The sequence below is a fragment of the Crotalus tigris genome, unplaced genomic scaffold (genome assembly GCF_016545835.1).
Source record: "Crotalus tigris isolate CLP2741 ecotype Arizona unplaced genomic scaffold, ASM1654583v1 scf7180000024167.7108832, whole genome shotgun sequence".
Taxonomy (NCBI): domain Eukaryota; kingdom Metazoa; phylum Chordata; class Lepidosauria; order Squamata; family Viperidae; genus Crotalus; species Crotalus tigris.
In genome coordinates this window covers 504056-648234 of record NW_024100417.1, presented here as the reverse complement: position 1 = coordinate 648234, position 144179 = coordinate 504056, and the positions used below count along the sequence as shown (strand labels likewise).

At 38.2% G+C, this 144179-nt stretch overlaps 4 protein-coding genes across 22 annotated transcripts; all 4 read right to left on the bottom strand.

The window, feature by feature from the left end:
• Positions 1-6209: 6209 nt before the first annotated feature.
• PI16 (peptidase inhibitor 16) lies at positions 6210-27436 on the bottom strand. 2 transcript variants are annotated; one of them, XM_039323412.1, is made up of 5 exons: positions 26944-27436; positions 14883-15101; positions 13475-13584; positions 10996-11084; positions 6210-7818 (listed from the first exon to the last, which is right to left on the bottom strand). In XM_039323412.1, exons 1-5 carry the CDS (start codon positions 27109-27111, stop codon positions 6470-6472), a joined length of 1935 nt encoding a protein of 644 aa, XP_039179346.1. In that variant the 5' UTR covers positions 27112-27436; the 3' UTR covers positions 6210-6469. The 2 variants fall into 2 exon arrangements, with proteins under 2 accessions (XP_039179346.1, XP_039179347.1); XM_039323413.1 differs by having other exon boundaries at positions 6210-7815.
• Positions 27437-41701: 14265 nt separating this feature from the next.
• CUNH6orf89 (chromosome unknown C6orf89 homolog) lies at positions 41702-70594 on the bottom strand. 6 transcript variants are annotated; one of them, XM_039323170.1, is made up of 8 exons: positions 70476-70594; positions 65948-66154; positions 64770-64935; positions 52307-52458; positions 52070-52209; positions 49061-49187; positions 48040-48163; positions 41702-46269 (listed from the first exon to the last, which is right to left on the bottom strand). In XM_039323170.1, exons 2-8 carry the CDS (start codon positions 66134-66136, stop codon positions 46184-46186), a joined length of 984 nt encoding a protein of 327 aa, XP_039179104.1. In that variant the 5' UTR covers positions 66137-66154; positions 70476-70594; the 3' UTR covers positions 41702-46183. The 6 variants fall into 6 exon arrangements, with proteins under 6 accessions (XP_039179104.1, XP_039179108.1, XP_039179103.1 ...); XM_039323174.1 differs by having other exon boundaries at positions 66077-66154; XM_039323169.1 differs by having other exon boundaries at positions 70426-70557.
• Positions 70595-74529: 3935 nt separating this feature from the next.
• On the bottom strand, positions 74530-105711 carry RAB44 (RAB44, member RAS oncogene family). 9 transcript variants are annotated; one of them, XM_039323206.1, is made up of 13 exons: positions 101347-105711; positions 100277-100423; positions 99089-99179; positions 95470-95565; positions 92338-92522; positions 89709-89841; positions 88304-88398; positions 85420-85463; positions 84211-84292; positions 82657-82771; positions 77042-77143; positions 76361-76437; positions 74530-75793 (listed from the first exon to the last, which is right to left on the bottom strand). In XM_039323206.1, exons 1-13 carry the CDS (start codon positions 101448-101450, stop codon positions 75706-75708), a joined length of 1359 nt encoding a protein of 452 aa, XP_039179140.1. In that variant the 5' UTR covers positions 101451-105711; the 3' UTR covers positions 74530-75705. The 9 variants fall into 9 exon arrangements, 2 of the variants coding, with proteins under 2 accessions (XP_039179140.1, XP_039179139.1); XR_005554280.1 differs by lacking the exons at positions 74530-75793; positions 76361-76437 and adding an exon at positions 85634-86576 and having other exon boundaries at positions 77111-77143; positions 82657-85463; XR_005554284.1 differs by lacking the exons at positions 74530-75793; positions 76361-76437 and adding an exon at positions 85634-86576 and having other exon boundaries at positions 77111-77143; positions 82657-85463; positions 89709-89757.
• Positions 105712-105848: 137 nt separating this feature from the next.
• Positions 105849-114824, bottom strand: CDKN1A (cyclin dependent kinase inhibitor 1A). Of its 5 annotated transcripts, none has more exons than XM_039323210.1 (3): positions 114708-114824; positions 108318-108722; positions 105849-107634 (listed from the first exon to the last, which is right to left on the bottom strand). In XM_039323210.1, exons 2-3 carry the CDS (start codon positions 108715-108717, stop codon positions 107585-107587), a joined length of 450 nt encoding a protein of 149 aa, XP_039179144.1. In that variant the 5' UTR covers positions 108718-108722; positions 114708-114824; the 3' UTR covers positions 105849-107584. The 5 variants fall into 5 exon arrangements, with proteins under 5 accessions (XP_039179144.1, XP_039179142.1, XP_039179146.1 ...); XM_039323208.1 differs by having other exon boundaries at positions 108318-108725; positions 114708-114798; XM_039323212.1 differs by lacking the exon at positions 114708-114824 and adding an exon at positions 114515-114536 and having other exon boundaries at positions 108318-108725.
• Positions 114825-144179: the final 29355 nt, after the last annotated feature.

Sequence of the window (144179 nt, the reverse complement as noted above, 5' to 3'; positions counted from 1 at the left end):
ATATTCTTCAGAGAAATATTGCATGTATGTGTGTGTGTATGTGTATAATTTTGTAATCATTGCCAATTAATTATGATGTCTATCACACATCATCATAGTTACTAAATTTTAGTAATCATCCTATGTCTATAGGTTACAAATAATCCCATTGGTTTGATCTTTAAATTTTATGCATTTCTTCCTGTTTCAATGAAATGTATTGTTTTTGTGTTGTCTTTAATCATTATTATAGTAATTTCATTGGCCCTAGGCCTTGTGCCTACTCAGTCCAACCAATTCCCTCTGCTCCTCATCTTCAGCATGCCATTTTCCAAATGGATCAAATCATAATACGTGATCATTCTTCCTGCCAGAAAGTTTCATGTTTTGCTTATAAGTTGATCTTCTTTAACTCTTCCCAGCATCTCTGGGCAAAATAGCTTTTTCCAGATTTAACATTGTACCACAATAGCTGCAAATTTCAACACAGATCTGCAGGTTACTGACATGCATTAATTTACATTTTTTTACGACTGATTTTTCCTCAGCATAATCTTTCAGCCTCTCAGGATTAGAAGGTTTTTGTTTTGTTTTGTTTTTGTTATCTAGAGAGCCACCAAACAGTGCATGCAAGGAAGGGGCAGAGATGGGAGCAAGAAGCAGAGAATTACAGGGGTGCAGTGTATGTGTGGAATATAAGCAGAACTTATGGGTAGGCATAAAGGATAATCAGCCATTGGCCAACATGGGGATAGCTCAAGTGAATTCTGATTAGTAGGCTGTGCAGCATGCTCTCTTCGGACATGAAAATGCAGTAGTATTGAAGACATTGCTTGATCACATCAGTACTAGTCATCAAAAACATTTTTTCAGGCTTTTTTCATGAACCTTTGGTGGCTACTGAAGAGCCACTGCCTTAATGATTGCATCAGCTTTAATGCACAGACCCCTGAAATGAATTGCAGAAAGGTGCTGTGTTTGCCCTTAGCCTCAAGTACTTCTTCTAAATTATTTCCAAAGTATACCCTACATATTGTACATGTTCCCCATAAGTCAGACGTTCTTAACCCAGGAAATGCCTGTATTCTAATTTAAACATGCTTTGTAAACAATTGGGGAATAGAAATAGGGCTAGCTTAAAAGGCTGAGTCTCTGTCCCAGAGCATACTTGCTTTCTATTCAGCATTGTCTTCCTCTATATTATTCAGTGCCTAGAAGGAGGAACAGCTACTGAGAATATTTAACTTTAAACACCTTTTATCTTGCAATTATACAAGTGCTCCATTATCCATTCAGATATTAGCAAATGAAGCACTCTTTTAATGCAAAGACATCATATCTGTAAGATATTCTTGCTGAAATCTCAGCTCTCCAAAAGGCTTTAAAAGTTATTTTACCTTTTAAAACAATAAGAACAAGTTGGTGGTGTTATAAGCAAGAGTGTACTATATTAATTAATGTAAACATGACTTAAACACTATGGTTGCTCAGACTTATATATAGTACCAAATTCAAATTGATTTATCTCTAAGTGATAGAGCAGTGCAGAACTTCGAAGAGTCTGTGACAGAATGGAAAATCTAAAAGACGTTATGTGACTGACCAAATATACAAACTAATTTTGGCTAATTAGAAGGTGGGAAATACTGAGAGAGGAAAAGATTTGGAATATCACACCAAATGTCTTTTTCGTTGTAAAAATTGAAATGGCTAAGAACTATCAAGAAGGAGTTGAATGAAAATTGGAGAGAGAAGAATGGCAGGAAAGCAAGGGCTTTCTTGGCTGCTGAAGAAAAGCAAATTCCAGCAGGATTCAAGACGACCAAATGGATTTAGTGCAACAATCCCTTGTAAGAAAAATGACACAATAAGGAATAATTTCTGTACTAAATACAGATATCCAGAGAGAGAAAAGGAACTGGAGACCCCAGAAAAAAGAACTCATCAGAAGCTGCCAACTAAGGTTAACTGAGCCCTTGATTGACTCTTTGCAAAATTCATTAGCAGTAACTTATTAGAAGCTGTGCTATTGCCAGCAGAGTGATAGTTAATTTTTGAATTGTAGAATAGTTAAGTCATAGGGAATTTGTTACATTCCAACTTCCAACAGAGGAGGGAGGGGAGAACTGTTTGAACATATTAGCTGAATTCTGTTTGTTCAGCTGACCTCCTTTATATCTGTTATGCTGAGAATACACACACACAAAAAAATCAGAATGGTTCTGAAAAATCTTGTATATGCAAGTCATGGCAGACTCACTTTGGTCAATGCAAGTCATGGCAGACTCACTTTGCTTAAAGGTGCCTCTTAAAAACTGCCTTGCTTGGCAACGCAGCCTGCCCTGGCTTTTAAATAACGAAATAAAGATGCCACGTGCTCTGTGCTGAAGCCGCTTCCAGCTATTGGCATGAGAAAGAAGCTTCCAGAAGCAACATGTGAAAGGACATTGTGTTCCTTGCAGCACAAAGCATTTGACTGAGGCAAAGCACAGCTGTCTCAAATAAGCCCATTAAGTAACTGGACAGAGCGCCATCAGAGTTGCTATTGGTTTCTCCTAGTGTTCAGGATAGGATCAAGTCCTCACCTATTAATAAGAATGTATATATATTTTTTAACTAAGGCATCATCAAGTTCATACATTGACATGTATAATTCCCTTTCCCTGGATATGATCTGCATAATTCTCTTCCTCCTCAAGATGACCTCACAAGGTCATAACCCTAACTGTATATGGTGTGTTGAATCTAATCCCATCAAGAAAAGGATGACAGTCAACCCAGGGGTACATGATTAGCTTAACTCTAAACCTAATTCTATGGACATTCAAACCAAAATAAAGTGAATAATTAACAGAACCCTAGGCAGCATTGTGTTTGGGAGACAAACCCTATTTTGTGCATTGTAAAATAATCTAATATGCTTTTAATTTTTGTGGAGTTTTCAAAAAAATAATGCTTTGAATACAGGAAAATGAGTCCCCAAAATGCAGCCATAGCCTGCATTTGTCCCCTTTTTCTAAAAGGTTTCATTCTCAAGAGATTTTAAAATCATTCCCTCATATGCACAAAGTACTTTTTAAGCCACAACAATCCGGAGTGATTAGCTTAACCTTGATCCCAACTCCAAATCTATATGGGTCCAAATAAGCCTCAAATGAAATGAAATCTACAGACAGCTTTACCTGTTGTGAAAGTTAACAAAAATTGCTTGAAAATTTTAATCTGAAAATACACGTGTATGCACACCCCAAAATATGGGTACATATATTTGCAAACAGGTACATATACATGAGAATGCAGGTATCATATAGACTACAGGTAAAGGGGGCATTTCAGAAAAAATATTTAAAACTCCACAAAAATTAAAAGCCTTATTTGGTCATTATTTATTTCACAAACACAGTGGGATAGGTCACTTGTTGATTGGCCAATGGCCTTAATAAAATTTGTTGTTGTTGTATGGGCTGTTTGATATGAACCAAGAAAAGCTTCTCAGACATTCCACTTCAACTCTTCCTTTAATAAATTGTCCTAAAGATCAGCTAGCCAATAAATAATGCATTTTATAGGCAAAAGATTTTTGAAATAACATTTATTTCAGAAGTATTAAAAATCATGCCTTGCAATGCTACTTTATTGTATCATTTAAAATGTTGTATTCATTTAAGAAGCTGCTGTACCTTTCCCAAGGTTCTGTTAACAAAAATACAGTATTTGCAGAATTTTGCTTCAAGTAGCACCTTCAACTGGATCTTAGCTAGCCCAGCTGAGGTTTGTCAAGAAGTGAACTCATTACTCTGCAAACTGTAAAAGATATGGATCAAATCGGCATTTGTCTGGCTGTTATGTGTAAGAGATCCAGCTGCAACACTTTGGCCTCCATTCTTCATAATTTAAAGCTACATTTATCTGGGTATGCCTTTGAAAACATTTCTCATCTTTTCATTAATCACACATTCCTGCTGTTTAATTGGAGTTAATAAGGAGCAGACATTACTCCTGATTTATTTTAGATACAATTGAATGAATTTACACTGTAATACATCAAACATCTCTACATTGGGAGTGAGTTTCATTCCGATAGAACAGGCTAGCTATAGCTAAACATAAACAATGCAGACATGATTTTTTTTTTCAAGATGGATCACTGTCTGTGGAATCATGGGACACCTGTTAACTCTGATATGCTGCAACAGAGAACATCTGTCTGTCACAACAGCTAAGATCCATATACTGTTAGTTTTGAAAACAACTTTTCTATATGCTATTCAGCTGGGCTAGAGTAAAGTTTCATATATCATACTGGATAATAATTCCTTGGGGTACTTCAAATTGAAAGATGCTACACCACAAAACTGACTTGCTATTCATATCTTTAGACGAGATATAATGTCGCAATTGTAAACCCAGTCACTTGAAAGTATAGTAAGTACCATTGAAACTAACCAAACAAAGGTCTATGTAAATGACTGAAACATTTCAACATAGTCAAGTAGGTTCAGGTTGAACTTAAATGCAGCCTGTTCACAGAGATACTTATGTGATTACCAATAATCAAGTATCATGTCTGTACAGGTAGTCCTCGACTTATGATCACAACTGAACTTAAAATTTCTGTTACTAAGCAGGACAGTTGTTAATGTGTTTTGCTCCATTTTATGACCTTTCTTGCCATAGATATTAAGTAAATTACTGCAGTTGTTAAGTTATAACATGGCTGTTAAGTGAATCTGGCTTCCCATTGACTTTCCTTGTCAGAATGTCACAAAAGGTGATCACATGACCTCAGGACACTGCAACTGTCATAAATACATGCCTGTTGCCAAACAACTGAATTTTAATCACATGAGCATGGGAATGCTGCAATGGTCGTATAAGCATAAAAATGTTCATAACTACTTTTTTCAGTGCTGTTGTAATTTTGAACTGTCACTAAACGAATGGTTGTAAATCAAGGATTACCTGCATCCAATGACTACAATGTTTTTTTTAAATAAACAACACTGTATGATAGCTAAGAAAGAACCATTTCAATCAAGTATCATTTAATAATAGCAACTGCTAAAAATGGCTGTATGAATCAGGCTCATAAAATGATTCCATTTACACATGCAGACACAAAAGCAGCTTTTCCAACTTTATTACATTAATAATATTGCCTGATCAAAATATTTTAGCAGTGAAGAGTCCTGGGAGTAAAAAAAATATATACATGTAACATTTGGATGAGGACACTCCATTCACTTCATACTCGATATTTTAGCCCCATGGGCATTGCTTATTTAGTCTAAGATTAAATTGTTATGTACTACGTTTCTCTGGAAACTCCTTAGCCAAGTTTTCCTAGTCAATCATTTACTATATCCAATTCTACAAATAGGACATGCAGTACAGTATCAGCGTGCCTTACATTTCCAGAGGATGTGATAAACCCACACGTTTGTTTGGATTTTGTTTGGGTTTTGTTTTTCTAGGTCACAAAGCTTCAGCATCTATACCAAGAAAGCACAAATGAATTCTGAAGTCAGTAAAGGTATATGCCTTTGCTTTGCTTATGTAATTTATTCTATTTTCAAGTTCCAGATTTCTTTTAATAGTCTGGCATTTTTTGGGAGAGAACAGATCAATAAAGAAGAACTTACTGGGGACATTCTAACCCTAACTCAAAAGCAATACAGGAGGTATGAGAATGGCATGCAGGCACAATCCTATAAATAAACATGCCACAAGTAAGGTGATGCAGAAAACTGAGTCAGGGCTTCAGATCAGACACACAAGCCGGGGGTCTGTTATTACTGGACTTTGACTCAGGCCAAAATCACGAGAAAAGGAAAGAAGAAATGAGATGTTTTTCCACACCTGGACTGAGGAAAATGTAGAAGTTGTAGAAACAAAGAACAATTCCCAACAAACCCCTCGCATTGCTGAAAATTCTGTTCTTTGGACCAATTCGAGCCCCATTTGATGGAATGTTTGCTCAACTATGAGAAAAGAGAAAAGGGTGCAGGTGTGCACATGGACACCCAAATACAGGCATGCACAAAGGAAAAAAAAGGGAGGAGTTTACATATTAAAGTAGTCTTCGACTTACAACCTCAGTTGAACCCAAAATTTCTGTTGCTAAGTGAAACATTTGTTAAGTGAATTTTTTGCCCATTTTACGACCTTTCTTGCCATAGTTGTTAAGTGAATCATGCAAGTTGTTAAGTTAGTAACACAGTTGTTTAGTGAATCTGGTTTTCCCATCGACTTTGCTTGTCAGAAATTTGCAAAAGGTGATCACATGACTCTGGGACCCTGCAACCATGATAATTATGAGTCAGTTGGCAAGCATCCAAATTTTGATATGTGACCCTGGTGATGCTCTAACAGTCGTAAGTGTGAAAAACGGTCATAAGTCACTTTTTTCAATGCTGTTGTAACTTTGAATGGTTACTGTTCAACTGTTGTAAGTCGAAGACTACCTGTAAATATGTCAGATTACGTATTACTATGAAGTGTGGAGCCAGTAAGGCCTGATGTTTCTAAGAGCATTGCTTCGAGTGTGCCCACACCAACTGCACTTGCTATGTCTTTGCCATCGGGGAAGTGAGCCAAAGCAAGGTGCATAGGGATATCTGAAGGTCAGCTCCTTAAGGGCAGTCTTTATCTCCTCAGGTTGGCTGATCTGTTTACACCCAAGGCAGGGCAGGCAGACAGACATTGAGGCTGCTTTATCTGCAGAAGACTGGAAAGAATTGCTGCTGCTCTGTATGGCTTTGGAATAGGCCATCAAACGATGGCGTGCTGGTTTTTTAGAGATGGGACGTTGTATAGTGATGGGGGGTGGCTTAGGAAAAAACCTAGGCTTATCAATATGAGGGGGCTTAGAGACAATTGGGGACTTAGGGACAGAGGGGGTCTTGGGCACAGAGGGGGTCTTGGGCACAGATGGCTGTGTGGGAATGGAGGGGGTCTTTGTGGTAGTTGTGAGAATCGTTACAGGTTGCTCAGTTTTGACCAAAGATGTTTGGCTTGTGATTAAGACATCAGCAGAAGATGGATGCTCTGTGCCAGTAGTTGTTTTAGTTCCTGTTTCAGGAGAAATAGAAGAAAGAGATGGGATTAAGTTTGCAAAAGATGTAGCACTGGTTGTGGTCATCAAGGATTCATCAATCCCCTCTGTGCCAGTAGTTGTTTTAGTTCCTGTTTCAGGAGAAATAGAAGAAAGAGATGGGATTAAGTTTACAAAAGATGTAGTACTGGTTGTGGTCATCGAGGATTCATCAATCCCGTCTGTGCCAGTAGTTGTTTTCGTTTCTGTTTCAGGAGAAATAGAAGAAGGAGATGGGATTAAGTTTACAAAAGATGTAGCACTGGTTGTGGTCATCAAGGATTCATCAATCCTGTCTGTGCCAGTAGTTGTTTTAGTTCCTGTTTCAGGAGAAATAGAAGAAAGAGATGGGATTAAGTTTACAAAAGATGTAGCACTGGTTGTGGTCATCAAGGATTCATCAATCCCGTCTGTGCCTGAGTATAAGTCAGCTACGTTAAGATCCACATCTGGTTCTTCTGTCACAATGCGTTCAGATTGTGCTTCTGTGCCAATTTGGGAGCCTTCAGGTGTGTATGCTACTGAAACTATTGTGGTGGACTGCAGATCTGGGCTTGCAGTTGAAATGGTGTCTTGATCTTCTGTAACGGGAGGTTCTGTTCCTGTTTCGGTGCCAGTTTGGGGACTTTCTGGTATATGGGTTGCTGAAACTGTTATGATGGATTGCAAATCTAGGCTTGTAGTTGATTTCAACTCAGGGGTTGTGGGTGCTGCAGTGGTTTCTTCTAAATCAGCAGTGGAATCTGCTTGAAAATATATAGATTGACAGCAAGTCAGCAATAATTTACGGAGCAGGAAAATTGCACTTTGACACACATGTTTATGCTGCTGGAAAGGTTTACTGTGTTATGAGTCTGTGGTGGCTATCCCAGCTTGAAGTTCTTGGATGCCTTTAAAAAGCTGCACACAGACATTTGCTTTTAAATTAAATATAGATGTCATCTGGATTTTAGCAGATGCCAATGTTGCTTAGTTGGGCCCTGGAAAGCTCCATTGCAATCCATTATAAGGAATTCCGACTTCAAACATTTATTTCATAAAAGATGAAATAAGCATTTGTGCCTCCCAGAGGCATGCAACCATTTAGAGCATCATTTAAATGGGATTCCATTAGGATGGAACAAAAGTTAATTATTTAGTTTGGCCTTCACCAACCTAAGTACCAGGAAAAGATTATTTAATTCTTATATTTTTAAACAATATCAAGAAGAGGATACCACTGGGATTTTCTATCTCAGACAACAGATTTATTCTCATATTTAGCATAGATTGACATAAATTACTGTGAAGGGATTAAGCATGTGTATACATATCCTTTAGCATTGGTTACCTCATAGCTCATGCATAATTTACTTGACTGCTTATCTCATACAATGATCCTAGGCATCTAGCAACAACCCATAAAAACAACATAACAATAGATCATATCCTTTCCTGCCCTCTCCATACCCACTAGACTACTAGAGCCTTGTTGGCATAGTGGTTAGAATGCTTACTGCAGGCTAATTCTGCCCACAGACTGAAGTTTGATCCTGATGGGGCTCAAGGTTGACTCAGCCTTCCATCTTTCTAAAGTTAGTAAAATGGGGACCCAGATGTTGGGGGCAATATGCTGATATTTGTAAACCACACAGAGAGTGCTGTAAATCACTATAGAGCAGTATATAAGTCTAAGTGCTATTGCTATTCCCAGAACATTTATCTTCTGCTCCAACCTCAACCTAGCCCAATTTTGGGGGGAAAGAGACAATATTTCACAACCTTCTGGAAGGCTAAAGGGAGGGAGGACAAATCTTAGCAGGAAAGCTATACTAAAGGACAGGGTGCTATACAGAAGAGGTCCTTGTGAGGTCCCATAAGATGACAATGTTTAAGGAAAAGGGCTGGACCACACTTATGATATCTGACTGGGGATGTCATATTTGCCAATCACCATGAACTAGACATGTAGCATAGCAATCAGATATCATCAAGAAGCCAATTCATGATTTTAATTAATTAATTAAATACATATGGCTGTCTACTCAATTCCAGGTGACTAACAGGGTTTTAAAAACATTGCAACAAAAAGCAACCACAAAGACATAAAATACATAGCAAATCTAGAAGTAAGCACAACAGATGTTTTTACATTTCCAGCAAAAATATTTGATTTGTGGTTACATGAGACAGCTTAGTCTGAAATGTTTGATCTCTTCTCTTATGTGCCCACCCAGCCTAGTGGCTAAGGGAAAATCCAGATTTTCCAAACTTTCTTAACGGCAGGGTTGGTGTTAGCCATCTCTTTTGAGAGAGGCTGTTCCATGAGGCAGGCACTGTGACCAAAAAGGAGTGCCTGTTTACTTGAGAGAATCCAGAGCATGCCAATCCTATTGGATCTTGTAGAACTGGCAGTGATAATTAGGGACAGACTTTCCTTCAGATCTTCTGCCATATCCAGATCCTATATAGATAAACACCAATACCTTGTATTGTACTAGTAATCCCACAGTGCAATCAGTGCATCTTATGCAGTAGAAGTTTACATAGGAATATTAAGGTGTACCCATAACTATTCTTGCTACTACCCACTGTAGCTCCTGAGTTGTCTTCAAGGACCACATCATGGAGAGTGCATTGCAATAGTCCAAGTGAAAAAACTCTAAGGCATAAATGATTGAGTCTAAAAATGAATGCAAATAGCACACAAAATGAACTGTGCAAAGTTTCACCTAGCCACAGCTGCCAACTGCTTTATGAGCAGGAGCCAAGAGTCTAGAAGTTGGTTTGTAGGCAAGGATTCTGATAATCGGAGCATTCTGGAACAGAGTGGCTCCGATATTTACAAGCACCACTCTGTGTTGCCAGGGTTGAGTGTAAGTCATCTCCATCAGCCTCAGGCACGGCGACAAAACCTTAATAGCATCACTTGACCAGATAGGGATTGAGAAAAATAACTAGGCATCATCAGATACTGGGCCTAACCCAATGCCTTTGGATGGCCTCCCTTAACATCGTCATGTTGAAGACCTGGAGAGAATTTTGAGCTATAAAGAACTTCATCATGAGAGAAAAATAGTCATTTAAATTGTTCTTTCCCAGTATAAACCTCAGTTGGAACTCTTAAGTAATTTGTCAGCAATAAATGTCCATATTTTAATCTCCTCATTATTCAGAATAGCATAGCTATGAGAGAAGATGAAGTAATCCCCTCATTACTTTGTTCGTGATGGATTTCAATTCAATATGTCACTGTCTCCATAGAAATATGTTTGATTTGTGGTCACATGAGACAGAAAGCTTAGTCTGAAATGTCTGATCTATTTTATACATGCACTTTATCATAGTAATCGCAGTTACTGAATTATAAAAAAGTAAATCATCTTTCCTCTTGGGACAGTAGAAGTCAAACACATCTACTGGTCATCAGTTTTTTAAATGGTGTATTTGCAGAGTAGCTACCAGCAGCAGAATTAATTACATTTAAATTCAATAGATAATCTTGGAAGAAAGAATTAATCTAGGACAGTAGTTCTCAACCTTTTAAATGCCCGACCCCCAACCGGTTGTAAGTTGAGGACTACTCAACCGGTCGTAAGTCAAGGACTACTCAACTGGTGCAGGACCGTTTGCAGAATGGGACTTTTGGCGGCTCAGCAGGGCAGAGACAGCCTGGACAATTCCTATTGGCTTTTGAAAGCCAATAGAATTAGACTCTATTCAAGAGAGTCTATTCTATTGGCTTTCAAAAGCCAATAGAATAAAAGGGAGTAGCACAGCTAAGGAAAAGGGGGGAAAATGGTGGACTGCATTGTTTGGTGACCCCTGTGAAATGGTCGTTTGACCCCAAATGGGGTCCCGACCCGCAGGTTGAGAACCACTGATCTAGGACATAAACAAGGTGCCTTTTTTCAGACCTGCAGTCACATGGAAATATGACTTACCACAGAGATTGTCCTTGCAGGAGTAGCCCTCTGGGCACATGGAACATGAAGCTCCCATGATATATGGCTTATGTCCCCTTATATTTCCCCTAGGAATTAAAAAGTGAACATGTCATGTAAAAGAGCAAAGCAGAGCAGCTTATTCCTCTCCTACAGAAGTTAGCAATCACTAAATTATAGAAGATGGTCATCTTTGGTACCCATAAGTGATTATTTAATATCATAATATCATATCATAGCATCCTTTTCTTATCATAAGCTAAGAAAAAGATGCTATGTCATTCTGGAAAGATTTACATAAAAAGCTCATTTGCCCACGTTTATGTATTCTGGGCATTTACATGTTTGTAATAAAATTTCTAAGTATTTGTGTTTTTATTTGGAACTTTGGATGTTTTGATTCAGAGATATCTGTGAGGGAGAGAAGTTAAAATAAAGTTAAGATGACAACCACATCTGTTTAATAAAAATCCCACCCTATTTTTACAATGTACCATATCGACAACACACTTCAAAGCAGTCATGATTTCTTTTGTGTGGTCACAGCCAACATCTTTACTTTCTAACACTATCCCCTAGTATATTCCTGCTTTGAATGGTGAAAAAGAGAGTATAATTGTATTAATGTTAATTATATATTTGTGTAAGTATTTACATTCCAAAAATTAATTAAATATCATCCAGTGAATCCTTTATTCCAGAATTTAGGCTGACACTGATTTAAGAACAATTATTCTTTAATTTTAAGATTGATACCAAGAATAATTGCAATTTAGGTAAGATGGACTCCTGAAGTAGGTTTATATGAAATCTCTAGGGCTCTTAACACATTCTGGAACTAGAAACATATACACAATTAAATCTAGACAAATATTAATAGTAGATGTTGTACTGTGATAAAATGTCAGTTACACTTTAATTAGAAATGGACTAGCGCTTCTTTTGTACAAAGTAACATTATCTGATTAACAGTTGCAGTAATTATGTATATTTAATTCTATAAAACGTATTTATATTTTCTGCGGCTGATTTGCCTTGAAAGAGGGAAATATTACTAGGGCTACTCTATTTAATGGAATATGTACAGTTATTTTAACAATTCACTTTCAAAATAGGTTAACACTTAGTAAGATAATTCATTTGTATATTCATTATATATATTAATTCATATTCAGTGGTGTTATTGGGATGGGTAATCATGATGATATGATTGAAGTTCTGCCCACTTTTTTTATGTATGTCAGGATTTGCTATATCCTGCCTACACCCCTCTTCATATTTCACAGGTTTCTCACACAAGGGAGAGAAATGCCAGGAAACAACCAAACCATCCAATCTTGCAAACTGCTGACACAACAGTTATACAACTATGTCATGTACTCTCACATAGTAAATGAAGTGGTTTTGTGGTACACTCACAATGTTTGTGTCTACATTTCATGGGGAGCAATGCTGACTTTTTCTGTGTCTCCTTTTTTCTTGTTAACAAATCCCTTTGATTATGGAATGGCTTACCCTACTACAAAACTGTTTGAAGCAACTGCCAGTGCAACAGCTGAGGAATTTCAGTCAGCACAACAAAACAATATATTCTCATGGATTGGTGGAGTCTTTTAACTCTTGCGTTGCTTTCAGTAGAATCATGTTTGTGTGCTATTGATTTAGAAGAATATGGTTCATGCACCTGGTTGTTGCAGTTACTATCAACCTAATGTTTTTCATAAGTCACTGAATCTGGTTCATTAGTTTTTCATTATTTATTGGACAGTGGTCAGTTCAGAAATGGTCTTCACTTGTGGGGGAGAGTGGAGGGGAAGGGGGAGAATTCCTGAATCCCATAAGAAGGACCAACATGTGTTTTCTATGCAAAAGACCCAAAATTGAAGCCTGGGCTTAAGGATGCAGTACTGAATTAAATTCACCACTAGGGTAAACCCATACTTTCTGTGGCCCCTCCATCTACACAGGTTACCCAGCACTTCTTGCGTCTCTTTTCCAGTTTAAGTCATTTTAAGCAGATGATTTGCTTTACTTCCTTCCAATCTACTGACAGCAACATATCTAATCAGTTACAATAAGGTATAGCCCATTCTCTCCACCTTTCCAGAGGACTGGTTACTGCTCTATGCTGCCATCTTATCCTTAGCTTCCAGGTTCCCATGAGTCAGTATCTGCTTTTTTTTTTTTTTTACAATCTTTGAATGATTCAATGATTGTTCTTTCTAGAAATTCATCACTCCATTCAAACCTCAATTTCCTAGTGGGCACTTTTTATTTTTCTGCCTACCCCTTATCTACAAAACTTCCCTGTTCTTTTTATTTGTTTCTTTAAGCAGAAGTATTGATTCTTCCCTGTTATAAAGTTTACATGGACCTGTAATGGAACACAAGAATGAAAGAATAAGCTGTTCTTTTTTCTTTAATCTCTAAACCATCAGAACAATGATGACACAATAAGCTGGGGAAGAAAGAAACTTACGGGGGTTGATAGTTGCAGACAAACAAATGCATGTCAGTATCATTTATCAGTTCCAGGGTTTCGCAGAATGTTGCCCCACAGCCAACACGCTCACTGGTGGCCCAGACTACCTATAGAAGAAAGCAATAGCCCATTTATTCATTATATCAGACCAAAAAGATGTCTGTGGATGATGTCTGCCTAACCTTTATTTAGCAGCTGAAACCATCCATCCACATGTTTATTTCAGAATCTTTCAGATAAGTTTACAAATTGTGCATTCATTTCATACACATTGGCCAATATTTTTACTTAGATTTTCTAAAGGCTCATTCTTGACCTTCTATTACAATTACAGTGTGTTTTTTTCTAGTGTGAAGTAATACATTAATATCAGTTTCATCTTCTTTAGAAGCATAGATCTGACCTTGTTAGAGATGGTATTTAATCAAATATCTCTCCATGAGTGGATTGGCATGCAAGAATTCCTCTCTCTCCATCCTCAGTTCATTATTTTCATCACAAGATGTGCATGTGCCTTGAACTTAAATCCAATTTGTTTTATTACAAGGATAGGGATACTCATTGCTCATTCACATTAGGCCAGGTTACAGATACTAAGGGTAGAGAATTAGAGGATCAGAAATTTTCAAGTCCTAGTTTATTATTATTTTCCTTTAAAAAATATAAATTGACATTATGCAGTGTCCTGTGTACATAAATTGTTTTTGAAAGAAGATGTGGAAGCAACTGCATGCCTTCCATTGAGCAACAATCTCACACTTAGATTATGAAAGTTCTGGGTTCAACTACTCAGTCAGCCTTGAAGTATGATGGGTTTGAGTCACCCTTCTCAGCTGCCTACTTATACAACATTGTGAAGATAGACTATAGAGGAGAATGGCACGAGTCTTGTGCAAGCCTTACATCCTTATGAAATATTAGCATTTTAATGAATTGTTCCCAACAAATGTAAGAGCAATATAAAATGAAAATAATCCATCATAACTGGGGATTCTAAATCTGCAGGCAGGCAGGCTGATAATTTCATGGCTATCCCACAAAGGGACATGAAAATGAGCTTTCCTCAACAGCAACAACTGGCTGGAGTTATTCAGCTGAATTCAGACCATGTCATCAATTTCAACACCACTGAAAATCAACAGGACTCTTATTCATGAATGTGTGTCCCATTGGTTTCAATCTTAGCTGGGAATTAACATGGAAGTCAGAATCTAAGATGATTGAAGTTAAGAAATCCCCTCAATTGCAATCACTGTCTATTCTGCACTCCACAGGATAACTTTTATCTTACTATCACTTATGAGCTCTCTATCACTGTGGGGCCTTTTCATTTCAGTAGGTAGCACAATGATACACCATTTACTAGGCATTGACTCTAAGCCTCCACCAAGATACAACTAGATACCTGGGTGTAATGACCGCACATTTCCCCCTCTTTACATGCCAATGTGCTGTAATTATAATACTGGTACTCGATATACCAGTCTTCCACCGCTCTCTCCAGATCCAGGTATCCAGTCATGGCAAAAAGGTTCTCGCCTCGGGCGCCACGTTCCTTATTATGTTCCCAAGTGCATTGTGTTGAGTAATTTTGGGCAAAGGTTTCCAGTTCTGAATCCCAGCGCTGAAATCACAATAATCCAAAACATCATCAACATCATCGTCTCCCAGAAGGGCAAAGTACAGCAATGAATACCCAGAAAAATGGCCAGAGACCCAATAACGATAGACAAGCTTAATGCCAGCGTGGGGGACTAGAAAAATGGGGTCAAGAATTTAAATAGTTGTTCCCAATTTCAGCTGGAAATCATTTGCACTTTGTATGCAGAATATCAACCATCCAGATTAGTTCATACACTCCACATTCCAGGTTGCTCAGAGACTTTTGGAAAGCTGAAGCTTCTTGAGGTTACAATCTTAATAATTTCTGCTATTGAACCCAATGAATGCTGTTCCTGAATTCCTCTAGCAACATTTACAAATTCCAACCAAAGGTAAGTATGTCATCAGAATGCAAGATTATTAAATTATCACATAATTGCTCCTTTCTCCATTTTATTGCTGAAATAAGGAAGCTGAGAGGATGTAGAGAAAAGATGAGTTTTCAGACATAAATGCCATATAGAAATATGTGCAATGAGAGCCATAGTACAGAAATTCCATAGGTTTTTATCTTCCTTACTTGATAAGCATATTTGTTTCTACGTCATGTCATGTAACACAGTGTCGACCTCTAAATAGGTCTATGTTTAATACATGACTATAACAGTTGTACAACATTTTAAAAATATTTTAGTATCTTTCCTTACGTCCTATGGTGCATAATGCAAACTTACATACATCATATGGTACATAATGCCAAATCTATCAAGCAGATTTACTGAAAACTTGCTGAATAAGGTAATAATATTTTGGACTATAGCTAGAAAATATTTTTAAAGTCTCCATGGCACCTTCTTCATATGAAGTAAAGTAGCACATATCCTCCCTCCTGCCCCCCCCACTCAAAAAAAAAAAAGGAAAGGAAAAGGAAAATTTGAAGGAAGAGGTGAAGGAAAAGGAGAAGGAGTGAGGCTAACTCTTGTGCTGAACTAGGCCACTAAACCAAGTTAGGGTTTTATGCAATAGGGTTGAGGTGCATCTAAAAGTGTTCTCTCAGTGCAATAATCTTGCCCACCCATCAGTAAGGGCTTCAGTCCAAAACCTCACAGGCGGCCACCTCATTTGACATAATATGGAGAAAGATTCTCCGGCCAGTAGCTGATATGAATCCTCTTTTCCCATGAAGAGGAAAGGATAGTAAACATGCAAACACTCCCTGCCGCAACATGCCTTCTTGAACAGCTGTGCTAGACTAGAGCCAATGTAAACATCTGGCATACTTGTTACTTAAAACAGCTGTTTGTCAACTGATCCCTCCAGTGTAGTGATAGACAGGCCCTTCTTATCCAGCTGTGCTCCTTAGGCTACTTTAGAAGCAGTTGTCAAGCAGGAAGAACTTTTATGTATGGAGAATGACTGGGGAATACTATGGTACACAACTCAATTTAGTACTCAGTTTTGGACCATATTCTGTTACACAGTTCCAAGTGTCTCTAAGTTCTGATGCAAATTAGTTGAGCAAAGGCATAGATGCAGTTGCAGAAGGGCTCAGAAGACTTCCTGAAAGGACTCATTTGCAATGCAGAATACGCAGGACTTTAGTTAAGAGAGGAATGAAATTTGTTTTAATTTCCAAGTATGTAACATAGCACTGGGGTAAGATTTGATATTGAACATAAGATTTGCATCCCTGTGATAAGTGTGGCTTCTCGTACAGTTATATATATTAGGCAAGATTCAAACTGTCAAAAAGATAGACATATGTTAAGTGGTGGAATCTTACCAGTTTGTACTAGATTTATATGAACTATGGATTTTTTTCTTGAAGGGATTTTGTCTCCATCTTAATGAATACAGTAAGTTCAGAATATCTGATGCTTAACCAATTTTGTAAAGAAATCCAAAGAGAAATAACGAAAAGCAATGGAACTTATACTTCAGGGAGTCTTCTATCTCTACAGAAGCCTACTGTTGACTTGCCATTTTCACAGTTTCCCTCTGGCCTAAACCCAGGATTAGCATATTTGTGCTATATAAATCTACGTTGCCAGTAAATAACAACAAGCAACTGAAAAATCCAACTCTTAATAAAATTTAATAGAAGAATGGAAGGGAAAAGAAGGTAAGGGTATATACAATAATAATGAAATGGATCTATTTCTATGCAATACAGAACAGTAAGTTACATCTTGATATAAAATACATCTTTATATAAAATTACTTCAACATAGAGCACCTATGAGGTATTGCCTGTTTTCCTTTCCACCAATATAGAGCCAATTCAAAGTATGAATGTGAGCCAATTCTGGAATTAGAGAGATCTGAACACTGCAGTTCTATCCAATTCCATCACGAAAAGATTGTCCCTGCTGCTCTAGAACAGTCTTTTTCAGTATGGACCCCTCCACTGCTCCCATGAATCCTACCAGTGAGCAAGAACAAGAGATACTATAAGAAAACCTGCAGGGACCCAAACTGGGGAAAACAGATGTAGAGTAGAAAACTTTTCTTATTTCAAATTATCCTGTTTTTATATGGCAAATGAACACAGACAATGTGTTTACTCATCAAGTCTTGGGCAGGGCTGAGGGGGGAAAAGACATGATACCAGAGTTTAAAAGGTTGGTTTTGGGGTGGATGTTTCAGAGAGAGAAAAGCGTCCCACACTTACTCTAGTACAGTATAAAACTAGTAGTCCTCAAGCTTATTCTGGCTTTAATAAGAAAGGAAAGTAACTAGTTAAAATAAGCATTTATAAAAGTGCTTTGGATCATTGAACCACATTTCAGATTGGGAATCAACAGCAAGTGAGACCATTTCTTCAAGACTTTGTGTTTAAAGTAAGCCACATTTTTACCCCGTTTTATTCATCTTATTGAAGTTGCAAATTCCTGGAGAAAAAGGAATGTTTACAATTCTGCATTGTTAAAACCTCTATAGAAAGAAACCCAGAGCTATAATATACATCAGAACAAGATGACAGAATCTTGACCACTTCAGATAGCTCTCAAGTAATATCATTTTTAAATATTGAACTATTTCTGCTTGCACAGACTATACATAAATACACACACACATACACATGTATCCATGGACATGCATCTTTTTCTGCCACAAATAAAGAATTGACTCACGGCAAATGAACACTTCAAGCTTAGTCTACTCCTACATATAAGCTAGGGTATGTATGAGGATGAGGATGGTATCAAAAAAGCCCAAAATGGCAACTACGGTCATACAGTTAAAGCCCTGGCCCTTTCTTACATGCACCACACATGCAACACATAGGAAAACATGCCAGTAATTGCTGCTATTTTGAATTTTTTTTACCTCATTCCATACAGAAACCACTATTGTAGGCCTTGAGATGAGATAATGGAATGACAGAACAGCAGATCTGGAAGGGACCTTGGAGATCTTCTAGTGCAACCCCCTGCTTAAGCAGGAGATCTTGTACCAGTTGTCCAATCTCTTCTTAAAAACCTCCAGTGATGGAGAATCCACAACTTCTGAAGGCAAGCTATTCCACTTATTAATTGTTCTAAGAAATTGTTCTAAGATACAAGATTAGCATCTTAGATGTTTAGTTGCTATCTTAGATGCTATCTGAGGAAGCAACAACAGTAGGAAACAGAGGCACATTAACACTTATTGTAAGTAGCCACATATCCATAGCCAGTCCATCTTTTTTTCTTATTTTCATAATATTTACAGTACTTGGGTATATACAGTGTGCAGCAAACTATGTGATTACACAGCATGCTGGCCTATTTAAAATATATAAAAAGGAAAAGATTAATCTTTTTGGTAAGACCTGGCAAACTGGACTCAAGAAGAAAATTAATGAATTGGTCATAAACTAGGAAATGCATTGATGGTGATGTATGCTGGTAAAGCTATAAATCAGGTACAGTTTTTCATCTGAGTCACGAAAGATCAGATTGTGCTTGAGTCAGACCAAGATGCAAAATGTCCAGTCCAAGTGTAATGGTCAAATACCACAATTAGTTCCCAAGAGGGAGTCAATCAGAGTTGTTCAAACTAATTCAAGAGTGAGGGATACACATAACTCATAGCTATAGGTTATCACTATATTTCCTTTCTGGGGAGCCCTTAAATGCCTAAAGCTCATATTCCCCACCCATGCTCAGTTGAAGGTAAACAACCCTAATTTATGAGGTCAGACTTGCAAGGCAGCTGCCTTCTATTGCCTTCCCCTGAAATTGGCCAAAATCCTTTGCCTGATGATCTTCTGATACTCCCCACACTATCATTGCCATTCCCATAGGTTGGAAGCTTAATTTCCAATTCCAGGTCAAAATCCTCTACTGTATACCATGGTTGAGAGCTGGAGGAGCAGCATCTGTGTTTTCCCTGATGGTCCTGGCCTTGGTCTTTTTGTTTCCGAGTTAAAAGGCTGATCAACCTGTTCATTTTGAGAGAAAGATGAGCATCCTGCTGAGACTTGATATTTGGGAGGTTAGAGAAAAGAGCAAACAGTACACCGTTGAATGGACAGCAAACCAGAAGATCGAGGAAGGAGCAGGTTGGCTAGTGTAGACCGAGCAAGACTTTTACTGGACCCAGGATGGGGAGGGGGGGAATTGGAAGATGCCCCTCCAAGGAGTGTGCAAACATATGGGAGAGCAAAGGAAAGAATGGGGATTAATAAGGAGGGAACAATACTGAAGATGAAAAGATAGGCATTGATAAATTATCCACAGAGGTTCCAGCATGTAAGACTTGTTTTCCCTGCATGGATGAGAATGGCAAGCAGCAGGGGAACTACCAGTCAAGGATAGCAAGAGCCGGAATGCAAACTGAGCATCAATCTAGCCCAGTTGCCAACCTACCAACCCACCAACCCTATGCAATCCAGACTGAAGTTTTTAATGCTGATTTCAGATATAGCTGAGACAAGCAGCTTAAGTCTTTGTGTGGAGTTGTCAAAAGTTCCTTCATCTTGCTTAGAGACCTAGGTGAATCCCTTTTCTTTTTTAAGACATTGATGGTCATTGCAAAGTTGTCTGCACCATAAGACTCAGAAAAGGTATCTTCATATTTCCTACCTATCAAACATATTAAACAAGTGTGTGATTGTTCCATGACAATAGAAAGGCATTCCCCCTGAATGTCATCTTCCTAAACAAGCAAAAATAATATGCCCAACAGACCTCTTAAACAAAATTCTGATCTAGGAATTGTCTACTGCTTTAGCGGCAGCAAAAAACAGTTGCACTGGAATCTTAGTGGGGAGGAACGTTCAAGATCCAACTGGTGTATTTAATTATGAGAATGAAGGATCGTAACTGGGACTTCTCAGAAAAATCCATCCTTATATTAACATTTGCAGTCTTGTGTCCCAGCAAAAGACATATAGGTAGTCCTCGTGTTATGACCACAATTTTACGAACTTGTTGCCATAGTTGTTAAGCGAATCAGTGCAGTTAAGTGAATTATGTGGTTGTTAAATGAATGTGGCTTCTCCCTGTTGACTTCGCTTGTCAGAAGCCAGCTGGGAATGTCAACTGCCAACTGCCCAAACTGTGGTCACATGATTGTGTGGATGCTATGACAGTCATAATGCAAGGAGTGGTTGTAATTCTTTTTTTTTTTTTGAGTGACATTATAACTTTGGTCACTAAACAAATGGTTGTAAGTCGAGAACTATCTGTAATCAGCTAAATCATATTTTTATAGAAATGAGAATCCAAGCAAAATGGATTATCATTTAGACAGAATTATCATAGAAGAAACCAGAAAGTAAGTGAACTACCTCAAAGATTTCCAAATTCAATAAAGCCATTCTCACATCTTTAAACATATCTAATTTAATCTTTTAAATATACATTCAAATATAATGAATGAAAACATAGCAGAAGAACTGAAGATGAAGAATAATAGTGTGACGCTGTTCTTAAATGTTCTGTTTTGTTATTTCTTATTTAAAAAATAATATTTTACAGTATCATCCCACTAGAGTTCATCCACAGAGTCACTGCCACTTCCCAAAGATGGTTGATGAAGGTCTTTATCCAAGACCCTTTTGGCTTTCCATCAATGTCTTGTTTTGTTTACCCTGTAGCACATACAGGGCTGGGTGTGGTCAAAAAAGTCCAAAGGAGCAGCTGCAACCGAAGCCACCCATTTTTATGAGTCTTGTGCATGCAAGATGTTAAAAAAAGGTGAGGAGTTTATTTGAGCGATCATGACTACGATCTTGAATTTTTTGGGTTCCTTCCCCTCACTGAAGTCTCTGTTTCCTGACTGGTAACAGAATTATTATGGGTTACATGCATTCTGTTATATTCTACTGTCTATTCCAATCAAGTGGATAAATAATGAGATTTTCATATCAAACAGATTAAACAATTACTGGATAATCTTGCTCCAATTTTAGCACAAAATGTGCAATGCAAGTAGTCATCAACTTACAGCTGATTCATTTAACAACCATTCCAAGTTATGGCACACTCAAAAAAGTTACTTACGACCTGTCTTCAAAGTTACAACTGCCACATCACTCCGGCAGTCATGTGATCACATTTCAAAGCACTTGGCAACTGGCTTGCATGTTGGACCAGTTGCAGCACTCCATGGTCAAATGATCGCATTTCCAGCAAAAAATGGCAAAAAGCGTCCATTAAATAAGCTGGATTCAACTTATGTCTACATGATTCATTGAACAACTGCATGATTTGCTTAATCATGATGGTGACTTGCTTAATAACCATAGTAAAAACAATATCACATGGTGACTCAACTTACACAGTGACTTACGAACAAAATTCCAGCTCAGCTGGGGTTGTAAGTCAAGGACTAGCAGTATTTCAGGCTGGCATATTGATGACTGCAAATGAAACTGTTTTAAACTCATATGAACATAGATGTAATCACTGAGATGCTGATGTAGATCCAGACTGGGTGCATTATCCCCTTTTTGTGATTCACAGCCAAATGGCAGGCTCTAACAGCTGCATTTCTCATTCCATTAAATATGGCTTGGCAAGCATAGCTCAATGTATGTAAATATTTCCATGACAACCAGCCCTTATTGACCTAAGCAAAATAAAAAGCGTGACTTTGGATAGGAATTCATAACAGGAAAAGGCACTAATCATGGGACCCAAAGGCCAGCCCTAAAAAATAAATAACTCTGATCCAGATTGTCAAGATAATCGTCTCACAAGCATATTTAAAATTGAGGGAAGCAGCATTAGCAAAAAGCACGGTCCCAAAAATTTGCACCGAATGCAATACAATACAGCAGTATATCTCCCATCCACAAAACCCTTGAGCAAAAAGTAGCACCCTTATAGGTCTTTCTCATGCTTTAGTGCAGAAAGGGAACAAAAGGGAGCTGGCAGCTCCTGGGGTCAACAAAGTCAAGACGATGGCAGGACCACACCATCAAAGCCCCACCCCTTTTTAAGTGTGGGCAAATGTCCTTGTCAGCCAGACTTATCACATTTAGTTCTAATAAGAGAAAAGGGTTGATCCAGAGTAATAGTTTTTCTCATGTTCACAAAATATGAAGATCAGATTGATACCTGGACTAATCTGGGAAAATACTGTCCTACTAATATGCCGTTTGTGCTTTCACACCCTCTTTTTATGACCCATGCAACTCTGACTACACTGCTGACTTTCAATGGTGAAGTGTAAGACCTAAAATAGGTTTCGGACAATTAAGAACAGTCTCAACACATTTTTCATTTCTCAGAACTTTGTTTTGGTTGGAGGGAAGGTGTCTTACCATGTAATAATTTGGATTTTATGTTGCATTAATTGCCTCTACTATGATGGGCCCTCGTTTTTATTTAGTCTGTTGCACTGTTCTCTGTCCTTGCCTTCATATGGTGTTTACATTATGCTGAAAGGTTTATTTCTCTTATAATAACTCACAGATATATTATTTTAGAAAAAGCAAAGACCCAATTTTCTCCCCAAAACAAGAGGAAAAAATGGGGGGGGGGAAATCCAGCACCACCTACGTTGTGATATGATTTATCCCCCTACTGCATCTTTCCTTTCCATCACAAAGATAGTAAAATGCAGCCTTCTATCACCAAAAATACATGCTTCCATGGATGAACCCTTACAGAAAATTCATATATTTTTCTCCCCCCTCTCCCCAAAAAAATCTGCCACTGCACTTTAATCTTTGGCTACATGTCTACTTGTATTTGTCATCAAAAAGAGTCAGTTCTCAAGATTCCACTGCTGCAAGTTCACTTGGACTCCTGGGAACAACCTGCTGAAAACCACACAGACTGCAAGGCAGAGATGTGGTCTGAGCCACAGCCATTAGCAAACAGCAATCATTGCCCTTTCAATTTACTCCAGCCTAATTTATTACTCAAATCCCCTATACAAATCATTTCTACTTGAATTAATTTTCTGGCAAAGGACCGATTTCTCCTCTAGCAAGCCTCCACCTCCGTATTTTTCTGACCTCACTCATACCTGCTCAAAGCTTTCTGTGGATGCAGCTCTCCACCAGCTGAAAGAAAATGGATTTAGGGCCTGTCTGCACTTAAGTGTTTAACTTAAGTGTTTAAGTCCTGTGCTCATGCCACCTTAATTCTAGAAAGGCTTGAGAAAATTGGGTCCAGACTGAGACATTTTCCAAAATGCAGGGTACCACATTCTCCTATCAGACAGTTTCCCTGCTGTTGTGCAGCCCAGTGCTAGGCTGAATAGCCTAGAATAGAATCAAGATCACATGAAGTATTAATACCACTTTACAATGCCTTGGTAAGGCCATACTTGGAATACTGCATCCAGTTTTGGTCACTACGATGTAAAAAAGATGTTGGGACTCTAGAAAGAGTACAGAGAAGAGCAACAAAGATGATTAGGGGACTGGACACTAAAACATATAAGGAACGGTTGCTGGAATTGGATATGTCTAGTTTAATGAAGAGAAGGACGAGGGGTGACATGATAGCAGTGTTCCAATATCTCAGGGGTTGTCTGAGAGAGAAGGAAGAGAGAGTCAAGCTATTTTCCAAAGCATCTGAAGGCAGGACAAGAAGTAATGAATGGAAACTAAAGAGAGAAGCAACCTAGAATTAAAGAGAAACTTCCTGACAGTTAGAACAATTAATCAGTGGAACAACCTGCCTCCAGAAGCGGTGAATGCTCCCACACTGGAAGTTTTTAAGAAGAGACTGGACAGCCATTTGTCTGAAATGATATAGGATTTCCTGCCTGAGCAGGGGGTTGGACTAAATGACCTCTAACGTCCCTACCAACTTTATTAGTATTCCAGGGAAGCAACGACCAGTCACCTTCTTTTCTGTCTTCCTAGACATACATACTTTTTACAGGTGTTCAATTTAAAAAAAAAATTAAAAACAAATGTACATGCAAACAGGCGTAACCTATTTTAAATATCATGTCCTACTGTCCTATTGCTTTTTTGTGTCTTTCAGAGCCTCCTTTATTATCAATGCTGTAATAGCACAATGACGATAATTCTTGCAAATAAAAGGCTGATTATTTGAAACAACGCAGATTTTTTAAAAAATATTTTCATTTTCCTGAACTTGCTACTTTTCCCTGTGCTTTTTTTTAAGTCTTAGAGAAATGTCTAGTGGTGTATCATTTCATCATATTTTTGGGGGGTTACTCAAAGTAGCTTTCACTTCAGCATCCATGTAATTTAAATAACTATGGGCTTTTGGGGATCTAGAAGTGCATCCTTTTATCTCAGGTGTAGTTTTTTTTTTTTTTTAAATCTGCTGAATTTCAAACCAGCAACCTTTTTAAAATAAGAAAATGGTATACAGGTAGTCCTCGACTTACAACAGTTCTTTTAGTGATCATTCAAAGTTACAAGGGCACTGAAAAAAAGTGACTTATGACTGTTTTTCACAGTTGCGACCTTTGCAGCATCCCCATGATCATGTGATCAAAATTCAGATGCTTGGCCACTGGTTCACATTTATGACCATTGCTGTGCCCAAGGTCACGTGATCACTTTTTGTGACCTTCTGACAAGCAAAGTCAATGGGGAAGCCAGATTCACGTAACAACCGAGTTACTAACTTATCAACTTCAATGATTCACTTAACAACTGTGGCAAGAAAGGTCATAAAACGGGGCAAAATTCACTTAACAAATGTCTCAACAACAGAAATTTTGGACTCAGTTGCGGCCACAAGTCGAGGACTACCTGTAGTCATTGTGCCATCCTAGAATTCAAAGTAAAATGAAGCTCTAAAAGTTTTGAAATAGCATGGTAGGCACTGGGTCAGCTGAAACAGTGTTTCTGTTTTATCACAGGAGCCAATTCATGCTGGAGTTAACTTGAATGAACTGAAGCATACTAACCCAAATGGGCAGGAGCTCAAGGTGACATAACATAGAAAAGTGTATTTTGGAAGTGAATCAGGAAAATGTCTCCTGAAGTTGCATTAGGGGTGAGTGAGGGATTAATAGAGGGTGACATCATCCCTTACTGCCCTCCAGAAACAATTGTCATCCCATTCTGGTGACAGGGAAACCTGGCCATAGTCTCAAAAATGCGCTGCTGGTTTTCAATCAATGGCTATTTGAAATCTCAACAGAACAGTTTGTCTTCACTTACAAATATCTTTGGGACATGTCCAGCCTTTGATTTCCACCAAGCAAATCAAATCCTGAGATTCTTTTTTTGCTAACACTATTTTTTAAAAAATCTGAATCTGCATCTAGTACCCTCCTCAACCCCCAAAAACCAGCAGAAGGGGGAGAAATGAGCAAAAGCAGTGGTGGGATTCATATATGTGAACAACTGGTTCTCTGTGTGGATGCCATTTCCGGAAGTCCATTCTGGGCCTGGGCAATAAAAAATTAGCTACCGGTTCTGCCGAAGTGGTGCGAACCGGCTGAATCCCACCACTGAGCAAAAGGGTAACATTTATAAGAATGCAAAAAAAAAATAAATGTGCATGTGTAGTGGGAAATGGGTCAATATATTTACCTTGGCATCGGTAACATTGCTATTATCCTACTTGTTACAAACAGAACCTTAATGAAGTTGGAGCTGGTTGACAGGCAGACATGGAGAAGGGGAAATAATGTAATCAGTGATAACAAATTCCTGTTTGATTATTGTGTTTCCTAGAACAGTAGCAGAGCTGGGATATTAAAAAAAATCTGTTTTGTATCCCATGCAACTAATGAGTTTCATGTGCTGAAACCTTATTTTCTAAAAGGAAAAAACACACATACATAGACGACCATCACCACCACCTGTAGAAGCCCAGAGGATGTATTCTGAATAGAAATGTAATCCAATAGCTATGGGCTCTTCATACAGAAAATGAAAGCCTTTTTAGGCTTTTATAGCCCTGGTGTTATAACTTGGTACAGAACTCCTGTAACAATGGCCCACACTGGCTTCCTTACCTTAGATTCACACAGAATACTTTATGACAGCTCTAATTCATAGCAGGAAATTGATAAGAATCAGAGGATTGTTCCATTCAAAAGTTCCAGAAGAAAAGTTAGTTTTCAGTAGATTACAGGTGAGCAGATTGACTTATGAACAGAAAAACTGCAAACCCTCCTCCCCCCACCACACAAACACATTCACCCTTGCACAAAAATAGGTCACAGTTGTTTTAAAAAGTAGTTAACTTGTAAAATACACCAGGAAACACAAGGCATGTCCAGAAAGGTCATTTAACTGGTCACTGAATTCAAATTTCTCACCTTTCTTTTCTTCATCAACTGAACACACAGGGACACTAAAGGGTTGGGGTTTTTTTAAGTTCATTTTTATAACACTCAAGCAAAGTTGCCATATATTCATGATAAGAGATAGAAATCTCTGAATTCCCCAACTCCACCAAAGCCCATCACCACAAACTTACCATTTTCAGCATATTTGCAGCTGAAGGGGAAACCATGGAACGATACAGGTTGTGCTTGTCCACAATCTGCTGCTTTTCCTCATCTGTAAAGGACCAGCTCAGCTCCATCGCTGAGAGCAGCAGGAGGAGGAGGGAAAGGAGGGGAATCCACAGGCCTGAGCTCAGCATTGTGGCACTGTCTTGTTGTAACAGCCCACGGGTCTGGCAGACAGCTTTAAATCCTTTCCCGGAGTAAGGAACACCCAAAGCCCAAGAATTGCAAGGAGGATATTTATCTTTTTACTAGAAATGCCTTTCAGAGCCATAGAGGGAACACACCCATCTCATATAGGATCACTGATGGAAGATGAATGGTCCTTCAGGGACAGTCAGAGAAACCATGGCTGTTTGATCAAACTGGTAAAGGGCAGGTTGTTTGGCAGACCAGGCTGCTCTAGCCTTGCCTGACACATTATTAGCTCTAAAATTTAGCCCGCTGGAGCGAGCATGCATATTCCACACACTCCGCACATTCTTCTCCAAACAATTTAACACTAAACTGCCCACCAGCATTTCTTGACTCATTGGAAAAATCTCTTTGGACACAAGGATTTCATGTAGTGATGCAATCAGCAACACTGACTTCTTAAAGAAAAAAAAATGGGATCAAAGCCATTGTTAAACTGACTCAGCCCTGTGGTCCTTTCAGACCATTGATGATCCTTCTAATCTCAGGCTCAGGAAATGTGGCACAGCTAACAGATAAGCCAGAGCAATCCTTTTCAAGTATGGGGATCCTATGGAATGCAAATAACATATAGGTAGCAGTTTGCCATACATGTGGAAAAATATTAGTGACAGTTTTGCATTCACAACACCAATCCTGGTTGAACTGAAAAAGGTGGCTAGTGTATATTATTCTGACATTTTCCGGAAACAGAGAACAAAAAGATAGATTCGCTGCAATAATTCAATAAGAAACCATCCTTTTGCCCATCCTACGTTGGGTAAACATGGTTAATAGATATTTGCTTAGATTTCCAGATGATTTTTTTAAAATCTAAAATAGATAAATTGCAACTAGAACTAGATCTTTTGCAACTCACATGAATCCAGACAGAGTTCATAGTTTGTTCACTCATGGCTTGTTTGTTTGTTTGTTTGCTTGTTTGATTCAGTTCTAAAGACTTCCTAGTTTCCATCCTTGGACAAAGAAATTTATACTGATACCATTTCAGGCTTTTCAATGCTGCATAAAGAACAAATCCTGCTACCCAGCATTACTTGGAAGAACCTTAGCATGTGCATATTTAAATAAAGGTTGGTTGATTGATTGTTCTTTCTTGCTTAAGTGAATCACTATAGTTAAGGACAGATAAATAAAATAATTACAGAGGAAGGAGCCTTAATTTTTTTTTTTTTTATTGAAATTTTTCAAAAGTTTTACAAGTAAGAATCCACCCCCCCCTCCCCAACCACTCCACCCCCCCCCGACTTCCCAGAACTGAATATAGGATTATTTAACAAATATTTTAAAAATAACATTTGCAACTTATAAAATAATTAATAATAATAATAAAAATCACAGTAATAATATATATAATAATAATATACATAACATGAACTTTAAAATGAATAATATATACTAAAAAAAAAATAAAAAAAGAAGAGAGAGAGAGAAAGAAGAAAGAAGAAAGTAGACGAAGAATAAAGCATATATATATAAAAAAAAAAAAGGGAAAAAAATATATGAATAATAATACGTAAAAAATGTATATATATAAAAAAGAAAAAGAAGAAAGAAAGAAAGAAAAAACAATCATTACAAATTATAAAAAGGCTAAATAATATTTTTCCATATCCAAATTATGTTGTATAAAATTTATCCATTTTTCCCATACCGCAAAAAATTTTTCTTGAGATTGCTCCTTTAAGAAAGCCGAAATCTTTGCCATTTCTGCCAAATACGAAACTTTATGAAACCATTCTTGTAAAGTAGGCAAAGATTCCTTCTTCCAATATTGTCCTATTAACAACCTAGCGGCTGTAATCAAATTTAACATCAATATAACCTCCTTGGCATCACAGTCAATAACAATACCTAGTAAAAATAATTGCGGAGTAAATTTTACCCTCCTTTTAAAAATTCTTCGAATATTCCACCATATCTTAATCCAAAAAGCTTTTATATGCTTACACGTCCACCAAATATGATAATAGGTAGCATCCAAATATCCACATCTCCAGCATCTCGGCTGTAGATTAGGGTACATAATGGACATTTTCTTTGGGTCAAGGTGCCATCTATAAAACATCTTATAAAAATTCTCTCTTAAATTTTGCGCTTGTGTGAATTTAACATTTCTTATCCAAATAAGTTCCCAAGTATCCATTGAAATCGTTTCACCAATATTCTGTGCCCATTTAATCATACAATCTTTAACTAGTTCAAGTTCTGAATCTAATTCCACTAAAACCCCATAAACTCTCTTAATATGGGTTGGCCTTTGATCTCTTACTTGTTTTAAAAAAATTTCATCTTCTCTAAGCCAGCCCATTTTACAATCCATCTTCCATCTATCCACTATTTGTCTATATTGGAACCATGAATAAGTTAAGTTTTCATGTGTTAATTCTTCCAAAGATTTTAACTGCCAGTCTTGGCCATCCCATCTTAGTAACTGTACGTAAGAGACCTTGTCCATATTTACCCCTTTCCTTATACCTTCTATGGCATGCCGAGGTATAGCCCATAATGGTATTTTGAAGTCACTTTTATAATACTTTCTCCACACTCTTAGCAAAGAGTTTCTTATAATATGAGACTTAAAAACCCAATCCACTTTTTTATTAAATATTAAATAGGCATGCCATCCAAAAAATAGGTCCCAGCCTTCCAAATGAAGTATTTCTGTATTTGTTAAATTCACCCAGTCGCTAATCAATGTCAATACTACAGCATCATAATACAATTTCATATTTGGTACCTTGAGTCCACCTCTCTCACGAAAATCTTGCATTATTTTAAGTTTCACCCTTGGTTTTTTCCCTGCCCAAACAAATTTATTAATACCTTTTTGCCATTCATCTAAATTACGTTCATTCTTTAAAATAGGTAACATTTGAAACAAAAAAATAAACTTTGGCAGGACATTCATTTTAATAACTGCAATTCTGCCCATAAGGGATAACTGTAAATTATTCCAGTTTTTTAAATCCTTCTGTACCTCCATCCACAGGAGGAAGGAGCCTTAATTTTGAAATTAGGTTGCCGTAACCAGTGCTGTCTAATTATCATTTCTAATTGCATTCTGCATATCAACCAAACAATTGGGTATAGCCAGACTCAGCTACGAATTTTTGGATCATTGAAATTAGTGAAGAATTTAGTTGTAAATCCATAAAGTTCAGAGAATTTCAAGTTTGTCCGCTTCTCATAATATTTGTGATTATTTGTGAAATCTGGGAAATACTAATGAGCTGGATCATGATTTGTTTACATGTAAAATAAAACCATTAAAATTAGTGTTATTCATAAACTGCTTGTACAATATCAGTTTGTTTTATAGACCCCTTACACATATAAAAATAAATAAACTAGCAGATGTATTATTTTAAAAAAGCAATTTGTACTAGGAGTGATGAATAAGCTCCAAGTTTTTATTCAAAAATAAGGTCATTAACTAATTGTATTCAATTTCTAATTCCATTAGAAAATCCTTTCAATTTGATCACAACCTAAAAAATAAAGCAGCATTATTTTAATAGGTTTATTTTTTAGAACACATTCGTTTCAGGAGAAAGTCAAATCCTCATAATATATTTGTCTTTGTCTAAAAATAAGCTTCTCTTGGTCTTCTTCGCCATCATCTAGATAAACTCACCTGATCTATCAATATTGCAGGCTACACTTGATATAAGACTGAAGAAATTGGAATCTAGGCTAGAACCAGCTAGCTGGATAAATCAGGAACTGGGAAGTTTGTTGTAGTATCTAAAATTTGGTTCATCAATAAGACTGAAATCGTATATATTGAACATAGTAGTCAATGTAGTGGCCACATTTTGACCATAAGATCAAAAAGGCAGATGCAAAGGTGGATGAATTCACACAGCTAATTTGAGGCCCAACTATGCCATTTCCTACAGTGGAAATAAAATTTAACCGGGAGTTCTTTACCATGCAAAAAAAAAAAAAGTCCATGCAATATTTACCCTTACAGCTCATACTTTGTTGACATATCTTGAATTGCACAAAGATTTATACATTAAGGAGTTCTAATCATTCCTCAAATCAACTAACATGAATGTGAGAACAGCTCAAAGAAAGTCCCAGATTTCTTGAAGATTATACAGCAGTATAGTTGTATGTAGTGGTTAAAGCGCCTGACCAGAATCCAGGAGACTGTGAGTTCTAGTCCCACTTTCTGCATGAAAGCTGGCTGGATGACTTTGGGCCAATCATTCTCTCTCAGCCCAATCAAACTCACAGGGTTGTTGCTATGGGGAAAATAAGAAGGAAGTAGTATTAGGTATTTTTGCAATCTTAAGTTACTTATAAAAATAATAAAGGCAGGATAAAAATATATAAATGTAAGTAAATAAATTTATTTTGGGTTGAGCTCTAACTCCATGAGCATATTGTAGATATGGAGTAATCCCCTTTATAATTCACTCATCTCCCCCAAAACACATTTTAAACAGCCAGATGATTAAGATGTTTTAATGTGTGTACTGTTAGGAATTTCTGTATTTTTCCTGCATTTGCCAATATAGTGTTTTTGCTATAATTTTGAATTGCTTTATGACTTTGATGAAGTCTGAAACATGAAGCTGCATTTTGTAATGAGAGACAGGATTGTTGTTCTTTTTCTCTTTCTGGCCTTGCTTATGTTTGTATTAAGTTCTAGTGAGCATAAAAGTCAGAACGCAGATAAGTGGCTGAGGAGACACAGAGTCTGCAGAACTGCCAATAAGAATACAGCCAGGGTCATAAAACACACAAGACATTGGGAGGGGACTGAGCTGGGGACTGTGATGTGACCTCTATCTCAGTTCTCCAACCTCAACTATGCGATCCAGCAAACCAGACCAGACCCAAGGCAATACTAAGGTATTTGATGGTCACCCTGGATTATCCATCCAAACAGAAGACAAATCTGCTCTTTTGGCTTGTCCCATGCCCAGAATGGGCCACCCACCACTTGTCGACTGCTAGAATGGAGGCCACGCTCCACTGACTCCTACCTGACCGCAAGTGGATTTTCCCCTGCTCCACTTCAAAATTGCTGTTTTCCATCTTAAACCATTTTAAACCTTGTAAGTTGATGGTTTATAGCTGCTACAATGCCCAGCATATCACTTCCTCTTATGGACTGGTCACTGTCCTCTGCAACATTTTATCCTGGACTGATGATCAGTTATGTTTTCCACTAATCAGCAGCTGCTTTTTTTTTTTAAATCTTGAAGTTGATCCAGCAATGGCCTGTTAAGTAAATAGACTTTCTTTGCCACAAGTTTTCCTGTCTGCTCTAGGAGCTCTTTGCTCCATTAAACCCTTACATCTCCCAGTGGGCATCATTTCTGCCCAGATATGGTGAAGCACATTCCTCTTACATTCCCACCCCCCTCCCCATCAACAGTGCTGCAAAGACTCCCCTTACCAGATTTTGTTATCTTAATTTTTTACTTTTTTTCCATATATTTTATTGATTTTTTTAAAACATAAATCACTTAATAGTTGGTAAACAGTGTGTTTGCTGGGTTTACATTTGTAAAGAAAAATCATTAACAATTGGTTTCTATAATCCATAATCCACATAGTACATTTAGTTGATTTCCCCTTTTCCCCAAAATGTCTTCTTTGCAAACCTTGAATTAATACAGTTCTTATTATTTTGATAAATAACAGTTACACATATAATTTTCCCAATATTCCTAGAAATAATGATCACATCAATATAATATTTCTTTTCTATCTAATCATTCTGGTTGCCTCATCTTATATCCTGTTACAGTCCTTATTTAGATTTGTTTCTCCCATAAAGTTCAAAGTATTCTTGCTAGTTAAGATTTTCTCAACAGATAATTACATTTAAAGATTTAAATCCATTTTTCCCATATAAACCATTTCAACACTTTTACATTTCTTGAAGAATAGGTAAAAACAGTAAAGAAAAGGAAAAAAGAGCAAGAGTAAAGAAACATAAAAAGTAAAATACTACTTAAAATATATATTCCTCCTATTCATTCCCAAAATTTCTTATTCTATTTAACCTAAATTAAAAATATATTTAATCTTTAAATATTCCATTTAATGTGTCTAGTCATCTAATCCTTTAACTCTTATTTAAAAAGGTTTTTTTTCTTTTTTATACATTATAATCTCCCTAAATTCAGACACATTTAATTATCTAAAATATTTCCTTCATCTAGGCCATTTCAGCAGTATTATATTACTTATATCAAGAAATAAAATAAAAAAGGGGGGAAGCATACAGTATCATTTAAGGAATTCATCTCTCTTAGAATGACATATGTATTCAGAATCTTTTCTATTTCTTTAACCATAGTCAAACAAATGTTTCTTTTTAAAATAGTCTCTCTGGTAGATCCCATCATCTATTTTCTTAATTTTCACTTTGATCTTTTTCCTTTGACCAGTATCTTTCTTGATCAATGTGTTTTGCTTAATCAAAAAGTTTTTCCATATATGCATAACTGTTGCAGTAGGTATAAAAAGTAAATTGAATAAAGTGTCTTTATGTGAGGCTTTTGCCTTTCCATGTTTCTTGAAAATCTTTTTCTTTCTCCTTCTTTGCTTCTCTTATACTTCCTTTCTCTCTGATGTTTTCAACATTTCTACATTCCATTTTATCCAATCTGTTTTTTTGTCCTCAGATTTATTTTGTAGTCTTAAGGGAGAGTTGTTTTTTTCCATTTCTTGTAAAAAAAATTTCCCACTAGGGTAAAATCATGTTTTCTTGCTTTGTTAAGTTCCATCTTTGAGTCTCTATTTTCAGTTTTATGTCCACTTATTTGTTTTGTCTGCTCGTTCTCTGTTGTTGTTTTCTGGAAGTTTTTTTTGTTGTAAAGTTAACTTAAACATAGATTGATTTGTATTTTCAAAGTTATTTTGGATTTCTATGTGATTTGAACTCAATGTTATTTGAATTAATTGCCATATACTATATATCTCCTCCTGAGAGGTATTTCTGTTTTCTTGGTGTGTTCTGTCTACATGTCTCTGATCCATGATGGCCAAAAGTTGAAGTTTTCCTTCTTATCTGCAAATAGCTTTAGATATTTGTAATCCAAAGAATTCAAAAAAGATTTTTTTTTCTAAAGTTTGTAATTCTCTCTTTGTCTGCATCCCAGATTGTTGTCTTTTTTTTTTGGTCACAGCTTTTCTTTATTATTAAAACTTTGAAGGTCACAAACACAGATTAGCTTTTCCCAAGTTTTGGCAAATTCTCTATGGAAATCATAGCTGTCATAATCTTCATCCACCACTAGGTGTCTGCATCTATTTAGTTTTCAATATGAACAATGATCTTTAAAATGAGAGTCTTAACCATTCAACAATCTTAAACTTGTCCGAAGTTAATTTTTAGCTTTCAAGTTTATAAATTTAATTTCACTACCATATATTTTGATCCTCCATAGAAATTTTAATTTGCCACTTCTGTTAGTATAAGGATGGGGCAGAAGCCCCCCTCCTTCACTTTCAGAGGTATTTTGCTTCTTGGGGATCTTTTCCAGGAAATTAAGTGTAGGATAGAAAAGGAAAAATCAGATTCCTCACCCAGTTTCAAGCACACTGTTTACTGTTGTGATGGTTAGTTCTTTTGGACTCCAGTTGCAAGTAGCTTGGGCTGAAATACAGCCTTTCTCCTATCAGGTTAGAAGACTTTCCCCAAGACGAACGGAACGACTGCAGTCATTCCAGAGTTGCCAGGGCACCCTTCTTTCTTCGCCGCCTCTCTGGGGCGGCTTGGACCCATTAGGGTCTCCAGGCAGGACGAAAGTTAGCCACAGAGGTGTGGCAGTCCGCAAGCCCGCAACCAGTCGCTATCACGCAGGACCGGAAGTCTCCTAAATTTTTTAAGTTACGGTGAAGGAAGGCACTTTGGAATGAAGCTATACAATTCCAATGAATGCTATTTTTGTATTTGTGAAACTCAGTTTGATACAAAATTTCTACAGCGGAAAGAGATACCAAGGAAAAATCTGTTTCTTGTTTGATCCTTGTGGCATCAGAGCAACAATGAGACAATAAAAGGGGGGAGGGGAAAGAAATGGTCTATATTAGCATCAGAGAATGTGGGAAAGCAATGTGAAAGCATCCGTGTGTGCAAACATTTGGGAATGCAAAAAAAGTAAAAATGAAGGGGAGCTAGTGAAGAAGGTACAATCCCAAAAGGAAAAGGCAGTCACACAGAGGTCAGTCAGGGAGGCTTGTCTTACCCATATGAAGAGCAAGAAGTAGGGGAATGGCCAGAAAAATCCTGCTGTGGCAACTCCCAGCCTGGAGGACTGAGCCACGCAACTCTGAAACCCCTGTAATTTGTCAACTTGGCCTGGGCTGGTGATAGTGGTGTGTATATGGGTCCTAGCAGTGGTGAACTCTTCTCTAGATGAGGGGTTTGTTTCTTTACCATAAAAGCCCTTGGTTTGCTCCCAGCTGAAGAAGCTATCAGTGGATCCCATTATACTGGACATTTTTTTATCCATTATCTAACTGCCCCTTTCTGGGGAAGGTAGTGGAGAAGGTGGTTACACAGAAGCTTCAGAGGATCTTGGATGAAGTGGATTTTCCAGATCCCTTTCAGTCAGGATGGGATGGAAGCAGTATTGGTCATGCTTTTAAATAATCTCCGATGACGATGGAATGGAATTTGTGCATCCACCTTTGCCCTACTTGACTTCTCTGTTACTTTCAATACCCATCAACCGTAGTATCCTTTTGGATTGGTTCAAGGCACTGTGTGGTCCTGATTCACCTCCTTTCTCCAGGGTCAATTCCAGTCAATGGTGATTGGGGGGAAGAAATCCCACCCATGGCCTGTATAATGTGGGGTGCCACAGGGTTCAAAATCTAGATGAGGCTGCTGGAATGAGGTATCATCAGTATATTGATAATACTCAATTATACACCTCTGCCACTGTTGAATTAAGCAATGCCAAGAACATCCTGGTGCCTGAAGGCTGTGAGAGACTGGATGGGGAGCAATAGGCATCAGTGAACCCTAGCGAAGTTGAGTGGCTTTGGGTTTGGGGGTTTGTCAGTTCTAGGATTATGCCATCTTGAGTTGTACAGCTCCAGACAGCCCCAGAGTGCAATCTGAGGATCCTTCTGGATCCAAAGAGCAAGTGGCTGTCATGGCTAAGGGAGCATTTGCATACCTTCATGTAGTGTGCCAGTTATGCCATTCCTTAATTGGGAAGCTCTATTCACAATTACTCATGCCTCAGTCATCTCCCAATTGGATTGTTCTAAGGCGTTCTATTCTTGAGTTTGCTACCGGATCTACTTCAATGTGCTGCCTTTGTCCTTTAAAACCCTTTGTGGCATGGGGTCAAGTTATTTGAGAGACCCCTTCTACCCAATTACATTTGTCAGTACTGAAGTGATTTGAAGTGCCTGCACTGGTATAATCCAACCTCACACATTCTTATCAGTTTTGAGACTTCATCAGGATGGGTTTAAACTCTCCACCATCCTTATACCTAGTCCTTTTTTCATCCCTTACCTCAAACCTTGAAAAGCATGTCCCAATGTCAAACTGTGATTTAATGCACCATATGTAACTTGCATGTTAAGCTGCTTTCTCTACATAAGCTTCAAACTACAGATTTACATAGAGTTTGATATTTCTATAGGAAAATCTGGTTTATTAAGCACAATTCAAATTCCTAATCTTTGGCAGACAGGCTTGTTCATTCATCTAGATGAGAGGTCCCCAACCTATGGGCCGTGGCCCAGTACCGGGCCGTGGCCTCTTGGCCGCCAAGTCGCCTGAGTAGCTGGGCAGTAAACATGCGTTGTCGTTGCCGCGAGTGTTGTGCGGGTGGTGGCAGCGCTGCTAGTATTGCGCAGGCAGCGGTGTTGGGGTGGCGGCACGATCCTCGCGCTGGGCGGCATCACTGCGGGCCATGGTGCAAGCCTCGTGCTGGTGGTAGCATCACCGCCAGCCTGGCAGTGGTGCCACAAGCCTCACACAGGCGCCGCCGTCACTGAGAGCCTTGCACACATGTTCACAGCCCCATTTGTGTGGTGCGCATGCTCACAGCCTGTTTGTATGCACGTGCATGTGTGGCCACATTCATGTTTGCGCATGTGCATGTAAGGCACCTGCCCCTCCATCTTCCACCAGGCCGCCAATCCAAAAAGGGCGGAGACCCCTGATTTATATGCTGCTCTAATCTCCAAACAATAAGACAGGAACAATGGCATCTCTTGCCTGGCCCAAGGTGACTCTGAATAATGGGTTTTCATCAGGATATTGAGGATACCTCCACCAATGCCTTCACAGAGGCAGAATAAAAGGAAGGACCAATACAGTATACCATGATGGAGCACCCAACAACTTGATATTTCTTCCCCCTCCAAATGACTGAAACTGGCCACATGTCAAACCTGACTCAACTCCATAGTTGCATCTGTTGTCGCTCACAGTTCACTAAAGAGCAAGGGAAGGGGGGTGGGCAAATTCCTAAGTAGGGAGGGAGGGAAGTTCTGGGAAAGCAAGAGTGCCTTCTGTTGCCAGCAAGATGTTAGCCACCAAGTTGTGAAATGTTTGAGTGGCACAGACAGTCTTTTCCCAAAACAAAAGAACTGAACCCATTTGTTGAACTATGAACTGTAGATGGCCCAGAGGGGCAAAAGGGGTTTTACCTATGTGGGTTTTCACAGGTAAATCCCAGAACTGACTTTGTTTCTGCTGTGCCTAGATGGATTTTTCAATAAAGCTATACTCTTGGTCAATCTGAAGAGCTGAGAGTTTCTTTTGTTGAATGTGCCAAATGGGACAGTTGACACCACACATAAAGAAGACTCATTGCAATACTAAAGCAATAGACCCTAACTAGCCCAGAACTCCAAAGAGAACTCTATAGCCCAGAACAATACCAAGATGGATGGTCTGGAAGACACCCAAATCTCCACTTAACACCAGAGGAATGGCTTCCCTTCTTTCTTGGGCTCACCAGTTATCCACAAAAGTAACCAATGTGGCTTCCATCCCAATTTCAGACCTGAATCTGAGCTGAAATGAGTTTAGATAATCCTTACTGGCTCTATAGTTGTCAAATTCTCTTCATGTGGGGTGCTGTCATGTCTCCTACTTGTTCTGACTTTCCAACAATGTCTTAGGACCTGAAAGTATTTGTGAAATACTTTTGTTGTATTTTCTGATCTTTCATTAAAGTTCTGTTTTCAAAACTTTCAACTATTTAACATTTATCTTTGTGAGCAAAATAAAGGCAAAATATAAATAATAAAAACATACATACATTAGATAACTACTGACACTTCAAAGAAAATAGTCCTAGCAACAATAATCACTTATAGCAGGGAGAGGATCCACCTTACTATCTATTCCCAAAGCCTTTCTGGATCATTCACATCTTAGCAGCTTTTTACGTGCACAGACCACGTCCATCAAGGCATCTAAACCAGGGCTTTTCAACCTTTTCACCCACTGTACCACTTTTAGGATATGGCAATATCCGAGTACCACCAGTCACCTAGCAAGGTGTCAAAAACTTGACCAAAACAATATTGGAAGAAGGAATCTTTGCCTACATTGCAGGAATGGTTTCTTAAAGTAGCTTATCTGGCGGAAATGGCAAAGATTTCGGCTTTCTTAAAGCAACAAACGCAAGAGAAGTTCCTTGCTGTTTGGGACAAATGGATAAAATTTATGCAATTTAGGTTGGGTATACAAAAATATCACATAGCTTTTTTATAAGTTTTATTTATATATATATATATATATAGATATTTTTTTATATATATATAAATATAAATTTTTTAATTTAATTTTTTATTTTTATTTCTTAATTTTTAATTAAGCCTATATTCTGCTCTGGGAAGCTCAGGGGGGGGAAGGGAGGGTTTTTGTGAGGGGTGGGGGATGGGTTTTTTTTTATATATATATATATGTAATGTTGTCTTTTGTTTTGTATTGTTTTTGTTTTTTTGTAAAATTTATAAAACTTTCAATAAAAAAAAAAAACTTGACCAAAAAAAAAAGGAAAAAAGTGATAAAAGTAGAGGTAGTCCTCGACTTACAACAGTTTGCTTAGTGACTGTTCAAAGTTACAATAGCACTGAAAAAAGTGCTCCCCAAGCCACAGCCGAGCAAGACACTTGCCTCCTCACCCGGTGGTGCTCTTCCTCCTGTCCAAGATTTTCATTGTTGTGAGCATTTCTGTTGAGGATTGGCAGTGGGGATGGGGTGGGGGGTGTTTGGTTTTTATTCCTCCCATCTGCTGGGTGGTTGCAGCAGGTTTTGGTCACTTCACATGACCCTGGGACACTGTGACCATCATAAATATGAATCAATTGCCAAGCACCTGAATGTAAATCACAAGACCCTGGAGATGCTGCAACATTCCAGCTGATCGGCGCTTCTTCTGGGCTCAGCGGAAGCATCAGGATCAGCGCCGAGCTCCAGCTAGAGCCTGGTGCTGATCCTGGCGCTTCCACTGAGCCCTGACAGCCCTGCAGCTCCAGTCATCTCTCAGTCAGGCTTGTGTGGTGCTGCCACCGGTTCAGCTCATTCCCCTCCCCCGCTACCAGTTTTCTAGGATGCTCGTGTACCACCTGCCAGGTGCCAATGTACCACAGGTGGTACCCCTACCACTGGTTGAAAACCCCTGCTTTATAGGGCCTAAAAACAAATCTTAAAATGAATGCATAAAGAATTTGTCTCATATTATTAAATGCTTTAACCCTGAACATACTGACAGACTAGAATACACTTATTACATCTGTAGAAAGTATATCTACATAATAGCCACATGTGCTTTAAGTTTTGATCCAAGATGGCAGACTTTCAATGAAGCCCTTATTCCTATACATAAAAAAATATTAGGAACATATGAATATTCTGCTGGCTCAGAGTAGTAATGCAATTGTTTCAGAATATCCTAGAAAATGACAATTCAAGCCAGGTATTTTAAAAGAGTGCCAAGAACCACAACAGGCAGCTGCGGCCTCATCACGTGCATGGCAATTTTATCCAACATATCACTTGACCCTTTTGTATAGTTTTAGATTAACATGGCCAAGTGATAAAATTATTCACTTGACTAAAGATTAATATTCTTTGAACTCTGCTGTAAAATATTATTCCACATATATAAAAACAGATCTTACTAAAGTATCAAAATTGCAATGTTTCTACACATAATGTAGAAGCATGAAATATAATACAGGCATAGTTCTACACACCCTATTCATTAGAAAACCTTCCAATCTCTCTTTCAATCAGGGAATATCCCAAATATCGTCATTAGATTGCTTCCAAATAAATGAGATAGAATTTCATGCACACGTGGCTCATAGTATTCTGGTTACCAAAACAGAGTGTCTCCAGAAAAGTGTGGAAAGGGTGAACAATACTGGCTTTATCTCTCCATGAAATTTTCTCATACCCCAAGTCCTACACATTTTATCTGAAACCTGGAAAGCAGGACATTTCATATTGAACTATACTTCTAATGAAGATCAACATTTTAGTACTGTACATAGTGACAGATGTTTCTTCAGATTTGGAAGCAGGAAGAGGGCAGAATTTAATCTTCATTGATTAGGAAGTGAATGCACACCGATGTTTCCATGTATTTAGCCTTACCCATTTTAGTGATGCTTACAAAATATGTTAGTTCATCTTCATAATATGAATTTAATCGTGTGCACTGAAAATTCAGGCTACAATGAAGTTCACTTGTTCCATGTGGGAAAAGGTTGTACAGTATTCATGTGTGCTCAATTCATATCTAATGATGATAATAATGCACAACTTTTGTGTTTAGATTAGCATAATCACTATCACAAGAGATCACTTTGATGATTAGAAATCTTAATTGGAACTAAATGTAATAATGTACTCTCTTGCCTTGTGGCACATCAACAAAAGGATACACTATTGTTTCAAAGTTTGCATTGAATCCTCATAGTTTCTCAGGTAAAAGCTCAATGTGACTTTAAATTTATAAAGACTTATAAAATTAGGGCCTCATTTTTCAGTAGCATCTGAAAACATTATATTTTATACTTTAAAATTTGCTAGGAGTCCAATACTATTTTACCTTATACTGTATATTTCAAGAGGTGAGCAAAATAAATAGCTTAGTTGATATACATTGATTTCTTCTCATTATCTCTAAATCTTGCATAAAAATGTCAGTGATGCCAAGATGGATGGTATCTGGCTTCTATTTCCAAAATATCTTCCCCAAAGACACCCATGTTTTGGAAACCACATTTTTCCAGGAAATATTCTTCACATCCAGAAGTCCATAATAGGTGCTCTTCCTCCTTTTTCTAACCTCCTCTTTATTCAAAAAATCCCAGAGTCACACATGTTGTAGTCAAAATTAGGCAACCAAACAACCTATATATAAGTTGTGACTGTCTGGGAGTATACTATAAGCATATTTCTTTGGCAATTAAGTTGTTTTTTCCCTTCTTGGCAGATGGCATATTGCTAAAACATACTTCCCCATGTCAGTTTAAATACTTCATGATACAGCGTACATACACAGAGGCTTTTGATAGAACATTATTTATTTAACAAAGGAAAAAAGCCATATGGGGCAAAGTGCATCAACAATTATATTTAATTGCAAAAAGTAAAACTTGACCTCTACTTTCAACATATAAATCTGATTTATTTACACTCTTTACAACTATTTCCCAATATTTACAAAAAGTTGCAATATATTACTATAACTGTTCATAAAACTCTGCATGTATTGCATATTTACATTCATTTATGTGAAAAGTTCCATAATTTGGACTCTATGGGTATTCAATATACACACACAATTAACTAGCCTTTATAATATACTATATAGCAATGAGACACATTATCGCTATTCTGTGCATGGACAAATAATATTAAAACACACTTTAAAACAAAAAAACTTAAGTATTTCCCTTAGTCAGTTAAAGAACAGATAATTTTGTTTCTTTAAAAAGTTATCCCTTCCAGGCTTTGTCAAGCTATACATTTCCCTAATAAATGAAACAAAGAAAAACAGAGAAATATTCTAACATATAAATGCCTTCCATTCAAAGGTAGCTGAATTTTCAGTGAAGATTTTCTTTGTAGGCAAACAGTGGCTTCAGAAAGGCCCACTATGCACCCCTAACTTACCATAAGCTTTGCCAAAGTTATAGATCTAAAAATGGCCATTATTTTCAAACACCCAACTCTCCTATAAATATGAATAATTACAGATAGTCCTCAACTTAAGAGTATAAATAAGCCTGGAATTATGGATATAAGTAATTGAGATCGTAAATCAAAGCATGAACATGACTGGACCAAATTTTTTGACATTTTTATGGCACTCATTAAGCAAACGCAGTAGTCGTTAAGTGAATCAATTTTCCCCAACAGGTGGCTTTTGCCAGAAACTGGAAATAAAAGCCAAAAACCAGCAAAAAAAAAAAACTTATAGCAAATTGTGGTCACATGACCATGGGATGCTACAAGTGGCTGTAAAGGTAACTCAGCTGCCAAGTGCTCAACAGGCAATCATGTGACCGCAGAGTGTCTATGCATGCAGCCATTGTGACTTCAAAAATGGGTCGTACATAGCTTTTGGGGGGGGGGGAAGACTAGTCAAGAGTTAAGGGCCATCTGGAATTTCTACTGTGTGCAACAGAAACCTTCTGAATTTCCCTGAAATTGTTTAAAAATTTTTATGAAGGTTGTTTGCATTCGTTATACTTCAATCCTGGGGTTTAAAAACTGAAATCTAGGAAGAAAACTGCAGTGATCTGAACACCAAGTATCCACAGATGTGAGTGGTTTAGACAACAGGGCAAGCTTCAATGAACGCTGCTCATTATATCATTTCAGTTTATCAATTCAATGCAGTTTGCCCAAAGACAAATATTTCGCTCATTGCTATGTATCTAGCAAACAAAGTCTGCATCTTGGCCTGAGAACTGAGAAACAAACTACCAATGCTAGTTTAGGACTGTGCCTACAGGATGTAATGTAAGCTTTATATGCGCCGCAGCAGAACAGAGCAGCTAGGCTGTTTCTCCAAACAAGCAAAGAACAGATTGACCAACATATACAGTGAATATCGGACAGGAAATCTAAAGCATTTTCTGCCAAAAAAAAAAAAAAACCAACCAAAAAACTATTAATGTCATGCAACAGGGTGGCAAAAGTGCTGAAAACATAGCAACAATGAATATATATATTCATTCATTGCCATATGCTCTGAAACAGTCTTCGCCTGCCTGGTGCCTTCCAATAGTAGTATGCATTCCAAATGAAACAACTGAGGATCTTATCGAAGTAAATGCTCTTAATCAGCTAAAAAGCAAGAACTTGGATCTTGGATTCCTCTTGAGCAATTACTTCTGCTTTTAATTCCTTGCAGCTTGTAGAAAAGGAGGAGAAAATGTACTGGAAGTTTGAAAACAAATGATGTAAACTCCAGAGGGAATAAGACTTGGACATACGCACAGCACCTCCTAAACCCAGACCTCGAAGCCAACTCAAAGACAAAAGTACACATGGAAAACCAGAGTCCAAAAGTAGGATAGATACATTATTCCCTGTCCAACATGCTAACAATATCCCAGTTTGTATTTGAGAAAGAAAAAAAACACAAGCCATCCTATGGAAATATTTGTACTTTTAAAAATTGTTATCCAGAGATCCTTAGACTGACATCAATTTCCTGCCTTCCAGCATATTATTAAACAGTGAGTATCACTGACATAAATCTTTTAAATATACATATTTTACTACCAAAGCAGAAACAACTTTCCATAACTTTGTAGAGTTAAGTGGTCTTTGTCATCTGAAATGCTTTGGATTTTTTTTCTTTTAAATTATTTTTATAAAAATTAAAAATATGACCAACATGCAGTTCAAAGTGAGCAGTATTCTCTGGAGAGATGGATCTGTGTTTAACCTTGGTAAAAGAATGAATGAAAAAGAATTTAAAAACCTTCTAGCTTTTTCATTAAAAAAAAAACCACCCAGATTATAGAGATATCAAATAAGAAATTCCACTTAGGATATTTATATACAGTGAGGTTTTTTATCTATACATGCCTTCTGAGAAACAAGTGCCATTAAACTTAATGGGGTTTCTTCTCATATAAAATGATATAGAAAATATTAATGAAAAACCAAACAACATATTTGCCACTTCTCTAGCTATCATTGTGTACACGCACACGCGCACACACACACACCCACACCCCTTTACTAAAATACTTAGCCCAGATTACAAAAGTTTCTTTTTTCTATACAAACCTAAAGTGACATTATGTGTGAAATTTGTTTTAAAAAAAGGTGAAAACACTTAGCATGCAGTTAAACTTCAGTGATGAAGATTTAGTTCCCACCTTCTAAATTTCATAGTCCTATCATTTATTTATTCACAAATCCTTTAAACATCCATAAGACTAATTTCATTGTCATAATTTAGTTCCTCAATATCCCAATTAGTTATGCATGTTTCCAGTCAGAAACAGAAGGAAATAAACAAATTCGTCTATTTGCACTATGCCATGAGAACGGGATTGTGATTCTGACAGGCTCCTTTAACTGTTACTCTGCTGAACAATTAATAATTAACCAAAATATTTTAAAAACAAAGATATTATTCTAGTCCATTCTTTAAAACTGTTTTCTTTACAAATTAATGCAATTTTATTACATTTTAATAAAAGAATCCCCCAAAGCATATAAACTTGTACAAATATGCGCACTAGCCTCACTGCTGGCCTGGCTTCAGCCTGACACATCTGCAAATTGTCTTAGCACAACAGGAACCTAAAGATTCGCTCAAGGGAAACACCTCTACAATTTCAGTGCTAGAAAATAATCCCTTCTAAAGATATTAGATAGATGAGCTCACAAGAACCATGAGGAAATACAAAAACCTGGGAAGGCAATCAAGAATCAAACACTGACAATGCTAATGAAAGAGGAAACACAATTAAAGCTTGTAGAGAATGGCAAGCATATTCATGGCACACATTAAACACTGCACACTGCAACTCTCCCCACAAATATCCACCTCGATTTTAAAAGATCTGGAGACATTCAAACCAAAATTTTAGAAAATGTTTTCAAGATATGCTTTCCCAAGATCAATTCAACCATGATAACAAATTAAAATGATGACTAATTTGGAATGTCCAACTCAGACCCTCTCCAAAGGCTTAATTTTCAGAAGAGGATGCTCACCATTCTCACCAAGTCATTGCTCTAACAAATTTGGTTCTTATTACTCATTTTGGGGGGGAAATGGATTTGGCATTCTACTGACTTAGTCCAGGGAAAAGTATTTATGAAAAGAGAAAGAAAAATATATTTGCAGGATGCTTTTCTCTGTCAAGTATACAAACCCCAACTTAGCCACACAGTTTTGGTGATGAGATGACTACATAAAGTCACGCTGTGTTCTTAAGTGGAAAGACGATTTTTTTTTACTGGAAAGAATATTCTGAAGATGCGTCATCGTAATACAGTGAAAGAAAGAAAAATGCGGCTGTGGACCAAATTCCTGCATTCAAACTATAACATAGGATAAGAACCTGAGCAAATGCTTTTCTCAAGAGACATTTTTAATTTCTCAGCCTACCCAATATTTCAGTAGTTTGCTCTTTTAAAGCAATGATCCAGAGACACATTCATCAGCAGCTCTGACGTTACCTCTTCCAGCATGTCTGGAAAGAAGTATTTTGAGACGACTCCTTCTACAGTGTCAAAAAGAACAATATTCACAAAGAGTATTCACAGACCTTTCCCCCCCCCACAAAATCCATCAGTCGGTTTTCAAGAATAATTCTACAAAAAGCTAGAGAAGAGATCTTCCAGTTTCTACCAAAACATCTGAAAGGCAAGCCAGTGACCTTGAATAAAATGTTCTTTTAAAAGTGCACAGCTTTCTTCACTGCAGATCAGAAGCGAAAACTTATCTCTGGAAACTGTAGTGGTATCATCCCCGAATCTTTTGTGATATTGAGGTCTTACACATTGAGTTTTCAACTGGCAGATCCATCACAAACAACAACGGGTTCAGATCCTCTGGAGTTAAAATTTGTTGTCCAATAATCTACATTTGTAAAACCTTTGGAAGAAAAACAATAACACTAGTTTATTATGATTTATTATTGTATGCTATTGGAGGTGATGATGCCCTGAAACATCCCTTCACTCTATTTCTATGGTATGCAAGTATTTCAACAAGCTTTCTTGCCAGTATCCATGGGACAACTCATCATGGCCAGTTCAGCGTGGGGACAACTCGCTGCAGGCAGCTGAAGGGAGAGCTGGGCAGGTAAGCAAGTGACTGTGCAGAGAGTGGAGACCGCTGGCAACAGCAGGGAGCTTCCGACCAGAGGGAGAGCCAGGCGGCTGGGCAAGCAAGCAGGTGGGCAGACCACAGAGCAGTGATGGCTGGGAGCTTCCCATTTACACATACATCCTGTTGCCGCTGAGTCAAGATCCAGGCCATTCAGAGTTTGGGGTGTTTGGCAGCGGCAGCGGTGTTCTGGCCATTTGGTGGTGGTGGGTAGCCAGGAGGTGATGGAGGTCAGGCACATCCCATTTTCACACACCCCACTGCCACAGGCTGTTCGGCAGCAGTGCAGTGGGGGATGTGAAAATGGGACATTACCTGGCCTCCAACGCCTCTCCACCACTCACCCCACCCACCACCACTAACGACCTGAACACCGCTGCCACTGCCAAACACCCCAAACTCTAAAAGACCCGTAACTCATGGCAGCAGCAGACGGTGTGAAAATGGGAAGCCTCCGGCCATTGCCACTGCCATTCTGCACTCTGTCCCCTGCTCACTTACCCTCCCAGCTCTCCCTCTGGTGGGAAGCTCCTGGCCACTGCTCCTCTGATCTCCACCCACCCATTCAGCTCTCTCTTCAGCTGCCTGCCAGTTGTCCCCATGGCGAATTAGCTGAGTTGTCCTGCAATGAGTTGGCGGAGGCAACTGGTAGTGGTGAGCTGGCCATGCTTAGTGGTCCTAAACCCACCAATATTTTATATAACAGTAAATTATCCATATATATGTTCTGGTCTTAACAATAGGACACAACTTAGAGATAATCAGTTTGTTAAGGCTTCAACAAGATTTCTTTGGAAGTATAAAAAAATTACTTCAGCATATGTTTTCGTAGGAACAATTTCATTAAGTGGCTTTCATAAAACAGACCTAATAATCTCAAGAGTCCACTTCAAAATTCTACAAACACTAGTACATTCATGAAACCTCTAGAGAGCATGAGTTTACCACAACTCAGCCCCAAATGGCCCAAAACCTGTGAGACCCCAACATTCTTGTATGAGATTTTGAGGATAAAAGTTCATGTAATTTTTTAAAAATGGCCGTTGCCTGAAAAGATTGCCCACCACCCTTTGCTACCTGACTTTTGCTATATTTCAATATGTTTATACATAAGCAGTTATACATTCTCTTCTTTGAACTGCAGTGATCAATCAAGTTTGGTCTGGCCCAGCCTTGTACAGCAATGAAGCAATATTATTTACTATATTGTAGCCTTCCCATAAACAGCACTTTGACTTTTGGCTGGTGCAACAGACTCAACACAAACTTCCTATAATGCCAAATGCAGTTTTCTAGGGTAGAAAGCCAATTTAGAAGACCACATAGTGTATACAGAGTTCATTGTTTTTCCCAACAGATAGGGTGTGGAATATATTTTCTCTGTTACTGCATTATAAAGCTTAAAGCATTTAGCAGGGCAAAATGTCATGAGCTACAAGCCATCGCTTGCTTTTTTTTCCAGCAGTAACAGTTACAACAGTTACAGCTACATTTGCCGTTTGTAGGATAAGCTCCTATTGTTGTATCAATTCTCACCAATATCTCCAGCTTCTAGCTCTACCATCAATGTCTTGCAGTGTTCTCTGCACAAGAGAGACGGAATAACATATAAGTTGAGCTGACCACTTCCTACCACAAAGGTGTTCTGCAGTCTGTATGTCTGAAAAATAAAAAAAGGACTGTTTATTTTATTATCTCCCAGAACCTTTCATAGTTTTACTGGAAAGAAAGAAAACATAAAATTGAATTCAGAGAAATTGAAGACATAGATAATGGTTTCTAGTGTAGAGCTCCTCTGCAACATCAAACCAGAGCCAAAAAAAAGTAGATCCCCATAACCATCTCTCAAGGATCTTGTCAACCAAGCAGATCTACCCAGTGATGTTGGCACAGCAAAATCTGCAAGATGGAAGGTACAATGTTGCAATTAGAACACCATTCCTTTTCTGTATGCATGTGGCAATACACACCAAATTTGTCACACCATTACTTATAGGTTTGAATAGCAGCAACAAATGGTCAGCAACATTCCACCTGTCTCGAAGAGCTGGCTATTTATTGGGTTTCAGTTATGTTTGTTTGTTTTAACCATTTGCCTTATAAGAAAAAAGAGCAGCCCAGCATTGGAATCTCCTTCTTCCTATTGCTATAACCAACTGGACTAAAGACTTTTCCTCTCTCCTCACAGAAAACAAAATAAATAACAGTTCTGTGAGAAAGAAGAATAGAACTATCTGCCCTGAAGGTGACAATGTCTTCTGCCCCTCTCTGGGCAGCCATTTCCTTCCCCATCAACCCTTTTAGAATAATGTTAGCACTGAGAACATGTCTCCCTTTTCTCTCCTTATCTTTCTACCTCATATCTTTTTTTGATTCTTAATCTGAGGGCATGAGACCTTCTAGTTTTGCTACTACGTAAAGCATAATCAGAGCCTTTTAAACATAAATACAGAATACAAATGCTTTTTAAAAACCATTCTTTTTTAGCCTAAGGTTCCTGATGTGAAACTAAGCATAAAAAGAAGTGCAGAAATATTTTAACATTAAACACACCAACCTTATCTTGAAGTCGTGGATGGTGGATTAAGAAACAGCTTTTTAGAGAAATGTCCTTTGGAAACAGCAGCGAAGAAAAGATGGGAAAAATTTCTTGCAGAATCTGAGATTTATTCTGAGGGTTTTGCCTATGGAACATTTTAGAGAATAAGAAAGAAAGCAGGTACCTCACAAAGGCATTGCTACTGAGCCCTAAAGCACTTCAAAACAGTCATTGTTTGCCATCCTAAATGGCTATATCTGACTTAATGTAACATATATGACACGAAAATCACACATAAGTCACACACAAATCAGATATCAATGTGTGGGTATGAGCATTTGGATTAGAAAGTGGACCTTGTTTAGCTAACTTTAGATAATATATATTGTCCAAGAAAATAATATAGGCAGGGAATCAAGAGACTGGTATTATCTAAGATCAGATATAATCTTAAAGTTTCTGTCTGAGGGAGGGAAAAAACCTTAGGCTTATTATAAAATTAAATGCTGAAGAAGTAAAACAAAGAAAGGCGTCACCTAGTCCAGCATTAACTAAAGCCACATGGGAAAGGCTTTGGGAATCCTAACTTAGTCATCATTCTAGGAAAATGGAGGGCAGGGAAACATGAGAAATCCCAGTGTGGAGACTTGTCATGATTCATAGTGAGATACTGTGCACCCAAACTGTCCATCGTTAAGTTCATTAAAAATACAGCACTGGATGATAGGGAACACCGTATTTCATAAATAGGGAATGCCCAAATATGACTCAAAACATCAGCCACTGCGGTCATGCAATATTTATGCAAAACATCACGTTCTTCCAACCTATTGCCAGAGAACACGTCAACTGGAAGACTCCAAAATATGAAGGGAAAAACCTGGTGTGCAAGGTAACAAGGAATTTAACATTGAATTGAACTTCCAAACAAACAACAGGTTTGCAAAAGGCTTTTCAACTGTGTTCAGTGGAACTTAGGATCCTGCAAGAACTTGATGGGACTCCAGGAGAAATTAAGAGGGAAAAAAGGTCATTTGAATGCAATCTATCTTTTATCAGTAGAGCTTTGATTTTTGATTGGGGTTCTACAACTTTTTTTAAAAAAAATTAAGAGTTTCCACAACCAGAAAAAAAAATGAAAATTCCATCTTTGGGTCAATAAACTAGATAAAGGGACACTTGATAGAATGGAAACAATAAAATAAATTCACTCAAGAGCAGATTAAAGATGTAAAAACCTAGGGCAGGAAATAGAAATTCAGAGAAGGAAAAATCCTTTTACTTTTTCAAGATTTTTTTGTTGTTTTCTGAAAAATTGGGGTGAGCAACCACATAGGCTTAGTATAGCCTCTAAAGTATGACATTTTCCAGAATAAGAGGAAACAATCATTTTGTTGAGTTTCATAGCCTACTACCGTGTTTCCCGAAAATAAGACCTACCCCAAAAATAAGACCTAGCTTGATTTTGGGGGTTGGGCCTAATATAAGCCCTATCCCAAAAATAAGCCCTACTTAAGACCCCACCCACTCCGTCCCACCATTGGTTTTTGGCAGGTCGGATTGCATGCCTCCCCCCCCCACCTTGCCTGCTGCCGATGCTGCCGCTGTGAGGTGGCCTGAAAGTTAAGAGAGCCAGGGCTGGAGGAAGCAGAGGCTGCCCCTTTTCTATCCCTGCCCTGGACTGGGGGATCCAGTGGGCAGGTGGGGGTGGGGACTGATGGGGCTCAACCATCAGCTTCTCCTCTTTTATCCTCACCCCGAAGCAGCCTCCAGAGGTGGCCTTGCTCTGCCCCACAGGCTTTTCCGGCTTTCTCTTCCTCTGCAGAAGGATGGGAAAGAAAGCTGGGCATCCCGAGACGTCCCATTCTGGGAGGTGACTCAGGTTTCCCTCGGTGGCAGGAGGAAGGCTTTGGAAACTGCCTTTTCATTTACATTCATCATCAATATTGTAGTCTATCCCTTTATTTTTCAAAAAAATGATTTGTATTTACCACAATTAGCCTCCTTGAACGCCAATGGGAAGGCGCGGTGTGAATTCTGTGCATGAGCCATGGAAATACAGATACTCATCCCCTCAAAGTTCACACTTCCTCACTCGGGGCACACCATTGTTTTGCAACATGCGTTCAACTTTGCAGCTCAGCTAAACTCTTCAGCAGCGGAGGGGGGTGCCAGCTGGGCTGGGCCTTATGATAAAAAAAATAAAACATCCCCCTAAAATAACCCCTAATGGGTCTTTTGGACCAAAAATAAATTTAAGACCCGAGCTTATTTTTGGGGAAGCACGGGTACTGGTACCCATGTTTCCTCGAAAATAAGACTGGGTCTTATTTTTTTTTTTTTTGCCTCCAAAAGAGTCACCAGGTCTTATTTTCAGGGGTTGTCTTTTATACTCAACTTCAGTATTGACAGCTCTGCCCAGTTGGTCCACTTCTTCTGGCCGAAGCAGCTTCATTCTGCAGATGCATTCCAGCCTGCATTTTGCAGTCAGGTCTTTCCAAAAGGCATATGCAGCCGAGTACTGAGCTATGGATTCAATGGATTGAATCCATAGCTCGGTTCTCAGCTGCAGAAGCCTTCCAGAAAGCTCTGTAATTGCAAAATGCAGGCCCGGCTGCAGAAGACGCTGCAGAAGAAGTGGGCTGGCGAGGAGACCTGGCTGCAAGGTAAGTGAGTGTGGGGCACATGGAGCAACTCCACACCTCCACCCCCACCCTAGCTTGATTTTTAAGTATGTTCCTCGCCCCAAAACTAGGGCTTATTTTGGGGGTAGGCCTTACTTTCAGGGAAACAGGGTATGTGATTCAATTCCCTTTTTAAAAAAAATCAACATATTGACAGGACCATTTCTCCACTTCAATAAAAAAAAATTCAAAGAATAAAAAAGAAAATTATGGGGATAGCAACTGTATTTCTTTTCTAGTCCTGCACCTCATCTCTGCTCCTAGTTATGTCACTGATTGTCAGCTGGGGCTACTGTTGAGATAATTCTAGCGAGGCAGGGGACCTCTAACAGCTCAAACTCACCAGAAAACAGAAAATGGAGGTTGCTGCTTGGAAGGGCTGCTCCATAACTCAGCTGCCTCCTCTTGTATCACAAAATTTGTCAATTCGGGGTAGAGAGACTGAAAATGTTTCATTTCAGCATAAGAACGATGCTGTCTTGTCTGATGAGAAAAGGATGACATTGCTTTTATTAAAAGTCTTTTCATATGTCAAGAGGTTTGCCAACATTTGCCAGGTCCCCCCATACTATTAAGTTACCTTGATCAAGAGAGGCTGCCCTTGCAGGATTTTTTCCGATAGTTGCCTGAGGTCAACTGGAGCAACAAGAGTTTTCATGGAGCAGCAGCAAGAGCACTTAGCAGTTAGAGACATATTCTGTCTGCAGTCCAAGCCCCACCACTCTGGACATTCTTTGGAAAGAACGGACAGAAGAGATGTATGAACGTCATTCAAAATTTCAATTTTAAGCAAATAGCAGCCAATTCCAAACCTAAACCTGAAAATTCTATACCTGCTGCAGAATATCAAGTGATCAGTGAAAACTTCCAAGGCTAATTCATGAAGGAAGAACTTTTAAACTCAATATGGGCCACATCAGAAATAGCACAAGTGCCATATTTCATAGTCTACTTTCCAGCAACTCTTGGAATTTGGTAACATCTGATAATGTTGGATCCATGATTAAGACAGATAAATAATTACATTTTTGATAACCAAATGTAAAACTGAAGGTGTAGCTTAAGTACATGCAAAATACATTTAGGCATTATGGTGATTCCTAATCAATTTAATTAGAGCAATAATAATTACACTAGTACAATGAAATTACAACACTTAACAGTTCTTTGGGGAAATCCTTTTGTTTGACTAAAGCAGCTTAGCTCCAGTGGCCTTGTTGTGATACTGCACAACAACCCAAGATAAACAAGGTTTTATCTTTTAATGGTCCAATATTTTGTTAATAACAGAGTACTTAAGTAACTCATTCAGCACAGAGCTCTTTGCATATTAGGAAAATTATTTCCTATATGGATCTGTTATCCTTTTGCAACAATATGCTAATAATATCCAGAATTATATTTAAGAAGTGAGAGGAAAGACACATTTTATTCTTTGGGGGAAAATTTCCTCTCGCATATCATAACATCACAATAGCTAATTCTTTCCAGCTTATTAATCTGAATTCTTGATGTACTACTGCTGGATATATGCTAAAACAATCATAATACGATTTGTTTGGAAAAGATACATTAAAACTATTTCAAAAGAATAGCTGATCATAACCTTGCATTTCTCTGAAAGATAATGTTTTTAAAAGAGCTTCATTATGCCTTTCTGTAAAAGACATGTCTTTCCTATTCATCATACATAGCTTTAATAAAAGAGAGATTAGGAAAACTACTTCGCAAAGCTATGGATAGCAAGTGTCTAAAGACTTATCTTCTATGACAAATTTCAGTCTCTGTTGCAATTTCTATTATAATCTAAGTGCATGCTAGGGCCAAACAATGGAAATTCATGATAAAAGAGACCATTAAATTGTTTCTGATCAGTTAATCTCTGAAAAATATTTCAAAATTGTTATTCAATTTGTTTGGTTATAATTTAAATTACATATTTCAGTTGGATAATTCAGAGTTATTATTACTGGGATAATAGCCAAGTAGAATTTTAAACAGGCATTTATTTATTTTAAAAAATTGTCTGAATTTTATTGTTGAGAAGTGGAAAACTTCACAAAAAGTGTAGTGGAAAGGGAAGGCCTTGTTAGAATTTGGACAGAGGAGGAAGGGGTAACAGAAAAATAATGGTCTGGGCAAAGAAAATGTAACTACAGAAATACACAAGGGAAATAAATTGGACTTTTATAAAACTATTCTTCTATTTTTCCAATTACACTCCTGCATTCCTTTTAGATTATCACTCTGCCCAGGCACACCAAGGGTTATTTCAGTTTTCAGTGTAGCATGCTTTATGTTATGATCAGCTCGTAGCTATTTAGAAAAGTACCAACATTGCTTCATTATATAATTAAAATATAGCATTAAAATGTACAGTTGGAAAAATAATTATTCTTGGCTAGTGTCATGGGATGATAAAGGACCACCAATGAAGAATGTTTCCCTCATTCTATTAATCACGGCTTTGTGTAAAGATCAATCATTCTCAATTGTATTAACTACGGATTTTCATTATTCTGAAATGTTGGTTCTATAACATAAACCTGCACAAATATCAGCACATACATATATTTTCCATCCAGCAATTAGAGTTGAAGATCATGGCAGGGCTTTTAGAACTGCGGCTTTTCTCTCCACCATTCTAGATTAAGTGTATTAGTCTCAAACTTTGCCTGGGTGGGGTATCTTTAGCTTCCAGATGTCTAATTTCCAATACACTCAGTCAACTTGGCCATCAGGAGGGAAGCTAAAAGTTGCAGTTCAGCAACATCTGGAGGGTCACAGGTTCCCCACCCTTGTCTAGACTTTGAGGGACAAAAAGTGAGAGAAGAAGCACATTCTGCATAGATAAAGACAGCCTTCCCTCCCCCTTTTCCAGTCTAGACATTACTGACTTTAATATCACTCTAGTGTTTTGAGTATTTAGCATCCCTCTTTGTGATTAAGATACAATTTTGATTTGTCATCATAGCATTTTTCATCTTGTACAACACCTGTAATTGCCAAAGCATCTTCCTTCCTTATCCTCTGTTGTAACTGATCTTGTTTATGTACCCTACAAAGGATGGATAATAAACCTGCTTGATCCCTCAGAGAACCACCTAGATTAAAAATACAAATCTGATAAAATAACAATAGCAATACTGCTTAGACTTATATACCACTTCATAGTGTTTTACTGGCCTCTCTAAGCGGTATACAGAGTCAGCACATTGCCCCCCAAAATCTGGGTCTTCATCTTACGAACCTCGGAAAGATGGAAGACAGAGTCAACATTGAACCAGTCAGAACTGAACTCCTGGCAGCCAACAGAATTAGCCTGCAATACTGCATTCTAACCACTGTGCCAGCACAGCTGTTTAAGTACCCTCTAGAGCAGGGGTAGGCAACCTTGTCTCTTTTATGACTCGTGGACTTCAACTCCCAGAATTCCTGAGCCAGCTGGCTCAGGAATTCTGGGAGTTGAAGTCCACAAGTTATAAAAAAGACAAGGTTGCCTACCCCTGCTCTAGACCAAACTTCCCCAACCTTTCTGGACCAGTGGGGAGGGAGAGGGAATGGTTCTGCACAAGTGGTGGGCACATGCGCCCACTGCTCACACAAATGGAGATGCATGCGTGTGCCCGCCACTTGTGTGGCCCAGTTCCGAAAGGCTCAAGGCCTGGCAGTGGGCCACAGCCCAGGGGTTAGGGACCTCTGTTCTAGAATATTTAAAAATTAAATACCGTATTAATCCTCTAATTAAATACTCTATTCTATATTACCTTGACTGTATTTCTACAAAGCATACAGTTCATTTTTATATACTCCTGAAGTTTACCAAAATTTATATCTAACTACTTACCTTCATACCTGAACTTCACCCTCAATTTCCAGAACATTATTGGTTTTCTCCATGATATTTCAATGCTAGTAAATTTTGTTTTGTTTCAATTTTCCATTTGACACAAATAATTAAAAATTTTCTACTCCCCTGTATTACTTTCTAGCTAATTGATTGGAGACTAGAGTAGCGGTAGGGACTGTGCTAATAGGGATTTAACTTTTTAATTAATTTTGCTTGAAACATGTTTATGTGTGATCAGGATTCCCATTGAACAAGGCAGAAAGGTAGGATATACATATAGCAGACATGTCAAACACAAGGCCCGGGGGCCGGATGCGGCCCGGGAAGTGGTTTCATGTGGCCCGCGAAGCCATCCTGGAAACAGTGAGGGAACGGCCCCTGCTGCCTTGGCCCTGGCCGGCCGGGAGCCAATGTACAATTTTGTGGTGGCCAACTTGGCACTTGCCCCAGTCTCATCCCCTTCTGTCAGAGACCCTCAGATCTGTCCCACTCCTGCCCAGGCCCCCAAAGGCACCCTTGACGCGAATGACATAGAGCTGGCCACACCCACCCAGTAGGCCACACCCACTCCATCCACGCCCACCCAGTAGGCCGCACCCACCCTGGCCACACCCACCCAGCCCCCCAAGGGCAACCGCAATGCTGATGTGGCCCTCAGTGAAATTGAGTTTGACACCCCTGACATATAGTGATTAATTAAATAACATTTCATATAATTATATCCAAAGTAAGAAAGTGGGAAAAATGAAAAGCTTGTGAGAGCAGTTCACCAAGGATAAAAGAGCAAAAAAATGTGTTCCAAGAGACCGTGTGCTACAGCATCAAGTGTAATAAGCTCATTTTCTGAAAAGATGCCTATGGCTGATTAGGTGACGGCTTCCTGCTGAAGAATCTGAGTGTAAGAGGTATGTAAGACACTTAGATTCCAGGATGTGAAGAAAGTTAATAGGAATCTAAGAATACATATGAATTTTTGAGTAGATTTTTTAAATAACTGCTGAATGGCAATGTTTCAAATTTATTTTTTTTTTCAAGCATCCAGTGTCAACCTGTTACATTAACAACACACAAATATTCTAAATTCTTAACATGAAATTAACAATGTACTTAGAAAAGATTTGAGGTTTTCCAAAGTCACAATTAATTTTTTATGACAACGAAAATATATGAACAAGATAGAAATAGAAAATGGAAAACTTGCAATGTGTATTGCATAATGAACTGGAATACCATTTTAAAAATTGGATGATTAATTTTAAATAACATTAAATTTGTATCCTGTCATCTTATGGCGCAATTACCTAAACATATTTAAGAAAAATTGGCTTTCAATTCTGAATGTTCAAAGTGTAATATTATGAAGGACATATTGACTCCTATCTTGGGACTTTGATTTATCATCCATAAAATTGTCAACATGGTGCCAGGAGAATTCAGAGGTAAAAATATGAATATGTTGTTAAATTATATAAACTAAACATATCAAAGAATGAAGAACTGGATTTTGTATAGTCTGGAACTGAAAAAAATGAAAGGTTTTTTTTTCTGATCCTGCTATACCAGATTTGAACTGGGACTGAAGATATATGTTCACGTGTTTCTATATATGAACTGGTTTTTTTAATCAACAATATGCAAAGTTTGATTAAAACTACTCCGCATGTTAAATAGTTTAATCTGCTGAACTGATGTTTTTGTTTCATATTCATCAATTTCATTTTTTACCTGTTCATTTTACCATTTACTTTTTCTCTTCTACCCTTTTTAATTTCTATTTTGTTTTATTTTATATATGTAGTTAATGCTTCTCTTCTTTTTGTTCACATAATAAATATCCAGTATGCCAGACAGAAAAGAATGGATTTAAGCTACAGGATGCAACTTTCAACTGAATATTAAAATTTCTGAATATTAACAACTTAACAATGTAACTAATTATTGTACCAAAGAAGTGATAAACTCCTAGCATGTGTTCAAATGGGTAGTAATTATTTTAATTTGGATTCCTGTACTAAGCAGGAAGTTGGACGTTGTTTTCAGTAGCCCTGTCTTATTCTACAATTTTATGACTTTATTATATATTAAACATATTAGCCCTCAATGGATTTTGTTCTGACATTTCTCACATTTTATTGTATCACAATAAAAATTACTTTTGAAACTGAAGGAAATTCAAAAATAATGTGAGACACTTGTACTTTAACAGGAACTACTGAAAGATCCCACTACTCAGGCCACTGACTGAGGGTGTCTAAATGTGGCCGTTTTTGCCCTAGACCAGGGGTAGGCAACCTTCGCTCTTTTATGACTCATGGACTTCAACTCCCAGAATTCCTGAGCCAGCCATGCTGATTACCAGAATGGTAATCCTCTACAACTCCTAGGCAAATGCTCTTATTACAGCAATAAAATTCATTCTAAACCAATGTAATTCCATATGGCTTACATCTTGCTACACATTTGCTCAAGTAACCTCAACTTTAGAATTTTTCTGTACATTAGGAATTGAGTAAGCCCAATAATTCCATGATTACACATGTTTTCCAAAGATTGGCTCATAGTTCAATCACCCAAGCAGCAGAAACTGTAATATGTATTCCACCCTGCACAGCTTCGGTAACAGTCCACACTTTTTCTTGGCATGATTAGGTGCAAATGTTATGCTGCAGAGGGCCTTTCCATGCCAAATTGTTTTCTTACTTCCAAAGAAGAAACATTTGCTGCTAGAAAATGGAACCAATATTCCCCATGCTATTGTTGAACAAATGTAGCATAAGGATACACTAAGACAGTATAAAAAGGAGAGACTCTCTCTAGCTAAGCTCAGCTCCTAGGCAGCGAGGTCCTACCTACCAAGCTTAGGTTTTTGAGAGCAGCCAAGGTCTGCTGGATGCTACAAGGATTATAAACACAGAATCTGCAGAGATTAACAAAAAAACATTAATATAGACTGCAACAATCTGAACTGCTCAAAAAGTGCCAAAATTTTTTTGCAAACAAGCTCTATTAGCCACGCTGTGCTTTTAATTGCTGTCTTCAATTCAGTCATTGCTTTGCATTTAATATATATTAATAGATATACTTTGGTCATAAAAATTAAACATTATAACATGTGGAATAATTATTCTGCCAAAAGAAAAGGTGTGAAGAGTGTTAAAAATTATCTTTCAATTAGAAAAATTAAATGATGATTCAGATTCAACACAGTTCTTGCCTTCATTAAACATACCGTAAATGCCGGCGTACAAGGCGACCCGGCGTATAAGACGACCCCCGTCTTTATAGCCGGGCCGCATTCCTAGAACGTCGTCTTATACGCCGGAAACTACCAGTATTTCTGGCGTATAAGACGACTCGGCGTATAAGACGACCCCCGTCTTTGATGCCGATTTCAGCGCTCGCGGAAGTCGCCTTATACGCCGGCATTTACGGTAACTAATGCAAATTTTGCAAAATCAACACATCACCTCAGTCAAGTCATTTCACTAGTCTATGAAGATATAAATTCTTCAGCTTTGACAACTACAAAATGACTGCATCACTGAACTAAGAAGGTCCACTTAAGAGAAGAAATGTGAGCTGTTGACTGTTAACTAAGTTGGTGTCAACTCTTAGTGACCACAATATATTTTCTTAATGACAATCTATCCCTAACCCAGTTATTCAGGTTTTCCAACAACATATTCATTGCCACTGTTAAGGGCAAAATGTAAACAAAGATATGCATTAGCACAAAGAGTTGAATCTGATGCTCCTGACATTGCCATCTCAGATGAACAGGGTGTTAAAGTCATTTAGTAGCTAAAGCAGAGACTAACCTTTGTGTTATTTAATACCGTAATACAATAAAAATACATTATAGGTTTAATAATTTCTACAAACTCTCTCAGGCTCCATTTTTGCTCTAAACTCTTAAAATTTTGGACAAAGGATAGAAATTCAATACATAAAGCCAGACATGAGGAGTTAATTAAAACCACAACATTCTTAAACCTCAGTTTCTAAAGTCACACAAGTTTAGTACTGTTAGCCTCAAATCACCTCAGCTGGTAAGAACAACAGTCATGGTTCACTGCAAACTAGATTCAAAATGGCATATATATTTTTTTTGTCACACAGATGTCTATAATATGCTTATGATGCTTACAATTCTGAAGCAATGAAATGAAAGAAAACTTCCTCTTAGGCTACCAAGTCTGCCAAAATTAGCAACCACACTCCATGAATTCATATCTAAAACATTATTCCTTTTATAGTCAGAATAGTTATTTTAACCCCTAATCTGGAACAGGTAGGTCAGCAAAGGGCAACAAAGAAAAGAATAGAGAGAGAGATTATAATCAATTTAAAAAGAGTAGATTTGCCTGTATTTTTTAGGAAACTATATCTTAGGCTATTTTTCATGGTGATCTAGAAATGTAGCAAATATATTTTCAAATCTCAACTACGAAATAAAACTTGTATAGCTTGTTTTTCAATAAGTATGTAGTGAAGTGGTTCTTCACAGCTTAATAATAAGGTATTACAGAACGTTCAAATGGTGATTGCAAAACTGCAACAAATTTTAGAGTAAGTCTCATCTCAACTAAACATTGCACAGCAATCCTTATTTTAGAATAAGGTGGACAGTATTCCAAAAAATCACTCATGTAGAGCCAACTATAAACCTGATAAAAACAGTAAATGATCCTAAATGCAAAAGAAGAGCTTTCAGCTTTCCAGATTCCCACAATAATGTGTCTGCTGTCAAAAATTACAAGCAAACAATTCTCCTGCTGACCAACTGCCAAAATATGTTAAAAAGAACTTGTACCGCCCATCTTTAAAAGGGCAGGCTGTCCATGAAAAACTATGTCCCAACACATGTGTCTGTTATTAGGTTCCAGATTATAATAATAAGGGCTGTTTGCAATAACATTCAGCATGCTTGGCAGCATTTTAAACCCTGATGATAGCTCTGAGGCATCAGGCTATAGTTCACACTATAGTGGTGGAAGGATGCTGCAGCTGGGTTATGCAAGAGGACAACATCCTCTTGGGGCAATATTATTTCTTGGTGGGTCTTAGAAAGAACGTATTCATTTGCAATGGGAATCTGTGCATCCACATGGATTTAGTAGGAAAAGGCCCTGGAAACTGGCTGAGAGTCAAACACCTAAGGCTAAAGGCAGCTGCCAAAGAAAGAGATTATTGCTGCAAATGTTTCCAGCTAAATGGATACTGACCCCACCCTTGCTCATAAATTAGGATTTGTAAGTATTGTTTAAAGGTTCTGAAATGCAAAACAAAAAAGCAAAAAAAGCAAAAACAAACAAAAACAAAAACCACTCTTAACTCCTCTCAAACCACAATCCTTTAGATTTCAGTTACAGCTCACTGCCCACAAGGAACTCTGCTCATGAGCCAACCTAAATGCTTCATTGGCACTTTCTCACGTCCTCTTAAATCAGATGCCTCTAAAAATATCTGAACCTCTTTTGTTAGGAGCCAAAGTTATTTTTCACCTGACAATTCCTGTTCCACATTTTCCAAACAATTTCATTGAGGTAAGTGCCTACATGTCAAAATACATAATTAATTTTCAGTTGTATTGCTGTATCAGAGCAATTCAAAGATATTGCTAGCATATGTTCTTAAGGGACACGTTAAAACTCCAGTGTCAGTCTTCATATTTTAAAGTTTAAATTAAACAAATCTACTTCTCTTTGGGATTTATAAAGTTATAAAATTTTATAATTATAAAATTAATATATACATTACTTAAATATATCTGAAATATATTTAAATGTGATGGAAGGATGGGCATTTCCCCCATAAACAAAGAGAGAACTTAAGTACAAGTTGTAATCCTGATTCTGACACCTTGGATGAATTAGACCAACCACACTTTTCATAAGCAGTTTTGGATGATGACACACGTTTTTGATTCCAGACCACTAAGCTTTCAACACTTTTGACGGTTATTCAAAAATAATGAAAATGTAACAAATTAAAATTAGGGCAAACCGAGCTCCCATTTCAGGCATTATACAAACTTGCCTTTTTTCTAGCTTGATCACAACCCAAGTACTAATGGCAAGAAAACAACAATCTGTGGTAGATGTGAAATGACTTCACACATGCTGTTTCTTTCAAAGATGGTTCCAATATCTCCACATAATGCTAATTTATAAAGAAGTTTCTTCTGAGCTCACAGAATGAAAATGGAGAACAATAATTTAATTTCCAGTTCACAGCATAGATAACTGAAGGCAGTAAAAGACCTAGTGATCCATCAAGTCTGCCCTTTGAATTTTTTTGCTTTATTAATTTATTTTTAATTATTTCTATTTTTATTTTTTAAAACTTTTGACAGATGATGGACATGTGTTTATCCCAAGCATGTTTTAACTCAGTTACTGATGACTATCTCTGCTGGAAGTTGGTTCCAAGCTTCTACTACTCTTTCTGTGAAGTAATGCTTTCTAACCTACTTTTGAATTTCCCTACTGTCAGTTTGAGGTTATGCACCCATGTTCTTGATTTTTAATTGTTCAGAGTTAAAACACTCTGGTCTTTTATAAAGTATCTTGGTGATGACTTTGCCAGTCGGCTTAGGGCCCCAGTGGAGAGCAGCACAATGGAGGTGATTGGTAGAGTAATAACAGATCCCACCTCCCCCCCCCATTCCGCTCCCCCAATGTCTTTGGCTTTAATGTTTGATTTTAATTTTTTATGTTTTCACTTAGATGTAACTGTAAGCTGCACAGAACTACCCTATGGTAAGATGCGTGGCCAATAAATTTTATAAATAAAATGATTTATGGCACATAACTGAGAAAACATCTATGAAAAGCTGAGAGAACAGATTTTTCTCTATTACCCTCTTCATTTATTTGTATCACTATGTATTCTATCACACTTTAGAAGATTATTCAGATAACATGTAAGAAAAACAGCTGCTTACGCCTATAGTAAGAATGCTGAGACAAACTGAAAAATGTCCTTTAATACACAGAATTATGCAGCATCCCTGATCTCACTTCTCACATAACAATATGAGGGAGGGGAGAAATCATTTCTAATTCTAATTTGAAAGAATAGTCAATTTGGGTTGCAATTCTTCATATGCTACTAACGTTATGTCCCAATGAACAAAAAAGGACTTCCTTCCAAGACATGATAAATATTAGATTTTAAATGGCATATGTTACATATAACATGAGTAACAGAACTTGAGTGTTATAAGCTGCTTGAATGAAAAGTGATAGGCAGGTCCTGTCCCTTGAAGCAGAAAAGTAACTTACAATTTTTCCAACTATCCTTTTTTCCCTTCAAAGTTGCTCTTTTACTTCAGTTCAATTCTTTATTACAATCACTGACCACAATACAACAAATCAACAGCAGACAAAACAGAATAAAACATGATATGGCATAGTAGTCCTTTTAGCTGCTTCCTTTTGTGGAATTTCAGATACATTCTACCTTTCTAAATAGACAGTTGTAACTGTACCGTACAGCCTGAATTCTTCTTTTGTTTTCATGTACCAAATAATCTCCCCTTTAAAGACAGGAGATTTGGACACATTCATACTCAATATCTTTAGAAAGTGGCTCTAGAAATAGAAACTATGAAACCATTTAGGATATGTTTTCTGAAGCAAAAGATATAAACCAGAATCTGGTGTTTATTTTGTATTGCTATGAACATGCAACAGTCCATAGAAATGCCACTATAATACATAGAACATAATCCTATTAAATGAATCATTAAGAGCCAGAATCTTCTATTTATTTTTTTATTAGCTGTTTATTTTTTATCATTATTTTATCATTACTTAAGTAGCCAATATTCCTAGGAATATTTTTTTCCCTGATTATGTGTGAATGCAATATTCTAAAATGATAATGTTTCTATTTATCCTAATTCAGAAGGCACTTCAGTGGTAATGACTTTTCAACTATGTTCAATTCAGACAGCTTTACTCGTGTATATTACACCTTGGTTGCTTATTATATCAGTGTTATGACTTTCTGGTAAGAAAGGAAAACTGTTGACTAATTTATTCCAATTTTTTTTAGAAGTGTTCTTTGTACATTTCAATTAATGAAAAGTAAACAACCTATTCCCCTGTGCAAATAATTGCTTCTTGGACAGATTCTCTTTCTGGATCCTTTGACTTATCACAGTCCAAGTACAAACAAAATTTTGCCAAATGGCAAATATCATATCAGCTCTCTAAGATTAGCTTGTTTATATGTGTTGGTAAACAGTAGTACAATAAAGTTAAAACAGTGATCATATAATTTAGCCATCTGTATAAACAAGAATGGTGAAAAACCAAGTTTTCCAGGACTTGAAAGCTTGATAAAATTGCTGGAAAAATTAATGTATTTTTCTTCTGTTTCTTAAAGCTGTGAGCAGACATGCCAAAGTAATTTTCTTAAGTGTAATGAGTAACACATTTCAGGAAAAGCTGCTATTGCTAGCCTGTCAATCATAGTGACACCCATCAGGAAAAAAATAGGAATTGTACTTTGAAGTAGGCTAGAGAGAAGCAGAAGATTACAGGAAAAGTGGGAAATAAAGTAACTACCAAGTCAAGTCTTTCAAGTCTATGAATAAATAAAGGCTGAGTGCAAAATATTAGAAATTTAACTTTTTAAAAATTATTTCTTTTCTAAAACATATTGTACAAACTGGACTAGAAATGGCATAAATGTAATTCTGCATAAGTTTTGAGAGATACAAATTTATTATACAAGATTTCAGTGATAAAAGGTTAGGTTTCACTCTTCAAAAATGCAGAACTGAAGTAATCTAGTTACTGATCAATGAGTCAATGCACTTAAATGTATAAATCTTCAAAATGAGCCTTTTAAGATCAATCAGGAAATAGTTTTAGCTTAAGGAAAAATACCTTATTAGATTGCCACACTATTTAGTGCATAAAGCATCAGAACAGTCATTATAGCTAATTTGCTAAGTTTTGTTACAACAATAAGAGTATCGTCAAATCAAGAGATGTTTACTGCAAGCAGATTTGACTTTAACGGTTATTCTTTTTCTTTTCACAAAAAGCAGAATGTAGTGTTATTTTAAAAATAAAGAACTGAATAGTGATTTTTATTTATGTCATCTGCATTTATCATATGTAAAGCATCCAGCTGTTTTAGTTTAATGATAAAATAAATGCTTAAATAATTTCCTTACTCTCTAGCATGTATTTCTTGGTAATGGGTAATGGCAGCAACCGGATATGATGAAAGAGGGAACTCCATGGGTGGGCTTTGGTGAGTGTGTTTTCAGATGGTGAAAGCGAATATGGCTGAATCATGAAGTATGCCGTTAGTAAAACTACTCCCAGGGTAACCAATCCCTGCAAGAGAAGATAAGAATAAGATTATTAGTATTACTAATTCCGTCTAACATTTCTCCAATACAATAAACGTGATAGCATAAATGACTGTTGTTGTAAATTTTTATCTGAGAGAGTCTCAAAGTGTGGGTCAGGGGTCACTAAAGGAACATTATGGGGGGAGGGACACTTTGGTTTGTTCCCTTGTTTATTTTCAAATCTGATCAGGGGCTTTGCAAGCAAAGTGGGGCCGCTGCCAAAAGCTCACTTTGGTTTACCACCCAGATTTGTTCTGGCAAGTTGACTACAAGCTTCAATGGTAGGAGCACTATCAAAAGACAACTTTGCCTCATTTTACCTGTGAAATCCCTAGTAGGTTTGCAACTTTTGAGATATTCAGTGATACTATATATTAATAAGTCACTAATAAAAATAAGTAATAAATATTTATTTCCTATCCAATCCTCACAAGAATGAAATCATTAGTTTTTGTCACAGGAAAAAGAGAGGTTGCACAAATTAACATCAATATACCCTAAAATCTAAGAACCATGGATCTAATCATATTCACAGGAATTTCATTCTATGTAGATTTCTAATTCCAGTACAAGTAATCCTCAACTTACAACAGTTCATTTAGTGACCACTCAGTTACCGAAAAAAGTGACTTATGACCATTTTTTACATTTATAACGGTTATAGCATTATATGGTCATGTGATTTACATTTGGATACTTGGCAACTGGCTCATATTTATGATGGTTGCAGTGTCCCGGGTCATGTGATCATCTTTTGCGAACTTCTGACAAGCAAAGTCAATGGGGAAGCGAGATTCACTTAACGACAGTGTTATTAATTTAACAACTGCAGTGATTCACTTAACAAATATGGCAAGAAAAGTCGTAAAATGGAACAAAACCCACTTAGCAAATTTCTCACTTAGCAACATAAATTTTAGGCTCAACTGTGGTCGTAAGTCGAGGACTATCTGTACACTTTCTACAAGAACATGGAGAATCCAAAACTGTGTTACCTTATATAGAACCATTAATAGAGGAAAGCGTGGGGGTCCCCTTTGTGGTTCATTTTTTTCTAAGAGTTGTTTAATGAATTTCTCAATGGCCTTTTCAGACATACCACACTGGTAACCAGTCTGTCTCACCAAGTCAATAGTCTCTGAAAGTTTATCATAAATGCTGAGTTCACTGGCCGAAAGCTCCATGTCCTCTGATGAAAAATCCTATTAGGAAAAATTCATCACAATTAAGAAAGAATCTATTCCAATGCCTCAAGGAAGGTGTCAGAATTAGACGATACGTTCTTTCTAGTAAGCCTGAAAATCTGGCTGTGCAAGTAGCAAGTCTAGTTCATTCAAACATGTAATTAATGGAATCAAGGCATAAGCATTTAGATTCTTGAAATAAAGCCATTTTATTCATCTCAGTAAATGACAAACAGATATTATCAAGCAACAATTGTGTGTTCTCTTTTCTTTATACTAAACACAATTGGCAGATCAAGAATTACTGTAACTCTCTAAAGCAGTGGTTCTCAATCTTTTTAATGCCGTGACCCCCAACCAGTCGTAAGTCGAGGACTACTCAACCGGTCGTAAGTCGAGGACTACTCAACTGGTGCAGCACCGTTTGCAGAATGGGACTTTTGGCAGGCTCAGCAGGGCTTTCAAAAGCCAATAGAATAAAAGGGAGTAGCACAGCTAAGGAAAAGAGGGAAAAAATGGCGGACTGCGTTGTTTGGCGACCCCCATGAAATGGTCGTTCGACCCCAAATGGGGTCCCGACCCACAGGTTGAGAACTACTGTTCTAAAGTTTCTGGAGATATACTGCAGCTATTTCTTGCCTATGAATAATAGTTGACAAAGAACAAAAATGGGATGTTATCCTACTTTATCAAACACAATAAAGAAATAGTGAAATGTAGGAGTCAGAACTTCAGAATGCAAAGTAATTTCACTATTGCAAAAGCAATGGTTTATATGCTTGCAGCTTAACAGACACAGATATGATCCACACTATCTCTAGTCAATGAATACTCAAACCATGCAAATGAAAAATATTTCTTAATATTATACATAAAATGTTTTAAACAAAGTGCTATTTACTGAAACTCAGTCATTTATTTTACCATGAGATACTGCTCTATTTATGGCACTTAGCAATATAATACCAAGAGCAGCCCATACTTGCACAACAGAAAATCTGATAACATGTTTTCCAAGAAGAGAAAATATTTAGAACACTGAATCCTTCTTAAAGGAATCTTCAAGGTCCTGGTGTCTGATAACACCATGCACTCATGTACTGGAGTAAAATAACACTATTTCTATGAATGGAAAAAGACCAAAATAGTCTGGATATCAACAAGATGGAATGATATGCTAATATATGCAGCATTATTTGAAAATAATGTTTTCCTCATTGTTTTAATCTTCTAACTTTCTATTCCCCATATGATGCTGAGAAGAGACAGGCATCTACCCCCACAAAGCACTAAGCATTTATACAAATCAGCACCAGCATAATTCCCAAAGAAAGGGAAATGCACAGAGGAGTAAAATTCCACATTTTTGTTAAGTTCTATTTACTTTTACAAAATGCATTAATATAATATTTTCTTCATTTAAGAAATATGCTATTTATGGGTATCAAATAACATAGTCATGACTCATGTGACTTCTGCAAGTGTGATTGTTCTCTGATGGAAAAACATTACACTAGGGGCAACTGTTTTATGTGGATATATATTCAAGCATCACTTATGCTTATCTTGAACTCCGAAAGGTGTTTCAGATATGGCAGGGGAATGAAAAATAAGTGTATGTATATACCGCTTTGCATGATGTTAGTCCACAAGACTATATACTTCTTCTAACCTTTCCTATGCAAATGTCTAATGAAACAAAATAGTTTTCTAAATACAGTTAGTAACAATCATTTCTGCAAAATGCACAATGAGTGATTGTTGTGGGGAAAATAGGAGAGGCTATTATGTATATCTTAAGCTTTTGAATAAAAGATAGAAGATAAATTTAATAAAATAAATAAGTAGACTTTTGTTGCAATGTTCCTTACTTAAAACATTGAAAAATGATGAAAGAAAAAAAAAGAGCTTCACTTTATTTAGCTTCTGTAACAGCTCTGAGCACCACAGCAAGTGCTGGAATAGAAAAATGAAAAGACTGTGAAGAAGGAGGGGACAATTTATTTTGGACTGGGGATACAACTCAGCATGCTGAGCTATCACAGGTCCCACAGAGGGCATGGGAATGCTTTGCCTCAGAGGCTTGTGTTTCTATTCTCACACTTAAAGCCCAAAGATGAATGAAAGTTGCATGGCTGGAAAATCAGCCACTGTGCAACTGAATTTCAGTGTCATGGTAGTCAGATATCCCAGAGTTGAAAACAGAGTGCTGGGGATGGCAGGCACATCTCAGGTTGCTTGTGGTTATTCAGCCCTGCTATAATGCATGCACTTTTAGATTCTATCCACTATTTGTTGAATTGCCATCTTGTAATTCCAGGCCAATCACCTGTGTCCTAAAACCAGCCAAAACCAAACAAAAACACACACACACGTCTACTGTTCCTAAAATTCATCAGTGAGAACTGAAATGCTTTAGATGACAACTCCCTCTCACAGATATAGATCTTAGAAAACATACTTAGAGTGTTTAATATTACATTATCTGTTTATTTCACAATAAAACTCAGGCACTTGACTGCTTTTTGTGGAAAATAGTACAGAATAGGTACCATGTTATCCTGAAAATAAGACCTGGTCTTATATATATTTTTTGCCTCCAAAAGAAGCACCAGGTCTTATTTTCAGGTGATGTCTTATTTTAGGACTGCCGCAGCCAGGCCTCTCATGCCCCGACACCTGTCGCACCACTGCCCAAGTTCTTTTGAGGCTGCATGCCATGTAGTGCATTGTGCCACTGCTGCTGCCGCTCACAGCATAAGGCTCATCCTGCCGTTTGCGTCACATCGGTACGATGAGCTGTGCAGTCTCCTGCCATGATCAAGCAGCCGCAGAAGAACTCAGACAATGGCACAAAAGGTGTTAGGCCCTGGGAGGCCTGGCTGCAGCAGTCCTAAAGTAAGACATCCCCTGAAAATAAGTCCTGGTGCTTCTTTTGGAGGCAAAAAATATATAAGACCGGGTCTTATTTTTGGTCCAAAAGTAAACATGTGCAGAGCATATGGGGCAGCTCTACCCCCCCCATCCTAGCTTGATTTTTAGGTGTGCGCCTACGGCTTATTTTGGGGGTAGGGGTTATATTAGCCACACCCCAAAAAAAATCAAGCTAGGGCTTATTTTCATGGTAGGTCTTACTTTTGGGGACACACACACACACACACACACACACACACACACACCTTTGGGCTATATTGAACCCTTGCCAAAGTTAGGAATGATGGTAACTAAAAGCCAGTGTCATTTGGAAAGCACAAGGGTTATCACTGCCAGAATTTTTTTTAATGCCAGCTGCTGTTGATGCTCATAAGAGTTTTTGATTATATTAAATATATTCAAAATGTCAACAAGCTATTCAGTGCTATTTCATACATTACAAGACACTGTCAAAAGGACCAACTGGAATACAAAACTTTACAGAACAGAATGACACTGAGATATAATCCATATATTACAATAAATCCATGTTATGTTCATTGCTGGAGTCCTGGAACATACTGTGGTACTGTACTGTCTAAATGCACTAACTGAATATCAGGATCAAGAATTTAAATTATGATAGATAGTAAAGGCAATACTTTATTTAAAAAAACTCTCTGTGCATCTGTCCATCCATCCATCCTAGTGCTAAGTAACATCACCTAAGAGGAAAGCCTTGCAAAATTCAACTGCATGATTTCCACTAGAACTTTAGAACTTTCCTGGATTACATGATTTAGAATTTAGATTTAGAACTTTCCTCAATTGCATCACATTGTTCAGATTTTTTTAAAAAAAAAACAACAACAACACCTCAATACAAAAACATCCTCATCCCTCAACGCACGTTTCAGGTCTCTAGCACAGAATACACCATGTCAGAAGCCTCTGACATGAATTTAGAGCTTTCGTTTCTGAGTCTTACAGTCACCCTACTGGCAGTCAATGGTAAAGGGGCTCGTGTTTTTCTATTCCACCTGGTTCCCTTTTGCTTTCTAACAGAGCAATATTGAAACATGTCTCCTCCGAAGTCCACCCCTATAACCTCAAATGGGGCTCTTTCCCAGTAAGCGCGTATACGGACTTGCAGGCTGCCCTATATAGAATTCATTTGGCCACAAAACAAATAGCCAGGAGTCCTCGAAAAGCCATTCGAGTTGCTCTCTCAAACACACCTACCCTCCTGGCCTCGCGCTGGGCCAGCGACTTGATTCTCGCCCCCGCCCCCTTCGGCGCGGATCTCTCACCCGTCCCCTCCCTGGATCCCCCAAGAAATACAGTCTGCCAATATCCTTCCCCGCCCCAGCCACCACCTCCGTCCAAGCTTGGCGATGACTCTCCCGCTTGTCGAGCGCCGTCTCACCCCATGAACCGCCCAGGCGGGTCGAGTCGCGTGGATCCAACATGGACCCGAAGGGTGCCTCCGTGCCAGTCCAGCAGCGGCACTCCGGGCTTCCTACTTCCGGAGTCAGGCAATGCCTGACCTCAAATTCGCAGCAGCACATTCGCCGCAGCAGCTCCTCTTCGGTATTAAGAATCTGCCGTTCAGCCCTTTTTCTCAAAGCGCGACTGGGACTTTTCATTTGCCAGTTTCGCAGACAGCACTCTGGGGGTAGCCGTCCTTACAATAATGAGCTTCTAAATTGGCAGCCTCTTTCTTCCATCACCCACTGAACCACAAACGACATTTTAGCTTCCTGTCTCCCGAAAATGGGGTTAGGTAAACTATTAAGTCGGTGCGTCCCGTGCACACAATTTGTATTGGTGTCCACCCGCTTAACTGAGCATAAATTGCTACCGTAATACCCAGCGAGGCTGATAGGATGGAAGGCAAGTGGAAGTACTAAAGGCAAAGTAACTTCGAGAGGTAAATGCTTTTTCAGATTGGGTGGCAGAACTCAAAATATCCAGAACTCCAGAACTTAACTGCTTCCCAACGCACAGAGAAAAGCTAAGAAAGCCAAGTTCATTTAAGATCATGAGTGCAAACACCAATGATTTTTTTTTTTAAAAAAAAATGACATAGAGTTGAAGTCTTGGGAGTATCTACAATAGTTCCCACATCTCCTAACTTTTTTTTAATGTAGTCCCAAGGTAATGCATCTTTGTTCATCCAATACCAGAAAAGGCTGAATGAAGTGGCTTTGCTCTCTCAGTATTTTGAAAGCAACCAAAATAATGAGTGTTAGCTGTTAGCTGCTTTTGAGAGAGAGGGGAATATAAGTGGTGACTGTGAAAGATTCTAACACCTTTGCTGGACAAAGTGATTAAGGTTGAAGGGATCCCAAATCCTTCCCTCTTGTACTGTATAGGGTTAAAATATAAAAATGCACCATTTTTCTTTCCATTCTTTGGAAATTTTACAAATAATTTTAACATTCCCTAGCATATTTTTTTAAAAAATAAATTCAAATATACTAATAGACAATATGACAATGCCACCAACTGCTTTATCCTAAATTCTAATTCTGTACACTGCTTTATGAATAATATATTTCCATTTAGCCACTTTCCAGTTTTGTCTCTCCCCTTCTTTTAAAGCCTTAATCTTTCATTTGTTTTCATTCTAGTTTGGGGGTCTTGAATTTCTTCATTGTAAACCTTCCATTGAAAGCCTTAACATAGAATAGCAAGTCAGTGTGGCATGCATGTTAAAATGGTTGGTTGGATAAGAATTAAACGTTCAACAAAATTCGTCACTCAGAGCCTTCTCTGTGGGCATGCATGCCATCGCCCAGTCCTAGGCATTCAGCTGGGTTTTATAAAACCTTTTCGCTTTAGGCCTCCACCTCTGTGTGCAAAAAAAAAAAAAAAGGTTCAGTCAATTTCAACTTCTTGCAGGAAAAAAAAAGATCTTGCAAAGTCGGAATTGATTGATTGAACTTTTTAGTCCCACCCAGACTGCCGTTACCACTGCAGCCATGCCCACCCAATTGGCCACACCCAGCCAATGGGCCACATCCACCCGGCACTTGACGATGCATAAGTGGGTTTTGGGTTGCAGTTTTGGCACTCAGTCTCTAAAAGGTTCGCCGTCACTGGACTAAGTTCATCCTTAGCTACAGAAACCACTAGGTCACTTTGGGTCAGCCACCTACCCTAGTTATAGGAAAAAACCGAGGGAACATTATGTATGCTGCCTGGATCTTCTGAAAGAAATTTGCAACATATAGATACTATAACATGTATATAAATCAGTAATACAATATTTTAGAGACCTGGTACTCAGTATTTTTTCTTAAGGGTTTTTTTTTTTTTTTTTTTTTTTTTGCTGGGTTGCATGAAACTTTAACTTTTGGCCATAGATTCAATTGAAATGAAACTCAAAATGCAACGTATGAGATACAATTTATTGTTTCAATTATCACACTTATCTGAATTTTGTCACTGTCATTTCACTCATTTGTGAGATGATTCATTATCAGTATACATTTTTCTTATTATTAGTCCAACTTGCTTTTAAAATAGCTGTTTTAATTAGGATCTCATTTTATTGTTGATTTTCAAATTACTATAAAGATTTAAATTCTGGAACAAATTCAAATTGGCCCAAACTTAACACAAGTGATGAATTTTAAATTGTGTTGCTGCCATCTGGTGGAGACATTTCAAACAGGGTTGATCATAAAAATGTGTTTTTGTTGTAGCGATTTGATATCTGAAGTAAGAAAGTACACAACTGGCAGTTTTCTTGAAATCCTTCTTCCGTGCATTCAGGATTATTTACAGATGGTAGAGAAAATACACAAAGAAATGAGCAAAGAGTATCTTTGCTTAATAGATGATTCACCAAAAATTAAAACAACATTTTAATGTTCTGCTTGTGTCTCAGTAAACATAATTCTGTTCAATTATGGCTATTCAATATTATCTAAACAAATTAATTTTAAATCCCTTTTTGTCTGGAAATTGGAGACTTGGCAATATCTATCACATCATCTTGCCTTCAGGCTTCCCCATAGCTACCCATTGGATGTTTTGGCCAAAAGCCCTCAAATTGCCTTTTAGCAAGGCCTTGCATAAAGATGTGTAGCCAAACACATCTAGAGGTCAACAGAGCAAGTCTTATCCAAAATAAGTGGACCATTATGAGGGCAAGCTACCTTTTGGGTGGGGAACCATTCATTTATTTGTTCCCTTTGTGTGTGCCAGTCCAATCCCACAGGCCTGTATGAGTAAAAAGATTAATAATACACAAAACAGAATGTTGTAATTAAATGTCAAAATAAATCTGGAACCTAAGGGACACTCAAAAAGTTGATAACCAAAGGAGTCTACAGGTAGCCCTCAACTTACAACAATTCATTTAGTGACTTTGAAGTTACGTCACTGAAAAAATTGACTTATGACTGTTTTCCACACTTACAATCCTTGCAACATCCCTATGGTCACATGATCAAAATTTGGATGCTTGATAACTGGTTCACATTTATGACAGTTATAGTGTCCTGGAATCATGTGATCACCTTTTGTGGCCTTCTGACAAGCAAAGTTAATGGGGAAGCCAGGTTTACTTAACAAACATGTTACTATCTTAACAACTGCAATGATTCGCTTAACAAATGTGGCAAGAAAGATCATAAAATAAGGGGGGAAACACTTAACAATTATCTCACTTAGCAACAGAAATTTTGAGCTCAATTTTGGTCATAATTTGAGAACTATCTGTATTTCTGATATCTCTTCTGCCCCCAAAGTTCTACAGAAAAGATATGTTTTAATGGCCCTCTCCTTGAGACTGGCCAATGTTCACACCAATCTAGTTGTTTTTAATCCCAGGCAAAACTCCACTAATTTCACCAAGGTGTTTTAATTTACTAAATATCTTTCCAATTGTTATGGTTTTTTAATGAAAAATCTTTCAAGAATGTAAATTATTTGGAATTATTTTAGGTAAATGATTTGGCAGATGTTTCAAATCAATCAAAATGAAACAGAAGTTGAATAATTAGGTCCGATATTGATGAATTTATCTAGGATTATTACTAATGGCCAAGAGCTCATTTCTGATAATGGATCACAGATTACATTCTGCTTTGCTTTTTGCCAATAACTGATGGCCACACTGACCAACTTTGCTACTCTCAAGTCCCAGGTCCCTAGGAACTTCTCTGGTAAGCAGGCTGGAAAGCAAATGTTAAAAATCATAAAGAAAACAATGCAATCTGCTTCCATAAAACTGCAAGAAAACTGCTATACAAATGCCCAAGAATCCCTAGGAAATAAGAGCTTTGAATTCACCATTTGTGGCCACCATGTTAACTGTTCTGGCCATATCCTGAGGACACTAATAGCAGGCAACAAATTAAAACACAACGGCAAGAGTAGAATAAATGTGCATGTTTCTCCCCTCCCCCCCTCCCCCTCTGCATGTCAGTAAAATTCTATGGAGAGAAGAAACTGAACTGTATATTAAGGATAAGTACTTTATTTAAAGATATATGAACTACAGCAGTAAATGGATATCTTATACTTAGAAATGAAATTAGTACAGTGTAAAAGAAATAGCATACATTAATGGCAATACAATACTTGCATACTGTATTATTCTTATGCCAATATTTGTCAGCACAAGGATGTCATAAACAGAAAAATATACATTATATGACATGCAGAATAGAATAATAAGCAAGAGAGATGATTGTCCACATTAAAATCTTCTTTACCATCAGTATGAAATCATAGAAGAGCCACCAAATTATATTAATAATCAGAAGAAACTTTGTATTAGAGGGGGGGAGGGAGGGGAGCTTAATTAAAGATAATACATGTTGGTGTTTCTCAAATTTGGCAGTTTTAAATGGGTGGACTTCAATTCTCAGCAAGCTGGCTGAAAATTCTGAGAATTGAAGTCCGCTCATCTTAAAGCTGCCAAGCTTGAAAAAGTTCGGTAAGATGCATATGAGGCTAAGCCTTTCTATTAGGTAGCATACAGTAACTTCAGGAGGCACTTTGGAATTTCCTCAGTGTGAACAGAAACAGATAGATATAAACGGGGATGGAGTGGGAGGCAACACAGCAAAATATGTGAAATATTGTGGCTATGTGAAGAATTACAAGTGGTTCCCTCATCCAATCTCAAAGTGCAAAATATCTTCCATTATTTCTTTCAGTATTTTTTATTTTTCTACAGTCCAAAACATGTGCAAAGCTCATATGAAATAAACATTTTCCCCCAGCACTGGCACTGAACATGTTAGCCACTACAGCAGAGCACAGATAATTGTCTCTTAACAAATATATATTTAAGGAGCAATGTCAATGACCTGTAGCATTATTATAGAAATCACATATCCTAAGCCACATCTATTGAATTAGATGACTAAAAGCAGGGGAAATAAAGTTAATTTCATAACTACTTGGCAAATTTCCAATGGAGAACAATTTGAGATTCTCTACTGGAAGGAACAGGTCAGGGATCCAGAGTAACTCAAAGTCTGAAATCTGTAAAGTGATGACCATCCTCAATTTTCATCCAAGTGGCTAAACTTCCTAAACTATACAAGTTGGATTCAATCCAAATTCAAGAGGGCAAACAATATATACAATCACACAGTGGACACAAGGATCAACAGTCATTAGTCTTTTCCACTTTATAAACAACAACTTCTTTTATTTTTAAGTTGCACTGGCAAGTCTAGAGCCTTCTTTTTTAATTGGTTTTCCTGAGTTTTCATCAACCTATTATAAATACAGAAGCAAATAGTCTGTATATTGTTTTGCATACTCCTAAAGATTTTCCAAAACTTCTGAGACCATTTGAAGTAACAGGTCTCTTTCACACAGTCTCTTAAACAAAACTTACACAGTACCAAATTCACACACATTCTCCCCTTAAATAAAAAATAGTCCAGCTTTAGTCAGTCTTGACATTATGGGTATAATTGACATCCACAATGAATATTCAACAAAGTTTCAGTAGGAGATGACCAGACTGAGCCCGAGGGAGGGGGTCAAGCATGTCATCAGTCTTGAGTCCCTTCACATCCACAAGAGAAGGAAGTCCAGCCCACCTTGAATTCTGTTGACTCTTATCTGCCACTAATTTGCCTTGACCATTAGTAGTTAAGATTCTGTAGTTAGCATGCAATAAACTTTTATTCATTCATCGTTTCCTGATTTTTTGCGCTTGACAGTTTCATTAATTCATTCACTACTTAGAAAGATCTCTGTTGCTGTAGGTTTCGGTATGAGTTGTATGAGTTTTTCCTGTCATAATCTAAGTAAGAGCTGGCACTGATTACTCACCTGACTAACTGTACTATGGATTCTGTAACATTGTAGCCTGAAGCAGCACTGCATTCATAAAATGGAAGTCCATACACCTGGCACAAAATTGTAAGAGACAATGGTGACAAGGATCACGTTTTTTTTAATTGACAAATTTTACACTTTAACCCCAAAACTGAATCCAATTTTCAGTCTTGCTATTTTATCTGGAAGATGGAATATCACACTGGACATTGTCAAATGTTTCTATTTTTGTTTTGGATGGATTGACGTAGAGAACTTGAGTCAAAAAAAAAAAAAGGCAAGTAATTTGATTGAAATGAACCCACCTGCCAATGTCAATGAAATACAGGTACAAATGCCAATGAAGCTTCCCACCCTCCTTTTTAGCTTTTGTAGCCTGTTTTAGTGTGTTATCAACATAAGCTTATACTATTATTTTTTTTCTATTTCTTCCTGCAGAGAGTAAGTCTTGGACAAGTGAATATAAAAGGATTAGGCTAGCATTTGAACTAGTTTCTTATAATTAATTTAACATTTTGTTAAATAACTTATTAAACATTGTATTAATATTTTATTAAATTAATATTTTATTTATATTTTATTAAATTAATGGCAAATGTTTCCGGATTGCATCAGATTATTTTTACTATCAGTGGAAAAATAATTAAAATGATAAGAGAAAAGCGAGGAGTGTACCTTAGCCAAGTATGCTCCATTGTCTACAGATACTCTCCTTTCCACACTACAGTCCATTTTGTTACCAAGCAGAAGGACAACGACTCCAGCTCCAGCTCCTTCCTATGAGGAAACACAGATTTCTTCAAATATTAAATGAAATCAAAATGTGTTGTTAAATCTTTCAACGGTAAAAAAATAAAATCTATTGGGATTAAGTTTCCTAACCATTAAAAGAAATAGTATGCTCATTTATTTGGAGATATAAAATATTGAAGATCTACTTTTAATTGCCTAATTTTTACAACATTTAAAACAATGGCTAATTTACAAATAGTTGTTTTGACAATGGTTAATTGCATAATTGTCAATGATTTGTTTCACAACTACATGTTTTTGCTGATGAGTATTTGTGAGTACAAAAGAATTATTACAGCTAATAGCTTCACTATCTATCTAGTAGTCAGATTTCCAGACTGCCCAGATTCAATATATTTATAGTTATTATTGCCTGTGATGGTATTTCTCTGAATGTAGCTAAGTTTTGCTTTATCATTTGTAAAATACATTGTACTTTAACCACATCGATTTTACAATTATTGCTTATGTTGCTATTTTTATTTACTGTCTCAGAATTGTTTTTCTTTTTGAATTGGTCAAGGATTGAAATAAAGCTGATTGATAGAAAAGGGAAACCCAATGTGGTCCAAAAAGCTTCATGAAGGGGAAGCAGAAGCATAAGAGCTGCTAGTTCTGGTTTTACATATAATGTTATGCTATGATTTCTTTAGTCAAGGTTTATTCAACAAACAACTGAGTTTCTACAACATCACAGAATAAGCTATGGTAGTAGTTCAAATTAAGCCATGGCAGCAGCTAGGACATCAACTGTTACATAGCATATTAGTGGACTAATTCTGGATCCATGTAATATCTTTACCACCTATAGTACTAAAACACTAGTACTCACATAATTTCAAGGGAATTTGGAAATCCCCTTGAAATTATGGGAGAAGTATATGTTCTTCTGTCTACATATCTAGCTTGCCATACAGTATATTATGAAATTCTGAAGCCACCATAAAGACATATAAAATATAATGAAAGGGAGAACTTACAGATAAAATATGTCCATGCTTTAAAAACTAATAAGACATACAGTGAAGTGCATAATAACATCAATAAGGTATACTGAAGATGGCAACTTGAGTTCTTGCAAGCACCCTTGCAGCACCCTCAAATCTTGACTGATAAAAACTGAGGCACAATGCACTCCCATTTTACAGCGCAAAAATATGTAAGCCCTTAAATAGTTATTTCATGGTTTTAAGAACTATCACAAATAAAATGCCTCAACTCCCATAATATCCAAGTTTCACATATCCATGTGTAAAACTATCCCACCAATAAGGTGGCTTTCAGCCTTTTCCCAAAAAAATGAATGTGGCTCTTGGTCAAAAATTATTGCCTACTCCTGATTTTTAGAATTGTAAAAGGTTTTTTTAAAAGGAAATTTAATTCTTATTTTACTCTATTTTTTATTTGTTTCCATGAATGTATATAATATATAAGAGATAAGTGCCTTTAATTCCAAAGTGGAGCACTCGTTACCCATACTCAGCCTGAGTAATTAAAGAGTATTAAATATTTGTTCCCCTTTATGGATTACTGCCTTGTCGTGGCGAAGGGGCTTGTATAACTCAATGAAGCTATAAGCTATGCGATGCAGGGCCACCCAAGATGGACAGGTTATAGCAGAGAGTTCTGACAAAATGTGATCCACTGGAGAAGGAAATGGCAAACCACTCCAGTATCTTTGCCATGAAAACCCCATGGACAGTACTAAAAGGCAAAAAGATATGACGCTGGAAGATGAGCCCCTCAGGTTGGAAGGTGTCCAATATGCTACTGGGGAAGAGCAGAGGGCTAGTACTAGTAGCGCCAGAAAGAATGAAGCGACTGGGCCAAAGCCGAAAGGAAGCTCAGCTGTGGATATATCTGGTGGTGAAAGGAAAGTCCGATGCTGTAAAGATTTTTTCTCCATAGGAACCTGGAATGTAAGATCCATGAATCAAGGCAAGACAGACGTAGTCAAAAAAGAGATGACAAGACTGAACATCGACATCTTAGGAATCAGCGAACTAAAATGGACAGGAATGGGTGAATTTAACTCAGATGACCATCAGGTATACTACTGTGGGCAAGAATCCCTCAGAAGAAATGGAGTAGCCTTCATAGTCAATAAAAGAATAGGAAAAGCAATACTGGGATACAATCCCCAAAATGACAGAATGATCTCAATTCGAATCCAAGGCAAACCATTCAATATCACAGTAGTCCAAATCTATGCCCCAACCACTGGTGCTGAAGAGGATGAAATTGACCGGTTCTATGAAGCCCTACAGCACCTTATAGAATTAACACCAAAAAATGATGTCCTTATCATCATGGGGGATTGGAATGCTAAGGTAGGAAGCCAAAAGATAACCAGAATAACAGGCAAGTTTGGCCTTGGAGTACAAAATGAAGCAGGGCACAGGCTAATAGAATTTTGTCAAGAGAATACGATGGTCATAACAAACACTCTTTTCCAACAACCCAAGAGACGGCTCTACACATGGACATCACCAGACGGTCAACACAGAAATCAGATTGACTATGTGCTCTGCAGCCAAAGATGGAGAAGCTCTATACAGTCAGTAAAAACAAGACCAGGAGCTGACTGTGGCTCAGATCATGAGCTTCTCGTTGCAAAATTTAGGCTTAAATTGAAAAAAGTAGGGAAAAGCACTAGGCCACTCAGGTATGAACTAAATCATATTCCTGATGAATATACAGTAGAGGTGACAAATAGATTTAAGGAATTAGATCTGATAGACAGAGTGCCTGAAGAACTATGGATGGAAGTTCGCAACATTGTACAAGAGGTAGCAACTAAAACCATCCCAAAGAAAAAGAAATGCAAGAAAGCAAAATGGCTGTCTGAGGAAGCTTTGCAAATAGCTGAGGAAAGAAGGGAAGCGAAAGGCAAAGGAGAAAGAGAAAGATACACCCAATTGAATGCAGAATTCCAGAGAGTAGCTAGAAGAGATAAGAATGCCTTCTTAAATGAACAGTGCAAAGAAATAGAAGAAAACAACAGAACAGGGAGGACCAGAGATCTCTTCAAGAAAATTGGAGATATGAAGGGAACGTTTCATGCAAAGATGGGCATGATAAAGGACCAAAATGGCAGAGACCTAACAGAGGCAGAAGAGATTAAGAAGAGATGGCAAAACTACACAGAAGAACTATACAAGAATGAGCTTAACATCCCAGATAACCACAATGAGATGGTCACTGACCTCGAACCAGACATCCTAGAATGTGAAGTGAAATGGGCCTTAGAAAATCTGAGCAACAACAAAGCTAGTGGAGGTGACAGTATTCCAGCTGAGCTATTCAAAATCTTAAAAGACGATGCAGTAAAAGTGCTACATTCAATTTGCCAGCAAATTTGGAAAACTCAACAGTGGCCACAGGATTGGAAAAGGTCAGTTTACATTCCAATTCCAAAGAAAGGCAATGCCAAAGAATGTTCAAACTATCGCACCATTGCACTCATTTCACATGCTAGTAAAGTTATGCTTAAAATCCTACAAGCTAGACTCCAGCAGTATGTGGATCGAGAACTACCAGAAGTACAGGCAGGATTTCGAAGAGGCAGAGGAACTAGAGATCAAATTGCCAACATACGCTGGATCATGGAGAAAGCTAGGGAGTTCCAGAAAAAACATCTACTTCTGCTTCATTGACTATGCAAAAGCCTTTGATTGTGTGGATCACAACAAATTGTGGCAAGTTCTTAAAGAGATGGGAGTACCAGACCATCTCATTTGTCTCTTGAGAAACCTATATGCGGGTCAAGAAGCAACAGTGAGAACTGAACACGGAACCACTGATTGGTTCAAAATTGGAAAAGGAGTCCGGCAAGGCTGTATACTGTGCCCTGCCTATTTAACTTATATGCAGAGCACACCATGAGAAAGGCAGGGCTAGATGAATCAAAAGTTGGAATTAAGATTGCCGGGAGAAATATCAACAACCTAAGATATGCAGATGATACCACTCGAATGGCAGAAAGTGAAGAGGAACTAAAGAGCCTCTTGATGCGGGTGAAGAAGGAGAGTGCAAAAGTTGGCTTGAAACTCAACATTAAGAAAACCAAAATCATGGCATCCGGCCCTCTCAATTCCTGGCAAATAGATGGGGAAGAAATGGAGGTAGTGACAGATTTTATTTTTCTGGGCTCCAAGATCACCTCAGATGGGGACTGCAGCCAAGAAATTAAAAGACGCTTGCTCCTGGGGAGGAAAGCTATGGCAAATCTAGACAGCATTCTAAAAAGCAGAGACATCACCCTGCCAACAAAAGTGCGTATAGTCCAGGCCATGGTTTTCCCAGTTGCAATGTATGGCTGTGAAAGTTGGACCATAAGAAAGGCTGAGCGCCAAAGAATTGAGGCCTTTGAACTATGGTGCTGGAGAAGACTCCTGCGAGTCCCTTGGACTGCAAGGCGTTCAAACCTGTCAGTCCTAGAAGAGATCAACCCCGACTGCTCTTTAGAAGGCCAGATCCTGAAGTTGAAACTCAAATACTTTGGCCACCTAATGAGAAGGAAGGACTCACTGGAGAAGGGCCTAATGCTGGGAAAGATTGAGGGCAATAGAAGAAGGGGACGACAGAGAATGAGATGGCTGGATGGAGTCACTGAAGCAGTAGGTGTGAACTTAAATGGACTCCAGAAGATGGTAGAGGACAGGAAGACCTGGAGGAACGTTGTCCATGGGGTTGCGATGGGTCGGACACGACTTCGCAATTAACAACAACAAATATTTGTTTGTTCATGGCAGTGAATCAGATAAGCTACTCTCAGTTTTGAAGCGATAAGAAAATACAGAAGGATTACTGATTAAGGAGGATGTTTTGATACCCTGCAAAATTCTGTAAGGCAAGGAATAAAAATATAATCCAGAAGCACCTTAACGCACATCTAAAAATAAAATAACATACAGATTTCTGTGGAGATTCTCAGTCATCCAGGTCATGGTTATCTCAAAAGTGCTTTTTGAAAAGGCAACTAGATTTAGTTTTTTCCTTGAGGAAAACATTTTGCTTCTCATCCAAGAAACTTCTTCAGTTCTGACTGAATCATTCAATTTCATCATCAAATGAAGTCAAAATTGAAGAAGCTTCTTGAATGAGAAGCGAAACGTTTCCTCAAGGTAAAAAAAAAAAGTCCAGTTGCCTTTTGAAAAAATACCCTGCTCCCTGCTCCATGGCTATTTTAATAACACAATCTATCTAAAATAATTTCCAATATTTATGCTTTTAAAAGATTTTGATATATCTATGCAGCAGCGGTATACTTTTAGCTAAATCTTTAAACAGCATTAGAGTAACATCACAAAGATTGAACTGCAACCCTCAATGTATTTATAAAAGTAGTAAAGACTATCAGAAACAGACTATGTAACCACATATAGCACCAACTAGCATTTTTCCAACTAAAGTGTTTCAAATTTCTGAGAATCATCATGATCAAAAATAAAAAACTGAGATTAAACAATAGTGGAATATAGCTGTTTATTGCTTACCTGGACACAATTCAACCAGTACCGCACGTCTATAAAACTGTATTCTGAGGTGATGTCATACATCAAAACAACTCCATCAGCCTTTCGGAAAAACTGCTTGGTGACACTGTGATATCTGTCAGGAAACATGTCATTTTTCACAAATATGTGTGTTCATACTGTACATATTGATTCATGTGCATGATTGTGCATGATAAAAAACCTTAAAATTTATCATACATATGTTGTTTAATATATTTAATATGTTATTATTGTTAGAAATAGAGCAGCGTGGTGGCCTGGGGGTAAAGATGCTCACCTCCCATTCGGAAGGTTGAGAGTTCAATCCTAGGTAGAGGCAGATATTTCTCTCCTAGGGCGCGAAGAAAAAAATATCTGCTGAGAACTCTATGTGGCATCAGGAAGGGCATCTGATCAGTAAATGCTCATAAGTATTGTGCGTAACAATTTCCTGGAGACCCCACTTTAACAAAGATTCTTAAAAAGCAAAATAGTGACAAATAAGAGTACAAGGATGATCAAGCCCTTGAAACCTATATAGGTAGTCCTCAATTTATGACAATGGAGACTGAAATTTTGGTTGTTAATCAAATCATCACACGACTAGATCCAATTTTATAACCATTTTTACTGTGGTCATTAAGCGAATCACTGTGGTTGTTAACCAAATCATGTAGTCATTAAGTCAATCACCCAGTCGTTAAGTGAACTGACTTTGCTTATTGGAAACCAGCTGAGAAATTTGCAAATCACAATGCTGTGACCACAAGACAAATGTTATAAATGCATGCCAGTTGCCAAGCACCCGAACTGAGGTTGTGTGGACCGCAAGGGTGGTGTAATGGTTGTTACTTCAAGGACGGATTGTTAGTCAGTTTATCCAAGATCATGTGCACCATTGTTAAACAAGCAGTCCTTAAGCAGAGGACTAGCTGCAAAAAGGGACTGAGGAGTGGGTACATTTATCCTTGAGATAAGGGAGTTATCATTGCACTTTTCAACCTCTATCTCACAATAAAAGATGTAGAATAATGACTTTAAATTACTGAAAGACTGGTGAGATACAATCAATGGTGGGATTCAAATATGTGAACAACCGGTTTCCTGTGTGGATGTTGCTTCTGGAAGTCCATTCTGGGCCTGGGCGACAAAAAATGAGCTACCAGTTCTGCCGAACTGGTGCAAACTGGCTGAATCCCACCACTAGATACAATGTTAGCATAATCTTCAAAAGGTAATGATAGTTCAATATTGGAACTAATTACCCAGGAAAACAAATATGTTTTAATGACATGTTCATGTAAAGGTTAGACAGCCTTTGTCAGAGGTGCTACAATCTGATTAAGCAATTGCACTCAGTGGCTGAAATGACGTGAATGGTTGCATGAATGATATGCCGATGGGACTTTCCCTTCAATAACAGAATATGCAGTTATAAAGCCATGCAGTTCTGGGAACAAACATTGTTCATCAACATTAATCACACCAGTCTTGAGCATAGTCCAAAGTCAGTTCCCCGATATTTTGTCCTTATTTTTGCAGCCTTTATACTACCTTTCTTGCCCAGCTGTGTCCCACAGACGTAAAGCAAAGCATCTGCTATCCAAAAACAGGTTTTTGATCCGATAGTCCATTCCTACAGAATACAATGCAATCATTTACAATAAAATTCAAGTCACGCCTCAAGCTGGCTCAGACAAAAGAAAACAAGGAATGCAAGCAGGAATTTTACAGATAAGAGTAGAATATTGAAGATCAGTCATTTTGCAGGCATTAATAAAAGCAAGGTTTTTTACCTAGCATTGCCATTTGCAGGCAGAGAATGACTTTGGATATTCTTTCATGTTAACTATACCAATAAAAAAGAGGGAAAAAAGGAAGGTTATGCAAAATCCCATCAGGAGAAATGAGGTAATGTGGAGAAGATACATATCCTGTCTATGTTTTCCTTTAAAAGGGTATATAGTTCAGCTAAGAGTATGGTTGTGCAGTCCCATTATCAAACCAGGAAGGAATAACATTAGACATACAGTAGAAAAAGTAATGCTTTCCATTATTGATCAGAAGCCCAACTTAAGTAACACAAGTACCGGGAGAAAAGGAATTTGTCACATTGTCTCTGCATTATTTATACAGCACACTGTAAAAGGCTACACTGGTTAGAACATACCTCCAGTATACGTAAAGCTAGTTATCTCCAAAAGGCACCCTGACAGAGCCAGTAGGAAGAGGTGGAAATAGAGCCAGCATTAGTAGTTGGCAATATTCAGTACATACCAAAGGCTTCCAACTCAAAAAGTTGCCTCTTTGTAAGTACAACCTGAGCCCGTTTTTTTAAAAAAATCCCCCCAAATCTGTTTTCCTTCAAGATATTCAAGGAGTTGTTTAGCTCCGTATAGCTAATTTGTATCTTTTCTTTAAAATTTGTATCTTTTCTTTTTTAAAAATCCTGCTTTGTTATAGAATAGTTCCAACTATTCTATATTCCAATAGTTATTTGTATCCTCTTGGGTTATATTTGAACAACAATAAAAACAACTATTATTATTGCTGATATTAATATAATATTACATTAAAATGACACTTGCTGTCATTTACTGTTCATCTGGATTTCTGCAACTCAAATCTGATAGTCCTATTAACAGAGGCCTAAGTCAAAGCAAAATCAAAGAAACAAATAAACCACTAAAACTAAACTAAAAGACTTTTCAAAAAGAAAAACCTATACATTTATTGCATGATTTTCAAGTACGTGATCCATACCTATAGTTGCAGTCACCTTTGCTTCAAAAGAATCATTTTGAAACCTGTTTAAAAAGGAAGTTTTGCCAACATTAGAGTCTCCTACAAATAGCACATTATAAAAATGATCTGGATGAGAATACAGAATAGCTGTGTCTTTAGAAGTTTCTTTATTCATTTGGCAATCACAAACTTCTGTTCTAACACTGGTTTCTTCATTAAATTCTGCACTGACCTCTTGATTCTTCTTACATTCAGATGGACCAATCCATCCTTCTCTCCTATCTTCTAATGAGTACATCTCTAGCCTTTCAGAAAGTTATGTGTGCATTCCTGGTCCAAACATATTCTGTAATTGACTGCTTGGATTATGCCCTGTATGTAATTTGTGCAGAGCCTCATTGGACAGAAAATACTCTGATGGCACATCTTTCAGTAGAGGAAGTTGAGTCTGTGATACATTTCTATTTAGAATTTTCATTTTTGCATACTGGTTTGCCACATCTTCATCAGTGAATAGCTGTGGGACCTGAATGGTATCATTATATTTTAAAACTTTCTTCTTATGTCCAGGTTGAGTTATCTCTTCTAAAACTAGAGTCCCACTTTCTGTTGGGCTTTTCTTGTAGTCACTGACCTGTATTGCCAAATCTGAATAAACAAAAGGCTGAATCATGGAAGCAAACCTTTCTCTCAGTGTAGGCTCTATAGTTATGACTTCCTTTCTGAATTTAGAAAAGTTAGCTTTCTTCATCTCCAGATCTTTGACTTCTACATGAACTGGTCCTTCTCTAAAACGATCTGCTTCTGATATAGATTGATCACTAGCCATTTCAGAAATTCTATTTTGTATAGCATTGTTTGTTGAGCATCCTTTTATTGGAGACAGAGGCATTACATTTTGTTGCAAATTTTCATGATGTTTAATATGATCCAAGGACTCTTGTTGTTGAAAACCAAAATCATTTATTTCTTGATAATGGGATCCAGACATTTTGCTCAGTGCTGCAATAGCCTCATTCAACTCTTTAAACAAAGAATTTTGATCTGCAGGTTCCTGTGGAAAGAATTGACCTTCATCTATAAAAGGTTCTATCAAAGGGTCTTCTTCAGTGGAAATCACTCTTCTACTGGCTTCTACATCAGGTTCAGTCATTGATGTCACATCATCAGATGTCCTGTCACATCATTAACAATACAAAGAAAAAGAAATGACTGCTCATAGTGACACAGATCCTAAAGCTCACTGAATTTTAGTGATGCAAAACTATCTACCAGGAATATGGGGTTCCTACATGCATTAAATATATTTTAGCTTGCCCATTATTGAATGAGTCCAGGTTCAACTCCACCTTGCCATAATGGTAAAGGAAGTCCTTGAATGACAACGGCAATTGGGACCAGAATTTCAATTGCCAAATAATGCAGTTGTTCTGTTCAGCTGTAAAGCGCAATGTCACATGACCCCATCACTTAGCAATGGCAATGCCTGGCACATCATTAAGTGAAGTTCCTAGGGCATTAAGCAAGCATCTATGGAGATTCTCAGTCATCCAGTTCATGGTTGTCCCAAAGGTGCTTTTTCATGAAGCAACTGGACTTTGTTTTTCTTGAAAGTTGGTGGGGAATGGGAGGATTTATACTCTTGTCCTGCCATTCCCCACCATCCAGTCAGAGCTGAAGAAGCTTCTTGGATAAGAAGCAAAACATCTTCAAGAAAAACAAGGAAGTCCAGTTTCCTCATGAAAAAAGCACCTTTGGGACATCAACTCACAACTTTCTGCCTGTTTTCAACAACCAAAATCAGTGGGGAAACCTGTAGGGAAGCCTACAAGTCCCAGGTAGCTCAAAAGCAGGCCAGTATGCAGGTAAGTGTCTGCTGTCAGGTGGAAGAAGGAGCAAGGGGGTGTATGAGTAGCAGAGGAGGCATGGTACAAGTGCAGGGATGTTTGGGGTGACTGTTGCTAGGTGGGAGAGGACACACAAGGGTGCACAGGTGTTATGTCCTGGGCCAGCAGGCACAGGCTGCAGCGATTGGCCCGGGCATCCACATGGTCTGCCCGGGCCAATCGCTGCAGCCTTTCTTGTCCCGGGCATCCACATGGTCTGCCCGGGCTAATCGCTGCAGCCTGTGCCTGCCGGTCCAGGACATAACAACAAGTGGCAGAGAAGGCATGAGGCAAGCACAATGCTCAGAGATGACGACTGAGGGTGCATGAATGGCTGGGGAAGCACAATGTCAACATGAGGCTCAGGGACTGTGTGGGAGGGTGTGGGAGTGGCTTGCAAGGCTCAAGAGCTGAAAGGCTGGAAGAAGGTATGTAGGAGAAGGAGATTTCCCCAAGCAACTTGCAGTCATCCCTTCTGGTTTCTCCATTGACTTTGTGGGGAACCAGCAGGAAAAGTCGCAAATGGCAAACACATGACTTTGAGGACCAGCCATAATTACCACTTGTTCAGCGCTATAATAACCTCAAAAGATTGTTGAACAAGTGGTTGTTAACCAAGGAATATCTGCATTTACCTTTATTAGTATGGTAGGAAATGGCTTCTACTTTTTACCAGCAGCAGTAGTAGTCAGAAGTTTGGAGCCCAAATCATCAAGTAATAATTTTCTGTACTGAAGGTAGATATCCGCTTTTGCAGAAGATTAAAAGAAGTTTTCTTTGAGGGTTTTTTGGTCTGTTATATAGCACATTCTGAATGGCTTTTTCCTTTGTTCTCTAGCACGAGGTAATGGATAATGGGGGGGACAGAACTCAAATTGGGTTTTAAGTTCTTAAATACACCTGCCACTTCATTCTTGCCTTAGAAGCTCCTGACCCCACCAATACAGGAAACTATTCCTTTCCCTTCTATCCTATCTTCATATAAACGCTGTTAATAGATGTGTTTTGATCCTTACTGTTGTATAGAGCTATCCATTTTGTCCTCATTCAGAATATATTCCATTTTCACCTCCTGCTGAGAGCAGATCATCTCATTGAAATTCACAGGATCCTGAGAAAAGGAAGAAAGGAAAGAAGAAAAATATTTAAGATTAATTCTGTATTTAGTTTTGAAGGAAATGCTAAATACTATTCAACATGATCTACTACTGTGACTTTCCCAATTTCTAAAGAGACAGTTCTGTAGCTTTTTTTATTTTTGATGTGGCAGGAAGCAATGAGGGAACAAAGGCAAAAAAGCACAGCTCAAGGGCTTATTTTAAGAGCAGAGCAGCAATATAGTCTTCCACTGAATCAAAGTGTTTACATTCCTTTCCCCAGCAAGTGGAATCAAACTTTTAAACTCTATTATCATTTATAAGAAAATAGCATAAAAGAAAATTATTTATTTTCCAAGCTCTTCTATTAGAAGCAATTTCTATAAGGAAATACTGTATTTTAACATCTTCAGTGGGACATTTCATTTCTCTGCAACATATTTGGATTTGTTGAAGATTATTTATTAAAACTTTTTTAAAAATCACTCATGAAACTAGAAATAAATAGCATACTATCAGGTTAAATTTACTTGCTGATAACTATGTATAGGATTGAAAATCATTTTGGAAATAATAAATGAAACCATGAAGTACCCATGTGAAGAATTTCTAGAATAGCACAGCAATAGAGGAAATCAAGTAAAACAAATATTTCTTGAACTTTATTGTAACTTTAATCTTTAAACTTTATTGATTACAGCTACCAAAAGTAGATATAACATAAAGTTAGATATGTACTTCAGACAAATTTTTAAACCAGTTTTATTTTTTAAAAAATAAGCAAAATAGCTAAGCAACACTCTGTACACCCAATGAAATAATTGTAGTCCATGAAAGCTTATGCAGAAATAAATGTGTTAATCTTTAAACTTTTAAGAGCTCTTAAAGAAATATTGCTTTGGATGCTCCAATAAGATTGAAGTTGTTTTATATATATATTTTTTAAAAATGTTAAGTATTAAAAGACTTCAGGAGTCAGCAATATAGAAGTTACATTAATAAAATGTACTTGCTGTTTTTTTTTCTATCAAAGCGACAAAGATGACAGATGATAAAAACTGTTATCCATCCATCTACCTGGATCACTGAATAAATCTTATATAGCCATACATAATAATTAACTTACAGGGGAATCTGTTTTGCTTCTAATGAAAGGACACAAAGCAAACAGTGACTCATAGAGAAACATGGGAAATGAGGCTTTGCGAAAGAAGTTGTGTCCTATGAAATTCAATGACCAAATAAATCTTAGATTATTATCAGAAAGCCATCTCCAGTATTAATTCAGAAGAAAATATTGGTGTCAGCAATGAGCAAATAGTACCTGTATGGAGTGAGGAACCTTGTTGGTGTCTCCCTCCCTTTGTCTGTCTCTGCAAAGAGAGGAAGGAACATAGCACAGGGTTTTCCATTTCTTCCACGCACCTTTGCAAATTGTTTCAGTAGAGATATAAAACCTAATAGCAGGAATGTAAGTCAAAACTAATAGAATAATGTGTACGGAGGATGGAAATACCAATGATGGTGCAAAGAGAAATGGGTGTTCTCTCAAGAGGTCAAGGAAAAGAGAATACAGCTAGTCTTTGACCACAATTGAACCTCGTTGTTAAAAGAGAATTTGTTAAGTGAGTTTTGCCTCATTTTACAACCTTTCTTGCCACAGTTGAGTGAGTCACCACAGGTGTTAATTTAGTATCAAGGCTGTTAAGTGAATCTGGCTTCTCCATTAACTTTATTTGTCAGAAGGTTGCAAAAGGTGATCACATGACCCCAGGACATTGCAACTGTCATAAATATGAACCAGTTGCCAAGCATCTGAAGTTTGACCATGTGACCATGGGGATGCTGCAACAGTCATAAACATGAAAAATGGTCATAAGTTACTTTTCAGTGCTGTTGTAACTTCAAACAGTTACTAAAAGAATGGTTGTAAGTCAAGGACTACCTGTAATCACACTGCAGCCCTAATAAAGGTTTTTCAAAAACAGAACAGCCTTTGAACAATTATTTCAAGACATATTAAAAGTACTAGTACAATTAAAATGCTCTTCCTCCTGCCAAAACTCCACATGCTTATCCCATCTTTTTGTGGAAAATTATTGGGGAATGCAACTGAGCTGTTCTGTGCTTACCAAGTTACCAGATCTGGATGTTTGCGGAGCACATTAATGGATATTGAGGGGAGTAGATGTTTTAAGGATGCAAGTACTTATCCAGAGAGGAAAAAACACAAGCATTTCCATCAGGTAAGAACTACTTTATTCAGTCCTGCAAATATTCAGTCTGTTTTCTGTGAACCTTAGCCTTTCTTCCAAAGAGATATGCACTTGTTTTTCACATTATTTGTCTGCAGTACAGAGTATATGGCCATGCAGTTTTTATGGACAAAATAGTGAGAATAGAGATGCTTCTACTTCACTATTACTTCAGTTCATTTCCTCCAAGAAATTTGAAAATGACCTTTCATTGTCTTCCCTCCTACCCACTAAAAAAATCCTGAGAACAAAAAAGCAAAAACCACTGTCCTTTTGTTAAAAATCCTGCCGCAGGAGCAGCAAGAGAAAAAAAAAAAAGCCATCTCACTGCTTCCAAACTTTTGCACACAGTTGATCTCCTGCCAAGTGGTATAGGATGATCGGGTACAGAGCCAATCCAAGATCAGCAGGAAAAAAAAAAACCCACAGAAGCTTCACGTGGAAGTGTCTTAAAACAGCATGACACAAAAATTAACAGTGAATAAAACATTGTGGCGCTATTAAAATGGTCAAAAGAATTTGAAAGACTTTTCCCGCAAGGGTATCACATAGGCAATAAACTAACTTGTAGCAGTGTGTTTTTCATAAGAGAGTAGATCCTAAGAAGAAACTTAGATTATCAGTTTATGGTCTAGACCAGGGGTCTTCAAACTTGGTCCTTTTATGACTTGTGGATTTCAACTCCCAGAATTCTCAGCCAGGCATGCTGGCTGAGGAATTCTGGGAGTTGAAGTCCACAAGTCATAAAAGGGCCAAGTTTGAAGACCCTGGTCTATACTCTAATCCTCAGCAACTTTAAAATGGGTGAATTCCTACTCCTAGAAATCCTTTCCATGTAGTCCACCTATCTTAAGTGGCTGAAGTTCAGAAATTGGTCTACCACAACCTTTTCATCCTGTAGGAACCCTCAAGATAATTTCAAGTCTCAAAGAAGCCTTTCATAAACATTGCAAAGCATACAAAAAGTTCCCAACACAATTCATTTCTAACCTATACAATCCATGGATTTTACAACATTTACAAAAACAGCACCAAAATGGCAGGTGGACAGCTGAGCCAAGTAAACATTCCCACCATTGCAAGCATTAGCATTGTGTGGCAAAGTTCAAAACATTTTTTTTAAAAAAATCACAACCTCTCATGGAAGACCAGTTGACCAAAGGTGCTCTAAAGATGAGAGAAAAAGTCCCTCTGTGTCGTTTGGCCCCAAAGTATGTGGTGATCCATATTAGAATCAGCAGGTTTTTATTTAATTTGGAGCTCTTGAACAAAAGCAGACCCAGGTGCGCTGCTGGGCCTAGGCAACAAGGACCAGCACTCTGAATCCAGCTTTCCTAGCCCAATGAAGTGCAAAGAAGAGGGGAAAAAATCACTTAACAGCCATGAAGTAAAAAAACAATGGTGGAAGATGCAGGAAGATCATGGTCCTCAAAACTGATGATGTTCCTCAACAAAGAGAAATGATATAGGCATCATGTAGCATGAGAGGCCAGTGCACTATGCATAGAACATAGAACATAGAATAATAGAATTAAAAGGGACCTTGGAGGTCTTCTAGTCCAATCTCCTGTTAGAACGGGAGTCCCTACACCATTTCAGACACATGTTTGTCCAGTCTCTTTTTGAAAGCATTTGGGAACAACTGAAATGTGCAGACCTTCTTCCAAGGCAACCACTCATACAATTATTAGGACTCACCTGCCTTCACTGTACAATTGGGATATTCTATCCTTCATGACATCCAGGCATGTTTCAATCTTTTGAAGCTGATGGACGGTTTGCTGGAGCTGATTTTCAAGGCTGCTCTTGATTTGTTGCAGCTGCTGGGCTTGGGTGCTGGCCACCAGTTGTTTCTCTTTGAGCCTGAGCAACTGAGTTTCAAGCTGAGAAATAAGAAAAGTCCAGTAGAGCAGTACAACAAGTTCAGTCTGGTGGTTAAGGCAACAGGCTAGAGACCAGAAGATTGAAAGTCCTAATCCCGCCATAGCCATGGAAGTCAACTGGGTGACTTTGGGCCAGTCATTCTCTCTCAGCCTGACCACTTCACAAGGTTATTGTTGTGGGGCAAATAAAAGAAGGAAAAAGTAATGTCCGCTAAAAAAAACAATAAAGGAAGGATATAATTCTTTAGCTGGCTCCAGAGGCAAAAATAGAAGGAAGGCTAGGGATGCTGCCACCTTGGGGTCTTCTTACAAGAGAAACCTGATAGATTTCAGCTACGTGTCCACATAGGGGGCTTAGTTTGCTTAGGCCTTAAGGCTTGGGGAAGGATGACAAGATTAACGAAACAGCTGGCACCTTTCCATGCTCCCCCCAGGAGCCTCGTGCCCACCATGAGCTACTGCGACGCTGCCTTTTTCTCCCTGCCCTGCCCAACTCAGTTCTTGTTCACAATCGTGTGTGCCAGCCTGAGCTGGGAATAGATAACAAGCAAATGGCAGGGAAATGAGAGGCATGGGGGGGGGGAGAGTTCAGCTGCTATCCCACACTTTTGACTTCTGTGGCTTCTCACTTTCTTCACCGTCTGAGCATCATAAGTGGTTGTGGAGCAGGGGCAGGGAAGAAGCGGGCTTCTAATGCCCTACTGGCCTTTCTCCCATCCATCCACCTTTAATAACCACATTAAGGCTCACTTGTCAGGAAGGCTCTTCTGCAACTGTTTTAACTCTCTCGGACCAGAATCTTGGTTGGAAAAAGACAGATGGCGCTCCACCCATTTGAAATAGCATTGATCCTTCCCCACACACACTTTTTAAAAAGTGAAATCTCCTGTGCATTTAAGAACTGGGAAAAATAAGCAGATTTCATCTTCTCCCATAAACAAAGAAATGGAGGGGGGGAGAGGAAATGCAACTGTTGGATGTTGCTGGCTGCGACACAAGAAAGACAAGAAAAATGATAAAGCAAACTAATTTGAAAAATATTTGTTATGTCTGAAAACCTTTTTTGGTCTGTTCAGAAAGTGGGCCTGGAAGTAATCTTCCATTGGAAACCACCTTTGACCTGTCTAAAACTCCTCCAGGAACCACTAGGGACCAAAGGGCTGGGGTTGGGCAGAGGAAGAGGTAATATTACAAATATCTGAGAATGAGTATACTTGAACTAAGCTATCCATATATTTATTTTTCTTCTATGTTGCCATCAAGCACAACTCTGTCCCATAGATCAGGGTGTTCAACCAGTGGCACGGGTACCACCTGGCAGGTGGTACGCGACCATCCTAGAAAAGTGGTAGCGGGGGGAGGGGAATGAGCTGAACCGGTGGCAGCACCCCCACAAGCCTGAGCGAGAGATGGCTGGAGCTGCAGGGCTGTCAGGGCTCAGCGGAAGCGCCAGGATCAGTGCCACTTTCCAGCTGATCGGTGCTTCTTCGGGGCTGTCAGGGCTCAGTGGAAGCGCCAGGATCAGCACCAGGCTCCAGCTGGAGCTTGGTGTGGATCCTGGCACTTCTGCTGAGCCCAGAAGAAGCGCCAATCAGTTGGAATGTTGCAGCATCTCCAGGGTATTGTGATTTACATTCAGATGTGTGGCAACTGATTCATATTTATGATGGTCACAGTGTCCCAGGGTCATGTGAAGTGACCAAAACCTGTTGCAACCACCCAGCAGACAGGGGGAATAAAAACTAAACATGCCCCTCCACCTCCTCTGCCAATCCTCAATAGAAATGCTCACAACAATGAAAACCTCGGATAGGAGGAAGAGCGCCGCCAGGTGGGCAGGCAGGTGTCTTGCTCGGCTGTGCCTTGGGGAGCACTTTTTTCAGTGCCATTGTAACTTCGAACAGTCACTAAGCGAACTGTTGTAAGTTGAGGACTACCTGTACTTTATCACTTTTTTTTTGTCATCAAGTTTTTGATACCTTGCTAGGCGACTGGTGGTACTTGGATATTGCCATATCCTAAAAGTGGTACAGTGGGTGAAAAGGTTGAAAAGCCCTGCCATAGATAAACAGATCTCTTCAGTCTTGTGACCTCCCAAAGGATTGCAATTTGCATAATTTCCACCCAATGGGGAATTCTGAGTGTGCAATTTCAGAATTATGAGGTTGTGCTCCATCAGTAATTGCAGGCAGCAAATTGGATGCAGGCAACAAAAGCTCAAAAATACCAGAATAGTTTCAAGAGACACCTCCCTATAGTATTTCAACCTGTCCAGGAGGATCTAGAAGGGAGGTCTCCCTCTGGATTTTCACTCCAATGAAGTGTCATCATCAAGGGCCACCAGGGAGAGGTGGCTCAGTTGCTGCCTCCATTGGAACAACATCTCTCCCAAGCTCAGGCTGTCACCAACCCTGCTGCTTCATTAAAGCTATTAAGCCCTGAGTGTTCCAGAAGGCATTCAGGGGTAGATGGGATTGGGCCCCTCCTACTGTAGTGTATGTTATGTTCTTGGGTTTGTTTGTTATTCTTGGTCGTTCAAAGGAAGAGTATTGCTTTAATCTTGTTACTGGAAAGTAGGAATGTAATCTGCTTGCTTGGAATCATTAAAAGTTAAAGCAGGTAAGAAGCCTAAGTAAATAAATATTTCATAGCAGGCTTCCCAAGTGATGTCTCCTTCTGCTTGCGCTAAACAACAACCACTGTTTCTGCATAAAGTTGAAAGTATTAGGATGAAAAACAGCAGCTTCAGAAGGATGGTTTGAAACCAAGGACAAGCTTCCAGGAGATGGCGCTGCTTCTATTGCAAGAAATAAACTCTCATTAATCAGGATGCCAACATAAAGTATATTTCATCTGAAAGTGAAACAATGCCACAGTGCTTTGAAAGATTGAAGAAGTGGTTGCAATCATATGCTCTTGCTTACTTCATGCCACACTGATATTTTACCTCTTTTTGAACAATAAGGGAATGCTGAATTTCCTGTTCTCTAACATCCAATTCTTCCTGCATCGCCATGTAATGCAGCTGGCTCCTGGTTTTACTCTGCAACAGTAAATTGTATTGAAGCAATAAGGTTGCAAAAAAAAAAAAAACCAACAACCAACAACCCTAATACATTTCTATACATGGAGCTTGTCTTGTATAAGTCAGGCTTTGAAGAGAAAGTTGTCCTGTACCCAGGGCTTTTTTTCTCATAGAACGCCCAGAACGGAGTTCCGGCACCTTTTTTGGATGGAACCTTGTAGGATAAGCAAGGTGGCTTATATGATGTGTGTGAGTTCTGGCACTTTTATTTTTTACAAAAAAAGCACTGCCTATACCTTTGGAGAAATTGCCAGAAATTCAGGTTTCTAGACAGACTGGCAGCCACAACTTTTCCATGATCATTTATTCTATACCCATCCACTCTTCTTTTGTGTTCTAGTACCCAGTGCTCATGGCCCTCTCTCTGGATTCCACTGTTAGGGCACCCATCCCAAAATATGTTTACAATATTTGGAGTTCCCCACTGGTACTTCCTTATTATGCAAGGATGGTGCCATTGTGGCAATATAACAATATACAAAGATTATCTATTCATTAGTCAGTAAGCACATAGAAGAATATAAATAAACACTAGAATGAATAAAATGTATATATGTGATATTTAATATGGGAGCACAATGGCTCAGAGATTAAAGATTCTGAGTTGTCAGTTGGCTGCCCAGGTTCAAGTCCTGAGCACCACACAACAGGGTGAGCTTCCATTACTTGCCCCAGCTCCTGTTCACTTAGTAGTTTGAAAGCATGCAAATGCAAGTAGATAAATAGGTACCACTTCTGTGGGAAGATAACAACAGTCCTTGCGCCTCGGCGTATAGTCACACTGGCTACATGACCATGGAAATGTCTTTAGACAATGCTGACTCCCTCAGCTAAGAAATGGGGAGGAGCACCACCATCTAGAGTCAGACATGACTGGACATAGAAAACCTTTACCTTTAATATTTAATGTATGTATTGTAATGTAATGTTTAATTTCAACCTTAATGCACATTTGACATTTTGATTTTTTTTTTAGGCAAAGTGATAAGATAAATTCATCTTGTATTTACTCTAGAACCAACATTGAAAAGTCAGGAGTGATAGAAGGCCAGAATAGCAAGAGATGTAGGTCAACCAGATTTTTCAACCAGGTTCATCCCTACATTATAACTTTCAGTCTCTGCACTGGCTGAGGCTTCATTTAAGTAACGAACTCTAAAATACTGGAAGGTACCACATGGCAAATTCAGGATATATTCCAGAAAATAGACAGAAGGGTGAGGAAAAGCTTACAACTTCTTATCTGTCCTACTAATTTCTGTCACATATTTTAGAGTATAGGTAGTCCTCGACTTAGGACCACAATTGAGCCCAAAATTTCTGTTGTTAAGTGAGACAGTTAAGTGAATTTTTCCCACTGCAGTTGTTGAGTTAGTAACACAGTTGTTAAGTGAATCTAGCTTCCCCGTTGACTTTGCATATCAGATAGTCACAAAAGGTGATCACACGACCCCAGGGCACCACAACCATCATAATATGAATTAGTTGCCAAGTGTCTACATTTTGATCGCATGACCATGGGGATGCTGCAACAGTTGTAACTATGAAAAACCGTCATGTCACTTTTTTCAGTGCTGTTATAATTTTGAGCAGTCAATAAACAAACTGTTGTAAGCCGAGGACTATAGTCATGTAATGTATAGTATGTGGCTCTTTCCTTCTAATTTGGAAGAAAAAATTAAAGAAACTAATGCACAAATACTTATTTAAAAGAACATAGAAAAAGCGGGAAAGGGAGGCACCTTTCAACCACTGGCTTTTCAATCAGTGGTACAGGTACCACCTGTGGTACATTGCCAGCTGGCAGGTGGTACACAACCATCCTAGAAAAATGGTAGTGGGGGAGGGGAATGAGCTGAACCAGTGGCAGCACCGCATAAGCCTGAGCAAGAGATGGCTGGAGCTGCAGGGCTGTCAGGGCTCAGTGGAAGCGCCAGAATCAGCGCCAGGCTCCAGCTGGAGATTGGCGCTGATCCTGGTGCTTCTGCTGAGCCCAGAAGAAGCGCTGATCAGCTGGAATGTTGCAGCATCTCCAAGGTCTTGTGATTTACATTCAGATGCTTGGCAACTGATTCATATTTATGATGGTCACAGTGTCCCAGAGTCATGTGAAGTGATCAAAACCTGCTGCAACTACCCAGCAGAGGGGAGGGGGGAATAAAAACCAAACACCCCCCACCCCACCCCCACTGCCAATTCTCAACAGAAATGCTCACAACAATGAAAACCTTGGACAGGAGGAAGAGCGCTGCCGGGTGGGCAGGCAGGTGTCTTGCTCAGCTGTGCCTTGGGAGGCACTTTTTTCAGTGTCATTGTAACTTCGAACAGTCATTACGTGAACTTTTGTAAGTCAAGGACTACCTGTACTTTATCACTTTTTTCCTTTTTTTTTTTTTTTGGTCATCAAGTTTTTGACATCTTGGTGGTACTTGTATATTGCCATATTCTAAAAGTGGTACAATGGGTGAAAAGGTTGAAAAGCCCTGCTATAAGTAACAGAATACAAGTACCTAAGTAACAAATTTGTGCTCCTCCCAAGGATTATTTCTGCTTTAGCTAGAAGAAAAGAAGCTAATTCTGGCTTTACAGAGTCCTCATATTTTCACTGCTTCAAGCTAGGTCAGGGGAAATGCGGAATGACTATTTCAGGGTAAGGGAAAGATTTGTATTTTTGTACTGTATCTTCCTACAGTACAAGAGATGGAATCCATAGTCTTGAGACATTACAAATGGCAGTTCCCATCATCTCACTCCCGTACATGTTGAGAATTGCTACTTTTCCGTTGAATATGAAGTTATTAAACATTTATAATACAATACGTAAATTCTCTAACATAGAACCAGTACTTCTGAAGTAGAGGCAACTTAGTTCTGAATGCCCTTCTGGAGAAAGACACTTATTCCTCTTCCATTTTTTTGGATATTGGGTGGTCTGATTTTCCTGGACCTCTCATATTATACATTTATTTAATTCTTATAGCCTGCCCCAATCAAAAGATAACATAATAACAATATAAAATTGTATACAATTATAAACCAAACCACCAGCTCCAAGATAAATACTGTTAACAATGAAATAAGGTTGAAGGCTTGAAGGAATAGAACTATGTTAAATCTATTTTCAAAATACCTTGAGAAAGGAACTTTATAAACACTGCTGGAGCTTAAGAATTCCAAAATGGAGGGATGGGGGAAAGGATTGCCATGGAGAAGGCCTGGTATCTCATCCATGTCCCTTAAATCCTTATAGGCCTTCCTGAAATGTCCTTGCTGGATGGCCAGATTCAATTCTGCTTTTGTAGAAGAGGAAGATAAAACACACCCTTCCCTTCAATTATTATACAGGAAAATCATCCAAGATTGGGATGTTGCAGGTAAATTTGCCCCAAGTTATTGAGAAAGGACACATTTTTCAAAAAAGAAAGGGAGGGGAAATAAATCATACATTTTGGGAACTGGCATGGTCCAACTGGGCACCTACCTCATTCTGCAGTTTTTGTTTCTCCCTCTCAATTTGCTGCTCCATTTCCTCATATAGCGTCTGCACCTTCTTATTGTGATCAGATATTTGTCTAGCAGAGTGCCAATAAAAAGATGTTAAGGGGTATTTATGCACATAAAGAGACTCTTCAACTGTTACTACACTCATTTACGTTCAATCTACCCAGTATTAATTTTACAGGAGGACTGTTCTGTAACAAATACACTAGCACAACCTCACCAGTTTCCATAAGGTAGAGAGACCAGAAAGCATTGGTATACCCACTAGGTCTTCTACTGCTATTTCTTATATTTTCCAAAGCAGCCTTTCCTACTATAGTGATTCTCAGCTATGTTGGCATTATCACTCACAGATGTTGCAACAATTCTGCAGAGCCCCATTTTAGAAAAAAGTATCTTAAGGAAACAAAACCGTCCCTGGAGTCTCTATTTAATGTTGTTTACTTTGTTAAAACTAGAAGTCATCTAGTGCCAATGTGGAAAAACAATAGATCTCATGAAAAATCTGACCCCAAGCATTTGCAGCTATCAATAATGACCTAATTCCAATTATTAACTTCTTCTCTCCACTTCACCCAATTATAGTTTACATGAGGAAAACTTGGTGCACAAAACACTAATCCCTGAACTCAAAGTTCTCTAATCCCAGATGTATGTGCTGACCTCACGTAACATACTAAGCCAAATCCAAACAAACAATGCCATGCCTCAAAGCAATATGTCGGTTCAGCAATTATGCATCAACTCTCCTAACTATGGCTTCTCTCACAAATCATAGTTCAGCAAAATATGCAGGATTTGTGAACTGAAGCTTTGCCTCTTGATATTTTTGAAGCTAAAATGCCTGCCTCTTTGCCCTTTTCTGATGTAAGCATGTTTCCTACATTACAAAAAGCAATGGTTTATTTTAAAAGCAATAGCCGTTGTAACATGCTCTGCTGTACAATATGATTTACAACTCTAATGATTATATTTTGCATATCACACTAGTCATCAACAAATCAGCTACCACAGCTTAGTATGTTATGTAATTCAGGTACTGAGTTTTGGTTTTTTTTCCCCCTTACAGTTCCATAGTTACTTTTCCTGGAATTGTGTTCCTTTCCCCCTTTTAAAAATCTGTTTATGAAAACACATCCCATATTTCCATTGCTATACAGTGACCTACATTTTCAGCAGTAACCGTATCTTCTCTTTTTCATGCTCAGCTTCCTTGATGAAGTGTGTCATTTTAGCCAAGAACTCCTTCAGATTTCCCAACAGATGTGGTTCTGCCTCCCAGAGCTGCACCCAGATCTTCCATATTTCTGACTTGCTGTACAAGAGGAGAGTTTATTGCTTCCTGGTCAGTATTCTGGTTCAATTACTTTTATTATTTTAGCTTATCCCTGTTCTAGTTGAACATGAATAAATCAGCATGGAAATGTGTGTTAAGGCTGAAACGTTTCTGTTGAAATATCCGTCCATTATATAAATTGTCTTGGAAGTGACTCATTTACAGGTAAATCACAAAAGATCTTGGGTAAATGGGATATAATAATATATATGCTAACTTGGTTTCGATCACATCAATTGACAAGTGTTATGCTTGCTGCTGGTACTTGGTGTTCCACACAGCTGGAGATAACAGCATGAAAAATATGCTGTAAAAACACATAGGAGTACCTATGAAGATAAATGGGATATCTAAGGATAGAGGGCAGGAGTTACATAAACAAGGAAAATATTTCTACCTATGCAAAACCAAGCAGCTAAAATAAATTTTGCTGGAAAATAAGAAACAGATTTTGCACCTGATTGATGGAACTTGGGAGTTCTAGTAAACAAACAAACAAACAAGTGCCAAAACTCTTATATTTGTCTATCCTTTCTATAGTGGGTCATTTTCACTTTCCCTAAGCACCTTATTTTTCAGATGCCTAGGGAAAATTAATTTTGCAGCTTCTTTAGCCCAAAATTGCTTGGCCCAAACCCAAGGCTTTGCTACTAGATTTGCTACTATAAATCAAGGAATTTATAGAGGTCCTGAAAAATGGATGGAGATAAGATATTCCTCAGCCACCTTTCCTATAAAGCTTACATGATTGCTAACATCACCTTCCACCTTTAAGGCCCTTATATTAATTTAACTTGTTGATTTGTATCAAATCCATTTCTCTTTCACCAGTTCCCATTCTGCTTCCATTTATCTGTGAGAGTCAGTGTGAAACAGATGTAAAGTTATCATATTGTTCTTACTCTTCAAAGACATTATCAGTTCCCAGCTGGTTAATGAAAGACTCAAAATGTTTTTTCTCCTCACTATTAATTTCCTCCAGGAACAAGGTTGAAGTTGCCTTCATCAAAGCTGTCTTCCTCTTCCTGTATTATCAAGATCTGTGAGGTCAGCAAATGCCCTGCAAATAAACAAATATGAAATCATGCCTCATATTCATGGAGCAACTATATGAAAACTCCTTAGTGCAGTTTTTCTCAACCTTAGCAAGGCTGAGATATGTAGATTTCAACTCCTTCATCTCCATCCCCTCTAAAGCCACCTATAATAAGATAAAATGGAAAAAAATGGGCAGGTGCCACAAAAGAATTGCCTTTTGAATTTTTATTAAGGTTTGCTCATTCACTATTGAACTCTCGCACCTTAGTCCCACCAAAACAGAGTAACTAACTAACTAACTAATGCTTCACTTTACCTGCATATCAGATTGTGGAATATAAAACTTCTGTGCTTTCATCAATCCCATGACTTTAGAATTAAATAATTCTTCTTCTGAGATAGAATATTTTTGTGGGTTTTCACTGGGGCCTCTTCTTGTTCCCAGAATGTTCTGCCATTCCCAGGCATTCTCTACTTGTACATGATTGACAGCTTCATTGGATGGGGAGGGTATTTATCTTTAACGTTTACATCCTTAGTACCCTTATTATTTTGACATATGAGACAGACATGGCACAGTATTAATATTTAATTGGTTAACATTTCACTCACAAACTTTTGTACAACTAAACTTTAGTTAATTGAATCATAGTTTATATAACACACTGAACTGCAAATTAATTTTATCAGCTGGCTGAATTGAGATAATTCAGAACTTAAAACTGAAGGATCCCAGGGTAATTTAGGGAAGCATTTCTCAACCCCAGCAATGTCAAGAAATGTGCACTTCAAATTCCAAAATTTAGCAGCTACCATGCTTGCTATGGAATTCTGGGAGTTGAAATCCACATAACTTGAAGTTGTTGAGTCATAAAAATACTGGTCTAGGGTATTGTATAAATCCAAGCATGGGTAACCGATCAAAGTAGGTGTAGAGTATCAGTGCATCTGCTTGCTAACTGAGACATATTTTAAAATGAAACTCACTCAAAGACTATAGGAATTAGAACAAGGAACATAGATTCACATACATCAGCATCCAGTCTAGAAAGTTGCAGAAATTTCCTGACCTAGTAAACATTCCTGGATTCTGAAGTGATTGGCTACCTAAAGCTGTCAGTAGATTTCCTGCACCTGGAAGGAAGAAAACATCTTTCATATGGGTGATCTATTTTCTTAACCAACTACTTTCATAATTTCTGATCTCTGATTTCTAACTTCTGGGTTCTAATTTGGCTGTTACTAAATTCCAAGCTCAGACAATAGATCAACAATATCTATAGCCTGTGGATATTATTTCCTACCCACATATATTTTTGTGGCTTATGATAAAATATACAGTATTTAAAATGTCCAGCCACCAGGTGCGGAGGAGGCCATAACATATGTTTAATTTCCAGAAAGTCCTGTGTTGAGTACCCATCTTTTCTAATTGAAGGATCAAGGAGAACTGCAAGAGGAAAAATACTCTCTCCTACCGTTTTTAGGGAAAAATCATAAACACTGTAAACTATGAAACATAATTAACATAGCTTTTGAAAACAGAGAAATTCTCAAGAATCCATGTTGGGCCCCAATCCATGCAACATACTGCCAGCTCATTTCAGTTTCTGTAGCCCACCTTCATCTCTCTCTCTTAAAAATGCTATTATCAGTTGCAGCCTAATGAGCAACTGTCTGCCCAGTATAGAGTCCACATTTACAAATATATTCTAGATGAGTGTATTAGATGCCCAAAGCAAATACACCTCTTCCTACACTGGCTGCTGGGGATTTTGGATTAACTGTAATCCAAAATCTCGTCCTGGTGCCTCTTTAGGAAAATCTTAGGAGCTAGATACGTTGTCTCTCATAGGCATTGTATGCTTTTATCCATACTGATGAGATTCAGTATGTGAAAGGAGGCACAATAAGGAAAAGACAGTGCAATTTGATATGCTGCACTTGGCTTGTTTTTGGAAGCAACTCACTTTCAGAGACTGGATTCACAGATGTTAAGCCATAGTTTGTTTAACTACAGATTCTAAAATAAGTCAAGCACTTAGTTGGGTTTACTCATAGTACAGTCATAAACCAGGAAATCAAATATACTGTAACTGACTTTATGTCACATGCTAAACCAAAACCAGACAAGGCATATTATGGCTTAATGTTATGTATGAACTCAGACCCAGTTTCCACCATTAAAATAAAATCTAACTTCAAATTTTTTTTAAAGCCAAGTCAAATTTTTCTTAGCCAAGTCAGAGATGCAGCATAACTTGAAGTTTAACTCTGGCTAAATTCTTAAGAAAACTTACCAGTCAATAAAAAGACAGAGCATTTAGGGTACCCTACGGTGCAAGATTCATCCACTTTAAAGAGATGGTTCCCTTTTTTTTTTTTCCTTCCAGCGGAAGTTAGTGCAATTGCAGAGTGGCGGGAGGTTTTATCTGCTGGTTCATTTCATCAGCTGCTCTGAACCATCAGTTTGTCATTTTCATTCTTGCTCAACCCACCTCTGGTTTAGTTAGAAAAGGACTGTCCCCTTTTTATTTTTTTAGATATAGGCACCATTGGCTTCAAGGCAGTGTTTCTTATGCTGGGGAATTCTGGGAGTTGAAATCCACGTCTTAAAGTTATTAATGTTGAAAAACACAGCTTTAAGAGCATGCTGGAGACTACATTTCGTAAAGCAGTGGGACTGAACCCAGGAGAACACCTAAAACTGATTTTGTTTCTTTTGCATTTAATTCAAATTAAATAACATTGGAATTATTTCTCATTATTTTATGTACGTATGTAATCTTACATTACATTAAATATTGCATTTGATAACTTTTAGCATTCCCTGAGGACATTCCTAAGATTCTTAGGGACCATTCATACTACTGGCATATATTGTATTTCTCAACAGATCTTTTGGAGAATTAGGTCTGCTTCCAAATTTAATGCAAGATTAGAAATTTGTTACACAGTTAGAATTTGTTGTGCTAAATGTAAGACAGAAGCTCAAAATGAAATTCTTTTTCAAATCAACTCTACACAGGACATATTTCCGAGCAATAAAGGGTAGTGACAACTTATCACAAATTCATGTCAGTCTTGGTTTATGTAACTGTGATGGAGGTAGAAATATATTAATATTTCAATATTGTATAATATAGAAAAATATACAATATGGAACATAAAGTATTTATGCAAAGGTGCACTCATGAATTTCTATGCTGGAGGAGTTTGTCTGAATCAAAGCTAATCTGAGATGGCAGCCAAGAACTTTTTTTTTTTTCATTCAGGTTAATTGCTGTTTTTCCTAATAATAACTGTGTAATAACCTGCTTTCTTTTCTGTCATATTGTCAATTGTAAATGCACATTGATTAGCTGTTATTAAAAGGGAAATTTTAACAAGCAATGATGCCTTTGAACCAATGTGTGCATTGCTTATCTCATGCGAAGTTAAGGTTTAGGCACAAGATGTCACAATCAAAAAGTTGGCCTGAATAGAAGCTATAAAATGGAATTGCACCCTAATAACATCCTAGAAAATTCAAAATTCAGCTGTATTATGAGTTGATCATTCTAAAGAATCAACACAATTACAGACCCAAGGTCCTGGTTTTTTAACCTAATTCATAGTTTATGTGAGAAAAGATCTTCAAATATTGTAACTGTGGACTTTTGTATTTTATTCTGTAATCCTTAGACTGTCTTATCAAGAACACATTGTGCATTAACTTTTTTCAAAGCAGGATTTGCTAAGTGTTTCTAGATAATGCCATGAAAGATACGGAAATCTCATACAAACCTCTCTCTCTCTCTCTCTCTCTCTCTCTCTCTCTCTCTCTCTCTCTCTCTCTCTCTCTCGACTACTTGTATAGGAAGCAATCAACTGTAGTCCGATTTCTTATACTTTTCCCAATATCACTTTTTCCTAGGTTCACACAATGTGCTAATTATAACATTGCTTTGGGTTAATGTATGTATCTCAGCCACTGTAATTAATGGTTCAATGTCTTTATGTAAGCTCAGATAATGGTGATTTATTCAATAAACCACAATTAAGCAAACCATACTAATCTATTAAAATACAACAATGGAAGAGGCTATGCTTGATATAATGGCTGTTTCTATACCGCACTTATCCATGATTAACTGAATCATGATTTATTCACTGAAATGTCAGGTTAAAAGAAGATTGGCTGGTCTGTAATTCAGTGGATTGTTCCACTGAATTTTTACCCTATAATAATCTTCTTTTGTAAAGTCCTTTACCCTGTAAAACTATTACTATTTTTAAAGGCCCATCAAATGTCATCACTAGACAAAGCATTTGTATGCTCAATTCTGATGAAGCACGCAAGAAATTCACACCAAGCAAAGTGTTGTTCCATTATGAAGTGGCTTTATTTTACTCTCAGACTTAGTCAGTTGAGCAGCATTATATTCACAACTGGATTAATGCTCAAGAATCCCAGCATAATCCTGAATGTAAAAGTGCAACTGTCAAAGTGGCCAAATGTATCTACAGAAATTCTAACTAAAAACTTCAGAAGATCCTAAGGAAATCTATTATATAAAAAGTGCCTTTTTCTGATAGATTGGCCCTTGTGCAGATGGCATGAACCAACATGAATCTCCAAACTCAATCAAGAAGCTTTTCTGTCATGGTTAAAACTACAGATGACCTATAAAAGGAGCAATTTCCTAAAAAAAAAAAAAAAAAAAAAAAAAAATGTTACACTATTGTAACAAAATTTTGAAAAGGGATTGTTATCCCTAACCTATTATAACAAGATGGCAATAAAGATTATAATAAGGTCTGCACTTTTGATTATAATAGTACACCGTACCCAGGATTAAGATTTGAATATTTGATATGAAAGTGCAACAGCAAGTTTTTATAATAGCCCCAAATTCCAAACAAGAAGTAATCTGTAAATTAGATTATCTCATACTAATTTAAGTGATACAATTGCCAGTTTGGCAATGCCTCTTACATAAAGTCTATAGGAATTACAGAAAGCAAGTCTGGGCCAAGTCCTTATATCAGCTTCTATCACAAATTTGCTGTAACAGTGAAATAAGGCAACGGAAAGTCAAATATTATATTACATCCACCCTTGCTAACACATACTATTTCCCCTCACTAATCACTACAGTGCTACATAATTACAAACTGAACAATCTGCAGATTTAATAACTAATTATGCTGGCAAAGAACATACTTATGGAAGGAGCAAGTAAGACAGCAGTGAAGTATGCTCAATTTTATGATTATACCTGTCCCTCTCACTAATATTATGTGTTGCATTTTCTGTCTTTTGTATTATTGAGAGGCAGTTATATCATATATTTCTGTACAGTTATATAACAAAAGGACATATAAATTACCCAGAAAAATAACTGATAAAGGCTACAATGTTTACAATATTTCCAACCCTACTCTCTTCACAGCAGTAAGTGCTATGGTTTGATGTACATTTGTACCCACCATAACCATAGATTCTTCATCTTTAAGAAAATCTCTTACCAGCCTGAAAAAAAAAAACCAATCTTTTCTTTTCCCTCACAATATTTCTTTAAATATAATGGAGTAAAAAGATGTAGGAAGATCACAAATCTAAGATATTATCCTATATTTCTATTGATTCCTAGATCGGCACCCGCATATAGTGAGATCATATCAAGCTTTTCCTGAGGCCCATAAAAGATGGCAAGTAGATGACACATAAAACTTACGTTGGTCCTTTCTTGTGTCCATCAAACTGGCCCCTACCCACTTGGCCCTTTAGATATGATCCCTCGTGCTGCAACTTACCTACGGTATATTTAAAGATAAGATTTTACAATATTTCATTGCACATAAGGCTCCAGTGCTACCAAACTATATCCTTCTGAAGTGTTATACTAGTCCACTAAAACAGTTTACATAAAATAACAGATCTCTGGATCTTCAGAGAAGGAATTGTAATGCTGATTAGCTGGTCCTTCAAAATAGCCATCCTGCATGAGTTCACTGGGTGTGGTACCCAAGTAGGTCATTCCAGCAAATAATAATAAAGACAGGTCAAGATCTTCAGCCAACAGACTACATGGATGCACTTTGCTTGCAGTGTTGTTATCATGGCTTTGACTTATAAGGGATAGTTCTTCGCTTTGAACCATAAAAGTCTAGAAAAGATCAGAAAAACAAATTAACTTTTTTACTAAAGGATAAGAACAAATGACCACAGATTTTAGTACAAACAAGGCCTTGCATCTCCAGAACTGTCATAGTTTTGATAAACCTTAACACTGCAGTGTTTGTTGATGTATTAGGGTATTCGCTCAGGAAATACATCAGAAATAATGATTTTATCACCAAATGCCAGCTTTTGTTTCCTTTTCCTTTCCTGTTGTCACAGAAGACATGCAACCTGATGAATATGACTAGGTAGAATAAATACTCCATCTATAATCTTACATATTTTTAACCCAAATAGATAAAATGCTTCAACGGGGTGTCTTTACACACATATTTGCTATGTCTCCAAATTAAAAATGAATTTACTTGCACAGTTTCCAATGATGAATGAACACTAAATTTGTTAAAGATTATACACATGCACACACACACACTGACATATCACACCATCCTTAACATAATCTGTGACAATTAAGTATCTTCTATAAGTTAAGTCAAGACACAAATGCCCAATTTTAAACATTAAGCTTTTGAACTCAAATTGTGATTTTTTTTATTAAAAAAATGGGATTTGGGTTTTATAAAAAAAATCATTTCAGTTCCAGTTCTGGATATTAACAACTCCTATGTGACTTAATACAAAGAACAAATAGAGCTGCCCCATTCTTACCTTTGATACTTGTCTGCTTTCTTTTCAAACATCTGGGGGAGTCAGCCTTACAAGCTTCAAGGCCCATCTGCACTTGTCTCTCTGTCTTTGCATGCCTCTTGAAGAGTGCTGGTGAACTCCGGCTCTTTTCCCCTGTACAGCTGTTCTCCTTTGTATGGCCCAAGAGATCTGGAGATGGCAGCATATTTAGATGAGAGACCTTTTCCCATTTGTAATTCCCTTCCAGAGGGGTTTCTGTTTCAAAGTCAAAGTTCCACTTTTGCTGGGCTTCCTCCAGCTGGACCTTCATCAAGGACTGAAAGTCCTTCTGGACCTGTTCATGATCAACTGGTCCAAAGAGATTTTTGCATAGTTTCCTACTGCAGGAAGGTTGAAGGATTTTACTCTCAGAAAGAGGCATGTTTCCTACTGGGAGAAAGATAAGGAACATTTTTAAAAAGGAGAGGTCACTTTTTACCTCCAGGCCAGTAACAATAAAAAAAAAAATACAGTAACTAAATTTCCTTGAAAAGCCTATCAGGGTAACATTGATCATTCTGATTCAGATTACTGGAATTTAACAAAAATAGCACAATTTAATCTAATTTATTAAAGAACTGCAATATGTCTCAAAAGAGAGATATTAGGCATCATTGTATCTAGTGACACCAGCTAAATGTGACAGAGCCCATAATAAAATGTTATTAGAAATCTTAGTTGAAAAGCAAGTTTGGATCAGTGGGACACTTTCATAATCTGGATACAAACCATATCTCTAAAAGAACTGAACTATATAGAATTGTACTTATGAGATTTTCAGGGACATATTTTACCAAGAGTTCACCCTGAGAAAGAAGCATGTCAGGGAATATTTGAAGAATTAAAGTTTCTTTGGAGGAACTATTACCAGCTCCCAAGTAGATGCTCTTTGCCCTATACATGCCACTATTGTTCTCCTAATGTTTAAACAGTTCTGAACACAGAAAAGGGTTGCCCAATAGTTATAAGTAATGAAATGCTTCTAGTCCAGGGAGAATTAAAGAATTTGCACAACCCAAATGTTAACATTGTTGTCTCATGTAACCTTTTTCTTACTGGAACAGTACCACTGGGCACCAACAAAGGCAGGTGCTATGCAAAAGAAAGTCCTACATTTAAGATACAGCATTTTGCACCATTGTCAGATATCTACTGTTTAATGTTTATATATCCTCACCATTCAGATAGGCCTAATGTTTTGTTTCAGAATTTCTGCTGATTTTTTTGTATTTATTCTCTCCAAAAGGTACTTCATACAGGACTCAAATATTTCACCAGCTCATATTCTGAAGTACTGTTAAAATAGAGATTAGAACAGCAGCAAAGTGTGTGTGTGTGTGTGTGTGTGTGTGTGTGTGTGTAATCAAATAGGGTGAGACAACAGAAATAGGGTCACAATACAAGCATACAAAGGACTGCATTGTGATCCTGTGTCTACCATTTTGCCTTTTTTATCTTCCTCTTTGGACTGGATTAAATTAGTCTGGAATAATAACCTCTGACTTCCCAGATTTAAAAAATAGAAAAGATGTATGAAAGATATACTTTTACATTTCCATTCTACATTTGTGATAACATTGTAATAGCATGAAATATAACACAACACAATAAAGTTCCTGTTTTAAGAACCAGGTAATTGTAAAGGAAAACCCCAAGTCAAAAATAGACTATAACTCTAACTATTAGCAGAATAGTACTTCTCCATCCATATCTTTTTAACATTAACAATGCCAAAGTCCAAGTCTGTGGTTATGCAGCATGGATCATCCAATTTCTGTATATGTTACAATTCTTTTGGTATAATAGAGTTTGCATTAATTACTTCAGTGTATTTGATATCTTTAACCAATAAAGAGCTACAGTTTGGTATCTTCTCATTACCTCCCCTCCATTCACAAAACTCATCACAAGGCAAGCAGCTAAGGCTTATATTCTGTATCCATCCAATAAGGCCATCCTGCATTGATGCCATTTTTCAGTTATGAATTCCATTAATGAAGAGCAGATTACTAGCAAGCACGACTTCTGACTAGTCTATAAACTGAAGACCCATTTCACTCTTTGGCAAGCCACCTTTATTTGAAAACATATACAGTACATCTTTCCACACAGAAGCTCTGGGTCAAAAACACAATTGAACTGCAATGCCCATGTCTCTGTTATTTTTGGTTAGTGCTTCCCCAAATAGTCTTCACATCTGCATTGCTCTGCATACTGATGTTGCTAAAGAAGAGGCAAAGAGATGAAAAATAGTAGCAGCCTTCACATATTCATTACACACATCTATGCCACATGACATCACTCAGAGCTTTAGTCACATCAGGGCAAGTCCAGGCAGGTTTGTAACTCCCAAGGACAGGCCACAGCTTGATCAGTTTTTAACTCACCACTTCAAGTCACTAAAACAGAATACTTAGCAGATATTTGCAGTTCTCAGACATTTACCCCACAAATATTAACTCTGAACTGAGTTTCTTTATTCTTATTCTTTCATTGGAACCAGTTTCCAATGAAATGGCAGGTGTGTATGGCTGTGGAATTCTGAAAGTTGAAGTCCACACATTTTAAAATTCTTGATTTTGAGAAACATTGGCCTACCACACAGACAGACAAGCTTGTGGATTATTGGCATGCTTCAAAAGGAGTGAGGACACGATCAATTGTAACATCTGTCTTACAACAGTGCCTGCATCTCAACTGAGTTAAGGCCAATCCACATAGCACATATATGGATTCCAGATCACAAATACTTATAGATCAAAGTGTGGGGGGCAGGGAAGGTATCATTAGAATATACTATACCATCATATGCTTTCAATATATGACCAAAACAACTCTGGCCAAGTTTTTAGATGGTTTCTCCTAATCTCTGAAACTCTCAGCCAAAAAGAGACCAAGCTTCCTCTATTTTTGATGTCCTTCTACTAGCAAGCAAAGTTATTTTCAAGACAACAAATTTCTGGCTTCCAAACCAACATATTTAGTGAAGTATATTTTAAGTATTTATTTCTCAGAATGTATCCTTATTTTAAGTGTTATTCAGAACTTTTCCTTATCTTTCTTGTTGCCTTCCACTTGACAAAATGACAAAATATAAATTGACTAAAGCAGTTGAATACACATATATACCGGTTATCAATGAATTTAAGCAACAAGTTTTTAAGTGTTTTCTTATGTCATCCACATCCCCCAAATTGTTCAATTAATTAAAAAAGTAGTCTTGGTTAATTCTAAGTAACTGAGTTTCATTGTGGACACTTGTATATGTGCTGGTTCCTCCTTAGTGCATCTGACTTGAGAAAAGAGACTTGTTTGTGGTTTCATGACCCCAGCCACGATGGGTTATAGTGTAATGTGTCCCTTGAATCCATATATCTACTGAGTCAGTAAGTAATAACTAAGCATATTATGCAAACACAGCCCACACAATTGTTCTTTGGATTTGTTCACACATAGTCATTCACTATGAATTTTCACCAGTGGTTCCCCTATAATGGTTGGTTCCCATGATACCTCAAGCCATTAACTGTGGTTACAAACCATAATGGTGGAATTCACATAACATGCTAAAGAAAGAATAAAACCGCATTACAATTTGCACCGTGATTCCAGACTTACTGCCTGTCACACAACTGCCAAAACTAATATTTCACTTAGCTACTAGTCCAACTAGCTCAGTACCTATCGAAAGTGATTGCTCTGGTACCTTTACTGCTAACCTCCCCAATGCTTTCCAGAAATATTGGATTACGACTCCCATACTCTCCTATAAGCGTTAACTTTGGCTGCTGTTAAGTTATCAGAAAATTATTTGCCACCTCTATATAAGGGGAGACGGATCCTTTGTAGGTTAACAGATAATAGCGCCTACTGGTGGAAGAAAATACAGCAAACATTGCCATCTCAATCGCAGCACAAATTTAGTCTCTGTTTACCCTGCAAACTTGAATTTAGTTGTTCTTTGCAAGCGCCAGCCAATCAAAATTTAGGTCACCATTGTTGAAACAGTAGCTATCCTCCCTCCCCCTCCCCTCCCAGCAGTTCAGCGACTCGTCCCGCGGCTGCAAAAGTTTCGGTCGCCAGATTGCCTGCTTTATTTCAACGGTGGAAATCGCCCGTCTCGTCGGATATTTCTCTCAACAGACCCTTCAACTCGGCACTGGAGTAAAAAACAAAACGGGGACTTCCTTATCATAACGGGAGGAGCCGAGGAGATATGCGAGACGCTCACGAAGCTCGCCCGAGGGATTACGTCATCTGGTACCACAGCAGCCGCGTCACGTGCCGCGTTGGAAGTTGCGAAATCGCACTTGCCACACAGACCCGACAGGATTGCTGCCAGGAAATGGGAAACGTGCGCCGAATTTACTACGGCTCCGCCTCTCTTTCCTTCCCACACATATTGCCCCTTAGCTTTGGGGTTTACGGTCTGAGCGTAAACCCCAAATTGCGTTCTTAACTTCGCCCTACCCAGCGCCTTTGTTAACAGCAGCAAAGGAATGAGAAAACTCCAGGCGCAACCCACGCACACGAACTGGTGTCTTGCGGATTTAGCCTCGGCCTCCTTAAAGCTGGTCTAGGTGCTTCTTTCCTCACCTCACTCCCCGCCCGCCCGTCCCCTCCTTTAGTAGGGGAGGAGGGAAAAGGAAGACGAGAATGCCACAGCTGCTCGAAGACACGAATTAATAATTCGGACTAGTAAACAAAAACCAGCCTCCGTCTAGCCGCTTTCCTGCCACCGCCTCCAGCGCGTGCCCGAGTTTGCGCGCGACTCTTAAAAAAAAAAAAATCCAACAGCGTAAGCGGGCTGATTCTCCAAACAGAGCGAGAACAAAAATAAAACTCCGTTTGGGAACAAGGAGTTCCCAACTGAGACAAGAACATCGGCGGGGCTGGGCGGAGAGTCGGAAGAACTCGTGCGTCTCAATGGTCCACCCCTCCCAGTGACACGGGCTATTTCTGCTCACAGAAGCCGAGGAGACCTTAGGAAGGACGCCCGGGGGCTGTCTCGTTCGCCAGGAAGGTGGTTATATTTCCCTATCAAACGAGGCGTTTCCAAACGCTCCCAAACTGGCAGGGCTGGGCCTTATTCTCTTACATCAGCCCCAGAGAGTGACTGTCACTGAATCACTCACGGCCGCCGCCTGACTCTCCCCACCCTCTCGCAAGCGGCAGCCGCCGCCGCCGCCGCCTCCACGCCAGGGCATGCCCTGACAGACTCCTTTCCTAGGCAAAACTGGAGTGCAGCTACCCAAGAGCACCCCTTTTGGTAAGGCGGGAGAAGGCTCTTCAGCTCCTCTTGCAGGACTCGGCTATGGCTGTGGGCATCACCACTACCCTATTAGACACGCACGCACCCGGTTCTAGGAAGAGCGCACAAATCAGTTTTGCCTCCGGGAAAGAGAAGGTCTTCCTGGCAGAAGCCTTCATCTCCTGTTTCCTCAGCCCCCCTCCAAGAACGCCCCTCCGATTATCAGCCCAAACCTGCTACTTCTCCTTTTGCTGCGCGGTTTAATTTTGCTGTGTGTAAAAAAAAAGAGAGAGAGAGAGAGAGAGAGAGCGAACGAATAAATTGTACCCAAAGGCACGAATATCGCAACCCCGTTTCTCCTCCGTATCGCGGTCTTAAAACTAGCCTTTCGGGAATCTTGAGGGCAAACCGACCACATTCAACGACCACTCATCAAAGAGGCTGAAGAACTTGGGTAAGAAGCCTCCAGTTGACGCTCTCACTTCCAAATGAGTCTAATCTCATTTGGCGATTATCTCCTCCTGGGAGCAAGTAGGAAAAGTGCGAAAAACAACCCCACCATCCACCTAATGAGTAGCGAGAGGTGGTGGAAAGAACAGGTGGAAGGAAGGACGTGGTCGTCTCTCCGGGAATTCAGAGTCTAATAAAACCGGGATCAAAAGGGCGGGGAAGGCAGAGAATCACTACAGCTACTCGATTCAGGTTCCATCGGTCCGCTGATCTTCCTTCCCTCGCCAGACAACGTTCCATTTCATATTCAAAAACTGTATACAGTGGATTGGATAATTAGCCCATCGTAAGAGGCCGTGATGCTCCATCGAGAGTCTCTTAATCCAGAAGGGAAAAAATAGCAAATTCCAACAGAAAGGAACATAATCCCAGCCCGAAACACGCTCCCCCCCCCCAAAAAAAAACCCCCTGACAGTACCTGCATGCGTCTGGAACTGCCTAAACAGCTCTCCCAGCCAAGGTAGAGAGATAAATAGAACTTTGATATTCCTATAAAACGGGACCATGTATTCATAAATACATCCGAACAACACGCCCATACAACACCGATGATAGCCCAGCACCCTCCCTAGAGACAGACGGGGAAAATGTAGGTTAGACGCAACGCTCACCTCCCTTAGCCGCTCAAGGAAAAGCGCCCTCTGGTCCGCAATTCTGAGCTCCGCCGCTTCTGCAAGACTACATAAAGCCTGCAGAAGCCCGCCTCGTGAAGAGGCGGGGTTTTGCCGCTTTTCTCCCTCCTAGGAATTTCCGAAGGTCCGCCTTGCTCACAGTGAGCTAGCTTGCTTCGCATCGTTCGCGCTCTCACGTAGTGACCCTGGGAAGGAATCGGACTCGTCCACACGAGACGTGAGAGGTAGCTTAATTAACTCGTCCAGGGTTAATTGAAGTCTCACAAAGAAGTGCAGCCTCGACTAATTTTAAATTCAAGTGGCTGTGATTCGATGGGTGCTTTCAGGTTTTCTGTTCTGTATCAACAATATTCACAGCTGATTCAAGCAGCCTGAGAGGGGAAATTATGACCAAATTTATTTCAAGGGTGAATAAGGAGAATAGCCTTCCACAGTCTAGTGCAGTGATGGCAAACCTTTTAGAGACCGAGTGCCCAAACTGCAATCCAAAACCCACTTATACCCAGGTGCCGGGTAGGAGTGGCCCATTGGGTGGGTGTGGCTGCAGTGGTAACAGCAGACTGGGTGGCACTAAAAAGTTCAATCAATTCCAACTTTGCAAGATCTTTTTTTTTCCCACAAGGTTGAAATTGACTGATTGAACCTTTTTTTTTTGTACACGACAGCGCAGGCCTAAAGTGAAAAGGTTTTATAAAACCCAGCTGAAGGCCTAGGACTGAGGCGACAGCGCATGTGCCCACAGAGGGGGTTCTGAGTTCTGCTTCTGGCACCCATGCCATAGGTTCGCCACCACTGGTCTAGTGCCTTCCTCTTCTACTGGACTAAGTACAATTTCCTGTGAGCATTACCCAAAGGTGCAGTTTGCAAAACTGATTCAGACCGTCTTCATGTGTACTGTGAGAACTATTTAACAGATAGAAAATACAGGAAATGGATCATTTGCTGTATAGCAAATGGATCATAGTCTCTTCCCTGCAGGGAAGAGACTATGCCTGACAAATTTCTGCTTGGCAAGGTACCACATTCAGAAAAGTAATCCTCATTCAGAAACCTACCCCTCCTCTAAAAGCAGGAAACAACACACTGAAGGCAGTGCTGGGTTTAGGAAAAAACTAAACAACCTACATTTTAAGGGTTCACAATCCATGGCACCTCACAGTTTGCTGATTTTGCAAACAAATTTGTTATTGCTTATATTGATAAAATTGTTCGTAATTGTCAGCATTTTATATATATATATATATATATATATATGTTCATGTGTCTTAAAATTGTTTGAAAATGCTAAAAGTACTAAAATTATATTTAAACTGGCCAGAGAATTCTGGGAGTTGAAGTCCAAAAGTCTTAAAGTTGTCAAGGTTGGACATCCCTGCACTATCGTGTTTCCCTGAAAATAACACCGGTCTTATATTTTTTTTGGCACCAAAAAGATGCATTAGGGCAGGGGTGTTAAACTCAATTTCATTGAGGGCCGCATCAGCATTGAGGTTGCCCTCGGGGGGGCTGGGTGGGTGCGGCCTACTAGGTGGGCATGGATAGAGTGGGTGTGGCCTACTGGGTGGGCATGGCCAGCTCTACATCGTTCGTGTCAAGGGTGCCTATGGGGACCTGGACAGGAGTGGGACAGTTCTGAGGGTCTCTGGCAGAAGGGAGTGGGACCAGGATAAGGGTCAAGGTATGGTCCATTTCTTCATTCCTCACAAAGGGTGACACCTCTCCAGCATGCACCCAGGGGGCGGGGCTGACACGGCAGGCGCTGGTTCCTCGCTATTTCTAGATGGCCTTGTGGAGCTAAGACTGAATGCATTTCAGCATAGATGGCGACCACAAAATTGCACATTGGCTCCCAGCCAGCCTGTTTCCAGGATGGCTTCACGGGCCACATGAAACCACTTCATGGGCCGCATCCGGCCTCCGGGCCTTGTGTTTGACATGTCTGCATTAGGGCTTATTTTCAGGAAAACATGGTATCAGGGTGATCAAACCCCAGCACACGCACAAGAGGTGAAGAGCCCACATTGGCCAATGGTGTCCAACAGCAGCCGCAGCCCACTGGCCCCTTGGCACAGTGCAGGTAAGTCTGAGAGTGGAGGCAGAGGCAGGAGGAGTGGAAAGGCAGGTGATCCAGACATGCTACATAGCCGCCTGGTTTGCAGGAAGCTTGCGCAGCAGCAGCAGGTGGAGGCAGAGTCATGGGGGGAGGCAGGCAATCCGGATGTGCTGCGCAGATGCCTGACTCGTGTGCCAGGTGGCCACACAGCACGTCCAGATCACCTGCCTCCCCTCCCCGTCTATTCATGCTTGGACTTACCTGTGCTGCGCTGGCTGCGGCTGCTGCCAGCTCATTGCCTCCTGTGCTGGCCACGCCCATCCTCAGGCTTATTTTTGGGATAGGGTTTTTATTAGCACCCTCAAAAAAATCAAGCTAGGGCTTATTTTCTGTGTGGGTCTTATTTTCGTGGAAACATAGCAGTATCTCTCCCTTCCCTCTAATACAGAAATAATTTGTGGCCCTTTTCCGCTCATCTGAAGTCAGTGGCCTGATGTCTTTTTCTAGTGTACTCAGTTTCTGCAAGGATTTAATAAACTATTATGGTTTCCAATATATCCAATCTCTGAACTAATTGTTAAGAGCCTGTGCACTAAAAAAGATATTACTTACATTCACAATCTGTATTTGGAAAATCAAAATTACCTGAACCTGTTTATTTTTTTCCCCATTCATTTTGTAAGGTTATTAGGTCTCTTTAAGTTCAGATCCTAAGAAGTGATGTGAAAGCAGCCTTGGTATGTGAGCAGAGCTTTTTAAAGCAAAATACGGAGCTGAAAATCTTCATGATTTGTTTAAATTAAAATACTATTTTGATAAAATAATCTCAAAATTATTACCCTTATTCTCATGTTTTATTTACCAGAGGATTAACTTCAGCTTTTCGCTGTACCTATAAATGCAGACTTGTGTACATGTATCACATCTGCAGGAGCTGCATTGGTTGCCATTTTGCTTCCAAGTGCAATTCAATGTGTCACTTTTAAAGCCCTTCATGACTTGGGATCAGGGACTTGAAACCAGGAACCGTCTCTTGCCAGTCACATCCACCATACCCACTAGAGCAGACATGTCAAGCTTGTGACGTCACATGATGTCGCGCAACGTATTGGGAGAGTTTTGCCATTGCTGGCAATGGGGTGGGCGTGGCTTCTGCATGACGCATCCAGCCCGTGGGCCGGCATTTTGACACCCCTGCATTAGAGTGAGGAGGCAAGGAATGTTGCAGGTCCTATCCCCTAAGGCAGGGCTTTTCAACCTTTTCACCCATTGTACCACTTTTAGGATATGGCAATATCTGAGTACCACCAGTCACCTAGCAAGGTGTCAAAAACTTGATCCCCCCCCCAAAAAAGGAAAAAAAGTGATAAAGTACAGGTAGTCCTTGACTTACAACAGTTCGCTTAGTGACTGTTTGAAGTTACAATAGCACTGAAAAAAGTGTCCCTCAAGCCACAGCAGAGCAAGATGCCTGCCCACCCGGCAGTACTCTTCTGTCCGAGGTTTTCATTGTTATGAGCATTTCTGTTGAGGATTGGTAGTGGGGATGGGGTGGGGGCGTATTTGGTTTTTATTCTCCCCGTCTGCTGGGTGGTTGCAGCAGATTTTGGTCACTTCACATGGTCCTGGGACACTGTGACCGTCATAAATATGAATCAGTTGCCAAGCATCTGAATATAAATCACAAGACCCTGGAGATGCTGCAACATTCCAGCTGATCGGTGCTTCTTCTAGGGCCTGGCGCTGATCCTGGTGCTTCCACTGAGCCCTGACAGCCCTGCAGCTCCAGCCATCTCTCGCCCAGGCTTGTGAGGTGTTGCCACCGGTTCAGCTCATTCCCCTCCCCCTCTACCACTTTTCTAGGATGGTCGCCTACCACTGCCAGGCGCCAATGTACCACTGGTGGTACCCATACCACTGGTTGAAAAGCCCTGCCCTAAGGAGATACATCCGGCAAGACCCAGAAAAGGGGCCATTCCATGGCAGCTCCCTCCCTCTGCAACCTCATCCCTCCAGAAATTAGAGACTAGCCGCCACTCTGACACTTTTTCAGAAGGCCCTGAAGACATGATTCTGCCAATGGGCCTAGGGAACCCAGAGTGGGATGGAGCCCATTAAATGGCTGGTATGTGTGTTGTCGCGGGATGGGGTGGGGGTTATTTTTTTATTATTTTTAATTTCTTTTATGTTGTGTTTTTATTTTCTATAAGCCACCTTGAGTCATCTGGGAGTAAGTAGGCAGCAATATAAATTTTTCAAATAAAATGAATATCAATAGCACTTAGACTTGTGCTTTACAACCCTCTCTAAGCAGTTTACAGATTCAACATATTGCCCCCCACAATCTGGCTCCTCATTTTACCAATCTCAGAAGGATGGAAGGTTGAGTCAATCTTGACCCTTGTCAAGACTGAATTCCTGGCAGTGAGCAGAGTCAGCCAGCAATAGTGCATTTTAATAACTGCACCACTACTGCGCCATCATGGCTCTAAATGAATGTTCAGAATAAGCCTTCCCCACTCTCTGGTGCTCTCCAAATGTATTGCACTTCAGTTCCCATAGCCATTAAACCAACATTAAATTAAAATAAATGCCACCCATAGTCACTCGATAATGAGATGGGTGGTGATTAGAATGTAGTACTGCAGGCTACTTCTGCTGACTGCTGGCTGCCAGCAGTTCCACAGTTCAAATCTCACCGGCTCTGAGTTGACTGACTCAGCCTTCCATCCTTCCCAGGCCTGTAAAATGAAGACCCAGATTGTTGGGGGCAATATGCTGACTCTGTAAACCACTTTGAGAGGGCTGTAAAAGCACTGTGAAGCAGCATATAAGTCTAAGTGCTATTGCTATATCAAAGGCTAGCTGTTAGCCAACAATCTGGATCAACATCATATATCTGTTATATGACAATATTTTAAATACCTTGTCTCTGGCCAAAATAATTTAGAAAAGACAAGATTCCCTCACTGTAACTATATGGGAGAAAAAATTATAACTCTGGAATATTCTCCTCATGTAGAAAATCCAAACTATAAATGGTTGAGTTCAGCAGCTATAGAAATTGAATACATGAGTAAAAATAAATGTATGTGTTGAATCCCCTACAAAAATATAGGGAAGTTGTTGTACTCTGGATATTGCTGAGTGTCAGCTACCAGAATTGCTTACCTGTGGCTGTGATGGTTCAGGTTGCTGGGAGTTGTCACTCAGCAACTTTTAGAGAGTCATTGTTTCCCTGCTCAAATATAATAATAAATGTCTACTGTATTATGATCTTCAAAAACTAATTACAGTTGGGGCAGCATAAAATCCCTTAGGAAAAAAAAATCTGCATGGGAAGAGGGAGTAGCAGAATATACCAGTCTCATCAAAAATCAGTGAATGTTTAAAAGATGCAGGCTCCATGAACTTGTAATATTTCAATATAAAACAAAAGTGAAGTCACAGCCAATTGTTTTGAAAATTCACTTCTATATACAAATGGTAAATGTCCTCTTCCGGCATTCACTGAATAAGCTGATTTCAAATTGCTGTATTTTAGCAAAGAACATGTTTGGGCATGAGAGACTGAAGAGGCTGCATCCTAACTATGTTTACTATTTCTGAACTAATAAACATTTATTCAGAAGAAGAGTACTTTTTCAAAATTTTTAGTTTATTCAAAAAAGATTAAAATAACATCAAAATGTTAAAAAAAAACAAGAAAAAATACAACAAAAAAAGACATTTACAAAAAAATGTCTTTAAAAAACTAACTAAAACTAACACATATATACTTAATGTTCTCCCTAGTTGAATACTGATTAGTATAATATAACAATATTATTTTTCCACCCTTTGCGAAACAGGCCAAAAAAAATTCAAGCTGTTAAACTAATAAAACTACTTGCAAATTGTTAACCTGTCATCTATAATTTTGAAAAGGAGAAGAAGAATACTGTGTAGTGCATACAGTACTATATGGTGGTCACAGTTGTTGTACATGAGCTGTATTTACTGTGTTGTGCTTTCATTCACCCTTCGCAATTGAAAAAGAACTAGATTTGATTCAAACCTGATTGCTACCTTTATTTCTAGAAGTATGCATTCAACTGATGCAGCAGCTTCTTCCCAACATTGCCTTTTTATTTCAATATATCCCATTCCTTCCCGTTATATATTTTGAGTTTTGTCATATTTGTGACATGTCATTCTTCTTTGTGCCAGGCACTGTTGTTGTTTTTTTTCCTTTAGCTCAGACCCAATTTGGTGACCAACTTCTCCAGTTTGGCTGATGTAAGACCTCCCCCTGGCAAAGGGCCACATGTGAAAGATTCCCTTGTTATACCCAGTCTCTCTCACTCAGCTAAACAGAGCAGAGAAATTATGTTTACAAAAAAATAGAGTAGAGGGCCTGGGAAGGCATTAATTTCGTGCCAGAAACAGTTGTGACTGCAAGTTAGCAGCTCACTATGAATTACAAAAACAAAAACAGCACCTCTTTTCCATATGTTTTCAAATGATGCCAAAACAGTGAGAAACTCCTAAAAGTGGAACAATAGCAGAAGCTGTTTTCTTTTTTAAATAGGATCACATGCCTTGTTCCATTGATAGCCGTGAGCTAACAACAGAGTGTTCCAAAATGTGGAATTTATGCTACACTGAAAACTAGGCCATATGATAAGAACCAGATCAGTGTTGCTCATATTTCTTCTACATGCCCCATATTTTCTCTGCAGCTTTTATCACTACAGCAATGATTCCTAAACTAAGCCACTTTTCCTTCTCACCCACCCACCCCTCTCTCTTTATTGCACAAGGCAAAGAGGAAGAGGGCATAAATGCAAGGAGAGAGAGGATCTTACAGGACCCTATTACTATAATAAGCATGGAATCAGTAGGCACTCCCCATTAATTTATACTTCTCCAAAGAACACAAATGGTGCTTATAAATGATTCTACCAACTTTGGTTTATTCTCATATTAACTTTATTTGATAGTTTAGCTTGAGAAATAGTGGATGTATTTGCCTTAGTCAACTCTCTGGGATGGCAAGAGAGATATTAAAAAGGAGAAATATGTCCCAGACACATTCCTTGATCACGCTTCCTGATCCACTTGGCATTTTAAAAACTTGTTAAATTTAAATGTATAGAGCCAAATACTGTATGCCACAAAGCACAATACAGAATAGCAGAGTTGAAAGGGACTTTGCAGGTCTTCTAGTCCAACCTCCTGCTCAAGCAGGAGATCCTATACAATTCCAGACAAATGGCTGTCTAATCTTTTCTTTAAAAGATCCAGTGATGGAACACCCACAACTTCTGGAGGCAAGCCATTCCTTTGATTAATTGTTCTCACTGTCAGGAAATTTCTCCTTAGATCATATAGCATATAGCATTATGCTTACTTGCAAAAATGCCTTTCAACTTCGCAAAGGTCTTACTGCAAGGCAAAAAACATTCAAAGAAGATAGTTTGGTAGTTCATAACTATTTTGGGATTGACCGTGCACATGTGGGAGCCACTATGTATGAGGGCATCTACCACAGCCTCAGTCTAACTGCTGGAAAGTTATTAGTTTTTCATAGCACATAAAACATAAACTAACCAGACAGGCTGGTTTGCAACTGAGTGATTGTGAATGTTGCCAGGGACTGGGCCAAGGGGACAGGGTGAGTGATAAACCTAAACCCAGAATTTCCTTTTTCATACTTTCTTCTTTTAAGAGCAGGTTGTCTTTAGGAGGTATCTCAGAAATGTCTGAAAGGGGTTCTGTTTTGCTAATGTTGGATTAATCTCCCAGTTTGTAAATGTGTGAATTACAGCAAGTTATACAAGCACCTGTTTCTGAATATGTTCTGATACTGCCAGCCAAAGAAATCATTGTCAGGTGGTTGTAGATGTAAAGATGAAAAATAAAAATAAATGGTCTAAGAAACTCTGCTCCAGATTAAAGGTGAGTGAAATAGTTCTTGGAAGAGAAGAGAGAGAGTACAGAAGGACTCTGTATCAATATTTCTCTTGCTTACACGAGAGGCAGGCAACCTTTGATTAGATGCAGGCTGAACTCAACACTGCTAGGAGTGAAACTGAGGCCACAGGCAAAGTGTGTGGTGTTTTTTTTTATATAAGTGGTTGTGTTTTGTTTTTGAGGTATAAGTGTATGGGACTTAGTTCATTCAACTTGGTAAAGCTTTTGTGGGAGCTGCACTATACTTTTAAGATGTTTCCTGCCTTAAAATAGTAAGAATAAGGCCCTTATTTTTCAACAGTAGGGGCCGGGGATGCCCACAGGATACAATCAAATGTGTGACAATGGCAATTATGATACACATAAAAAATAGGCAGAGCTTTAATTGCACTGTTGTGGCTGTTATCTTATGACAGGTTTGACTATATCCTATGGAGGTCCCTGCTCCAGAGCCTTCAGAAAAGAAACTCAGGGACCACAGACAGTCCTGGGGCCATAATTTGCCCAACAGGACAAAAAATAGGCTTTAGCTTCACAAGTGAAATTGGCAACAAAATGTTACCATTCAGGTTTCCAACCACTTCCTATTTTGGTTTTTATTTCCCACTCCCAAAAGACAGAAAGACACATGTCAGGGTCACTAAGCAGGTTTGGCCTCATTGAGATACTTTGAATTCTCCTCTCCCTTTTTGTGGGTATTCGCTCTTCTACAAACTTTGAGTTTCCCCAGCATAGACCTTTCATTTGACTATATATTGGATAGGCTCCAGCACTGTTTATAAAGCTTCTATAACCATAATTTAAGCCATAAATGTCATTTCCCCACCCACCCTATTCAGTTTATAGGTGAAAACAGCAATTGCTCTTTTTTATTATTATTCATCGGTCTCTAGTGTTCACTAACCAATTACTGACTGGGTTACAAAAGAGTTCATAAGGGAAGAATATCTGTGTATTCCCTACACTTTTTCCTCCCTGCTGGGAACTCAATCTGAATATAAAAGAACTGTTGTTATCTGTAAGACAGCTAGCAGCCAGCCAGATTTGGGGTTTTGTTCTTGTAACCTAGAACAAAGAAGTTAGAGCATATTGTCACACTCTTATTGTTGCCATGTGTTGAGAGGTCATTGCCCAATCATAAAAGGCTTTGCTTATTTCAGGCAGTACCAAATCCCTTTTTATTCATGTCAACTGAATGAGAGCAATATAGCTTATGTATAGCATTACCTTTAGTCAGCTGAAATTCCATATATCTAGCCTCCCAATGTAGGCCTATCAAATCCGGATTAAAGTAATCTGGAATGACTGCAACTTGGTATAGTAGTAATATGCCTTCATATTGGAGGCAAACAATCTACATAAAGCAACAATTCTTCAAAAAGCAATCCATGTAGCTTCCACAAAGTCAACAGAGTTCCATTTAAAAATCTCATCTTCTTTAGCATTTTGTCTCTTCTAACCTCAAGCTGCAGTTTGTCACATAATCAACCTCCAGGTACCAGTCTCTATTTCTACAAGTGAATATGATAGTTCAGAGAACAACCCAATCAATAATAACTGTTATGTGTTTCACATGATTCTAATATAATCTAGCCAAGATAAGTGTATCTGGAATGACAACATATTCTTCTCTTGTTTACTTCTAGTTCTATTTCTCTGCCCTTCTTCTGTTGTTTCCATACTGTCTATTTTTAGGCTGATCCCTGTGGGAGGAGCCTGTCAAACCTGTATTTTGTAAAACACTACACACCTGAGTGGTGCTACATGAATAATAATTATTCTTTTATACTTTATACAGTTAAAAGATTTAACCATCCTATTTATACTATATTATACTGAGTCTTTAATTAAATATGAAACTTTGCAGCAGGTTAAACAAGTGTGTTTTTTTTTAAAAAAAACAATATTATATCAGCACCAGCCTATTTTAATTCTTGTACATTTATCATAAAAAAAATGAAAACAAAAGATTTAAAAGACAGCCTTCCTGAAAAGTAGAACTGATTTCACCATCAGTAATTATGTCATTAATTTTATCTAGCAAGGAAAAATCAAAGGGAAGTTCCGAACAACTCGTACCCAAAATGGACAAAGGCACACTCTACATTATGAATTTTTATTTCAAAAAAGTTTTTGTAGATTCATTGTAATCTGCTGTACTCTATGAAGATCTTTTATGACTATTAGAAACTGAAATCACATAATTTTACCTATGATCTATCCATCAAAAATATTTAAAGCTCAATCTCTCTGCTCTTACAAGATTTAGCTGGTAAATTATTTAGTAATTTCAGTCTTTTACTGACAATGCAATCTTGTCTTTCAGTTAAATCAGGGATTACAATTCACAGATGTCAAATTCATACGGAATTCTGGAAATATATCCCAATACATCTTGATGATACCAGATTGGAATGATTGATTTATGTTACCTAGAAGACAGTAGGAGCTTAAGTATCCAGGATTATGTGATGTTGAACATATGCTGGGATAGAGAACTATCATATTATGTTACCAGGGTAACAGCAGATGTTTTGCTTTAAGTTGTGTAGGTTCCCCATAAAAACTGTTAATGAGTTTCCCTTGAATCTTGTTCGTTTATCTGTGACACAGCATTCTGTGTGAATCCAGGTAACTATAGTTTATTCAATAAACCATGGATTGTCAGGATATGTAAAGCAGATCATAGACCACCAGATCATACATCACCAGGTGAATAATCTCTTCAGGGAGATGTGGTTGTGGAGATTGTGTCTGTAAATGCCAGATCCTATCTTGCTCTCTCCATTTCCTCTACCAGACAGTCCCCAAACTGCAAACAAAAGGATTCTCTCCTCGTGCTGATTGTTCATATCTAATCATGATTTTTGCACTCTTAGGGTTTCATTTATTGCATTAAGATTTTTTTCTCATCTGTGGATAATGGTAACTCTGTGGTAATTTACATTTACTTTGTTGAAGAAATATCTACTATAAAGACTACAATAATGTAAGGTGAAATGATGTGCAAAATCTATTTGAAACAGGTGAAAATATGTTGATATATTATGCTGAGAAGAAAGCTATGTTGCACCTAACTGTTGTGCTATCTTCATCAGGGCCGTATCTATAGAATAAAGGAAGAGAGAGAAAGCAAGCTGTGATTTCATCCATGCTGCCCACAGCATTAGTTCCTAATGTTGATACTGAGAGTTGCCTTCATTTAATATCAGTTATCTATTTCACATTGTACATTAATGAGACTAGTTGGGATATGTTTGGACATGTCCAGATTTCTCTGCTTAGCTCTGTGGCTGTGATTGCTTTCCCATGAGGGTTTTACCGAGATTCTTCTTGATGATTGCTTCCAGATTTCTAGCGGGCTTCCGCCGGTATCACATGCAGCTCTTTTTTTAAAATAACTCTGTATTTTATTATTTAGACCTCTCTAATAGGCAAAAATAAAATAAACAGGGAGGAGTCCTATGAGAAATGCTATTACTTGAGGCATTTCCCACAATTTCAATAACATAATATAGATCAGGAAATTGAAGCCAGGAGAAAAGCTATACAAGCCTTCAGTTCCCATTCAGCACCCCTGGAGATGCTGCCAAGTTCGATTTCTGATTTTTTTTTTCATGTACCAGGCATTTGTACACACAACTGTTGTAGGCACTCACACATTTTCAAGTCTATCTTTATTCTAATACAGCTACATCTCTAATTCATTTAAAACTAATTTATGGAGACCCTCTTTTCTGCACAAAAAAAAACCCCAAGATGTTTCACTAGTGGTAAATGTTAAGATTTCCTCTGATTGACCAGAACTGAAAAGATAGTATAGACATTTCCGTACTGCACCTCACACAATCACAAGAGTGTTGTAGAAGAAGTTTGTATATAGCTCTGAATATTGATTGGATTTGTTTATTGATGACCGATGGAATGAATCACAACTGGCTGTATTTAAAAAGCATGTTAAGCTGTGTAAACCATGATATATAAGCCATAAAGACTGATTTCACATAATTTACAGCAAAACCACACAGAAAAATTACATTGTGTTTTAACATATTGCATGAAGACTATTGCCTGAACTCTTGAATTGCACTAAGCCATGGCTTGATAAATCATGGTTTATTGAATAAACAACAATGAACTAGAAAAATGTCAGTTCAAATGCCATTGAACATCCTAGGTCCCAGAGACACCAGAAGGATGAATGGTGAATAAAGGGGAAATGTGGAACACTCAAAAATAGTAACCATTTGTGTTATCCAATCCATGGAGCAAAAGAACATAGGACTGAGCTGGAAATTATTGATTGGCCACTGAAGATTACTATAGATGTCTAATAATGGACTGAAGAAAAAAAATAGCAATTGGAATGTTACTGCTGTCTAGAATTTGGGAAAATACCAAAGGTCAGTCTGTTTAGTTGGTGGAATCACAAGATTTTAAAAGAGATGAACAGGTAGTGGAATTAGACTGAACAGAATCAGTACAGGTAAGATGGAAAGATGAGAAGATGACAGTTGGTGGAACTAGGAAGAAAAATAGAACAAGTGAGAAGATAACAGAAGTAAGAAAAAGTTTAATTGCTAAACTGTTATGGCAGAGAAATGTATGGCTGTTGACTGATAAAATAAACCAGGTAGAATCCAGGTATCACAATCCAGGTAGAAAAATGGTTGGAAGAAGAAAAGACCGGAAATCTTTTTCCCATTTTAGTAGCCTCAGCCTGGGCAAATGCCTTGGGAAGAGCAAGTGATCAGGTGGTTGAAAGGCTAGGCTACCAAGCAGTCAATAATAAACAAGAGCAGATAGCAGGGCAAGAGGGACCAAGAACAGCCATAGGTTCTGATTCAAGGACCAGGAACACCAATCAATTTGTCTCTGGACCAGGCAGGCTAAGAATCAGACTGAAAACGGAGGCCACACGGAGTGAGAAAGTACCAACTGTGGTGGAGAGAATTTTGCTTTTGCAAAACCTATGATAGGAGGCAGGGATGCCGAGGGGTGAACCAGAAGATTTTAAGTTAAGGAATAGAAGAGGTAGGTGTGAACATGTGAAGTCTAATGTGAATGTGTAGATTGAGAAGCTAGAGGTCATCTGGATTTATGCAAAGTGATGTTCCGATAGAAAAGCAGAAGGAAAAGATTTGAATTGAGCATGAGGGCAACTTTGTTGCTGAAAATATAGGAACAGACAAATTCAGAAGATCTGATGGTATCGTGAGAAATGTTAAGCATAACCAAGTATTGATGTGTAGGGAAAGATATGATCAGAGGTTCTGGATAGTCGCCATGGTTTGATAAACTATTGTATATTTGAATTTAGTCGTGGTTGTTGTTTTTCTGTTTTTTCCTATTGCCCACTGGTAATAAACAGTTTCAGGGAACAGTGAGTTCTATATAGGCTATTTTCTCAAAAATGAGTTTCCAGTTTTGGAAAATCAATTTGCTTGTTTATGGCTTAGTGTACTGGGTGAATCCAGCCAATTGTGATTTATTCAGTTAAGCAAACCATGGATTTAGTATGCAGCATAAACATGGTTTAGGCCATTAGCAAACTTCCAGATTAATAGATCTCTAGGGTTGTGCTTACAGCTGTTAGTCAAATGTATGTAGTCTGGATATTGACAAAGGGAAAAAAAACCTGTTATATTTTGCCATATCCCCATTAGTTTAGAAAGGTGAGAGAGTGCCACTGTCAGTCTTCACAAAAGCCAGCAGAAACAAGATAAACTATTCTGAGTAAATGTTGAAGCTCAATCCATTAAAACAAACAACTTGGAACAGATGTCAAATGGTCATTTGAATAGGAGGCTGGTTCTGTACATTAATGACCTCACTGGATTGTTCAATCATTCTGTAATCAGGGTGGAGACAAGTTGGCAAACCAGTCAACCTGGAACCCCAAGTGAAATGCCAGTTTAATTCCTCTTCTTTTTTTATTGCAGGGTGACTGTTTATGATAAGAATAATCCATTCCTCAGCAATACAATGCCTGAGATGATAGTTCTGCAATAGAGGAAAGAAGATTTGTTTGAAATGTGCCTGAACATGTTACTCTTTCTTTCAATGCTTTAGATCATTTTTTTTCTTTCAAGACAATCACTATGTATATATCATTAGACCACTACATATACCTTGGCCAACAGATCTCAATGGAAGGTGATATAATAATGGAAATTGAACAGTGTATCAAATGTGATTGGCAGGCATTTGGCAAGCTAAGCATAATTTTTAAGAGTGACTTTCCCACATGCCTGAAGAGAAACGTTTTCGAACAGTGTGTGCTACTTGCTCTAACATATGCTGGTGAATCATGGACACTAACCTCACAATCAATACAAAAGCTACAAGTGGTGCAAACAGCCATGGAAAGATACATGCTTGGCATCACAAGACAAGATAGAAAGATCTGCACATGGATTAGAGAACAAACGAAAGTATACAATATAATCAAAAGAGTAAAAAGAATTGAAATGGAAATGGGCTGGTCACGAGAAGAAGAGCTGATGGCAGGTGGAACAAGGCAGTCATAAAATGGATCCCACTTGACTAAAAGCATCCACAAAAGAGACCTAAAGGAAGGTGGGTCGATGATATTAGTAAGTATTGCTGGGCCAATTGGCAAAAGAAAGCCTAAGACTGTATAGGTTAGAAACATGCAGAAGAGGCCTTCATCCTGTAGTAGACAATGGCTAAAATGATGATGATGATGATGATGATGATGATATGTCATATATACATCTCATATATATATGTAATATATATATATTACAACCTGTATTGCCACATTTGTTAAGTGAATCACTGCAGTTGCTGAGTTAGTAAGACAACTGTAAAGTGAATCTGGCTTGCCCATTGACATTGCTTATCAGAAGGTCACAAAAGGTGATCACATGACCCTGGGACACAGCAGCCATCATAAGTACATTCCAGTTTCCAAGGGTCTGAATTTTGATCACTTGACCATGGGGAGGCTACAATGGTCATAAATATGAAAAAGTCATAAGTCACTTTTTTCAATACTGTTGTAACTTTGAAATGAATGGTTGTAAGTCCAGGACTACCTGTTATGTTCTGGATCTAATATGTAGCTATGTTCATCTTGTTGGGAATTACACCCCATGGAGCTAGCTGCAGTCTAATGCATCTGGAAAGCACCAGCTGCAAAAGTCTGATTGGATGATGTAAGTTTTCTTGTGTAAATAATCCTTCAATAGTACAAATGAATGTTGAAAGCATAGTGTGAAAGAGACTGTGCTGGCCTGATTATGTCCACGTGTTAATAAACATGTGACAAAGCAAATAATGAAGTAGATCCTCTCACTCTTGAGCAACCACTTATTTTTAGTGCCAAAGCTTATGACAAATTTCAAATATGCTACATATGGAAATAAAGTTATTCTTATAGTTCTTTCTATTTAAATAAAAACCTTCATGCCAGTGGCCCCACATAGTAGTCCCCAACCATAAATTAATCATGTGTGTGTGTGTGTGAGAGAGAGAGACAGAGAGAGAGAGAGACAGAGACAGAGACACACAGAGAGAGAGATCCACCTGAGCACATTTGCAACCTGCCCCAGACTTCCAGGAGAGAAACAGGTCTTGCAAACAGGTAGCAACATCTTCTTTTTGGAAATTAATAACTGAGAACAATATTTTATTCCATATCCAGTACTTTCAGTTATTTCCCAAACAGGTAGAGCTATATACGTGAATTATTCTTTCAGGTTCAGATGAATGGGGTGTGTGTAGGGGGGGGGGGAGAGGGTGTTTTATGGAGGGGAAGCAGCAATTATTTTTCATAAAATATCACCTTCTAGATATAAACCTAAGCATTGGAGTGAGGATACAACAGAACAGAAAAACACCTTAGAAAAACACTCAGTGGCTGAAGAGATATGCTGCATGTGTATTTCATTGCTGCAAATCCCATTGAGTCTTTCAAATACTAACTTAGCTTCTGGGACTAACATATATTTGCTTCTCTGAAGGCTATTTTCTGCCACTCTAACATCTTTCTCATGCAAATACAGAAAAATGGCACTTCCAGATATCCAGGGAAGAAAGCCAACAGAATGCTGTCTTGTACTGTGTTCTAGATTTGATCGGAGCACTATTCAGCTCTTGTGTCCCTAATATAAACCCACACTGAAGCTGAATGTGCAGCTCTGTCGCTTGCTAGCAGCACAATCTATCTGCAGGAAGCCAACAGCTACTTATTAAGTCCCAACTCGCCATATGGGTATTTTATTACCTGAACCCTCTCTTTATTTCGAAGGTTTCAGTATTCTGACTTAAAATGCCCATGAGAGTGTCTTGTGTCTTTTTCCAAAGAGGGAGACAAAGGCTTCCCACTAGAAAAGTTACTGTTTCACACCTATTGTGCCAAATGCATCTATAAAGAGATATTGTCATCAGTAGAAATTGGTTTTTTAAGGTTACAATTGTATACATAAATATGTATTTGTATTCAGGCCTCATTGTGCTCATCAGGGCTTACTTCCAAGTAAACATGCCCTGGATTGTGCCATAATCCTTTGATGGATTTTGTTATCTCTACTGACAAGCATCTTTTCTGAAAGCAGAGAAACGTGAACACCTCTAATGGAGCTCATGCTTCAGTCAGAGCCTAAATGAAACCTGTGTTTGGCTGAATGGTGCTCACATTCAAGAGAAAAAAATGTTTCCCCACCAGCTCTTTGAAGTGCCTCTATTAAGTGTTTTTATACTAATAGGATTTTCCCAGGAAAGAAAGACAAAGCACAGAATGCTTCATTAACACTGTCCCTCTACTAATTTGGATCATTTAATTGACTCCCTCCCTGCTATGCCATATTCAGACATTGTTTACTCCATTTAGAAAGCATCTTGATGGGATCCAAAATGCAGCAGTGTGTAAACACAATCTTGCCAAACACAATATAGATGAAACATATTCTGAAACAAATTCTCTTGGCTGTGGGTGACATTGTTGGTCCAGGCGGTTTGCTTGACGCACTCCCTGAATTTCATTCTTTCCCCCCATTCATCTTCAGTCATTTCAGAGTTCATTCACTAGCATTAACATAATTGCTCCAGGAATATTTTCTTGTATCTGGCAAGAGTGTAGGCTGATGGAAAGAAATGTCATTGTTTCAAGGCACTGCATTGAAAACACAGCAGGGACTACCCAAGTTTTTCTTCCAACAATTATTTTTCTAAATTACCCATTTGTTGCAGTTGCATCGTAACTAACCATCCACTCTGTTAAACAGGTAAGAAAAGAAAAGAACCAAAAGCAGTGTATGATGCCATGAAAAGAAACAGAGGAAGTAGGGATGGTTTACAAAGATGGAAATCTATGGAAAGGTATAGCATACCACTGTGAACTAATTTGGGTTATGCTTTTGTTTTCTTCTCTTGTGCCTTGAATTACTACTTCTTTTACATAAATGCATAAATGTTGCTTATCCTGAAAGGGAAAATAAGGTGATGACTATACAGTAATAATACAATTAAAATAATCGTTGGCCTTTCCCCAGTTATATTCTTACCAGACTAATGGTGGTTTTTACCTGATTATCATGCATAATCAAATCCACTTTATTATTGCTTGGTCTGGATATTTCATATAATTGCTGATGTTCATTAAATATTAATTTTTCCTACTTAATTACATAATAATAATAATAGTAGTAGTAGTAGTAGTAGTAGTAGTAGTAGTAGTAGTAGTAGTAGTAGTAAAGTTGGAAGGGACCTTGGAGGTCATATAGTCCAACCTCCTGCTCAGGCAGGAAACCCTACACCATTTCGGACAAATGGCTGTCCAGTCTCTTCTTAAAAACTTCTGAATAAAAGGAACCTAATTCTTGCAGGCATGATCTGTGTATTCATTCCTATTGCCCCGTTTGCTTGCTGGACTGTGCATATTCTTTCCAGAAAATATTCAGTAACAATGGGATTTATTTAGTTAAGTGAACAACAATTATTTTTAAGGACTCTGATCCTTAATGTAGTTCTATTTTTATGTGGGAGTAAAGTAAACCCAAAGATGTTTTTTTCTGTATGAAATAAATGTATTGCATCGTCCAGTTGTCAAAAAAGAGGTTTGATCTAATTATTAACAAGAGAAATGAAAGCACAGCACTTTTATAACTGAATTGCTGGTATAATGTTTTAATAGATGAGAACAAATGAAAATCTGCCTGTCTGGTGAATGTGCTCAGAATATGAAGTACTGAACATAGTAAAGTCCAGTTCAAGATCAGCTCAGTTCCTATGACTATACAATGATGTCCAAATATTTATTAATAACAGAAAAATAATAGTTTATCACCACCTTCTTCAAAGATTTTTTTCAACTTCCCAGTCCCAATGACCCAGAGATTTCCTGGGGGACTCCCATCCAAGAACTAGTAAGGTTTAACACTAGTTAGCATTTCAAAATCAACCAAGATTGTAATCGATGCTGCCATCTAAATGGGTTTAACATTGAAAGCAGCAGCAGTTAATTGAATTATTAATATTATAATTTATATTATATCTACTAATTCTAACATTTTCTCAATCCAATTCAGTTCATAGATCTTAATAGCTATAAAGTATTTTAGTTTTGGCTCCCTTTGTGTGCCAACCAGCTGTTCTCAGTTTTGTATTATGCCAGAATGCATAATGGTGTTTTTAACATTCTACAACTTTTGTTTTCAAATAAGATTTTATTTAGCACTCAGCCTAATGCTAACTACAAAGCAAGTTCAGAATGACAAACTATGTTCCGATAAATTAAAATACTAAAAATAATAGCCTTGAATTTTCCTTATTTGGGAAAGATGCTAGAAAGTCTATCTCATAATGCCTCCTGCCCCTAGAAAGCTGAGTGGTTTAACAATTACAGGGCGCTTGAAAAAGCAGAAGCATCTTTCACTTTTTTTCCACTCATCCAACTATTAAAAGGATTTGTAGAGACAGAAGGGGGAAGCTGGAGGTTCCTGTCCCAAGATCACTTTAATTAAATGTGTGGAGGATAAAGCTACATTTATTGATCTGATAGCCAGTCAACATCATGTTTAAATCAGGTACATGCAGTTATCAGTACTCTCATATCTTGTATTGTGGCCTTAGATTATGTCTGGACTAATATACGGAGGGTAGCAAATCAATTTAAATGTTACTGGCTATGTCAACACCAATATGGCTACTTAATATATATGTTCAGGATTACTTCTAAATTAGTCTTTTCATAAAATGATCGATTTTTAAAAAGTGTTAATCCATTGTTAAAAGCAAGCCCAGGAAGCATACAAAAAGGCCTTTCACGTAATGTCTCAATTCTGTAATATTCTTGACCGTGAAAACTCTCCAAACGGGTTAGCAGATGCATTATTAAAGAAAAGGATTAAAACTAAGCTTACTTCTATAATTATCTTTGTATTTTAAAGGCTTCCAATATAATGTCAGTGTTATCAATCAGATCAGACATTAATACCAAATAATCTTAGTATATGACCAAAATTTATCAACAGAGCATTTATTAATGGAGAATCTTGATTTTTTTCAAAAGCAATATTGTAGATGCAAAAAAACCCAATCAGCAATACATTGTATGAACAAATCATAAATGTTTCTGCAATATAACCTAGTAATAGGCAACACATACATTGCAAACAACTACTAATTCATAATAAAAAGGGTTACTAGTAGATACTTATGCATTCTAGATTTAAAAATGGGGAAAAAAATTTTCTTGAAAAGTAATGTACTGATTCCCTAATTCTCATTTTTCTTATTTTTAATAAAGTAGATTATTGTTTTGAATCAGTTATTGGTTTCTAGGATATTGCTGGAAAAGCATAATTAAAATGCATGCACTTGCATGCATGAATATTAACCACCATGCTAAATTTCACGCCAGTTCACAGAGAGTATAAAACATTTGTGCAATGAGTCTGAATCCTTCCTTCCCACTCTGCTTGATTTTCAGACTTCAAGAAAGGATATTCAGATTTCTGAACTAAATTAAGTTTTAAAAAGCAATATTCCATAGAGGTATGATTGGGGGAGGGATCTGTCTATGGGTATAACAGTCTTAAATTATAAATTAAATGAATCTACATTTAATTAAATGTCAAGTCACTCTGTGATAACACATAGTGCTTTTGGACTAATTTTACGCAGAAACTCCATCTCATAATTGCCCCGTTTCTTTTTCTTTCTCATCAACATCAAATGTAGAAATCAAAATGCATCCACTACTTTATTTAGCCCTCATAAAGATATACTAACCCTGTTTTTATTGGACCACCAGAGCTGCTACCTATTAAAAAACATTAGAAATATGGTACTCATGTTATAAAATCTGTGGCTGCAATGGCCAGAGTTGCTTTTGTTACTAAGGGATCAACCACACACAGCTCTTCTTTACTCTTGGCTGTCATTTCTTACTCTCTGACACTTGGAAATCATTACATATGTGTATAACTTGGCAAGGATAAGTCTGATATACAGTATTATTCTATCTTCTAGGTTCATGTTATGCCTAAAGCTAGATTAGCAGCCACGTTTACCTATCGGGCAATCAGGGAATGTTTTAAACTGTCTTTAGAGAAAGAATTAGACTCTCTGCTGTGCAAGAACAATTCTGAGTATCTGCCCAGGTGGCAGAGAGGAAAGGACTTTCCTAATTTAGGTATCTCAGTTCAAGATAGTTGTGCAACCAAGTGAACTGCAACATCAACACAGACCTTCTTTTAGCAAATGGGGTAATTTCCCTGATCACCAGACTTCATTATGATATTGATGCTGTTGAATAGGGAAGCAGAAGAGATCTGGTTTGGGGACTCAACAGTCACATTGACCCCTGCTTGTATTGCTGTTGCAGAAAAAAAAATATGGTGGTCAACAAGGAGGCACTAGAACTTTTGGCAAAATTAAGATAAAAATTGCCAGGGATTAAGAATGTGGGGATGGAGATTGTTTTATCCTCAAGCCAGTGGTTAATATTGGATTGGGATCAGGTTCAAGTTTCCATTTCATTATGGAGCTTTTCATCAGTCACTTTCTCTCTGTTTAATTGGACCCATGGGTGATCCGTGCATGGTATCATAAGGTTTAGAAGGAATGTGAGAAATACAGTGGACATGGAAAGCCTATGCACCCCTGTTAAAATGCCAGGTTTTTGAGATGTTAAAAAAAAAAAATCAGACTAAGTTAAATCACTTCAGAATTGTTCCTACCTTTAATATAACATATAAGCTGTGCAATTCAATTGAAAAACAAACAAAACTTTTAAGGGGAAAATAGCAATAAAAATTTTATTTATTTATTTATTTTATTAATTTTACAGTAAGTTTGCACATCCTTAAACTGATACTTTGTTGGAGCACCTTTTGATTTTACGACAGCATTTAGCCTTTGGGGCAGGAGTCTTTCAGAACGGCACGTCTTGCTGTGGGAATCTTTGCTCACTCTTCCTTGCCAAACTGTTCTAAACCTGTCATATTGTGAAGGCGTCTCCTGTGTTCTCTTCAGGTCACCCCCAAATTTTCAATTGGATTCAGGTCCCAGCTCTGGCTGGGTTACTCCAAAACTTTGATCTCCTGGTGAAGCCATTCTGTCATTGATTTGGAGGTATGCTTTGGGTTGTCATGTTGAAAGGTGAAATTGCTTTTCATATTCAGCATTTTAGCAGAGGCCTGAAGGTTTTGTTCCAAAATTGACTGATAGTTTGGAACTGTTCATAATTCCCCTTCCACCTTGACCAAAGTCTCAGTTCCAGCTGAAGAAAAGCATCCCCAAAGCATAATTCTGCCATCATCACCAATCTACGGTGAGGGTATGGGGTCCTTTTGGTGATTGATGCACTGTGTTGTTTTTGCACCAAACATACTTGCACCAATTCAACCTTGGTCTCATCAGACCATAAAACGTTTTCCCACATGCTTTTGTCAGACATGATGTAGGTTTTTGTTTTTTTTTTGAAAAAGTAGCCAAGTTTGGATGTCTTTCTTTGTGAGAAAAGGCTTCTGTCTTGCCTCTCTAGACCACAGCCCAGACATATGAAGGATACAGGAGATTGTTGTTGCATGTACTTGCCAGAAATTCCTGAAGCTCCTTTAATGTTGCTGTAGGTCTCTTGACAGCCTTTCAGATCAGTTTTCTTCTTCTTTTTTCATCAGTGAAAATTGAAATCCTTATTATCATCTTGGTATTGTCACTGTTGTGCCAGCTTTTCTCCACCTGTTGAACCCTGTCTTTACTATGTCTGCCATAATATATCCAATGCTCTGGAAATTTTTGTACACTTCTTCTGACTGATACTTTCCACCAATAAGATCCCTTTGATGCTTTGTAGGCTCTTTGCAGACCATGGATTTTGCAGTAAGAGCAACTAAATAGATGTCAGAAAAATCCTACAATTACTGAACTTTATCATCAGAGTCACTTCATCAGAGTGACTTCACTTGGTGGTAGGTATATACTGACTATTATTTAACATCAGTTTGAATGTGATTAGTTAATTTTGAATTCAGCCAAATTCCTACATATAAAAGGATGTGCACATTGTGCGACCATGTTATTGTAAGTTTTTTTTTCTCTAAAATTGTTATTTTATATCTGTAAATGAAAGAAATAATATAGAATCAGCCTGACTCACACTTTAATACTGTTGGTTCTGGTTGTTTTATTGCTTCTTTATTTGGTTATGTTAAATAATTAAGCTCATTCATTTTAAATAAAAAATGTGGACAGATATTGAGGGACTAGAACTAAGGAGAAACTTCCTGACAGTGAGAACAATTAATCAGTGGAACAGCTTGCCTCCAGAAGCAGTAAATGCTCCAACACTGGAAGTTTTTAAGAAGAGACTGGACAGCCACTTGTCCGAAATGGTGTAGGGTTTCCTGCCCGAGCAGGGGGTTGGACTAGATGACCTCCAAGGTCCCTTCCAACTTTACTACTACTATTATTATTATTATTACTTCACTTTTATAAAAATTACCCCCCCAAATAAGGAACATTGTACTAGCATCTGAGGAATTGACCAAATGATTGAAACATGGAGCTTTCTGGACTACAGTGCTGAACAACTCACAAGATAACCAGCCAATTTCGTTGCCAGCTAATGGGTGCAGATCCCTCGTGTACTTACAATTTTAGTTCTCATTTTGTCTTGAGATCACCATCTATCAAAACTAGCAGACTTGAAATTCTATCCTTCTGTGAAATGACATATGAATGCAATAGAGAATGAATAGAATTCTGGCCAGCTCTATTAGGTCTTTCTAATATCTTAAATCTCTAAAAAAAAGCTTTTAGTCAGAACTGAAAAGAGAAAAAAAAATCTGGCACTTGTAGCTTCTCTATGAGTATTGCAGCACTGTGACATGGCAATTTTGAAGCAGGGAATATTAAATGACAGAAAAGACTTTATTTATTTCACCAGCTGTTGTAAGTTCACCATAGGTTATAATAAAAACAAGAAAGAGGAAGTGTATTCCAGCCAGCAGGGCCATATAAAGCAGGTCTCATCACCAATTGAGTTTCAGCAACTGTAGCCAAATTCTCACCAATGACCTTAGTTAATGGATTCTACAGCAACATAATTATTTCAGCTAACAGGGACCCAAACTGTGTAGGATTTTAGAGAACCAGTACATTGCATTTTCCCTGGAAAAGGATTGATAGCCAAGCTTTTAGCACTGTTGGCCCTTTGAGTTTGCCAGAGACCACCGTGATGGCTGAATTCTTTGCTGACTGACAGCAACTCAGTACAGAGCACATTACAACATGATCAATAAATGAATCGAGATGAAGTTGACGTTTACAAAAATGAGGTGACAAATAATCTTACGCAGTGGTATCTGGATCTGATGGGAGCACATTTGGATTAGAAGGATAAAAAGACAGGAAGATGTAAAGTGAATGGGTATTGGAGTGAACTAGATTTATATTTCTTTTTCTTAATATCCTGCCTTTTAATTATTTGCTCACCAATTCTTACTTCTTTTTGGGACTTTGCATAATGTCGCTTATTCCAGAAAAGAATCAGCTAATGAATATGTATGGATGTGAATAATTTTTGCTACTAAACTTTTAGTATCAGTAAGTCAAAGCTATAGTTATAATAGATTTCAGAATGGGGACGTGTGAATTGTATCATACCCTCATGGAGTTCAGTATCTTTAGATAAACATAGCTTGAACAATCCTGTAAAATGGAATAATCTTCAGGTTTTGTGGAAAAGCTGTTAAATGAAGGAATGTGTAAATGCTTATTGTTACTTTAGTCATCTGCTTCAACTTTATCAGCATCGGATGAAAACAGGTTTCAGATTTCAGTGTTAATATGTTCTACATTTTTTTTTCTTTACTTGAGTAGAAGGCATTCAGTTGAGAACATACATTATTTAGGAATCTACCAGTTCTCATCTGCTGGCGATGATGATTCCTTGGAGATTCAAAAAGATGCTGCAATTTGTTTGGCATGTCTCCTGCTGTATCTTTCCTAACCAGATAGAGTATTGGGCAAGATTCCTGTTTTCATTCCTGCGTGCTTGCTAGAACTCTCACAGACCTCACAGCAGAGAGAAATACTGTGCAACTAGTACCCAACCAATTGCTACAGATGCTGACTGACTTAAGTCAGTTTTGTTCTCTCCAATACTGCATGCATTCCCTAGATCCTGCAGCCAGAACAGGTTCTTTCTCATCTGAAATTCAATTACAAAGATTTCGTCCTACGCTTCCCAGCTTCTGATAACTAAAAGTCTGCCACCCACTGGACTATGTTTTGCAGATAATAAGGAAATCATGAATTGTGTCAACACACTGCTAGTTTCTCATTAAATTGCATGACTAATTAAATGTGTCTGTTGGAAAATATAGGCCAGGTGCAAAATATATAGTGGTAGGTGGGCATGTGGTCTGCCAGTCTTTTTGTAGCCCTCAGATTTCATCTTTTTTTGCAGGAGAGGAGGTAAGAAGCACAGTCTTAAACTCTGCATGGGCTTTATGTGCCCATTTTATACTTTAGGACTCCCCAAATCCTCCTTCAAACGGACTCTGGATCCACTTAGTCTTGGAGTGCATGCCAGACAAAGCCAAAAGTGCCCCTTAAACCACCAAAGGTTATTTAAAAGCAATCGACCCCTGCAATCCAAGTCATAGTTGCAAAATGAATATTCCCAAATCTAAAACTACGGAAGAGATGCTAAACCTTAAGGCGTTGATACTTTCACACGGAAAAAGTTATCTTTAAGTCAACTTTATCAGTCTTCCCAGATTTTCAGAATATTTTATTTCTGCTTTACACACTGGATCTGCCTGAACTTGAGCCAGATAGGGGAAACTGAAATTAAAACAATTGGGAGATGGAAGAAATATATAAAATGTTCTGTGTCTGAACTGTTCTAGGCAGGGAATAGCTGATTTGGGGTGATCTGTGCCTTAATTAAAACATGTGTATTTCAGATTTTTGTTCCACAGACAGAACAGATTTTATGTTGGATGCTGTGTTGATTGTTGCAGTTGAAATACTTCTTTTGCATTCTCCTTCACTACCAGAACATGGTTGGGTCCATACTGCTGTTGGTTTAAACTGGGTGGCAGATGACCTGTGACATTTCTCTTGTAGCCCTTGCCTTATAGAACCTTCCCTGAAGTCTGACAGACCCTCCACCTTTTTAACTGACCAGAAGGCAGGGAAGAACTGGCTTCCACCACCTCCCCAAGTGGGATGAGGTGAGCTCATAGTAGGAGAATGTGTGGGTTGTATTAGGGGAGTGTGGTTGTGGTATCAGCTTTTTCTAGTTATTGGTTTTATTATTTTTGGTTTTTATTGTGTATATGTGGTTTTATTTTTGGTTGTAAGCCACCCAGAGTTTGGTTTAAGATTGGCAGCTATACAAATGTTTTAAATAAATAAAACTGCAATCATTTAAAAAAAACACCAGGCAGAGAGGAAACCATTCTGGCTCTGGAAAGACTTCCAAGGGAGAGGAATTTGCTGCAAGGCCGCTGGGTTCAGGACTGTTGTTCCTGGACTTCTAGTGACTGGTAATAACTACCTGGCTAATTGATTGCAACCTCCACAGCCCCAGTTCCATTTTAACTGCTGTTGGTATTGTTGTTATCATTTCAATTTTGATTCAGTGTAGTGGAATGTGTGGTTAAAAGGATTTTCCATTTTGCCACTTTTCTGATCAGATTGTTCTGTCACCCCCAAAATATCTAATTCAAATAAGCCTGCTGTTACATGAGTAAGAACTAATTTTTCCAATCTGATGGAGGCTGATCGCATTAGTGTACTGTTTCCTGAATACATGCATGAAGATTCCTTTCTTTTTCTGTTCCAGCAACTTGCTTTTGAATTTTTTTAAACTCCACCATCATGCCAATTTTAGACAAACCAGGGATCTTTTTCAAACTGTATCCTCTTCACCCACCCCAAACCCACTGTAATACCCATTGCTCAGAGAAGTTAGGGGAAAGGGAAGTCAGGGCCAAAGATTGCTCATCTGCAGAGGAAGAGAGGTACTGTAAGGAGACTTCAGCTGAACCCTAGGCCAGTGTTTCCCAAACTTGACAATTTTAAGGCATGTGGACTTCAACTCCCAGAATTCCACAGCCAGAATTCTGGGAGTTGAAGTCCACATGCCTTAAAATTGTCAAGTTTGGGAAACACTGCCCTAGGCCATAGGGTTCTTTGGGGCACCATGGTGGGCGATGCTCAGGAAGAACACGTTGCTGAAGCAATTCTACCCACCACACAAAAACAGATGACAATTATAGATGTGCATCCACTTTTTTCAACAGCCCAAGTGCTGAGAAGTCAGACAAAACAACTTCCCTTTCCTGAATCTGAATCCATAGCACGATAATTAATGGTGCTTCAGACCAGAATGGGACAACTCACTACAGCTAATTCTCCACGGCCAACTCACTGTGGAACAACTTGCCATGGGACAACTTGCTTCAGGACAATTCAACAATTCAATTTAAAATAAACCTATTTTAATTTTGTAACTCTCATCCCTCAGCGAGTTGTCCCATGGCCAACTGGTGAGTTGCCCCGCAGTGAACTGGCAGCGGAGTTGGCTGCAGCAAATTGGTCATGGCTGCAGTGAATTGTCGTAGACTTGCTTCAGACATCCCAGCACACCATCTACCAAGTGGATATGCTGAATGGGCAAGAGCAGAGTCTGATGGAAGCACTTGCCCTTGAAGACTCATGCTTTTGGTCAGCAATTCCTACAGATCAGCACAGGAAAGATATGGGGCATCTTTCAATCTCAGATACTTCATTCCTTGTTAGACATCATTGGGGTCTCCCTCCCACCTCTGGTGTACTGGGTACCTATTTTGTTTAGTTAACGTTTCTGCTGTTAAACAAAGCAATGCTTGCAGCAGGTGGCTAGTGGTAGAGCTGTCCAAGACATCAAATATGAAATATGTCACCTTTCGGATGATAGGCTTTGAATGTTCAACCATTAGTGGCATTTCTTCAGTCTAATTTTCTATGACTACCACATGCTCATGCCCTTTTCAGCAACTGAATTGTGCCTTCCTCCATGTATTACTAGGACAGGACAGCAGGCCAATACTGGTGTCCATTCCAGCTCAGACATTTGATTCCACTGAGGTGGAGGGTGCTTTTTACCTTTTCTTCATTATCCACCAGTGGGAGAAGAGTGAGATGTCTGCTGTAGACCCAGCTCTTCCCATGTTGCACAGAACTTAGGCACAGGCGGGTGCTGCTTCATGCAGAGATGCTAGATGGGGTTCACGTGGAAAATGAGAAGCGGACAGCCATTAACCAGGTTGAGTTGGTTATTTGGGTAACCAGCACCAAATCATGTCCTACTAAATCTCAGCTATGGCTTTATAGTTACAGCGGAGCTAAGTTATGAAAATCAATTTAGCAACTTATATTGAGATGATCTTGGTCTGCCGAGGTCCAGCTGTAGGATTATTACAGACTGTCACACGCTTTAATGGGCAAATATTGTAAGATTCCTGTATTTGTACCTGAGTGTGAAGAAGAGGTAGATGCTATATGTTCCCATCTGGTAAAAATCCAATTTTAATTATTTTACCTGTTGAATGACAGGTAGCCACCTCATGATACTGTCCAGTAGTTTCTTCAGAATCTGAGAGTGGGAATTCAAGGCATACGTGCACTTCAGTGTTTCTTTGCAATGAACCTCAAGTGCAGAAATAGCCATACTGGGAGTTTCTACATTTTTTCTTGAAAATATGCTTGGGTAAGCTTCAGAAGAACCTTGATTCTGAGGATGACATGGCATTGGCAAACCAATCACACTAGTTCTGCAATGGCCAAAACTTTTGAATTCTTAACATGTCAGTTGAACCTGCTTGTTTTGGGCAATTGATGTAAAAGTCTTACCAGATCCAGCAATAATTGCCCAACTATATGCTTCTTTCTCACCAACTAAGGATCTTAAGCAAGGCAAAGTTCTCTTGGTTAAGTGGTATGGCAATATCACACACTTCACACCTGAAAATGGGTTTGATTACATGTCCTCAAGATGGACCCCCCTTTGCTGGATTTCCCAAAACAACCAGTGAAGACTGAGGGTTATGTCCTTATCTCAATGTCCAGACTATCAACTCACCTTGTCAAGTTCTTAATCTGTTATTAAATCATCAGAATAGGCAAGAAGTCAGTGGGATGGGTCTCTGACTCACGTCACCCGAGATGCACATTGGATGAGATCCACATGGTTCATTGATGTTGAAATTCAGAATGCCTTTATGTGCAGTTTCTTCAACTTCAAAGGCATTCTGGAAACTCCAATTAACAAGATGAAAGAGTGTGTATGCATAACTAAATTCAGCAAAGTATTAGCATGTTCCCCCATCTGCACTGATGGCTTTCTTTGGTTCGGTCAGCAGTTTCAAAGCAAAAGAATATGGCAATTGATTGATTTGACTTAAATTTGAACATACATGTCACTCATTCTTTCTCCTAAACCTGCAGGGAAAATGTCTGCTCTGATGCATGCAAATGCTACGATTTTGTGGATTTGGGCTGAATAAATGTAGATGGTTACTAAATGGCAACAAATTACTCTTTATCAGAATACCATGGCCATAACATTGAAAACTTATGTTTTCAAAAACTGATGTGACTGCTCAAAATGGATCAGCAAAACTTCTGAATGGTAATGTTTAAATTTAAAAGAAAAACATTTTCTATTTCATAACACACCTAGGACATAAGGATCAACCATCTTAAAGTATATAGAAAACTACATTAATTGTAGTTTGTAGCATGAAAGACTGTTGCTAACAAGATTATATAAGCTGGAAGTCAGAAATACCTAGAGCAGGGGTCAAACGGCCACCTGTGGACCAGATGTGTCATGTGGAAGCCGCACCTACCCCAGCTCCGGCGAGGGAAAAAAAGTTGCAATAAGTCATGACACGTCATGTGATGCAGCAAGTTTG

Bases quoted from the DNA above. Each gene is read 5' to 3' on its own strand.
- CDKN1A (XM_039323207.1), bottom strand. From the start codon at position 114,004: ATGTGGTCGGTTTGCCCTCAAGATTCCCGAAAGGCTAGTTTTAAGACC. The intron at 108,726-113,913 runs GTACAATTTATT...TCTTTCTCCCAG, and splicing joins TGCGATATTCGTGCCTTTGG to TAGGAAACATGCCTCTTTCT. The intron at 107,635-108,317 runs GTAAGAATGGGG...GATCTTTTCTAG, and splicing joins AAAGCAGACAAGTATCAAAG to ACTTTTATGGTTCAAAGCGA.
- RAB44 (XM_039323205.1), bottom strand. From the start codon at position 101,450: ATGAAGGCAACTTCAACCTTGTTCCTGGAGGAAATTAATAGTGAGGAG. The intron at 95,566-99,088 runs GTAGGTGCCCAG...TTACTGTTGCAG, and splicing joins AACAAAAACTGCAGAATGAG to AGTAAAACCAGGAGCCAGCT. The intron at 89,842-92,337 runs GTGAGTCCTAAT...TCCTGCTATTAG, and splicing joins CAATTGTACAGTGAAGGCAG to GTTTTATATCTCTACTGAAA.
- PI16 (XM_039323412.1), bottom strand. From the start codon at position 27,111: ATGCTGAGCTCAGGCCTGTGGATTCCCCTCCTTTCCCTCCTCCTCCTG. The intron at 13,585-14,882 runs GTATCTAGTTGT...TTTCTTCTATAG, and splicing joins TGTGCGGTCATTACACCCAG to GTAGTCTGGGCCACCAGTGA. The intron at 11,085-13,474 runs GTAAGTTTCTTT...TTTAATTCCTAG, and splicing joins GTCTGCAACTATCAACCCCC to GGGAAATATAAGGGGACATA.
- CUNH6orf89 (XM_039323169.1), bottom strand. From the start codon at position 70,518: ATGTTGGATCCACGCGACTCGACCCGCCTGGGCGGTTCATGGGGTGAG. The intron at 64,936-65,947 runs GTAACACAGTTT...CTTCTCTTGCAG, and splicing joins TATTAATGGTTCTATATAAG to GGATTGGTTACCCTGGGAGT. The intron at 48,164-49,060 runs GTTGGTGTGTTT...TTTATTTTTCAG, and splicing joins ATCCACGACTTCAAGATAAG to ACATACAGACTGCAGAACAC.